The 135088-nt window shown below is 54.6% G+C and overlaps 9 protein-coding genes, 1 long non-coding RNA gene and 1 pseudogene across 15 annotated transcripts; 1 reads left to right on the forward strand and 10 right to left on the reverse strand.

The window, feature by feature from the left end:
• Window positions 1-1907: 1907 nt before the first annotated feature.
• On the reverse strand, window positions 1908-30974 carry CLPTM1 (CLPTM1 regulator of GABA type A receptor forward trafficking). Its single transcript, XM_090259421.1, has 14 exons — window positions 30890-30974; window positions 25185-25297; window positions 17742-17865; window positions 16320-16478; window positions 14972-15089; window positions 8370-8455; window positions 7567-7687; window positions 6756-7000; window positions 6025-6118; window positions 3976-4166; window positions 3614-3709; window positions 3172-3307; window positions 2507-2674; window positions 1908-2272 (listed from the first exon to the last, which is right to left on the reverse strand). Exons 1-14 carry the CDS (start codon window positions 30959-30961, stop codon window positions 1977-1979), a joined length of 2019 nt encoding a protein of 672 aa, XP_090115547.1. The 5' UTR covers window positions 30962-30974; the 3' UTR covers window positions 1908-1976.
• On the reverse strand, window positions 11917-12622 carry LOC149995021 (molybdopterin synthase catalytic subunit pseudogene; annotated as a pseudogene).
• A 3818-nt stretch (window positions 30975-34792) lies between the features above and the next one.
• On the reverse strand, window positions 34793-36966 carry APOC2 (apolipoprotein C2). The gene is made up of 4 exons (XM_090260576.1): window positions 36882-36966; window positions 35483-35558; window positions 35159-35315; window positions 34793-35041 (listed from the first exon to the last, which is right to left on the reverse strand). Exons 2-4 carry the CDS (start codon window positions 35535-35537, stop codon window positions 34951-34953), a joined length of 303 nt encoding a protein of 100 aa, XP_090116702.1. The 5' UTR covers window positions 35538-35558; window positions 36882-36966; the 3' UTR covers window positions 34793-34950.
• Window positions 36967-37465: 499 nt separating this feature from the next.
• On the reverse strand, window positions 37466-39662 carry APOC4 (apolipoprotein C4). Of its 2 annotated transcripts, none has more exons than XM_090260574.1 (3): window positions 39495-39662; window positions 37862-38006; window positions 37466-37669 (listed from the first exon to the last, which is right to left on the reverse strand). In XM_090260574.1, exons 1-3 carry the CDS (start codon window positions 39574-39576, stop codon window positions 37504-37506), a joined length of 393 nt encoding a protein of 130 aa, XP_090116700.1. In that variant the 5' UTR covers window positions 39577-39662; the 3' UTR covers window positions 37466-37503. The 2 variants fall into 2 exon arrangements, with proteins under 2 accessions (XP_090116700.1, XP_090116699.1); XM_090260573.1 differs by lacking the exon at window positions 39495-39662 and adding an exon at window positions 38288-38478.
• A 4106-nt stretch (window positions 39663-43768) lies between these two features.
• On the reverse strand, window positions 43769-46583 carry APOC1 (apolipoprotein C1). Its single transcript, XM_090259689.1, has 4 exons — window positions 46504-46583; window positions 46300-46378; window positions 45783-45930; window positions 43769-44042 (listed from the first exon to the last, which is right to left on the reverse strand). Exons 2-4 carry the CDS (start codon window positions 46355-46357, stop codon window positions 43982-43984), a joined length of 267 nt encoding a protein of 88 aa, XP_090115815.1. The 5' UTR covers window positions 46358-46378; window positions 46504-46583; the 3' UTR covers window positions 43769-43981.
• A 2662-nt stretch (window positions 46584-49245) lies between these two features.
• Window positions 49246-52184, reverse strand: APOE (apolipoprotein E). The gene is made up of 4 exons (XM_090260106.1): window positions 52103-52184; window positions 51071-51130; window positions 50449-50626; window positions 49246-50095 (listed from the first exon to the last, which is right to left on the reverse strand). The coding sequence occupies exons 2-4, from the start codon at window positions 51111-51113 to the stop codon at window positions 49390-49392; spliced, it is 927 nt and encodes a 308-aa protein (XP_090116232.1). The 5' UTR covers window positions 51114-51130; window positions 52103-52184; the 3' UTR covers window positions 49246-49389.
• Window positions 52185-54029: 1845 nt separating this feature from the next.
• Window positions 54030-64610, reverse strand: TOMM40 (translocase of outer mitochondrial membrane 40). The gene is made up of 10 exons (XM_090259825.1): window positions 64527-64610; window positions 64150-64429; window positions 63381-63448; window positions 62871-62963; window positions 61979-62080; window positions 61794-61899; window positions 56130-56252; window positions 55878-55954; window positions 55657-55759; window positions 54030-54696 (listed from the first exon to the last, which is right to left on the reverse strand). Exons 2-10 carry the CDS (start codon window positions 64421-64423, stop codon window positions 54557-54559), a joined length of 1086 nt encoding a protein of 361 aa, XP_090115951.1. The 5' UTR covers window positions 64424-64429; window positions 64527-64610; the 3' UTR covers window positions 54030-54556.
• Window positions 64611-65263: 653 nt separating this feature from the next.
• Window positions 65264-68536, forward strand: LOC149995027 (uncharacterized). The gene is made up of 3 exons (XR_016507632.1): window positions 65264-65367; window positions 67039-67141; window positions 68287-68536. It is a non-coding gene; the product is annotated as an uncharacterized LOC149995027 (long non-coding RNA).
• Window positions 66504-90736, reverse strand: NECTIN2 (nectin cell adhesion molecule 2). 3 transcript variants are annotated; one of them, XM_090259497.1, is made up of 9 exons: window positions 90390-90736; window positions 80360-80749; window positions 77526-77822; window positions 76615-76732; window positions 76297-76445; window positions 69891-70044; window positions 68063-68126; window positions 67829-67915; window positions 66504-67170 (listed from the first exon to the last, which is right to left on the reverse strand). In XM_090259497.1, the coding sequence occupies exons 1-9, from the start codon at window positions 90487-90489 to the stop codon at window positions 66895-66897; spliced, it is 1635 nt and encodes a 544-aa protein (XP_090115623.1). In that variant the 5' UTR covers window positions 90490-90736; the 3' UTR covers window positions 66504-66894. The 3 variants fall into 3 exon arrangements, with proteins under 3 accessions (XP_090115623.1, XP_090115621.1, XP_090115624.1); XM_090259495.1 differs by having other exon boundaries at window positions 67817-67915; XM_090259498.1 differs by lacking the exons at window positions 66504-67170; window positions 67829-67915; window positions 68063-68126; window positions 69891-70044 and adding an exon at window positions 72073-72829 and having other exon boundaries at window positions 90390-90731.
• Window positions 90737-96575: 5839 nt separating this feature from the next.
• Window positions 96576-106164, reverse strand: BCAM (basal cell adhesion molecule (Lutheran blood group)). 3 transcript variants are annotated; one of them, XM_090261447.1, is made up of 15 exons: window positions 106034-106164; window positions 104155-104276; window positions 103346-103574; window positions 103189-103259; window positions 102857-102953; window positions 102584-102766; window positions 102147-102283; window positions 101610-101766; window positions 99299-99414; window positions 99052-99193; window positions 98740-98876; window positions 98432-98576; window positions 98201-98345; window positions 97109-97226; window positions 96576-97016 (listed from the first exon to the last, which is right to left on the reverse strand). In XM_090261447.1, the coding sequence occupies exons 1-15, from the start codon at window positions 106113-106115 to the stop codon at window positions 97011-97013; spliced, it is 1887 nt and encodes a 628-aa protein (XP_090117573.1). In that variant the 5' UTR covers window positions 106116-106164; the 3' UTR covers window positions 96576-97010. The 3 variants fall into 3 exon arrangements, with proteins under 3 accessions (XP_090117573.1, XP_090117574.1, XP_090117576.1); XM_090261448.1 differs by having other exon boundaries at window positions 97160-97226; window positions 106034-106163; XM_090261450.1 differs by lacking the exons at window positions 96576-97016; window positions 97109-97226 and having other exon boundaries at window positions 98197-98345.
• A 5334-nt stretch (window positions 106165-111498) lies between these two features.
• CBLC (Cbl proto-oncogene C) lies at window positions 111499-124637 on the reverse strand. The gene is made up of 11 exons (XM_090259739.1): window positions 124232-124637; window positions 123042-123188; window positions 122679-122835; window positions 122287-122408; window positions 120567-120704; window positions 117985-118072; window positions 116960-117091; window positions 115289-115450; window positions 114782-114862; window positions 111701-111816; window positions 111499-111570 (listed from the first exon to the last, which is right to left on the reverse strand). The coding sequence occupies exons 1-11, from the start codon at window positions 124582-124584 to the stop codon at window positions 111561-111563; spliced, it is 1506 nt and encodes a 501-aa protein (XP_090115865.1). The 5' UTR covers window positions 124585-124637; the 3' UTR covers window positions 111499-111560.
• Window positions 124638-135088: the final 10451 nt, after the last annotated feature.

Consider the following 135088-nt stretch of genomic DNA (forward strand, 5'->3'; position numbering starts at 1 on the left):
CTTCCTGGAGGAGACATTGGCACTGCAACCTGGAGGACGCACAGGTAAGGTAAAGAGCTTTGTGCCTGGGAAGTGTCCCAGGTAAGAGCATAGTCTACAGCCAGGAGATGAGATCATGGCAGATTAAAGCAAGGGAGATGAAACTATAGGGGTTAAGAAGTCCCCTCTTCCCAAGGTCTGGCTCACCAGTGAGGCCTGGGCTCTTCTCCCAAGGGTACGGGGGAGCCATGGTAGATTCTGAGTAGGGGATGGGCAAGGTCTTATTTGTGCTTTAGAAAGTTCGCTGGCTGCTGGATGGAGAGAGTGGAAAGGGCAGGACATCAGAAGAGAAGGCTGTGTGGGGACCCTAAGGGGCAAGAAGGACCTGACCAGGCGGTCTCAGTGGAAGTGAAGAGGTGAGACTCCTGAGCAACTGTGGGGTAAAGCTGATGGGCTTTGCCAAAGGCTAAAGTGTGCAGCTGTGGGAGGAGACAGGTAAAATGAGGCCAGTGAGTTGAGGTGGCATTAGTGCCCACATCCCCTGGGTTCCTTGGAGCCCTGCTGGGGAACCTGGGTTTTCTCCTAGGGTACTGGGAGCCATGAGTGGTGCAGAGTATGGAAGGCAGTGAAGTTGCCGTGGACGCCTGAGGGGTGGGAGAGCCTGCAGCGCTCCATGTGTGGGGGCATGTGCATATGTACACACGTGGGGCTGAGTGCATCGTCATCTGCCAGCACCTTGTAGACTCCCTGCCTGGCTCTACAGGGCAGGGTGGCAGGTGAAGCCTCGGGGAACAAGCCATGGCCCTCAGCCCGAGGCCTCCTCTGCCTGCAGTGTTGATGGCACCACCCCCCAATTTGTCAGCCTAGGTCCTAGTGCACAGACGCCTAGAGGCCCTCAGTCTCCTCACCTATAAAGTTGGTGAATAGCCCCAACACCTGGTTGCTGGGAAGGCACACGAGCCACACACTAAGAGCTTGGATGGGTCCTTGGCACTGGCAGCCCTGGGGATGCTGGTGACACCCCAACAGCTCTAAACACTATAGACGGGCAACACTCTGAGTATTCACGCACTCCTGCTGCAACCCTGGGGGGCAAGCTCGTAAGTCCAGCGGAGGGAGGTCATGCATCCAGGGTCCCAGAACTGCTGAATGAGGAAGCCTGTTGAAAACGGATCAGGTGGTGGGTGTCTGCTCACGAGGCAGGCCTGGGTTCCTGCCCTGCCTGTCAGCATGAGGCCTGGAGACAGTAAGTGGACATGGGCAAGGCGCCAAGCCTCGGCCGGCCAGACACAGCCTCATGGGTAAGAGCATAGTGCAGCAAAGTCTCAGCGAAGCAGCTTCCCTATCTGTGAAATGGGGACAGTTATGGAAGGCCCATCAGAGGGCTGCTGGGAGGGGGAGAAGGGTGGGAAGGGGCCTGGCCCAGAGGGTCACCATTCCCACTTTACCGTGTCCTGCACCCGGGAGGTCTCCTTTCCAGACCTGGGAGAGCCACCCATATCTGCTCTCCGAGATGACAGAGGAAGGCAGGCACAAGCGGGGAGGTTGTTGAGTTTAAGTTAAACACCCACATGAATTTATTAAATCCAGACTGTGTTAAAGGGTGGTGGTCTGGGAGGAGGGGCTGGTCAGGGGATGAGGGACAAGATGACAGGTGGCTGTGGGCATCCCACAGAGGGGCCCTGGCCTCTCCCCTGCCTGGCTCACTCCCTCGGCAACGCCGCGTCGGCTTCACCATGATTCCCAATGGTGCTGGGCTGGTGGGGCAAGATGGCTAAAACACAGGAACAGACAGACAGGCGGCACCTCCACAAACCACGTGCCCTGACTTGCACCGGTCCCAACACCACGCACTGGGCCCAGGCCCAGGGGGGTGCCTCCGCTACCCCGGCCCCATCTGTCCAGGGAAAGGGCAACAGGGAGGGGAGGCGAGGGGCCCAGGTTGGCAGGGGTGGTGGTCACCAGGAGCCAGAGTGGATGGTGAGGACCAGGAACAGTTAATCCCTTTTCTTGTCCTCTGCTGGCTTTGGAGGGACTTCCTGGGGCTTGGTGGTGGAACTGGCCCCCTGGGTAGACTTGGCAGGTAGGGACGTAGAGGTCTCTTCCCCAGCGGCGGTGGTGACTGTGGCAGGGTCAGGAGTGGGTGGGGGTGGAAGGGCCCCTGTTGCTGTCGGGGCCTCTGCCACTGGGGCAGCTGCTGTCGGGGCCTCGCCACTCATGCCAAACTCGTTCACCCGCGTGGGGTCGACGCGGTAGATCCACCGTTGGTAGAGGTAGATGAAGAAGACCACATCTAGAGGTGGGGTGAGGGGGCAGTGTGAGGGAAAGGGGCCCGCCTGGCCCACCAGCAGGCGGGGGTGGGGCGGGGAGGTCCTGCACAGATTGGGCCAAGCCCCCTCAGACTCAGCCCCCAGACCGGGAGCAGGGCGCCTCCTTCGGCCCAGGGCCCTGCGTCCTGCCTGTGCCTGCCTAGCTCCCACGGGAGCCTCCTGTCAGCCCACCCGCCTGCCCGCCTGCCGGGCCTCACCGTCCCGCAGGCAGCCGATCCGGTACATAACGGGCATCTTGATCACAAAGGCGAAGAGGTCATCAATGAAGGTGTTGAGGGCCTTGTAGGTGAGCATGCGCCAGGGCAGATGAGCCACAGACTTGAGCTTGTAGTTGATGAATAGCTGGGGTGTCATGGTGATGAAACCTGTGGTGGTGGTGAGGGGACATCCGTGAGCACAGGAAGGGGTGTCCTGAACCTCAACCTCTGACCTCACTGCTGCCACCCCCCCACTCCTGCCACAATGGCCTCCTTGCTGCCCCCAGCCCCTCAGGCACATCCTACTTCAGGGCTTTTGGTCGACTTCCTCCTTCGACATCTTTTGTGCCTCTTCGCACCTTATCTCCTCGGAGAGGTCTCCCGACCACCATCGAACGTGCAGCCCTCTCCCTGACCCCTTCCCAGCACCGTCACATGCTGTGAGCCATCTGTCTGCTCATGGCCTCCAGGAAGCCCTCCCTGACCACCAGGTAAGACCAACTGTCCCTTCAAGCTTCCCATGTGCCACCCCGACCACCCTGGGTTGTCCCTGTCTGGGGACCAGGCTACCTCCCACACTGGACCCTGAGTGCTGGGAGGGCGGGGGAACGCCTACTGAGCGCCTGCCCCGACTGCGGCACCGAGGGCAGCACAGGCCAGCTCACCAAAGGTCAGCAGGAAGCCATACAGCATGCTGAGCACCCAGGAGTACCAGCCCTTGTGCTCCAGGTACAGAAGGCTATAGACAGCATAGCAGCCCAGGAGTGGGAAGAGGATCCATGACAGGTACCTAAACGCCATCTGTGGGGCACAGAGTGGGGTTAGGACCCAGCTCTCAGGCCCCGCCCAGCACCCCTGCTCTCTGTCCTCACCCACCCACACCTGGTCTGGCAGGCTAGCCTAGGGGAATTTCCAGGTGGCCCTGGGAACTTTGGATTCAGACAGGAAGTATAACATGGCAGGTGGGTGACACTAGAAGGCGTGACAGGCCATAAAGCATAGGCCCGTCAGCCAGCAGGCAGATGCCCTGTCACCGCAATCTCCTGGTACCCCAGGAGTGTGCAGTGCTGGGAAACCCTCCCGCAGCCCGCTGTGGGCGATACTCACATCGTCATACACTTTGGTTGAGGACTCGACGTATGTGGACTTGTCTTTGAAGGTTGGGCGGGGAAGGAATCCTGCCACCTTGTGCTCCCGGTCCAGCTGCAGACAGAGAGGGGGGCCACGGTCAGTTGCTGTGCTGGCTCCCGCACCCCATGTCTGTTCCAGCCCCTGCCCTTCCCCACTGTTCCCAGTTCCCCTGCCCCACATGTGACCCAAAAAATCCCCTGGTGCGAAAATCCCCTTGGCCCTGGGAGTGCAGCAGGCGTTCGGAAACACCCAGGGGCCAGCTCCAGGGTCTGGCTGAGCAGACACTCCCCCTCCTAACCCCTGGCAGCCCCTAAAACAGCATGGCAGCCCAGCCTTACCCGGATGTCCATGACCTTGGTGATCTTCCAGAGGTCAATGAGGACCCCAATGAAGACGCTGACCTGGACCACGAAGTTGGCCTCGTTGTCCAGGATGTAGAGAAGGACCACAAAAGACTGGAGAACGCCAAAGACGACGGAGCGCACGGACAGGCCCTCCAGGGACTGCCGGCTGCTCCAGAACTGGATATCTGTGTGCCGGGGTGGAGGGAAGCCGGCATGATGAGCTGAGTCCTTCCTGCGGCTCCCTCAGGCCCCACCTTCCTCAGACCCCAGGGGAGGTGCTGGGTCACCCAAGGAGGAGGGGTGCACATGACATCCCCACTCCCATAAAGAGCCTCTGCTTCTCGGGAGCCACCTGAAACACTGGACAGGCAGGACCTCTGCAGTCCTCACGTCTGACACACCCCTCTGAATGCAGCCCCTCGACTGGTGGCAGTGACTGCTGCCATGTCCCAAGTGCTCACCACACACCAGGTGCTCAGGGCTGGTCAGAGAAGCCACTTCCCCGAGGCCTCACAGCCTGGCCTGGCAGAATCTGGCTGGAGGCCAGGTTTCGTGACACTAGGCCTGGGCTGTTCACCATGGTGCCAGGCCACCTCTCTTGGTTGGGAAGACCTGGACACACACTTCAAAACCAACTCCTCCAGCCCACCACCCTGAAACCATGAGGGAAGTGGCCACAGACACGTGGGGTACACACAAGGGCTCCGGGCTCCGGTCTCCACCTGGAGCACCTTCCCATCCTGTTCCTGGACCCAACCCACAGGGCCCAGGTCAGCCCCTCGGAGCCCTGGTGTCCCTGTCGGCTAAATGGGGTAACAGCATCGTTTGACGTTGCCCGGGTTGAGTGTTTAATACCTGCAGCCACAGGAGGCCGCCCACCACAAAGCCTGGCCCGTGGTCACAGGGGGCCAGCTCTGCACTCAGTGTGGGCTGTGAGCCCCGGCCTCACCACCCCCCCACCCACCCTGGTTCTGATCCTGGAGCCCTAGCACACTCGGCAGGCTCCCTACCATCAGACCCTGAGATTTAAAGGAGACATTCACAGAAACCACCCCCAATCCTGACCAGGGAGCATGCGTCTGGCAATGGAATTCTGGTGCGGGTAAGGAGATCCAAGTTCTGCCCCAAACGAGGGAGGCAGCAGGCATGGGGTCTAAAGCTGGGCTCACCCAGGGCCCCCACCCCCGCTGTGTCACCTTGGGCAAGTGACTGCCCCTGCTGTGCCTTCATATCTCATCGGGAAAAGAGGGACCCTGGCTGACCCAGCTCACAGTCAGCAGACGTGTCTGTGAGCCAGCCCCTGCACATGCCATGGCCAATGGTTGGCACTGTTCAGCTGTGATGTTACAATCTTCTAGAATGTAACTTTTAATCACGGCCATATTGCCTTAAGGCAGGGTCCAGGGGAAGAAAGTGGGTGCCCGAGCCAGATGCCCGAGTCCAAATCCTGGCTCTGCCGATCGGGAGCTTGTGGGACTGCAGGCAGGTTACCTAACCTCCCTGCGCCTCTGCTTACTGATCGTAAGCACGGAGGTAAGGACAGGCTTCCTCATGGGGCTGTAGCTGTGAGGATTCAACGCGCTAATCAATGCGGGCGCTCAGAACAGTGCCCGCCCCGTGGCCAGGCCCCTCAAAGCCCGGCCCACACTACTGTTGACCTTTGGAATGTAGGGGCCTTCTGGGGGCCCGGCTGTCACCTTCCCACTCGGGTGGACCCCATCTACTCAGCCCTGAGGGGGCCTTTCCCAGCAGGCAGCCTGCTGGGCAGGGTGACGGGAGCAGCTCTGGGGCTTCCCTGCTCCAGGCCTCGGAGTTTCCCGGCCCAGCCCCTCCCCCAGCACCACACCCGGAGGATGGGAGTTTCTGGGCTGGGAGTTTTGGGGTTATCATCCTCACCAGATCACCAGGCCTCTGGAGATGGGGTTGACAGACCCCAGGTAGGGAAATGACCTATGGGGAAGGAGGGGAAAAAGGGGAGGGGCAGGCCCGATCCCCCACCAGGCACCCCCATGGCCTCTCACAGGCCCAGGGCCCCGCCCCTACCGTTCTTGAAGGCCAGGAACTCAAAGACACTGTGGACGATGGACACGATGATGGTGAGTGCCAGCAGGTAGGGGTTGGTCTCCAGGAGTGCGACCTAGGGGTGGGGGTGGGGGAGACTCCCGTGAGCACGGCCGCGCCTTGCTGGGGGGCTGGCCCGCACAGGACCTCACTCCTCCTGGAGCCCCAGAAGAACCTGCTCAGAGGGAGAGTGCCCGCTGGCCACAGATGGACCGATGGGCAGAGAGAGACAGCGAGGGACAGGGAGACAGCGACGGGGAGAGAGGCAGAGTGACAGAGAGATGAAAAGGCAGTCAGAAGCGAGGAATAGAAACCTAACATGGAAGACAACCCAGGCAGGCAACACCGAGTCTCAACGTCACAGACACAGGCAGAGAAAGATGGGGACACCAGGAGATATTCAAGGACGCAGTGACAGTGAACAGAGACATGAGGCCAGAGCCCAAGTCGGGGAGAGACAGGAGCTGGGCAGGGAGGTCCAGATGCTGAGAGCCTGGCCATGGACACACAGCAGCTGGGACAGGAGGACTACAGAAGTCTCGGGGAGGGGACCCCCGTGTCTGCCAGGGCTGAAGGCGGGGAGGGCACCTGGGAGGTTGTGAAACTGGTCAGGAGAGCACTGGCCGGAGGTCCCCAGGCCGCCAGCCTGGCCCACTTCCCTTTCCCCTCCTGCAGCCCAGGAGAGTGCTGGGAAGCCCCCACCCCCAGCTCACCTTCACCGAGTCCTGCTCCTCGTCTGACTGCTCGTACAGCTCGTCACCCAGGAAGTTCCAGGGCGACTTGGTGCTTTGGGCGGCGTAGAGCTGCCAGCGCCAGAGCGACAGCGGGCAGAAGGAGACGCGGAGCGGCAGGGCGGCCAGGCTCTCGTTGATGGGGTAGTAATCCTTCTGCAGGTTCCAGTAGTCGTTGAAGTAGATGATGGGGAAGTAGTCACCGCTCACGGCGTCGAACTTCACGTCTGCAGGCACATGGGTCAGGGGCACTGCTCAGCCTGCGCTGGAGCCACGGGCACCCCCGTGGGTAGGGAGACCCCTTCAGGCCTTCCAGAACAAGGTGGAAAACTGAGATGGGCCCACTGACAGAGACGGGAGGACGGGACAGTAACCCGCTGAGCCATGCGGAGCTGAGGGCCACTTGATCTCAGCAAAGGGACCAGGGTAGGAAGGGCTGGGCAGGCCCCAGTGAAGGGGACAGCTTTGGCTCAGCCCCAGCCCATGGCTGCCCCGAGGGTGACCACATAACAGGGTTTCATCAAAGTCAGAAACCTGGGTTTTTAAGTGATGCTGCCCCGATTTCAAGTCAGCAACTGATGCACTTTTTAAAACAGCTTGTGAGCTGGAAGAGCCTTGTCTGCAGACTGGTTTAGGCGCACTGGGGGACCCGTGCTGGGGTCACAAGGGGCTGTGCAAGGAAGAAAGTGGAGTATCTAGGGAAGGGTGGAGCAAGGTGGGGAGCTGGGGTAGACGGAGACCCAGGAGACAAGGAAATGGCCTTGTCAGGGGCCCAGGGGGCTGGGGGTCTCACACTGGTCCAGGGGTGGAGGCACGCTGCCCTTCACCCACGGCGTGTGGTCGTCCACGATGTTGATGGTGATGTTGGGGTGCCAGTGGGAGATCACCTCTACAGGTCCGTAGTCCTCGGCCCTCTGAGGGGAGACAGGGGGTAGTGGGACTCAGGCACCAGCTCACTCCCTCCTGAGGGCTCCTGAGACAACTGTGACAGCAGAAGAGCAACCCCCGCCGTGACCACTGGCTGGGGGGCACCCTGGCCAGCCCCACCCGCCAGCCCTTATGGACCCCACAGCTCTGCACCCCCAGCCACCTGACAGAGCAGAAAACCCAGGCCTGCGGACCTGGATGGGACCATATGCCAGACCTCAAAGGGGTCCCCACGTGCAGCCTCCACACTCACAGACCACCTGCCTGGGCCCACCGCCCAGGGCAAGAAGGGTTCTTGGCACCCAGCCCAGGCTAACAGCCTGGTGCCCGCAGCCCACCCAGAAGAATTCCTACCGGAGACCCATTATTGGTCCCCACTCTGCCTCCTGGGATTGAGCTCTGGGTCTGATTGCTCGGGTGTGACTCCTGTCCTGTCACTTCCTGGCTATGACACCTCAGGCAAGTCTCCCCATCTGAAAATGCGACTAGTGAGGGGACCCACCCTCACCCAATGTCCAGAAAGGGAAACTGAGGTCACAGACGTGAGGAGACTTGACCGAGCCCCCACCACGGCACAGTGGTGGTGCTGGAGGAGCCCGCACGGGCTGCCTGCTGGGCCGTGAGCATCCTGACGCCCCCAGGGCCCAAGAGCTCCACTTGCTCATTTACCTTGATCATTTCTGGGTCCGCTTCCGTCTCTCCTGTCAACAGGTTCTTGGTTTTCTGAAACCGCCGGCGCTTGTATTTGTTGATCACTGTGGAGGGGAGGCAGGGAGAGGGGTGGACATGAGATCTGCTGGCATCAGAGGGGTCCAGACCCCAGACCTCTGCCCACCAAAAGCTGCTCACTGGTCCGCAGCTCCCACTATCCCACCCTCTGACGGATGGTAACAGTGACCGGCAAGCCTGAGCTGCCCCTCCAATCTCACCCAGTCCCACGTTCCCCATCTCTACAGTGACGCCACCATCCACCAAATGACTCGAGGCGGAAACATGGTCTTCCTGCTCCACAATCTGCTGCGTCTGTTCCATCCCGCCTGTCCTGGGGACGTCCCCTCTGGCACACACCTCCAGTCTAAGTACAAGGCCCACCTTCAGGGCCCCAACCGAGCCAGCCACGGTGTCCCCCTCCTGGATGACCTTAGTTACTTCCTCACTAGCTTCCTGGCAGCCGCCCTTGCCTCCTATGACCTTCTCTCTACACGGCAGCCAGCAGTTCTTTTAAATCCAGTATCAGATCCTGTTCTCCCGCTACCTCCACACCCCAGACGGCCCCTGCTGCCCAAGCAGAGCGCCTCCAATGCTCACAAGCCCCCCGCGTCTCAGCCCTCACCTGCCTCTCTCCTCTAATGTGTCAGCCTGGGGCCTTCGGTCCCGCTGCTCTGTCTCCCTGGTTGACTTCTCGCCCTTCAAGTCCCCGGTTAAATGTCCCTCTGCCACAGGGCTTCCCTACACAGCACACACCAAGGGGCCATCTGTATTTCCTTCCCTGCCCCCAATTCACGTGCCCACTGGTTTCTTTGCTGTCGGTCCCCTCAACCGGTCTGTGAACCCCAGGAGGGGTTGGGCCCCTGGCAAGTGCCCAGTGACAACTAGGGAATTCGTGAACTTCAAGAGGTGAGCCGCGCAGATTCTGGAGAAGACCTAAAACCACCGGTGGGAGAAATACTCTGGGGCTGTGAATCCCCAGCCGGGGGCAGACCTCACTTCCTCTTGCAGAGGCCAGGCTGGCCACGGCGCTCCGCTGCCCTGCCCTAAGCCGTGCCGAGGCCTGCCGGAAGGAGCTGGTGTTTGCTTATGCCCGATCTCCTCACCTCCACCCTGCTTGGGTACTTTCAGCTCTTCCTTATGCTGGGACAAAAGGCAGCCTGCCCCTCTGGTGACTTCTCCATCCTGTCCTTGAGAGCCAAGGAAAGACAGGGAAATGGGAAAGGGGGCTGGCCAAGGGCAGGAGCCCTAGGGTCACATCCTGGCTGTCTCACACAAGTTGAGGGGTGCTGGTGAGCTACGTCACTTTGCTGGGCCTTGGTCCCTCTTCTGGAGAATGGGAATAAAAGCCCCATCTCTTCTTGGCAGGACCACTGTGAGGTGGCTCTCGGCTCCACAAAGCCCAGCCAGGCAGTGTCCCTACACGTCACACATACACAAACGATAGGGCCCAGATCCTTCCCACCTACTCAGAACTAGGGCTCAAGACTTCTAGATTCCACACAGGAGCTCATTTTCAAAACATTTCCAGGAATGGACTTAGGGTTTCAGCCCAGGGCCTGCAGCTCTTACTGTTAACACAAATATCATGCCATCACTTCTACCATTATTAACGCACTTGAGACCTCGCCCTCACATCCAGGGGGAGCCGTAAACACCCAGGGGTGGGCATCCTGAAGATTAAATTCCAGAGGGACAGCCTCCACTGCTCTCCGACACCCAGGAGAGGCTGTCCAGGGAAGGGAGGGGCCGTGCCCAGCCGGGCCCCAGAGGGCCTGCAAGGGGAGGCCCAGGAGAAAGGCTTTGGGTCAGGTGAAGAACATTCTACAATTTGGTAGCACCCAGATGGGATTATAACACAAAACAGACCTGGCTTCTGTGGGGAGGAGAGAGCCCACTTTTCTCAGAGCTCAAGTGTCTAGAAGTGCAGTGGCCAGGATGGTGGTCACTGGCCACAGGGGGCTACTGAGCACTGACAAGGTGGCCACTCCAAATGGAGATGTGCTGTGAGTGCCAAACACACCTGATTCTGAACGGTTTTGAAACTCAGTTTAGAGGAAGAAAAAGAATGTAATATTGATTACATGTCAAAATGATAATATATCACTCAATAAAATTATTACTCACATTTATTTTATAGTTTTATAATTTTTGTGTGTCTTTTTTAAGATTTTATTTATTTATTTTTAGAGAGAAAGGAAGGGAGGGAGAAAGAGAGGGACAGAAACATCACTGTGTGGTTGCCTCTTGTACACCCTCAACTGGGGACCCGGCCTGCAACCCGGGCATGTGCCCTGACTGGGAATTGAACCAGCGACCCTTTGGTTCACAGGCCAGCGCTCAATCCACTGAGCCACGCCAGTCAGGGCTTTGTGTTATTTTTAATGTGGCCACTAGAAAACTTAAAATGACTCAGTGGCTGACACTATCTCTAGGGGACAGTGCTACTCTTGTGTACTGAGTGCTAGTCCTCTGGGGAGAGGGGAGCTGTTCTGCTCCCACACTCTCATCCCTCACCCTGGGGAATTGGGTGGCCAGCTCCAGGTCCCTGCTCCAAGGGGTCCCAGCTGTGAGGCAAGCTTGGGGGATCTTGGGGGGCTTTCCAGGTCCACCAAGACTCCACAGACTCTCTTTTGCAAACCACACTGACAACTGTCACAGTGAATATGAATACCACCTCACCACACAGCGACAAGGATCTCACTCTCCAAAGGCAAAACCACAAAAAATACTGGCCTCAGTGAGGGTAAACGGGACACAAGTGAGCAGCCACCCACGTGGGTCACGTTCCAGGCAACCACTGAGGTCAGGCACATCTACCCCAGGGCCCTGACGAATCCCACTTGCAGGGACATGTCCTTAGGGACACCCCTGCAGGCCACACCTCCTCAGCTCACCTCTGCCCACATCTTCGAAGATCTCTATCTCGCTACAAGGAAGGCAGCGGGCAGAACATCCGAAGAGCATATTCCTGACACGCTCACTTAAAACAGTGCTCAACAGGGGGCACTGACTCACTAAGTGTTTGTTCAATCCAGTGTAGATAATAACAAAAAAAGAAAGAAAGAAGAAGAGCATCCTTTGGGTTTTTTTAAAAACTTTTTAAATCATGTGTTTATTTGGCTTATTTTTTAAATATAGAAATTATAAAAATATATCACATCGTGACTGTCCAATAATGACTTTGTGTACCTTCCCGTTTTGCCAACATTCCCGTAACACTTCCTTGATAACGAAGACATTGCTGGATGTGCAGGAGGGGGATGGGGAGATTCTGAGAGAAGGTCAGTGAGAAGGGCCCACGCCTCAGGGAGTCCACTCGTCCACACTGACATCTTTCCTCGCATTGAACTTCTTGCATTTCCCCCCCCAAAGCCTTTCCTCTATCTCTAGTTCTACTGTAAGACCTCATCCTAAACTATCTTAACTTCTGGAGAAGAAAAATCAAAATGAGATCAAAGACAAATGTACCAAATTTAGATTTTAGCACTCTAGAAACATAAGTGATTTAGTCATTTGGTGCCCAAAAGCCTTCTTTGTTTCTTTTCCAAGATGGCGATTCTTCTTCATACATTTCCTTTATCCACACGGGCACCTTGGCTTTTAAAGTATAGATGGCCGAGCTCACGGCTTCATCGGATGCAGCCCTGTGGGCTGAGGACACACAATGACAATGCTTGCTTCTGACATTGGGGCGAAGCCAAGTCGTCGGAGCAGCTGACACGTGCCCGGCTGCCCATTTCTGCCTGACGTCACTACAAATTCTTCGGGCTGTTGTCTGCCATCAGCAGGTAGGCCTCATATTCTAAGCTAATGACTTTCTTCTTTTCGAAGTTACTTCCTGTGGTGCCTGCAAACAGGGATATTGCACCAGAGTGGAGAAGTCACCGACGGTGAGGCTTCACCTACTGAAGCTTTCTCAGTGGTGAATTTTACTACATCTTTACATTTCTCCTCAACTTCACTTCCATCTTTCCCAAGGGCCTCCAAAGCACTACCCCCCACTAATGGGGGGAGGACAGCAGTTTCATCTGCTGACTGAAGCAGGAGGAGCTGGTCTCCACGCTCGATTTGTATCAATGCTTGACGAACAGCCAGGATCCCGATTTCTGACATCAGCCAATCCAGGATGTTGCATTTCTATCTCCATAGCTGCAATGCTTTCATTTCTTGTGGTACAGAAATAGTCGCTGAACGAATTCTTGTTATTTCAGCATGTTTTGTGAAATACAACACTCCGACCTGGCACCTCCGCACCAGGCTGCCCAAGATCGCTGATCTGGGGTCCCAGCCGCAAAAACGGGGATGTTTTTATTTTTATTTTTTAAAGATTTTACTTATTATTTTTAGAGAGAGGGGGAGGGAAGGAGACAGAGAGGGAGAGAAACATTGATCGGTTGCCTCTTGCATGATCCCCAACCGGGGACAGGCTCACAACCCAGGCATGTGCCCTGACCAAGAATCGAACTGGTAACCTATCGCTTTGCGGGACAAGGCTCAACCGAGTCACACCAGTCAAGGCTGGGATATTTTGATATCAAAGTAAGTAAAAAAGACAAAACCTCACAAATGGAAGTACATCTGTTTTTACACCACACAAAACAGCCTGATGGATCATCACCAAATCCACAGGCGCAAGAAAATGAAAACGAGATGGAGCCCGCAAAATTCACAGCGGGCAATGGGACTTTCTGCATGAGCCTTCTCCAGAGCTGCTGAAACTCAAATAAAGAGATTCCTGGGACAGATAATCAGGAGACAGTGGACTCCAGGACACGAAGAGCAAGCGAGAAAATGCCAACACTCACTAACCTCATGGAAAACTAGACGTTGGACAGGAGAGAAAAAAGAAACTACATTCACCCTCAGGCATTTGGATACTGAATATTAATCTAATCAAAATTATGTTAATGTGTTAGGATTTCCTCTTCCAAAGTAGGAAGTCAGGAAATGACTTCTCAAACTGAAAAACCAAGAAATTGGAGTATTGACTTGTTATTGGGAGCTGGGGATTAAAAAGCAGAAGACATCGCTAAATGAACTTGAAAGCAGCTGCCTGTAGGGAGTGGGAGCTGAGGGAGGAGGGAAAGCAGGGAACAGGGGACTAATGAGTTTCTTTTTCTTTTTTTCTTTTTAAATAATTTTATTTATTTATTTTTAGGGAGAAGGGAAGAGAGGGAGAAAGTGAAGGAGAGAAACATCGATCAGCTGCCTCTTGCACACCCCCAACCAGGGGCCCAGCCTACCACCCAGGCACGTGCCCCAACCGGCAATCGAACCTGTGACCCTTCAGTTCTCAAGGCAATACCCAATCCACTGAGCTACATCTGTCAGGGCTAATGAGTTTCACTGTCTTTTTGACTGTTTGAATTTTAAACCATATACAATTGACCCCTGAACAATATGGGTGTGAACTGCACAGGTCCATTTCTATGAAGATTTTTAAAAATAAATACCTGTACTGGGTTTTGATCTGTGGTTGGGAACTCATGGATGCCAAGAGCCAACTGTGTGCATTGATCTACGCCATTTTATGTAAGGGACTTGAACATCCTCAAATTCTGGTACCTGCTGGGGGTGCTGAAACTAATCTCCCTCAAGTAACAAGGGACAACTAAGTTTTGGGGGAGTAAAAAATTATACAGAATAAAAACAAAAAATTATACATACATTTTCAACTGCACAGAGAGCCAAGACCCCTAACCCCTGTGTTGTTCACAGGTCAACTGTACTCGTATCAAAAGGTAACAAAAAATTTAAGCTGTCCTGGGCAGAGAAAATCTGTTTCAATATAAGGCTGTGTCAGAAGTCACAAATGGTTGACCCTGACCCAGGGCTTCTCAAGGGTCACTTGCAGTCCCAGGGGTTTGTTCAGCCCCAGCTGGGGGCCAGCAAGAATGGGAATGGGGGGCCTTATCCAGTTCCAGGGCCCTCAGCACCTTGCCTTGAAAATGAAGGGCACCACTCAGAGGCGTGTGTCTGAGAACCAAGGGCTCACAGCATAGCCACAAAGGACCCATGCCAACAGGTCCTAGGCACTGTCCCACAAGATACCCCAAGGGTGACACATTTACGCAAGCTGGGTTGACACAGATGCAATTAGAGGTCACACTGGATGAAACAAATTTCGAAGGTCTTCCTGTCTTCCCCTCCTCATTAAATCAACCCATCGTCCATTCACAGACTATTCTGAAGTGTCAATCAACCCCTTGTCCATTCACAGACTATTCTGGAGTGTCAATCAACCCATCATCCATTCACAGACTATTCTGAAGTATCAATCAACCCATCCTCCACTCATAGACTGTTTTTGAGCATCTACTTCTACCTAGTAGAAGTAGATTGTATTGCACAGGAGCTGGCCAATCACCTCCCCTTCAAAAGTCCCTTTGTCCACCTGCTCTTTCTAAGCCCACTGCTCTCCTGTCTGTCTGAGGGGTGTCTACAAAAGCACAAAGGTGCCCCACCAATCCCAGAGCCCCTGGGCGCAGGGTCCTGCCAGTCCTTGTGGACCTGGGACTCGGCGCTCTGCACTGGCTTGAGGTGCCCATGCCTGCACTTACTCCGAGACATGTGGACTGTGGCAAGCCGGCGGTACAGGGCCTTCTGCCGGGGGTCTGGGTGGAAGCCGCTCTTAGTGAAGTAGACGTGGATGTAGATGGAGCCATTCTGCTGGACGCTCTGCACGGAGGGCGGACAGGGAGAAGGAAACACTGGATCCCTTAATGACACATGCCCCTGGTAGCTTCCGCACCCCCGAGTTTTTACCTCCGTAAATTAAAATCATGTGCAACCAAGACACCCGCCCACCTTAAAGCTGTGAGGGAGGGTCACACCCAAGTCCTGAGGGTGGCTTTTGCTGCCCCTCAGGCTCTCTGGGACCTCAGGGAGGGAGGGGCATGGGAGTAAGTCTCAGTGGGAGCAGCCCCTCAGCACAGGTTAGCCTATCTGCCTCAGAAAGGTTGTGTCCACACCCTGCGTCCAGTCACCCCCACAGACCAAGGCAGGGAGAGACAAAGCAGACGTGCCTCCTTCCCCCTCAGGACGCTGAGGAGACCTGACAGGGAGAAATGAATGACAGCACAGCCCCAAGAAGACATCAACTTCACTGATTCAGCAAATTCACTGACTGTTCAACAGTCATTGATTCTGCACCCAGTCCCATGCCAGAGCAGGCTGGGGTAGAGAGGTTACCAGGGCAGTTCCAGCCTTACCCCCAGTGGGCTCACAGGCCCACTGAGGGGAGAGACCCATGTCCAGGTAATGACGACCCCCAGCACAGGCAGGGCTTGGGTAGGAGACACCAGAGAAGGTGGCTAACTGCGAGTCAGGAAGGTCTTCTTGGGGGAGGCAGAACTGAAATCTGGGGCTGCCAGAGAGTTCAGAGCCAGGCAGCCTGAGTCTGAACCTCTCACTAGCTGTGAAATCTTAGATAAGTCACTTAACCTCCCTGTACCTCAGTGTCCTCACCCCTGGAGAGAACAGTGTTCCCACTTTACAGGGCTGCTGGGAGGTTTACACTAGTTGGTCTGGCCTGGTGCCCTGTACACAGTAAGTACTTAATCCATGTTAACCGTTATCTTCAAACTGGGCTGCCTGACAAACTCATGATGACTATACACCCCCAGGGACGATTACTAATTTTTCACTGGTTTAAACCACAGAAACACACCACCCTAGGGGTAGCTGGCAGGATCCTAGGCCAATTCCAACTCCAACCACATGGCGCCGTGGGGAGGCCATGGCCCACAGACCTCAGGGACCTGTGTGTGGCCACAAAGCATGTGAACTAAGGGCAGAACCAGGCTTGGAGCCTGAACTCCAGAATGCAGGAGCAGGAGCCGGCTCAAGGAGAGGCCTTCCAGGGCAAGCCGAGCAGCGCCGGGGCCAGAAACCAGGAGCTGCCCCCACCTGTGGAATGTCGAGCTCGGCGAAGTGCTGATAGCAGCCGTCCGAGTTCTCGCCGCTGGTCCAGTCGCCATACACGAGGTCGTGCTGCTCCCAGAAGAGTGCTGACGTGGCGTTGAAGTCCGTAAAGTGCTCGTGCTCGGAGATGTACACGTGCAGGTTCTGTCGGGAGGAGCAGGGGGAGCTCAGGGCCGCTCCTGAGAGCCTCTGAAGGCTGACCGATAAAGGGCGGACACAGAGCTGTGGCAACAGGCAGCACACTATTATGAGTAACTTTGTTGAGAGGAGAAAAGGGGTAGGTTAGTGGAAAGAATAAATCTCTTTTCTCACCCTGGCCGGTGTGGCTCAGTGGATTGAGCGCTGGCCTGTGAACTGAAAGGTCGCCGGTTTGATAGCCGCTCAGGGCACAGGCCTGGGTTGCCGGCCAGGCCCCCAGTTGGGGGCCTGTGAGAGGCAACCAATCGATGTCTCTCCCACACACTGATGCTTCTCTCCCTCTCTTTCCTCTCTCTAATTGTAAATAAATCAAATCTTTAAAAAAAACTTCTCTTTTCTTATGCCCCCACCACGTCTGTCCTGGTCTGAGTCTGCGATGTCTTTGAGCAAAACCAGTGACAGAATGGCGAGCCTGGCGATTAGAATTTGGGGTTAGAAAGGATCAGGACCTCCCTGAATGACCTGCTCCCTTCTCGGCGTCTATGGCCGTCCTGGTCAGTGCTCCACAGCCTTATGGATAGAGCATGGTCAAGGTCTGCAGCAGCGTCGGCCGGCTCCTGAGAACAAGGGGAAGCCGCGCCTCTGAGAACTCCGTCCTTAGTCAGCGCCTGTGGCTGGCTGTCCAGAGCCCTGAAGGCCCGCTGACCAAGAACAGCTGAGCAGTGGTCCCCCTGCTGACCAGAATTCTGGGAAACTGGGAATCCCAGGGCTGCAGAGAACCACAAAGGACGGAGGAGCCTGGACTACTGGGGCCTGAACACTTGCTTCGGATGCTCCTGCACCTCGGCTGCTCTACGCTCTTCCTGCCCCTGCCTCTGCCCTGCAGCCCTGCCCTGCTCAGCCTCTCCTTTCCCTTCCCCTCCCCGGAACATCTTCCTCTGCAACTTTTAAAGCCTGAACATAATTTTTAAATAAAATACATTAAGGACCCTGTTAAGATATTTTCAAACAACTGAGTGACCCCTTGGATGTCTCTCCTCCCCAGAGAGAACTCCAACAAAACCAAAAGAATTTACTTTTTTCCTTATGGGTGTTACTTGAGTGACAGGTTTCATGGGCTGTCTATAGGCCCAGGGTCCCCCAGCTCTGGACCTGTTCACAGGCCTGGTAGTAACCAGGGGCCGGATCACTGCCCACGTCACCCCCCCCCCCCCTCCCCGCACTCCACCACTCTCATCTCCCGTGTCTGGCCTCTCAGCCGGCAGTTACCATTAAAGTGTCTTTGGGGAACAGGTTGCGGCTGGCGACGCGCGGGGCTCCTCCAGGGCCCACCTGGTCCTGAGGGGCCTGCCCTCGGCGGAACCAGCTGCTGATGGCCCAGATGATGAAGATCCTGAGAAGGGAAGCAGGGCAAGTGGTGAGCTCCCCAAGCCTTTTCTTTCCGAAGTGGACCCACCTGACCTCCTTCTGATATGCACCTGATGGAGCCTGACCCGGGGCTGGTAAGAAGATCCCCACAAAGGCTATGGCTGGGGGGAGACACCAGATCCCACTGTCTGTTAGTGTGGGGGGCCTGGCACTGCCCTGGTCTCCATGCAGACCCCCTCCCCCACACCAAGTCCCCCAGGAGCTCCTGGTGACCAGAGGGCACAGGGGCTTGGACTCTCGAAACTTCAAACCTAGGAAATGTGATGTCCCAGTCCCCTGGAATCCCTGAGAGACAACCTGAAGAATCCGGAATCCCAGTGTTTACAAGCACAGAACCTTAGAGAGCAACATTTTAGAAACCTCAACTGAAAACTGGCGAGCCAGAGAGTAAATAATGGGTTAGTCCTGATTTTTAGTAGCAATGGGCTAGGTTATACAGACCAACTCTCCTACTGGAAAAAAACTTGGGAAAAGTTTGATAAAAATGAACACACTAAGCTCTGACCGGTGTGGCTCAGTTGGTTGGTTGTCATCCTGCAAAGCAAAAGGTTGCTGGTTTGATTCCCGGTCAGGGCACATGCCAGGGTTGCAAGACTGGCCCTCAGTTAGGGTGCATGTCAGAGGCAACCGATCAATGTTTCTCTCTTACATTGATGTTCCTCTCCCTCTTTCTCCCTCCCTTCCCCTCTCTAAAAATAAATAAATAAATCTTTTTTTTTTTTATGAACACACTAAGAATATCAATATTAGTTTTATATATATATATCATTATATACCTTGATGTAACAGGAATACATATATACTGCTCATATGTGAAAGAGAAAAATAAACAGCTGTTATATTAATTCAGGTCTCTCAGATACAGCAGCTGTGTAATTATTAAATGAGACAAGTCCTTATTCATTACAGGTATAAAAAGCTAGATAGCAGGGGTTACATGCCCAGCATCTAAGCTGCAATACCTGGCTCTGAAGCCTGGCTCTGCCACTTACTGTGTGACCTCTGACAAGACTCTTAACCTCTCTAGTCCTCCGTTCCTCCACAGTTAAAATGGGGAAAACACTACTTCCCTTATAGGGTGGTTCCCATGCATTAAGTGCAATGACATATGTGTATCATCCAGAATGAAGCCTGGCACATATTCAGTAGGTAGAAATGTTAGTTATGATCGTTATTTTCATCACAGGAACAAGGCACACATAAAACTTTGGAACTGAGACACACCACAGGAGAACGCTGGTGTGGGTAGGGTGTCTCCCTGCTGAGCCCCAAACCATACCAAAGGGCAGAATCAGGCACGGGGACTTGTCTCTGCCTGGAGAAGCCACGGAGCCCTAGGGTCTGGGGTCTGGGGACTCGGGAGCCCTGGCCCAGCGGAGCCATTGCCTGCTTCCCCAAGAAGTCCCTGGTACCGCCAATCTCTGGGGACCCCTCCACCTCCAACTGAGGCTCCCATCCCAATACACCCAGGGAGAGTGAGGAGGCAGGGACGCCCACCGGCAGCTTTGCCCTGGCCTAGTGTGTGGCCTGTGGGGGTCCCAACCCCTCTGATCTTCTGGGTCCCCTGTAAAACGAGGCAGACTGGACCAGACCCCTTTAGGATTCCAGATCCCCGGCGCCTGAAGAACAGAAGACCATCTGTGTGTACACATATACCCACAGTTTGGGGGACCCACTCGGCGGCCTTGTGGACACTGCCACCCATGCACCCATGCACCCCAGGCAGGAAGACCTGCTGGAGGGCGCCAGGCCTGCCGGGGACCAGCCCACACCTGATGCTTTTCAACTTCCCAGAGTAAGGAAACCAGAGAGACTCTGAATCCTCCCTCCCACCCTAAGTAGATACTACTTCTATTGGTTCAGAAAAAGTTTTAAGTTATGGAGAGATGTACAGTGAAAACTCTCCACCCATTTACCTACCCAGTTCCCACCCCACCCCCCTCCAGGTAACCACTGGTGTAATAATCTGAGGGTACAGCCTACCCCCCAAAAAAGGCCATTTTCATGCAATCTGCTGGAAGCCTTGGGGAGTTCACAGACCCCACCAAACAAAGCCTGAATCCCATTTTAAGGACTCCAGGAGAGACTCTGAACTGCTGTTTGGTGCTGCCTGGCTCTAAGGAAGGACATTAGCCTACACTGTAGCTGTGGGGGAAATGCCGATCTGAAGGAAGGGCCTTCATGTACTAACATGGAAAGATTTCTAAGACATACTGTTAATGAAAAAAAAAATCAAGGTGCAGAACTGTGTAAAATAGGCTGCTTCATGTAAAAATGAAGTGAAAGATAAAAATAACTGTTACTCATAGCTGCTGGAAGCATAAAAGAAAGAAACTGATACATAAGAAAATGCTGTCCTGGCTGGTGTGGCTCAGTGGGTTGAGCGCTGGCCTGAGAACTAACAGGTCACCAGCTCGATTCCAGCTCAGGGCACCTGTCTGGGTTGCAGGTCAGGTCCCCAACCGATCAATGTTTCTCTCCTTCTCTTTCTCCCTCCCTTCTCCTCTCTCTAAAAAATAAATTAAAATCTTGAAAGAAAGAAAGAAAGAAAGAAAGAAAGAAAGAAAGAAAGAAAAAGGAAGGAAGGAAGAAAAAAAAGAAAGAGCTAAGTCCTTTTGGACCTGGAGGGGAGGGGCGGGGGAAGGAAGGGCCGGGGGCGCTGCGGCTGAAGAAGTCTGGGGCACAAGTGTCCTTGCTGAAGAGCGCAGTTCGTCTCCTGCACAGCTCCTCGGTGTCCTGTGTGACCCTCTCAGAGGACACCGGGCAGGCGGGTCTGTCTGCCACCAGAATATGATCGGCGACTACATCGAGGATGGTGGGCGGCCACCTTTTAGCGGTTTCTCTTTATAATACACGTTCTAGGATTTTATAAACAGTGAGCGAAAGCAATCTTAAAGCAATTGTGGCCAACTTGGACGGAGCGCACGCCAGCTCCTGCGCCCCCCCGTCCACACGGATTCTCACAGAATGGGATTCTTCCCACGACCTGTGAGCTAACTGTCAGGATCCCTCTCCGAGGGGGAAGCTTAGGCCTCACAGGTCACACAGGTTGGGGCTGGGGGCTGGTGGCTAACATGTCAGAGCAGACCCATGCTTTCACACACAGGCTGATGCGACCTGCCCCCCCCTAAATTTCAGCAGCTGATTCCCTATTTTGGACAAGCAGGCTGCTCCCAAATTTTCTCTGTTTTGAACACTCTGTGAGCATCCTTATATAATCTCATTTAAAGCCAATTACACGTACATGTTTATATACAATGGCCACCAATACATTATTCTTCTTTGTTACTTTCTTCTTTAGATTTTTCTATGTAGTTTGAATTGCTTTATTTTTGTACAATAAGCATGTATTAGCTACAAGTTTAGGGGGCAAAAAGCTAATAAGATGGCATGGAAGAGATGAGTCGTTGCTCCCCCTGAACCTCTATCCTGTTCCTCCTCAGAAACAGAAGCCCTGCTTTTCAGCAGGGTGCTGCTTCCCAAAATAAAGACCACACTTCCCAGGCTGCCTTGCATCTGCCTATGGCCATGTGGGAACATTCTAGCCAAGGCGGCGACTGTTTTAACAACTACGCCTTGAATCCCTTAGAGCTGATAAGGGGAGGAAGTGGCCGCCTGACTGCCTGCTCTGGTCTCTTGACCATTTTGCTCCCTCTCCAGAAAGAAAAAGGAATGTTCATTCTGTAGAAGGATAAACAAAGGCCCTGTAACCAGATCTAGACAGGCGTAGCTAGAACCCAGCCCCAGGTACATTCTACCATCCTCACCCAGTTTCACCCAGGGCCTCAGCAGAACCTGAGCGGAAGGCATGCCCTGTGCTCCCACTGCCCAGAAAAGGCCACATACATTCACCTGCAGAAGGATCACCACCAGCTAATCGTAAAAGGATGGACTGGCCCTGGCTGCTGTGGCTCAGTGGATTGAGCGCCAGCCTGCAAACCTGAAGGCTGTGGTTTGATTCCCAGTCAGGACACATGCCTGGGTTGCGGGCCTCCAATTGATGTTCCTCTCTCACATGAATGTTTATCTCCCTCTCCTTCTCCCTCCCTCCCCTTCTCTCTAAAAATAAATAAAATCTTTAAAAAAAGAAAAAGGATAGGACTTCCAGCCAAGACTGAGGCCTAGACAGACACCCTGCGTCTCCCTCCACAACTAAGAAGGAATACAATTACCTCAAAACTAGAGACAACCAGAAGTTCCAGAAAATCGAGCTGCATGGAAGTCCAGCAAACAAAGATATAAAGAAGAAACACTCATCCAGACAGGTAGGAGGGGCGGAGCCAGGGCGGAAAGGGTATGATATGGAGATGGTGGCAGCAACAGCGGTGGCTGTGGCCAGCTGAAACCACTGTCACACATTTACAAAAGTAGAGACGGACACCTGGAAAGCGCTCCCAGCACCAGACCAGACCACGCAGCTCACAGTCCCAGCTCCGGGGAAAATAAAGCCTCATTGCTTCTGACTGTGCAGACCAATGGGGGTTGGGGCAGAGGCAGAAACTGCTCCTCTCTCAGCAGAGTCTGTTTGTTTAGAGGGCCCACATGGTCCTAGACCGTCCAAGACCCACCCACTCTGGGAACCACGGCCAGGGCAACAGCGAGAGAGGCACCAGTCCCATACAGGAAGTGGGAGAAGTGCCTGGAAGAGGGTCAAGTGTTGAGCAAGCAGCACTGTTCCTTTTCAGACTCCTCCCCCACATATAGTGCCACAACGTGGTCAAACAGGTCACCCTGTACTGTTGAATACCTAAGGCTCTGCCCCTTACAACGTAACAGGTGCAACAACTCTACCTAAGACACACAGGCAAACACAGGAGCCTGTCAAGTTGAGGAGACAGAGAAGTACGGCCCAAAACAGGGAATGGATCAAGGTTCCAGTGTAAGAACTAAGTGACAAGGAGATAGCCAACCTAACAGACGCAGAATTCCAAACACTGGTGATAAAGATGCTCACAGGCTTGACAGATAAGCTTGAGTACGGCAAACGCAGAAGGGAAGAAGTGAAGGCTATGCTAAGTGAAACAAAGGAAAATCCACACAAAACCAATGGTGAAGGGAAGGAAACCAGGGTTCAAATCAATGATTTGGAACATAAAGAAGAAATAAACAGTCAGCCAGTACAGAATGAAGAACTAAGAACTGAAAAAAATGAGAAGAGGCTTAGGAACCTCCAGGATTTTAAACGTGCAAACATCCGAATCATAGGGCTGCCAGAAGGAGAAGAGAAAGAGCAAGAAATTGAGAGCTTAAGTGAAGAAATAATGAAGGAAAACTTCCTAAATTTGGCAAAGGAAATAGACATACAAGTCCAGGAAGCACAGAGAGTCCCAAAAAAGCTGGGCCCAAAGAGGACCTAAACAAGACACATCATAATTAAAATGCCAAAGGTTCAAGATAAAGAGAGAATCTTAAAGGCAGCAAGAGAAAAGCAGAGAGTTATCTACAAAGGGGTCCCTTTAAGACTGATAGCTGATTTCTCAAAAGAAACTTCTCAGGGGTTGGGGAAAAAAAAAAAAAAGAAACTTCTCAGGCAAGAAGGACTTGGCAAGAAGTACTCAAAGTGATGAAAAACAAGAACCTACAACCAAGATTACTCTATCCAGTAAAGCTATCATTTAGAATGGAAGGGCAGATCAAGTGCTTTCCAGACAAGCTAAAGCTAAAGGAGTTCATCATCATCAAGCCATTATTATATGAAATGTTAAAGGGACTTATTTAAGAAAAAGAGGATGAAAACTATGAACATTAAAATGACAACAAACACAACTATCAACAACAGAACCTAAAAAAAATAAAAGCAAAAACAAACTAAGCAAACAACTAGAATAGGAACAGGATCATAGGTATGGGGATCATTTGGAGGGTTATCAGCTGGGAGGGGAAAGGGGGAGAAATGGGGAAATGGTGCAGGGACTAAGTATAATTGGTAGAAACAAAATAGACAGGGAGAAGTTAAGAATAGTATAAGAAAGGGTGAAGCCAAAGAACTTACACTCACAACCCATGGACATGAACTAAGTGGGGGTGGGCTTGCTGAGGGGATGGGGGTACTAGGTGGAAGGGGGCAAAGGGAAAAGAAATTGGGACTACTGTAACAACATAATCAATAAAACGTACTTAAAAAAAAGATAGACTGCGTGACTCCACTTGAATGAGGTACCGAGAGCAGTCAAATTCATAGAGACAGAAAGGTTGGCAGGAGCGAGAAAAGAGGAGTTCATGTTAATGGGACAGAGTTTCAGTTTGGAAGACGAAAAACCTGTGGAGATTAATGGTGGTGATGATTGCACAGCAATTTAAACATTTAAGTGAATGCTACACTTAAAAATAGTTAAAATGGGCCCTAGCCATGCAACTCCATTGATTAGAGCAATGTCCCAATATGCCAAGGTTATAGGTTCGATCCCAAGTCAGGGCACATATAAAAATCAACCAATGAATGCATAAATAAATGGAATAACAAATTGATATTTCTCTCCCTCTAAAACCAATTTTTTTTTTTTTGAAGTTAAGCCCTGGCTGGTGTGGCTCAGTAGGCTGAGTACTGGCCCATAAACTGAAAGGTCGCTGGTTCAATTCCCATGCCTGGGTTGCGGGCCAGGTCCCCAGTTGGGGGCAGATGAGAGACAACCAATTGATGTTTCTCTTGCACATGGATGTTTCTCTCCCTCTCCTTCTCCCTCCCTTCTCCTCTCTCTAAAAAGAAATACATTTTTTAAAAAAGTTAAAACAGTAAACTTTATGTGTGCATTGTGTCTGAATTGTATGCCCCCCCAAATCATATGTGAAGTCTTATCTCAGTTAAGACTTCAGTGACTGTATTTGGAGACAGGCCCAGAAGAGGTGATTAAGGTTAAGTGAGGTCATTAGGGGGCCCTAATCCAACAGGACTAGAGTCCTTATAAGAAGAGGAGACTAGGACACAGGCACACACGGAAAGGAGACCATGTGAAGACACAGGAAGACAGCCATCTACCAGACAAGGAGAGAGGCCTCAGGAGAAACCATCCACACAGAGACCTTGATCTCGGACCACTGGTCTCCAGAATTGTGAGACATTAATTTGTGTTGTTAAGCCGCCCAGTTTGTGCCATTTGTTACAGCATCCCTAGAATGTTAATAATGTGGTATATTTTACCACATTAAAAGAATTCTAACATACAGGAAAAAAGAGCCCCCACCAATAGAGAAATGATGACCATCCTCAAGGATTTTTTTCCCTTATTTATGCTTTTCTTATTTGAACATTCTGCAGTAAACAAAACCAAAGCAGCATCTGCTCACCTGAACAGCACACCTTTGATGACCTGCCAGGCGTTGGGTGCTGGCTGGGGTGGTGGGTTCTGGGGCTGGGTCTCTGTGGGCAGGTCCCTCCCAATGCTGCCATTGCTGGTCACCTGCAGGAGACAGAGACGAGGGTGAGGAGGGAGGATGCAGCCTGAGGCACCAGGTGTGTCTTAGGCGCCTCTGTGTGCTAACATCTGGCACAGGGCTGAGCAGAGGGTACCTGGTCCAGCCTGGGGCTCAGGGAGGGCTTCTTGAAAGAAGGGGCATCAGAGCTGAGACCTAAAATACAAGTGGCCAGTGCAGAGGAGGCAATGAGGGAAGCAGCAGGTGCAGAAACAAAGGGGGTGAGAGCCACAGACTCTGAGGACCGTCCATTGCTCTGTGGGGCTGGAGCCCAGGGAGCAAGGACACAAGGAGGTGACTATGGGGGACAACGGATAAGGGGTCATGTGGCTGGTGCACCGTGTGGGTTTATCTAAATGGTCCTTCCCCGGGCCTCCTCTGTGGCCAGCCCTGTGCGGGCCCATCCCTTCAGGAGCTCCTGAGGCAGCAGGTGAGAGAGAGGAACGCAGCCAGAGCGTGAGCCGCCCTTCGGGGGCCGCAGCGGAGGTGGGGCAACACGCACCGCACGCACCACCCTGTGCGCCACCGCTGCGAGCATCTCCACGCGGGTGCGTGGGGGTGCGGGGCGGCTAAGCCCCTGTGTGCGTCAGCAGCAAGGACGGCGGCAGGATGACCGTGGCGGGGGGGAGGGGGGGCAGGCAGGCAGGCAGGCAGGGCTTCCCAAAGGAAGACCCTTCCCTCGGAAACAGAAGCTCAGAAGCAGAGAATGTCATGTCAGGTTTGGAAGGGCCCGACATGGAGAAGTTCTTCCCGTCCCCCTCCTGCACCTCCTGTCTCCCCAGTCCTGCCCTCTTCCTTCCTCCCAGCTCTGTCCCCTTCACCCCTCAGCCTTCAAGAGGCAGGACTGGGACTGTCATGGTCACCACCAGGGCCGGCAGAGCAGGGGCTTGATAAAACCTTTGGAACCAACACACGCTTCCTGAAGGGCTTTACCGCAGCAGCCAGGCCACCCAAATCCAAACCCTCTGGAGTCTCCACTGTCCAGCCCTGCTCCTGCCACAGCCGTGAGCCCACTCCTCTGCAATGTCTTCTTCAGTCAGCCTCCAACGCCCTGGGGAGCAGGGGCGGAGGCCCCCCTGGCCAGATGGAGCTGCCAGGAAGCTAAGGCCAGTGTTTGTTAAACATGTCATTTGACCACACAGTGGTGTTTCTCTCCCTCTCTTTCTCCTTTCCCCTCTCTCTAAAAATAAATAAACAAACAATTAAAAAAAAAAAAAAAACATGTCATTTGTCACTCCCTGTCCCCTGTACCAGCAAGTGCTTCTCCCTGTCATCTCCCAAACCGCAGGACAGCCCGTTGGTAAAAGCTGGGAGCTCTGCGGCCCAACAGACCGAGGCCGCGGGACTGTCCCGCTGTTCCTGGCCGGGAGATCTTGGGCGTGTCACCTCCCCTCTGCCCCAAGGGCTAGGGCTAGACTGTGAAAATACAGGCACGTTCTGTTCAGAAAAGATTTCCTTCATGTGTTGAAAAAGTGTTTCTGAGCACCCACTGTTCGCCAGGCCCGGTGCTAGGCGGTGGGGCCAGTGGTGGAAACACAGCTCTGGGTCCTGCCCTCCCAGAGCTCAGGAGCGAGGGAAACACACCTACAGAACAGTAAACAGGATTATTAAAACCGGTAAGCAGCCCTGGCTGGTGTGGCTCAGGTCACTGGGCGCTGTCCCCCGAAGCAAAAGGCTGCTGGTTTGGCTCCCGGGCAGGGCGCGCGCCAGGGTGGGTACGAGAGACCACTGATCGATGTTTCTCATCGACGTGTCTCCCTCTCTTCCTCCCTCCCTCCCCTCTCTAAAAGTAAATAAATAAAATCTTTTAAAAATGGTAAACAGGAAAAGTACTGTTGAGAAAACAAGCAGGGGGAGATAACTTTTGGATTGGGGGCGACCAGGGAGGCCTCCCCAGGAGCTGCCTCTGATGTGTGGGTGAAGGATGTGCTGGGGAGAAGGCTCAGGGAAGGGGCTGGCCGGGGCAGGAGAGATCAGACAGGCACGGCGCCGCCCCCTCCCCCATTCAGGGCCGGCTCGCTCCTGGGAGCACGAGGGGGTTGGGGGGACAAGTAAGAGTTTACAGCAGGCGTGAGCTGATTCTGGATCAAGAAATGCAAGCCTGAGGCCAGGCCAGGATTTGAACCCACATCAGGCTGGCTCCCAGGTCTGTTCTCTTAACTGCAATAGTAAACAAACTGGCTGGAAACCATCCCACAGAAATGCAAATGAAAACCGCAATGAGATGTCACTTCATGAGGACGGCCGGCATCAAAAAGACGGACAGCCACGCGTGCAGGCGAGGGTGTGAAGAAACTGGAAGGGCTGCACACTGCTGGTGCGGAAAATGGGCCGCTACTTGGAAAAACACGGTTGATGCTTAGAGAGTGACACGGGCACCTGCCACACAAACCAGCAGTCCCGCTTCTGGGTCTCTACTCAAGAACGTATGTCCACGCGAAAGCCTACATACAAATGTTCATAGCAGCATTATTCGTAACGGCTAGAAATAACCTAAATGTCCATCAGTGAAGGAATGAACACGCTGTGCTGCACATGTGCAGTGGAGTACGACTCTGCAATAGGAAGGAACACTGCTAGGGGCAGAGGGGGCCTGCACAAAGCGGGTGCCAGCGCTCCCAGACCGGACTGTGGCGATGCTTGTCCGCACAACTGCATAAACATACTAAAAGCCACTGAAGTCTATACTGACAAGAGGTGAACGTGACCGTATCTCAATTATACCTCGATAAGAAGGTAACTCTCCGGTGGCTCCCACTTCCCTCGGCGTGAAGGCAAAGTCCTCCCCATGGCCCTCAAGGGCCTGACCTGGCTCCCTCGCCGCCTCTCTGCTCTCAGCTACCGCCCTCCCCCCTCAGCTCCAGCCCCACCAGCGTCCTCCCACCTCAGGGCCTCTGCACTGGCTGTCCCCTTCACCTGAAAGGCTTTCCCCCCAGGTATCTGCATGCCTCCCTTCCTCAACTCCTTCAAGTCTTTGTTAAAATGTCACCTCCTCAGAGAGGCCTTCCCAGACTACTCTGTTTAAGTTGCAACCCTCTTACCCAGCCCCCACTTCCTATGCCCCTCCCAGCTTTATTCTGTCCTTAGCACTTACTACCATCTGACCCACTACATATTTTCTTATTTATCTGACTCATGGTTAGTCCGTGTGTGTTCTTCTACCCCGACCCTGAAGCCCTCAAACAACAGGAGCTCCAAGAGGGCAGGGCCTCTGTTTTGTTCACAGCTGCACCTCCAGCATTAGCAAGGGACCTAGCCCGGAGTGGGGGCAAAACGCACATTAACTGAGGAATGGATGGTGGGTCTGCAGGCCCTGCGCCGTGGGCCCCGGCTGAAGGGGCAGCAGGCTGGCTGGTGCATGAGACTGCCGAGGCCTGTCTAGACCCCACCGGCCGGGGGAGGGTGGCGGCGGCTGTGGACATGGCAGCGACTAAGACACAGTTCCTGCTCTTGGACCCGCAGTCCCATCTCACACACGACACCCAGTAAGGGGCCAGGAGGCGGCTGAGACCATGAGGCTGGGCCGGGGCTGGGAGGGTGCAGACAGGCTTTCTGGGGGACGTCCTCACTGAGCGCCTGGATCCACCATGGGAACTCCACCTCAGCCTAGCCTCTGCCTCAAGGTCCATTCATTCCACAAACGCCGAGCACCTGCTCTGTGCCAGGTCCTCAGCTGGGTGGTGCTGGGGACACAGTGATGACCAAGACAGTCCCAGTTCTGCCCTCCAGGGGCTCCCAGTCCAGTGCAGGAGACAGATGCACAGCAACAAGCCTTTGTGGGCAGCACTAGGGACAGGGGAGCCCAGGAGGCAGTGGGAGCCCTGGCCCAGTCTGAGAGGGTCAGAGAAGGCTTCCTAGAGGAGAGGACATCCGAGGTGCACAGGACGAGCAAGGATCAACCAGGTAAAGGGGCAGAAACAAGCACGGGCCGTGAGGAAGAGGCAGCAAGGCACACTCCTGAAAATAGAAGCTTCCGAGTGGCTCATGCTTCTCTCATCCCAATGATTCTCAAGCAGGGGTAATTCTGCCCCCCAGGGGACAGTCAGCAATATACGAAGACGTTTTTGGGTGTCACAACTGGAGAGGGGTGTGCGTGCTACTGATATCTAATGGGAAGAGGCTAAGGATGCTGCTAAATATCCTAAAATGCACAGGACAGCCCCCCACTGGGTAGGACTGTCCAGCCCAAATGTCAGTAAGTGCTGAGTTCAGAAATCCTGGTGTAGTCTGAAGAAAGTCAGATCATGCAAGGCCTTTATCTGCTACAGAATTTGTATTTTATCCTGAAGGTAAAGGAGTCAGTCTTGACAGAAACTCCCAGGGAGAAAGACCTTTTGGCAAGACTGGGAAACCCCTGAAGACAGGGACTGCGTCTTCAGTCCAGTGCTAACTCAGCAAACATTTCCTGAGGCCGCCCCCAAGCCAGGCCCGAGGTGAAGATGCTAACCCAGGTCCGTGGGACTGGCTGTAGCACACAAACCTCATCCAGATGTCCTCCCAGGTGATATTATTCACCCCTTGGCTCCCTCAGTCCCGGGCTCAGAGGTCTGTCACCACCCTAGTTAACCAGGATTAAAATGCTTTACACGTCAGTCTCTCCCACTCCACTGATGGCAGGGACACGGGCTGTAGCCATCGTTGTGGCCCGTCACACAGCAGGCCCTCCTGCTTAACCCCTCCATTTACCACTGGAGACACAGGGGCCCAGAGACAGACAGGAACTAGCACAAGGTCACAGAGAAAGTCAGCTTCCTTCTCCCCTCCCACCCTGAGCTCCTCTCCCCTGTGCTGCCTCCCACATGTCAGTGACATCCCAGTGGGTGGGTCGACAGCACCCTGCTGTCACTCCACAGACTCCCTGAATGCCCGAGGGGTGACTGCCTGAACTAGCAGCCTCCGTTTGGTTGAGCTGGTGATGGGGCAGAAGTCATCAGCACTTGCACTAAACCCACCACAGGATTAGTTCATGATAAAAGCACACCTATCCCAATCCTTAACAACCTGGGTCAGCGATGTCTGGTCACTGCTACGTGGAATGAATCCCAAACCCGGCCTGGGTGACCTTCTGCAAGCGACTCAGTCTCGCTGTTCCTTGGATTCCCATCTGTAATATGGGTCTGTCGGCCACCACAGCCTGCGCCCTTTACGCAGGACGACTACCTGACGCCCCCCAGGAATACGAAACTCCCAATTAATCGGTCCCTGACCACACGTCAGGCACTGCAAGGGAGACCCTGAACGCCAGGCCACTCTGGAACGGTCGTGGATCCTGGGATCAGGAGTCAAGAACGAAGGAGCCTGGGTACAAGTCTGCGTCCCTCCGCGCCAAGTCTCCGGCTCGAGCACTGAGCCCGGTGGCCTCCCGGCGCGAGAGTGCAGGGGACCCAGCGCGCAACAGGACCCCGCTGCCCGCACTGTCCGGCCTCCGGGCCGCCCGGTCCCACCTGGGCCCGGTACTCAAGGTCCCTCTGGGTAAGTAGCCCCTGATGCACAGGATTCCGCGAAAAGGGGCAGGACACGCCCCGTGGGAGGCCCCCCAGGTGGGGAAGAACCCCTCAGCCCCCTCTCGGCCTCCTTACCTGACCGGAGCCACCTCCTCCGGCCGCCACCACGGCGCTGCCTGCCCCGTCCGTGTCCTGCGCCGCCGCCATCTTCCCGCTCCGGGTCCCCGCCCCCGCCGCCAGCCCCGCCCCGTCCCCGACAGCGCCAGCGCGATCGCGCGAGATTTCACCTTCGCCGGACTCGCCGGCCACCGTACCCGGCAAGACCGCTTCAGCCACGCCTCTTGGAAGAGCTGCTTCCAGCTATGGAGGAACCAACCCGGCCCCCGTACTTCCCTCTCCTAGTAGCCCATTGATTTTCCTCTAGTAGACACACTGCTTCTGAACTCTCGGGATTTTCTCGACTAATATATGCGCTTCCCTCAGTCTCCATTACTTCTGCCACCTCGAATAAACCCATTTCTTCCAGTTATATGCGCCTTCTAAGCCATCCTGCTCGCTTCACTCCATTGGTTTTTTTGAGTTCTTGTCGTTCTTATTTCTTGAGCTTCCCCGGCCACCGTAACGCTTCAAAATATCTAGCTCGAGCCACGCCCCCCTCCTGCTTTAAAGGAACCTTCCTGGCTACCGTACCCAGATTCGGAGCGTAGGTCCTTTGGCCAGCATCATCGCCCTCTGAACCTTTTTCCAAACTCAGCCTTTTCACCCCAAGTTCCCTTTAGGTTACAGTCTTCCCGTGCATTTAGTGTACTACTTCAGGATTCTCATGGCCACCACACCTCCAAATTGAAACTGTCAGCCTCTCCCCCAGCCCTGAGGCCACCACTTGAGCGCGCATGCGCGTTCTCTTGGTGGTCTTCGCTTTACATCAAACCTGGCAGCTCTGGACTCGGCTTCTGGGACTGTATGAACTCCGTATTTTCTTAGCTATCTATCATTCTACAGCCCTAAGCCTTGATACTTGTTCAGAGACCTCTGGCTTGGGGAGGGTGTTTACGAAGGGCCACCGGGAGAGGACAGGAGATTCTCAGCGGCTGAATTGGGTGGTGGGACCCGGGTTTAAACCCTGGTTGTACTACTGATTGGCTAAATGATCCCAGACAAGTGACATATCTCTTCCTCTCTTATAAACCAGGCATTATATAAGCACGTGAACCCCTGCCACACATTTAGTAAGTGATCAACATCCTGCGTTGTTACTGCGAACCTTACACATTGCCTGGAAGGAAGATTCTAATTATTTTACTATATACTTCCTTCATGTTCTAGGTCTCAGCTCAGTAATAATATGTCACCTCCTCCAGGAAACCCTGGCCCCTCAGTCTGGGTGGGGCTCCGCCTCCCAGTCCTCCAAGATCCCTGGACTACCTCACCCCATCCCTGCTCACTTTGGGTCATCAATGCCAGGGATGGTTGTGTTGTGTCTTGCCCCAGGGCAAGCAAGCCTAGGCTGTCGTGGCGATTGCTGTGTCTGTCCTCCAGCACTGCACCAGGGGGTGATTGCTGAGTGAAAGGATGAATTTCTGAGTACAGCCCTGGCTGCTGTGGCTCAGTGGATTGAGCACCAACCAGTTCGATTCCCAGGCAGGGCACACGCCTGGGTTGCAGGCCAGGTCCCCAGTTGGGGGCGTGTGAGAGGCAACCAGTCGATGTTTCTCTCCCTCTCTTTCTCCCTCCCTTCCCCTCTCTAAAAATAAATAAATAAGTTCTTTTTTAAAAAAAGAAATTCTGAGTGCAGAAGGTGAATGACGTACCTCTCTCAGAAGAAGAAATCTTAGAAAACTTCTTGCCCAGTCCCCTTCTCTTACAGATAATAATGGTAGTAATAATGATCCTGTGAAATTATAGGCCCAGTCTCTAAGTCCAGGGGTGAATGACCATATTGATTAAGTCCCCAAATCGGGGAGGGGGTGGGGTACAAGGGAGCAGGCTAGGATTTTGTGCAAAATTACAAGGACAAATTGAAATAGAGGGCCACAGAAAGCCCAGGCAAGTGAGGGGCTTTGAAGCTCAATCTTCGGTTTCACTGTAACCCCATCTCTGCTCTCAATTCTAGATACAAAATGCCCCAATCTGTCTTCCCTCTCTCATATATAGCTAAGTCCTGATCTGTTGAAGCATTAGAGGCTCTCAGCCAGACTGTGACCTTAGATGGGACCCCTGCAAAGCCCTCCCCCCATGTCTGCTGAGTGACCAAATAAATTCTTTCACTTCTAACTGGTAAATAAATCACAGGCCAGACCCAGTCTGCCCTCCACTAGGGGACGCCCAATACCGACCAGAGGCAGTGATTTCAGGTTCGAAGGGCGAAGGGGGCTGGAGACCTGAACTGAGTCTTCAGAAGAGGCTGGGGGTCAGGACTCCCGGGTTTGAGGGAGAAATCTGGGGTCCCAGGCTCCTGAGTTCTCAAGGAGGAGGAGTCCCGGGGGCCTGGACTCTGGGGTCCTGAGGGGAGCAGGACTGGGGCAGGGGCCTGAGAAAGGAAGGAGGGGTCTGGGGAGGGCACCAGGATTGGTTGGAAGCAGAACCGGCCTGGGCAGAGGTTTGGTTTGGCTTGGGTCCGTGGGAAACAAGTGGACAGAGCAGGGATTGTTCCTCCAGGGGCCCCCCTCCCCACCACCCCCAAAGTTTGGCAGCCTCAGCTCTTCCCAGGCCCCGGGACTTAGGGACATTTCCCACAACCCCTCCCCGAGGCCCCTGTTTTCCACCAGAATCACAGCTGCCCAGTCTCAGGACCTGGGAAAGCTGCCCCAACCGTGCTGAAAGGCTGGCCGGGGGTTAATACCAAACAGATCAGGAGAAATACAGGCACTGGGTCCTCAGTGGCCTACAGTGCCAGCCCTAGGAACTGGGGGTGCAGGGTCCCCCCTCTATACCCTCAGGATCCAGGAGTCCAGGCGCACAGCCGCTCTTCCCCCAGGCTCCAGCACCGCCCTCCCTCGGACTGCAGGGCCTCTGTTCTTCCTTGTACACCCTGTGCTTTTTGCCTGCAATTCCCCGCTCCCCAGAGACCCTCTTCCAACCACTAACCGCCCCACCCAGACCTGGGGGTCAAGACAGTGCCCCACCCCTCCCCTACTCTCCACAAGCACAGCCCCAACCACATTGCAGTTGTGATCCATGACCCTGTGACCAGCGCCCCAGGTCCTCCTGGGGGCCCGCCCTGCACCTATGCAAGGTGGCCGCACGCAGGCCTGGACCCCCTCACTTCCTCTCTTTCCCTCCACTGCCTGTATTGCTGAGGCGACCTCCTCCACTGGTCGGCTGGCTCATCCTGTGCCCGCCCCCACGCCCAGCCTCTCCGTTTGTGACCTCCGGATGGAACAGAGCTTCTGGCCCGCGTGGGAGCGCAGGAATGTCACGGCTGCTGCTAAGCAGAAGAGAATTAACTAACAAAACATCCCACAAGTGTTTAATCACTAAAACCGTATGAAATTGGGCCAGGAGCCATTCGACTGCGTTTTGAGGAGCCACATGAAGACAGGACTGTCTGTCTCCCCTTCTGTCTCCCCAGGGTCCGATAGGGTCTCAGTAACTGCGTGTGAGGTGAATGTATGGCAGTTGTCACGGAGGACAGCTTTTGCACCTCCTGGGCCACAGCCAACCTGGGCACTGACGTCCTGTGCTTCGCAGTGCCTGGTGGGCACCGGTGTTCCATCTGTCCCAGGAGCGCTGGGCAACTCCAGGCGATGGATGGCGCGTTTAAAGTGTCAGCGCAGGCCTTGGACACTCTGCTAGAGGCCACTGCAGGTTAGCTGTGTCTGCGGTTTATCGCTTTACAGACGAGAGAGAAGGGCCTTAGTGAAGGACAGTCTGTAATTTTGTTGTTATGATCACTTATTGTTATTATTCACCTCTTTATTCCCACTTACCAGGTTAGGGCTACATACGCCTAATAGGTGCTCAATAAATTGGCTGGACTGAATGAGTCCCTCCATCTTGGCCCCTGAGGTCTCAGAAAAGCAATCACATCAACGAGAATAAACTTGTCCTTTTTTTTTTTAATTGATAAGAAATCAGGCTAAAGTTGGGAGCAAGATGCTGAGAACTGCTAGGAAGTGGGGGGTGGGGGGTGGTCAGGGAGCCAAGGAGTTGCTGGGGTCTGGACTATCCCCCCTCCTGTATTGGGGACCAAGGTGTTACTCCTCTCCCTTCAGCAGATGAAGGACCTGGTCAGTAAAAATCCCTGCGTAAGTGGTCACAGCTGCTGTGCTCTTGCTGTACACATCCCTGGGGAGAAAGGACAGAGGTCTGAGGGGGGTGGGGCTGGGAGCTGGACTCCTGGGTCTGAGGGAGGAGGGGCTGGGGACCGGGCTCCTGGTATCTGGGATGGAGGTGGGGTGATACCTTATTTTCTCATCCACGGAGGGCAGGTAGGTCTGGTACAGGTCCTGGGCCGCTGTCCTGGCTGTATCCCAATAACTAAAAAGTGATTCCTGCATCTGGGAGAGCAGCGAGGGGCTGCTGGCCTCATCTTCCTGGGACACAGGGGCCCCCTGGACCTCTGTAGGAGGATAGCGGGTTAGGAGAACTGACAGGCCTGCAGTAGGGAGAGGGTGGGCAGGGAAGGAGAGGAGGGGGCAGGAGCAGGGCCAGACAGGAACTGCCAGGAAAGATGCTTATGGCTCATCCCCCTTCTCACAGACGTGCCTCCCTGCCCATCACACTCACCAAATCCCAACACCAGGAGGATGAGAAACAGAGCCAGGAAGTACCGGGTGCCCATGGCGTCAGAAGACCTGGAACACTGAGGAGGGTGCAGGGCAGGACCGCTGGAGGCATCTACTCCTGAGGTCCCCGCATTCGAAGAGAGGGGACTGGGCTCCCCTCTCCCACACCCCCACCCAAATCAAGTTCCTCATGGGTTGGCTTGGGCCTCCCTGTCTAACGTTCTGTGACTGTACTCCTGATTTTTTGAAACTTTTTTTTAATTAAAAAAAAATTTTATTTGAGAGAGAGACAGACAGAAACATCGATTTGTTGTTTCATTCATTCACGCAGCCACTGGTTGGCTCCTGCATGTGCCCTGACCAGGGATCGAACCCACAACCATGGCACATCGGGACTGCTCTGCAACCAGCTGACCTACCTGGCCAGGGCCTCTACTCCTGATTGTAACATAATAACTCTAACATCCATTCATTCACTCAAGAAGCATCTTTTGAGCACCTATTACGTGCCAAGCACAGCTCTGGGCCTGGCCGTGAACACAGCAACAGTCCTGCTCTTAGGAAGCTGACATGAGAGAAATACCATTAGCAATTTTTTTTTATTGTTAAGATTTTATTTATTTATTTGTAGAGAGAGGGGAAAAGGGAGAGAAGGAGAAGGAGAAAAACATGATGTGTGAGAGAGACAGTGATTGGTTGCCTCTCGTGCGCCCCCAACTGGGGACCTGGCCCGCAACCCATGCATGTGTCCTGACTGGGAATTGAACCGGCAACCTTTTGGTTCACAGGCCAGTGCTCAATCCACTGAGCCACACCGGCCAAGGCAGTTAACAAATATTAAATGAGCCCTGGCAGGTAGCTTCGTTGGTTAGAGTGTCATCCCAATATGCCAATACCCCCAGACAGAGAAACCAACCAATAAATGCATAAGTAAATGGAACAACAAATCGATGTTTCTCTCTCTTTCTTCCTTGCTCTCTCTCTAAAAACCTATCAGTAAAAAAATTATTAAAAACAAATATTAAATGAAGAAAATATAGTGGGTCACAAGAAGATAAGTGCTCTGGCGTGGAGTGGGGGGAAGGGTATGCCGTGTAGCCTGGGAAAGTCTCAGCAGAGGGTGGTGGCATTTATGCTGAGACCCAGTCCGTGCAGGGACTTGTGCTGGACTCAGTTAGGGACCACTATTTAAATGACCGTGTTTCCATGGTCGCCCTACCCTCATCTGTGTAGTTGTGAAGAGGTTGAGACCTGACCCCGGAAAGGGGCCCCGCAGGGGCAAACATGCTACGATTCTAAATTCTGTGTTTCTAACCCAGGAATCTAATAGCATCACGACTCTTTAACCATCCTTGCCCCCTCCCTGTTGACCCACCCCTGCATTTCAGCCCCTCTCTTACCAGACTCTGGCGGGGGTCCTCACCAGCTCCCAAGGGCAGAGGAAGGCTTTATAGCTCCTGGGATCCACCTCCCCTCCATAGCCACCACTGCCACCTGGCCACCTAGGCCAAAGTCCAGGCCAACAGAGCCACCGAGGGGGTGGGGTAGGGGCACAGAGGGCAGTGACATCCCCTGAGGTCAAGCCACCGAGAGCCCCCACTCTGAAAATCTACCCCTGAGAGAGACAGGCTGGGTGGGGGCTGTGGAGGAGTTGGGAGCTTTGGGCACCCACCAGGAATGGGATCTGGGGTCTTCATCGCATGGGAACTAAAGGCAGAGCTTTGAGTGAGAGGTCCTTGGGGGACCCTGCAAACCCCGCCTCCTCTCCAGCTTTCATCCTCCATCCCAAACTGAGGAGCCCCCACCCCCCACAAGGCCACAGTGGGTCTCAGGACTGAGGGGGGTCATCCCCCTTGACTACTTCCCCTAAGGCCCCCAACTTCCCCTCCCTTGTCAGGTGTCACTTCCTCTGCTCATTAACTGCTGCAGGTGCGTGGGGTGCGGTCATCTCTGGATTCCGGGGGGACAGATTGGGACAGGGACGCAGACAGGAATTGATTTATTGTGGAGGCTGTGAACACTTTAATCCTGGTCCCTGTTCCCACAGAGAAACTGGGGACACAGGTTTTGGGCCTTGTTCAGGAGGCTGTCCTTGGAGCCGCGGAGCCAGGCCTGGGTGCGGGGAGCCAGATCCTTCAGGTGGTCCTCATAGTAGGTATGCGCAAAGCCCTGGAAGACTTTGGGAACCCTGCAGGAGAGGGGATATCACAGTTTGGAACCCAGATTCCCCTAAGACTTTGCCTTATTCACCCCTTCCTCTCTCAAACCAAAGGTCCAGGCCCCCACTCCCTCCCCCCTCAGACCCAGGGGTCCCAGCCCCCAGCCCCTCCCCCCTCAGACCCGGGAGTCCGGGCCCCCAGCCCCTCCTGCATGCACTCACCGGAACCACTGCCACGACTCTCTGGTCTTTGTCACCAGTGGCTCCACCAACCCCTTCACCTTGTCCCAACCCGGGATCCAGGATCTACTACTCTCCAGCCCTGGATTGGGGCTCGGGGTACTTGACAGCACATCTTGCTGGCATTCTAGGCGTGACAGAGGGCAACCCGAGTAGGCTGGGATCCCAGAGCCCTTCCTCCTCCTTTTCCCTCCCTGTGCACGGTCGCTGTCACTCCTGGTGGCCTAAGGGCAGCCCTCTGCCAGTCCTCTCCCCACTGGCCTTCACCTCCTGATATGTCCCTCTCACTTTTGGTCATCTCCTTGCACGTTCTGTGCCCATGGCCCCTCCCGTCACCCCTCTGTCTGCTTGTGGTTTTCTCCTCAGTCTGTCACCCCTCGTCTCTGACCCCTGTCCCCCTCCTCACACCTCCTCCACTGCTGAGCTTGCTGCCCCTCCGTTCTCCCGTGACCCCGACAGGAGGGCTGTCTGCCCCTCGGGGATGGAGGTTGGCAAGGCTGTGCTGTCCCAGTGGGCACCAGACTTCCTGGCACACACGTGTTGGTCCTGCAGCCATGCACCTGGGCAAAGCCTCACGCAGAGAGGAGCCACCACACAGGTACACAGGTACATGCATGTACAGAGGTGCCCACGTGACTTGTGGTACACCCTCGGCCAGTGACTTAACCTCTTCAAGACTCAGTTTCCCTCTCAGTAGACTTGGATGACGACAGGACCTACGTCATCAGGTTGTTGTGGGAATTCAGAGTGAGCACCTGCAAGGCGCTGGCAATGGTGCCTCGCACATTGTCCGCACCAGTTATTTGTTAACACTCTAAATGCATGTGCACAAGCCCAGATGTTCTCACTTCAGGGCACACAGACACCCTCACGTGTGCCGACACACTCAAAGCTTCTGCATAAAGACCCCCACACACAAAGGCCCTGGCTGGGTAGCTCGGTTGGTTAGAGCCTTGTCCTGATACAACAAGGCTGTGGGTTCGATCCCCAGCCAGGGCACATACAAGAACCAACCCATGGATGCATAAATGGATGGAACGACAAGTCAGTGTCTCTCTCTCAGGTCAATTTTTTTTAAAAAGACCCCATAGGCCCTGGCTGGTATGGCTCAGTGAATTCAGTGCCGGCCTGTGAACTGAAAGGTCTCTGGTTTGACTCCCAGTCAGGCAGGGCACATGCCTGGGCTGTGGGCCAGGCCCCCAGTTGGGGGCGTGGGAGAGGCAACCTATCGATATTTCTCTCCCCCTCTTTCTTCCTCTCTTCTCCTCTCTCTGAAAATAAATAAAACCTTTAATTTTAAAAAAGACCCCGTACAGACGCACATGTGCACATGTGCACATACATGCATGCTCACAGACACACGTACCAGGACTGCACACTCATGTTCACACATGCACAAAGGCACATGCATGGCCACTGTCATTTGTTCCGACCCCACATCCACACTTCACACACAGCTGCCGCTGACACACACTCCCAGACATGCACACCCGTCTACACACTGAAAGCACAGGAGCTCCGTACCCACATGTCTACAAACTGCACTGCCGGTCATGGTCACACTTATCCCATGCCGCTGCGGGGCCCCCACACCCACCCATCCGCTCCTTCTCACCCACAACACAGGCCAGGACCACAACGCAGAGGCAGAGGCAAAGGGAGGGCAGGACCCGGGGCTTGCGTCCAGGGAGCAACATTTTCGGGGGCTCTGTCTCTCTGTGCTCAGCTCTCCGGGCTGGGGGAGGGGGAGGCTGCACCTAGCAGAGCCCTCCCCCGGCCACCTCCACACGCCCCTTGGCAGGGACTTCAGAGAGAGGGACCTGGATGGCAGTGACAATCAGAGGCTACACCCGCCCCTGCTGGCCTCCTACCTTCCCAGCCCCTTGGCATGACAGGGGAAGACAGAATGTTCTTCGGCCTCCTGTGCTGAACCTGGTTCAAATCCTGACTCTGCCTCACGTGACAGTCCCCACTTCTGGCCTCAGTTTCCTGCTGTGTAAAATGGGCTGATAATCCATGTTTCAGGCAGGATATTAATTCAATGAAATGCTACAAGGAAAGACATTAACACAGAGCCTAGCAATGAAAGTGGTTACAGATCATAGTTGTTTATGATTATTGCTTTTGTCTCTAACATCTCTTGGCTATAGGGCCAGACACACCGTCGCCTTGTGGCCCGGGCAAATACATCCCATTCTCTGGGTCTCAGTGTTTTCATCTGTAAAATGAAGGTGGTAATGATCACCTGTGTTACACAGTCCACATGAAAGCTGGGTGAGGCCTGGGAGGGAAGGCGTCAGGTGCACGTAGTAGGAGACTGTCTAATGTCAGACAGAAGGAAAACGACCCCTGGCTGGTGTGGCTCAGGGGATTGAGCGCCGGTCTGCAAACCAAAGAGTTGCCAGTTCAATTCCCAGTCGGGGCACACGCCTGGATTGTGGGCCAGGTCCCCAGTTAGGGGTGTGTTAGAGGCAACCACACATTGATGTTTCTTTCCCTCTCTTCCTCCCTCCCTTCCCCTCTCTCTAAAAATAAATAAAAAAGATATTTTTAAAAAGAAAAAGAAAATGAGTGTCTTTCTCCTGGAGAACCCAGCTGTGACCACAGGCTGAAGTTTTTGGTCTGGGGTTGCCCAGTAAAATGCAGGATGCCAGTGACACTGGAATTTCAGATAAATCATGCATTTTATTTCTAGTATAAGTATGTCCCATTCAGTATTTGGGAATTATACGAAAAATTATCTGCTGTTCTCTGAAAGCCAAGTCTCACCAGGCGTCCTGTATTTTTAGGTAGGAAATCTGACAACCCCACCTTAACCACAATTAGAATGACCACCCAGGACGGTCCTGACCCTGAGGCCTCCGGCAGAATGCTTTTCATTCCAGGGGCCCCTGCTCAGGCTCTGCACACAAATGTTCCTTGAAGTTCCTCACTAACAATTACCAGCAAAAGAAAACTTCCTGGAGTTTTTTGTTTTTGTTTTTAATCCTCCCTGAGGATATTTCTTCACTGCTTCTAGAGAAAGAGAGGGGGAGAGAGAAAAACACTTATGTGAGAGAGAAACATCAACCAGCTGCCCCCACTCGTATATACCTGGACCAGGAATTGGACGTGCTCAAACCAGGGTTTGAACCCACAACCCAGGCATGCACCCCAGCTAGGAATTGAACCCTCAACCTTTTGGATGTGGGACGACGCTCCAATCAACTGAATCACACTGTCCAGGCCAACTTTTATTTATTTCTTAAAACCTCCTAGAGTTTTGCCCTGGCTGGTGTGGCTCAGTGGATAGAGCACTGGCCTACAAACCAAAGAGTCACTGGTTCGATTCCCAGTCAGGGGCACTTGCCTGGGTTGTGGGCCAGGTCTCCTGTTGGGGGTGCACGAGAGGCAACCACACATTAATGTCTCTGTTCCTGTTTTTCTCCCTCTCTCTAAAAATAAATAAATAAAATCTTAAAACAAAACAAAAACAAAAACCCTCCTAGAGTTTCTCTTCGGGATGATGAACAAGTTCTAGAAATGGATAGTGGTGAGGGTTGTACAACATTGCAAATGTACGGAATGCCACTGAACTACGTGGTTAAAAATGGTACATTTTATGTTATGTATTTTACCATAACTGTGATTAAAAAGACAGAGAGAGAGAGAGAGAGAAACTCACCATGCGTTGTCTTATGAGGAGCAGTGTGGTTTAGGGTTCAGAGCCTTGCTCTGCATAACTCTGCCTGTGTGACCTGGTGCAAGCTGCTTAACTTCTCTGGGCCTGTTTCTTCCCTCGTGAAGCTGGGTTATGAACTGCCTGCCCAGGAAAGCAAAGGAGACTGTTTACATAAAGTGCTGTGAGCAGGGCTAGATACCCCACAAACGTGCTCGGTCAGTGTTGGTTGCTGTTCATCAAACTTGTGTTTCTTGAGCTCCGGCCCCATCGGTGGGGCTTTAGCACATTAACTCGATGAATGGACTCACAGCAGCCCTGTGAAGCGGGCCTCTTTATCATTCCCACTTTGCAGATGAGGAAACAGAGGCTGCTGGAGTGGGGGTAAGGCCACTTACCCACGGCTCCCCAACAAGCAGGTGGTGAATTTGAACTCAGCCATCTCACATCACCTAGCCCAGCCAGAACAGCCTCTGCCCCACCTCCCCACCTGAATCCTAGAGGGCAAGAGGTGATTGGAGCAGGGCAGAGGTGGCCCTGCCAGAAGGTCTCTGACCCCTGTCCCAGTTCCAAGGTCAGTGTGGGCTGTTTGCTGTTTGCCTCTTGCAATGTTTGCCCACCTCAGGGACAGGAACAGGCTGAAGGTCGTTCAGGGTGGACCTCAGAGGCTGCTCAAAATAACTGCGCAGGAGAGGGGGGTGTTTGGGGGCAGGGAGGTCACAGGGAGGGCGTGGGGGTTGCGGTTTGCCCAGAGACCCCCCAGTGCGTGTCTGCCCCCAAGTATGAGGCTGTCTTTGAAAGCAGAGTGTACACTCACTCCATGAACTGCTTGCCCCTCCAACCTCTCTCTCTGTCCTGTGAGTCTCCTGGGCCTCCAGCCTGAGTGTTTTTTGTTTTGTTTTTTAATCCTCACTGGAGGATATATTTATTGATTTAAGAGAGAGAGAGAGAGAGAGAGAGAGAAACATCTATCAGTTGCCTCCCGTACGTTGCCCCTACTGGTTATCAAATCCTCAACCTAGGTATGTGCCCTGATGGGAACCAAGCCTGCAACCTTTTGGTGTCTGAGGACAATGCTTCAGCCAACTGAGTCCACCCAGCCAGGGCCAGCCTGAGCGTTTTTGAGGGGCTTATTAAAAAGTTTGTTAAAATAAGTTGGCCCCAAAATGCTGGAAAAATGGCCAAGTAAAAATTAGTCATTGTTCAAGTCAAGTGTACAGAATATACCCTTGTGCCCACTCGCCAACCACATGCCGTCCCTCACCCTAGCGCGGGATGTGGGTTCATTTTCATCTGCAGAGTATGTTGTGGACGTGGCCAGCGGGTGTGCTGTGGCCAGCCGTTCCTCAGGGGGACTCAGGGAGGAGGAAAGTGGACTGAGGAAGAATGTGGCCCTGAGACCCCTACCTGGGTTCAAATCCTAGCTCTACCCGCTCTGGGCTGTGACATCACACAAGCAACTTTAGCCTCTGTGCCTCAGTTTCTTCCTCGGTGACACGGGGTCAATGACAGCCTCTGCCTTGGAGGGGTTTCGTAAAAATTTAATTTTTAATTTGTTTTCCTAGAGTACTTGTTTCACCAAATATTATGAGCCCCTGCAATATGCCCTGTCCTGGGGACATGGTGGTGACGACAGCCTTGTCCTTGTCCTTCTGGGGCTCACAGTCCAGATGGGGAGACACCCAACACCAGATAGTGACAACCCAGACTGGGCAGGGTTGGGATATAGGTGTTTGACTCAGCTGGGGGTGGTGATGGAGGGCTTCCTGGAGGAGGGGACCTCATGCTGAGACTTGGAAGGTGGGGAACTGTGTAGGTCTCTTGCAGGGCTCTAGCCCATGTACTATCCTTAGTCTCTTCCAGATCCTCCTTCATTAGCCATTGAAAGTGTAATGAACACCTACTGTGTGCATGGTGGTGAATCACCCTAGTCCCTTGTCTTGGGCAGCCCACCAGGGAAGAGCTATATGTCCTGGCTGGGGATCCCATCCATTCTCCACTTCCTGGCTATGTGACCTCGCACAAGTGACATCACCTCTCTGGACCTCGGTGCCCTCATGGGATTACTAGGGCCCGCAGGAGGTTCTTGTGAGCATTCTCTTGAGATCACGGAGTCCAAAGTCCTCAGCCCAGAGAATGTGCAGTACACTTGAGTTCTGCTTCTCTCTTTCAAAAGAACAACCCCCACCCTCTCCCACTGCCCCTTCCCCACAGAGAAGAAGCACTCAGAATTCTCTATAGGATTTTTATTGGTGGTGGTGGTAATGGTGGTGGAACATGGGGCATAATGGAGAAAGTCCTCGGCACAGGGGTTGGGGGTGTGGGAAATTTTAGAGCCCCCTCCTGGGCCACAGCCAAAGAGGAAGGGGCAGCCCTGCAGGGATTCAGGAGAAGGTAGTTTTTTTTTCTTCTTTTGTTTTTTAGCAGCAAAGCGAGGCGTTTATTCACGAGAAGGTAGTTTTGATTGTCTCTTTTGCTTTGCTGAATGTGTCAGAAAGCCAGGTCCTGTAGGGAGAGCAGGGGTGGGGGGTGTCACTGAGTTTCGCCTCCACGAGGAGGTCCAAATCCCACTCAGGGCTTCCCCCACTGTGGGTGGCCCAACTTCTGTGCCTCAGTTTCCCAGATGCACCAGAGCTCTTTAAAGTCAAAACCCTTTGCTTTGGCCCTGGCTGGTGCAGCTCAATGGATTGAGCATTGGCCTGCGAACCAAAGGGTTGCTGGTTCGATTTCCAGTCAGGGCACATGCTTGGGTTGCGGGCCAGGTCCCCAGTTGGGGGTGTGCAAGAGGCAACCAAACATTGGTGTTTGTCTTCCTCTCTTTCTCCCTCCCTTCCCCCTTCTCTAAAAATAAATAAATAAATAAAATCTCAAGAAAAAAAAACAAGACAAATCTTTTGCTCTGGCCTGGGTTCCAAGGTCTGCATCTCTTGCTACCATCCCTGTCACTAAGCCTGTTCATGCCCTAGTTGTCCCCTCTTCACCAAGGGCACTTTTCAGAACCCCTGCCTTTGTCCAGGCTGATCCCCTAGCAGGGAATGCCACCCTCCCCTTGATTATCTGCAGCTCTTCCTGCCTCAGGGCCTTGGCACGCACCCTCCAGAGGGAACATTCCTACCCAATTTCTCAGCCTGGCTTGATTTTCCTAATCATTGCATTTCAATTTATATTTTAAAATTTCTATTGATTGATTGAATAATTTTAAGAGAGAGGAAGGAGGAGAGAGAGAAAGAGAAACATCGATTTGTTGTTCCCCTTATTTATGCATTCATTGGTTGATTATTTTTCTAGATAGCTTAGCTCTTTAAAAAAAATTTATTTAGTTATTTTTAGAGAGAGAGGAAGAGAGGGAGAGAAACGTCAATGTGCAAGAGATACATCAATCGGTTGCCTCTTGCACACCCGCAACTGGGGACCTGGCCCACAACCCAGGCGTGTGCCCTGACTGGGGATCAAACCAGCCATCCTTTGATTTGCAAGCTGGCACTCAACCCACTGAGCCACACCAGCCAGAGCAATAAATAAATTTTTAAAAAGTGAGACAATTATAGATATCTACTATAAAAAAATATTAAAAAAAAAAGTAGTGTTATCGCTTCAGAAAAGACCTAGTCACCAAGTCTACAAAAACCCCTCCCTAGTGCTTCATGGTTTATACCCACCCTATTTATTTTCTCAGTGCTTAGCTCTAGCTGGACTAATCTCCTGGGAACTCACCGATTTGTTTGTTCTCCCCACTCTCGCCCTGCCCCCCGAGAATGTCAGATCCTGTGAACTGGGACTTGTTCATCACTATTATTCCCGCACGTTGGAACAGTTCCTGGCACTTAGCCGGTGATCAATATATATTTGTCCATGGATAAGTGATTCTTTAACTCACCAAAGGGAGCCAATGTCAGTTAAATACTGTGTTGAGCATCTACAATGTTCCAGGTGCTATGCAAGTGCTCTAGTTTACCTCCTGCCAGAACCATCCATTTTACAGATGAGGAAACTGAGGCTCATGGTCACACAGGGAGAAGAGAGTCTCTGGCAGCCTGTGGACGCAGGTCTGTCTGAACCCCCAAGCGTGGGTCCTTCACCACCACCCAGAACCATCTCTATAGTGGTTAGATGGGAGAGTCAGGGAGCCTGTCCCCCGAATCTGAGCATCCTGAGATCCAGCTGTGTGACCACAGGGATTTTGTTGGTTTTCCCAGTCTTAATTGATACACCCCCGCCCTCCCATGCCCTGGGAAGGGTCCTGACCAGGTCTTCTTAGGTATCTCCTTCTGTTTGATGTGCTCAAAGGCTGCCCGGACCTTCTCCTCCACGGTGGTTCCAAAGGCCTTCAGCGCATCCGGGATGTCCTGCAGAGAGCCAAGGTACTCTGGGGCAGCCTGGGCTGGAGCTGGGCCTGCTCAGAAGAGGGGCGGGAGCATAACAATTTCAGTATTGGGATCCCTTTGGGTGAGCTTTTAGGGATGGGAAAGGACACCCTTGAATATGATTCTTGGGGATCATGGCGTTAGAACGGGGGGGGGGGGGTGCTGGCATGACCAGAAGGTGTTGGAGCTGCTGAGTATTGCCACCTGTTGGACTGCCTTTGAGAGAGCCTCCTGGCGAGGTGGTCATGGGAGGTGATCAGTGGGCAGGCAATAGGGGCACCAGGGCACAGGAGCGGCCCCACCTGGCGCGGGTCCTCAAAGCCTGGATCCCAGGCCCATGGCCAGTTCATGCTCCCAAACGTCACACTCCCAGGTTCTCCTATCCCATCCACTTTTACCTTCCAAAACCATCGACAGAACCACCACCAGGACCGGGAGCGACAGGAGGAGCCTCATGGCTGGGCGGCAGGGGGTACTCTGGAGGGAGAGGTGGGGGTGGTGGTGAGCAGTGGCACCCCTCCTCCTTCCCCCGAGTTTCGTCACCCCACTTTTTTGTGCTCTTGGTGTGTGCGGAGGGTCCCTCGGGGGCACCAAGCACCTACCTGAATCGGTCACTGGACAGCAAGCGTAGCAGGTCCCAGCCTGGCCTGGCCCAGCCTTTATCCGCTGGGGTGGGGGCGGAGCAGGTTAATCTCCCTCCCCTTGAGCCTCCCCTGGTGCCTGCCTCCTTGTGGCCACCCACCTTTTCCTCTGACATCCCTGGCTGGGGGGCTGGCAGTCAGGGGGGGCACAGGCAAGTAAGTCCCTTAGCCGGACTGTTGGGGGACCTCAGCCTGGGCCTTTTGCCCCTCCCCCTCTCCTGCTTAACACATTCTCCCAGCATCAGGGGGTCTCTCAGTAGCTCTGTCACTTAGTAACTCAATTCACATTGTGTCCCCAGCCCACCTCTTCCCACCTCTTCCCACCCCTGACCCTTCTAGCAAGCCTCTTCAGCTCCAACAGCTCTGACTCCAGGTCCCTGGGTCCCCCAACACCCCTCCATTCTCACTTTCAAACTAGCCCTTCCAGCCTCCATCTCCTTGCATTGGGGGTGGGGGACACCTCAGGCCTCCCTGGACCCTCTCTGGAGTCTTAGCTTCACAGTCCCCAACCCCCTTTGGGGGAGGGGTCTTTTCAGTTGGTCTACACCACACAGCCTCATCTGCAAGGCTCCCCATGTACGCCCCTTCATGCATTCCACCGGGCCCCCACCCCCTTCCATTGCCCCCACCACTCGCCAAGTCTCGGGGACCCCTGTAAATACTTCATCTGCTCTTCTTCACCCTCTCAGGCCCCTCCTGGCACCAACCCCCACCCCTGCCTCCCCCGCACCCCCCCTCCCAACACTACATCCGTCCCCCAGGGCTGGGGTTCAATGCCTCTTCCCTTCTTCTCGCTGCCTTTGACCGCCAGTGACCCCTGGCAGCGCAGGGGAGGGTGGCCCCAGGCCCCAGACTCTAGGTTGGCTGGCCTTGTGCCCCCACAACCACGTGCCAGCCTGGGGGTGAGGGGGACTGGTTGTGAAAGGGACGCACAGACCCGGCCCTGGCGAGATTGCAACACCCCTCTGGCCAGCTCAGCAGCTTCCAGTGCCTGTCAGCCCCCAGCTGTCTTTCCAGACATCTGCTTTCCTCGTGAGCCCAGGACTTCCCAGACATTCACCGAAATGACTGCTCCCCACCCCCCACCCGCACAAGAATAGAACAACTTTGCTTTTTCAGTCTAATCCTCACTTCAGCATAGAGGTGTTTGGTTACAGATGGGGAAACTGAGGCTCAGTCAAGAACATTCAAAGGCTAAGTGTGGGTGTGCTCTTTGTCACTGTCCTTCCCGGACTCCAGGCTGTCTCCCCAGATCCCTGCTGAGGCCAGTCTCTGTGCTGCAGCACCCCCTGCCAGCCTCTGTTTCCCTGGAGCGCCTTCCCAGCCTTCATGCCACCTCTTAGAGCTGACTGGGGCGGCAGATGCCTTCATGCGTGAGAATTCCAAATTCACCTCTTCAAGTGGAGGACCTGGCTGATGGTGCCTCCCTCATTGCCATGTGGGGACACTGAGGCTCTAAGAGGGTTCTGCCCCAGCTCCAGGGCACCTAGTACAATGAGTACATCAGCAGCAGGCTTGGCTGGGACTAGGCTCCCTGCCAGGGCCCACTGACCCTTCCCCTCCTCGCTCAGTCCTTGGGGAGTCAAGATACACAGGCTCTCTGCCTGTCTTGTCCTTGGAGAACCCAGGGGTTGAGAGAGGAGAGCACTTGCAGCTCCATCCAGGGCTTTAACACTCAACCCTCAGCTGTCAACTCCCGACTCCATCTGCCAGCCCTGGACTCCAGGGGGCTGTGCAGATCGTCCCGTGGGGCTCCTCTCCCTTCTCCCTCCAGCCAGGACCCAAGAATGAGGGTAGGGGGACAAGGAAGCACAGCTCAGAATGAAGGGACGGACTTGTAAACCCAGGGAAGGGGAAGGTGGAGGGCTCAAGTGCAACAGGCTGGCAGAGAGGACAAACCCTGGCGGAGGGGGAAGGGGAAAAACAAAGAAGCTGGGCTGGGGCAAGAGAAACCTGAGGGGCGAGATAAAAGATAGCAGTGGAGGAAAACAGGAAGGCAGAAAAATGCAGTCTCAGTGAGAGCAGGACCCACAGAGGCCAGGAGAGGGAAGGAGGCAGAAGCAGATAAGACAGGATGGAGCCCTGACAGGTGTGGCTCAGTGGGTTGGGTGTTGTCCCTCAAAGTGAAAGGTCGCTGGTTCGATTCCTGGTCAGGGCACATGACTGGATTGTGGGTTTGGTCCCTGGTCAGGGTTGGGGTGCATACAAGATTGATGTTTCCCTCCCTCTCTTTCTTCCTTCCTTCCCCTCTCCCTAAAAATCAATAAAATAAAATGAAAAAGACTAATTAGTGGGAAAAATAAAAATTGGCTTAATAATGGCATTGGTCTCAGGTCTGGAGCACCGACAACTCCGTGAAGCAGGTATGATGATGAAGCTGGGCAAACGCAGGCTCAGAGACGTTGCTTTCGCCCACAGTAGTCAGGGGCAACTGCAGGGCTTAACCCGGGGGTGGATTTGTCCCAGAACACCGTCTCTTCTCAGAGACAGAATGGAAAGGGGCAGAGGAGAGAGAGAGGGAAGCGGAGACAAAGAAAAGTGAAAACCTCAGAAAGGCACAGAAGGAAGCAGAGACTGAGAGTTATAAGAGGAGAGCAAAGGAAAAGGCAAACACAGAGTCAGAGGCCGGAGCTGAGAACCACGTGTAGGGAAGGCGAAACCGAGGCTGGGGCGGTGAGAAATCACACTCAGACGTCCAGCCACTGCTGTGAAGCTTGCTGAAACTTTATTAAACCAGGGCCCACCAGGGGGGCAGTGGGGGCAGGGGCAGGGGCAGGGCCCCTGCAAGCTGGTTGATGCAGGGGGCGGCAGGATTGGGGTCCTCCCGGCCGCATGGCTGGGGGACACTCATTGATTTTCCTTGGGCACAGCAGGGGAGCTGGTGCCCAAGGTCGACTGCACCTTTTCCACCAGCCCCGTCCACTGGCGCTGCATGTCTTGCACCAGGGGCTCGAACCAGGTCTTGAGGCGGGCCTGGAAGGCCTCCGCCTGCAGGCGCATCTGGTTGGCCTGCTCCTCCATCTTGGCCTGCAGCTGCTCGATCTGATCGCGCACGTCGTCCAGGCGGTCTCGGGCCTGGCTGCCCACTGTCTCCAGCCTTCCGCGCAGCTTCTGGCCCCAGGCCTCCGCCTGCTCCCGCAGCGGCTGGCTGGCGGTGATGGCCCGAATGTGGCCCTGCTCCATCAGCGGCAAGAGGTGCTCGCGGATGGCGCTGACCCCGCGCTCCGCGCCCTCGCGGGCCCCGGCTTGGTAGAGAGCCAGGCGCTTCTGCAGGTCTTCCGCGTCGCGGAGCAGCCGCTTGCGCAACTTGCGCAGCTGGGAGGCGAGGCGAGCCCGCACATCTTCGGCGTTCTGGCCCATCATGGCCTGTGCGTCGCTGCGGTACTGGGTCAGGCGGGAGCGGACTTCCTCCAGGTCAGACTGCAGTCGGGTCTGCGCTGCCTGCAGCTCCTTGGACAGGCGGGTCTGCGTCTCCTGGGCCATGGGGCCCAGCTGCTTCTCCAGGTCCTCCTTGTAGGCTTTCACCTCCCTCATGGTCTCCTCCATCAACACCCTGCAGGCAGAGAGGGCAGGAGGGAGGTGTGCGTGGAGATAGAAAAAGGGCCGAAGATGTGGTGTCGCAGGGCAAGATGCGGGGGAGAGGGGCAGGGACATAGAGACCCCAAAGAGGGAGAGGCCAAGAGGAGACCAAGACGGACAGGGGCAGAGATGAGCAGATGAGTTGCAATGACGTCGGGAGACAGAAAGGTACATGCCAGGGACAGGAAGAGCTGAGAAAGAATCAGAGTGTTCAAGCCGGGAGCGCAAAATAGAAAGAGGAGGCAAAAATGAATAGACCAGGCGAAGCTGAGGGTCCAGAGGGAACTGCCCACCAGGAAGGCCGGGGGCCAGGGCGGGGATACTCACGTCAGTTCCTCGGTGACCTGGCTCCCAAGCAGTTCTTCCTGCACCTTGTTAGACAGCGTCTGCACCCAGCGCAGGTAATCCCAGACGCGGCCCAGCGCCTGCTCCCAGGGCTGGTTGGCCTGCCACCGCTCGGGCTCCTGCCCCAGCTTCACCTCGTCCTCCACATTGGCCTGGCATCCTGTATGGGGCAAGTTCATGGCTGTGAAGGTCCTCTGCCCTCTCCAGGCACACAGTGGGTATGCTTCTTTAGAGCACTGGTGGGCAGGGAGGGGGTGGAAGGACGGCCAGCCCGCTCCACTGAGGGTCTGTGTGGGCTCATGCTGGGGTGATGGAGAACAGAGGTCATCAGAGCTGACACTTAGGTCGTGCTCACTACCTGCCTGACCGCACGGGTTAGAAAACTGTTGCAACTCCCATTTTAAGGGTGGGAAAATTGAGGTCCAGAGAGAGTAACGTGGCTGCTCAGAGCCAGTGAATGTCAGAAGAGGCCTCAGACCTGGGCCTCTTCTCAAGGCGGAGCGAGACCAGCAGAAGAAGGGACACAGGCATGGAAGGAGTCAGAGGGTATAGGTGAGGAGGGGAGGGGGAGGGGCAGGGAACCTGAGCAAGCCCCGCCCCATACCTGCCAGGAGTGTGACCAGCAAGGCAGCCCACAGAACCTTCATCTTCAGAGCAGGTTAGTCTGGGGGAGGGAGAAACTGTCGATCAATAGCCAGTGGCGACTCCTCCCACCCAGAGCCCCACCCACTGGGTCCAGGCCTTCAAAGCCTCACTTTAGCCCCGCGTCTGCATCATCCTAATCCCATCACAAACATTTACCTAGCAGCCCCTCCATTGTCTAACTCCCTCATTGTCTTCTATCTCCTCATCCCCAGGTCGGCCTCCAGCCAAAACTCCGTCCCCCTCTCGCAGGGTTCAAATTCCACTCGCCCCTCCTCCCTGAGTTCCAAGGGAGCCCCAGCTGGGTGTTCTAAATTCCAGTCTCACATTCTGCGCTCTACCTCCGCATTCTAAGCTCCAACTTCACAACTAAGTGCCATCTTCCACGTATTAGCTAATTTAATTCTCATTTATTAAAAAAATCCAAAACTATTTTTTAGAAAGAGGGGAACGGAGGGAGAGAGGGAGCGGAACATCGACCGGTTGCCTCTCGCACGCCCCCAACCAGGGGACTAGCCCGCAAACCAGACCGTGCCCTGACGGGGATGGAACCAGCGACCTTTCCGTTTGCAGGACACCGCCCCACCTAGTGAGCCACGCCCCCCAGGGCCGACTTAATCCTCATTTCAAGTCTTCCTTGAGTCAATGCTCTAGCTACCCCGCCACCCCCCACCCCCGCCAAACTTCCAGTTAATGGAGATATGAGGGCGAAGAGGACACCTTGTAGCTGCTCAGTAAATGGGTGCCAATTCGTGGGCTCTTGCTATGGCTCATCTGGTTTTTCAGAGGTCCGGCTGCTCCCCACACTCACCTCTAGCCCTTCTAGCCCAGTCGGGACGCCTCTGTGCTCCAACCCACCCGAGGTCCCAGCCTCCAGCCTCATCCCCAGCTCCTGCTCTCGGGCATAGGACAGTCTCCTCCTCCTCCCCAGCTGGTCCCCTGACAGCTACAGTGCACCAGATCTGGTCTCTGTGCCCCCAGATTTGCTTCTCACCGGCTCCTCGGCAACCTCCTCTGCCTGCCTCCGTTCTGGCCGAGTAGGACTCAGGGATCCCAGACTCCTCCAATTATAGGGCTCCCCCTGCCCCGCCCACTCCTCCGGGGCTAGGTCGAGCTGAGCCAGCCCCCAGTCACGAGGTGGGCTGTTCTCCCCCTTCACACAGCCGGGAGGGGAAAGGAGGTGGGACTTGGAGGCCCTGTAACGCCCCCAGCCCCCATGAGGGGAGGTGACATCTCACCCAGTAACTCAGGCGCCTTCCTCTTCTGGGGGGCTGGGCGTGGGGGGGGAAGGCGCAGGCAAGCCACTGGATGAATACAATTTGGGGAGGAGGCGGGGGGTCTGAAATCGTGGGTTAGCGGACGGACAGAGCTGGGGCTTGGATTCCTGGGTCTGAGGGAGAAGGAACTGATGGCAGAAATGAGATGGGAGGGGTTGGGGACAGTGGAATGCAACTGCTAAAAGCCTAGGCTTTGAGAGTGAAACCTGGGTCTTAATCTTAGCTGCCTCTCTGGCTGTGACCTTGGGCACAGATGAGCGCCTCTCTGAGCCCCTGTCCGCGTCTGTGAATTGAAAATCCAGCTCGAGCGTTGTGAATTCCAGGAGTTCCCCGAATACGGTGCCTTCCACAGCGCTTGGAGTGTTTGTGCTGCCTGGCTAGAACTGGAGACGCCAGAACCAAACTGCCCAGCCTGGATCCAGGCTCTGTCAGTTGTCGGCTGTGCGACCTTGGACAAATGACCAAGCCTCTCTGAACATCCAGTTTCCTGGTCCACAAAACCAGGGAAATAGCTGACCTTGCACCATCATTCAGTGATGCAAGAAGCTCCAGTAAGTCCTAACCTAACCTTGTCAATAGATGGTTTTTGGAACTGCAGCAAAAGCTGAATGAAGCATTTTACCAGGGACTAATATATATAAAGTTAAGTTCCCATGACATCTCATCAATAGTGTAAGGAAATAACAGACAAAATGTTATTGACAATCTGCTGTACCCTATGTATGAAGTACTGAGAACATCCTTGGCACCCAGTGGGTCCCGTATGAAATTTGACTGCCATGATTAGCCATAATGAGCGCTCTATCAGTCACCTCCCAGCCGCTGTTAATTGGATCCAGCTGCTGTTTCACCAGGTTCAGAGTCAAGGTGGATGGCGGAGGCCACACAGGAGGAGCTGGCACAGCTGGGATTGGATTCCATGGGGTCAGGGGAGGCCAAATGCCTGGTCCCGGGAAGGAGGCCTCAACATCAGCCAGGCCTGTTTGCTTTTTTGCTTTGGTTTCAGAAGGTGCCGCCAGGGAGCGGGTGTTGGGCTTCTCTAGGTAATAAGGGATCCTTTCTGCCCAGCAGCCTTGCTCCCCAGACCCTGGGTACGTGTGTGGGTGGCAGACAGGGTTTCAGTTCCCATTTGGAGGAGTCCACGGTGTGTTTACCTGAGCCCTTGGTGGGCCAACTGGTCCCCCCGCCCCCAGCACGAGATAAGACACACAGGTGACCTAGCCTCCACCCCTCCATCCCAACCAGTCAGACTCCAGCCCATCCCCCTGGCCCAGGAGTCCTAAAATCAGGCCATTCGCCCCTGCCAGTGACTGTAAAACTCCTCAAGGTATCCTTCTAATAGGAAGCTCTGACCTCTATTAGAAATAAGTTCCAACACCCCGGCCTGGCCGAGCCGAGCCGACACAAGACCACACCCCCCTGGCCTGCGAAGTTCCAGGGAGGGCGGGAGTCACAGGGAGGCTGTGTGGTCTTGAGCCAGGCCCTTCCCCGCTCCAGGTTGCGCCCCAGGCAGCAGCCAGGACTGACTCCCCTTCCCTGTCCCCCTTCCGAGCTCCAGCCCTGCGGCACCCCCTACTGGCCACTGTGGGGAGACCGGGCTGGACGGAATGAACAAAGGGGTAGACGGGAAAACCAGGCCTCCCATTCGGTTTTTTTCATGTGTATTTTTTGTTGTTGGGTTTTTTTTTTTCTGTAAAATGTCCTGGTTCTTCCATAACTTATAAACATGATTTAAATCGAGGAGTGGATGGGAAAGAGGGTGGGGGCAGACCAGGGATAGGGAAGCTCCTCTTCTTGCTGCCCCCTTGGGGCTGGGCCCAGGGCCCTCTGGGGGGTGGCAATGCCCCAACACCTCCCTGAGGTTGTCTGGCCACCTCTGCCCCTGGTGCTCAGAACCCGGCGTGCCCCTCGCTTCCGGAACCTGTCCTGGGCCCCCAGGCCCCTGGGCACACACAGTGCCCCTGGTGCTCTGAATCCTGAAGGGCCGCGGTTCCAGAATTCCCCCCTCAGCTGCTGGGGTGATGGGTCCCCTCCTTTCTGCTGTTCCTCCTGACCCCCAAGGAGGGAGGGAAGGGAGAATAAGGGGGGCTTAGGTCTCCCCTCCGTGCCAGGGGGAGGGGGAGGGGGGATCTGAAGGAGGGAGGGCGTGGGAGGCAGGGGCCAGGAGGGGCTCAACCGATGGTGAGGCCAAAACCGCACTGGAACTTGTTCTTCCGGTGGTTCAGGAAGGCCCCGAGGGCCAGCGTCAGGGGCAGGGGCGGGAGCTTCTTCTCCATCGTGGCACCCACGATCCAGTTGCTGTCCACAGAGCCTGCGGGCAGACAGCTGTGCTGAGGGCCATGTGCCGACCTCCCTCCCCGTCTGTGGGGTTGCATGTGCTCCAGGCCACCTCGGACACCCCCAGCCAGACTGCCAGCTTCCAGACCTCTGACCATGCTGTCTCCAGAAACCTCTTCCTGCACCCCAAGTTCTTCAGCCCTAAGAGCAACCAGCTCATTTCTGTTTGGCTCTCGGCTCAGTGAGCTGTCCCCTCTGGGACACCCTCTGCCACCCGTGGACCCCACTATTCCGGTCCTGTCCACCCAGGCCCTCATTCTCTGGGGGCGAGTCTGTCCTGCCGAGTGTGATCCCTGTGATCACCAGCACCCTGGGCTCAAGGCTGGGCATAGTGGGTGCTCAGTATCTGCTGAAGACTGAACTGTCCTCCTGGGCTCGTTTGCCAGAGCCTGACAGACGCGCACTTGCCCAGAGCTGTCCCCACATGGGAGCAGAGCTGGAACCCCACCCAACCCAGCCCCTGCACCAGGCTGACTGAAGGGCAAGGGCTGAGGCCTCAGAGGTGAAAAGATCCCTGGGCCTTTTCACTGACAGTAGAAGCCTTGCCCTAAGCTGACCAAAGTGGCCTTCGGGAGTGGTTTTCACACGCCCCAAACCTGAGAACCACAGACGTCTGACAAGACTCGAGACTGGACTCGAGGACAAGGGGCAGTCAGCCAGGGAGGCGACTGGGCCTGGCAGCGACTGCGCAGCCTCCAGGAGCCTCGTCTCCACTAAACATGAGCTGAGGGCGAGCAGCTGTGCTCCCAGTCACCTTCCACTTACAGAAAGAAAAGGCCGGCCGGCTGGGGTGGGGAGGGCCCAGGACCCCAGTAGTCTGGGGGCCCCCAAGAGCCCCGGCACGCTGCCCTCCGCCGTCTCCTTTGGCCTACACCCGCTCAGAGTGCAGTCACCCCTCAGCCTGTTTCCCAGGTGCGGAGCCTGAGGCCTGTACCTTTGAAGAGGAGGTTGGCCTTGGGCAGGTCCAGCTGGTACCCGAAGGAGACACTCGTGTCCTGCATCCTCGTGCTGGCCTCAAACTCCACGCCTACCTGCAGCTGGAGGGGCCAGAGGGCAACACAGAGTCACCTTTCCAGACGGAACTCCTGGGCACACAAGCCCCGGGCAACCCCGCCTGGAAGTGCGCCCTCACAGCCAGCGTCTGGGCCCGCTCACCTGGTCGCTGGCTTTGTGGTAGTACGTGGCGTGCATGCCCGCCTGGCCCAACGTTACTGTCGCCAACCAGTTGTTCACTGTGAGAGCGCAGGGTTGGGGGTGGAGGTAGGTTACCAAGGGGACCTGGAAACCCAGGTTTCCCCCTCCCTCAGACCCAGGAGCCCAGGCCCCACCCCCGTCAGGCCCCCAGCCCCTCCTCCCTCAGACCCGGGAGCCCAGGCCCCTGCTCCTACCCTGGGGCCCCAGGCTCACATGTGTATTTCCCAGCTAGAGACATGACAGTGCCCTCCTCCCCAGGCCGCCGGTGGTAGACCAGCTCTCCGCCCAGGGCCAGACACGGTGTGATACTCTGGAGGTAGTGGGCCACGAGGATCCCTGCGGGCGAGATGGCAGGGTGTTACCTGTGCTCGGTGGCCAGTTTCTGCCTGGCCAGGGTGCTAGGCCAGACTCCTGCTCCAGGCAGCCTGGAAGGCTGGCCCCTGCCGGAGGCTCAGGGCCTACCCCCAGGCCTCCCACACCCGCCTCTCCATGGGGAGTTCACAGGGCTGTGAGGCCAGCCTCCCAGCCCCGTGGGACCTCCTCTGATCCACACAACCCTGTGCAGCTGGCACTCAATGGCCACCACTTACAGAGGAGGCCAAGGGAGTTCAGTCACTCACCATGGTCACAAAATGTGTGAACTACTCTGCCGCTGCAAGAGGCAGGAGGGGAGGGTCAGGGACAGCACACCTCCAGGTGCCAGATGGCATGGGTTCAAGCTGCAGCCCCGCCACTCGCCGGCAGAGCCACCGCGGGCCACTGGTGTCAATTCTCTTAAGGGAGCCTAGAGGAGGGATGTGGGCACAGCGTACAAAGCGTGCCCAGGGCTCAGTGATGGCCAGGACCAATCCTTCATTCCTTGGCAGCAGGGACACCTGGGGGTCCCCCTGAGTGTTTGCTAACAGATGACTCCATCGTGGGGCTGAATTCCTAAAGCCAGAGGCTGAGCCTCACACGTGCCTGTCCTTGGAGCCCAGGAGGATAGTCACCACAGCGCGATCTTACAGGCGGGGAAGACAGCGTGGGAGACAAAGAGGGAGTGACAGGGAAACAGACAACAAAACACACCTACAGAAGGGGGAATGTAAGGTTCTCTGGAGAGAAACCCACCACGACTGTGACCCATCAAGAAAGAGAAAGACCCCAGAAAAGGGAAGGCAGGGACAAGCAGGGGGGACAGGGTGGATCAGGAGAAACAATGCTGCTTCTCCAAGAAAACCAGACACAGACTCAGACTGGCTGAGGGAGCAGGCAGGAACGGGGGCCCGCCCAGTGGGGCTGAGAGAGGCTCAGGGCCAGGCCCCGGTGGCGAGCCCCGGGTGGGCTGGAGCTGGCTGCTCTGGGCTTGTGCGAGCCGCTGTGCACATTTCTCTTCCAACAAGCAGATGACACAGGTGAGCCCTCGGGCCGCTGTTAAACCGGGACCAGCACACCTCTGGCCAGAATCACTACTCATGCAATCGAGTGGAACTTGGGCCTGAAGAAGTAGTGACTGTCTATAGAGTGACAAAGGGACTTAAACTCATTGGCCTCTCAGCTCTGCCAACTGCTGGGACTGAGGGTTGGGAGGCCCCTGAACATCTCCCCAACCTTTTCTCTGATCTCCTGGGCCTGCCCTGCCTCTTGCTCCCCCCAGCCTCACCCTCTCCAGCAACTTACACAGGATTCCTGCTAAAGCACAAACTCAACCCTGCTGGCCCTCTGCTCAGAACCTCTGGTGGTTCCCCAGCATCCGGATTCCGGCTCCTCACAACACAGCCGCAAGGCCCCGCAAGGCCCCGCAAGGCCCCACACGGCCCAGCCCCAGCTTCCAAACAGAGCCACTTCCTGGATTCCCGCAGCACAGCCGGCCACACGTGCATCAAGGCCGCGTGAGCGCACGGAGTTCTCTGCCCTCCAGCCTGTGCACACAGTCCCCACTGCCCGGTGTTCCCTTCCCTCGGCTTACTCCAGCTAAGTGTCTGCACTTAAGTATCTCGTGGGTTTGGCTGCTTCCCTCTGGCATGCTGCGGGATTAGACACCATCCCCATGGGACTTGGGCAGTCATCCTGCCCCCATCCTCCGCTCTGTAAGCAATTTTTGTCACCCACGAGAATACAGCATGGAGTCGGTGGGAACTCAAGTGTGAGTGAGGTCCCCACTGCTGAAGTCTCTCTCCGTCCCCACGCGCCCCGTGGAATCTGGCTCGTTCCCAGGCTGCACCTTTTCTCTGTTCCCCAAGCACATATCCCCTGGCCCGTGGTCGCTGTGGCCCAGGATGCTCTTCCTCCCAGAGCTGAACAACATGCTACCCAGGATGCACCTCCTCACGGGCCTTGTTCTCCGACTTCTCACGCCTTCCCGCATTCCCGCATCTCTAGCTTCTCTCCCAGCTCTTAGCCAGACCCGGGCACGTGAGCTCCCTGCGCGGGGACTTTGTTGAGACCAGCAGCTCTCATCCGGGGCCCTTCATTCTGCAGGATCAGGGGCGCGCCGCCCGTGAGGTTCCCGGGAAGCCAAACTCCACGAGGAGAGAAAGTGGGTCATAAGTCTGCGAGAGCAGAGAGCAGGCCTTGGGCGAAGGGCCAATCCGCCTCCCAAACATGCTGAGCGGGGGCTGTTTGTGGCTGCCACCCTCAGGCCTTTCCCTTGCTTGGCTGGGGCCACACCAGGATTCCTTGGGGAAGTCACCTGGGGCAGGAACAGCAGATACCTGGGTGGGCGTGTAGGTCGGGCAGCACCTGAAGGGAAGGCGGTTCTCAGCCCTAGCCACCCACAGGGCCTCTTCCTGTACTCCATCCCCCACGAAATGCCACGCCACGCGCTCCTTTGCTCCGCCCTTGCCTGAGTGTCGCCCCTCTTCACCCCGCCTCGGACTAGACACAGCCATTTGAGAGGAGTCTCGGTCACTCCTGGTGAGACAGCCGCCCCACCTTGCTGTAAGTTCTCATGGCAGCCTGGATGTTTCCCGAATAGGATTTCCCGTAACAGCAATGAAGCCACGGGGCGAACGTCTTTCCCTCCAGCCCAGGGCTCCTGTGGGGGCAGAAGGGGCTGTCATGGTCCCTTCTGCGTCCCAGCACCGCTCTGCCCTGGGCTGGTGCACACCAGGTGCTCGGACTAAAGCAGAGGCTCCAGAGGGGCTGAGGCCATGGGAGGGAACCAGGTAAGAGCACGGGCTCTTGATTTAGGCCGCGGTTCGAATTCCAGCTCCTCTGCTTCCTCGCTGGGTCATCCCAGGCCACGGATTTTGCCCTGAGCCCCAGTTCACGCATCTGTGAAGCGGGAGCCATAAAAACGGACACCGCTGCCCATCGTGGGGCGGCGCGGAGATGCAACAGAGTGAGCTCCAACTACACACGTGACCTGGGACTCAGTGCCGAACATGTGCTCCCCCGGAACCCTCCCGCGAGAGGCGGTCACTGCTACTGCGCCCCTGTGACAGATGAAGAAACTGAGGGGTAGAGGGAGCAGTTGCAAGGGTCCTGCGTCGAAGCTGTCGACAGTAAGTCACTCGTGTGCTTGGCAGTGACCTGGCCCAGGAGGCCGTTTTTATTAGTGTCTGGGGAGCACAAAAGGACGAAGCTGGGGAGCGTGAAGGCGGGGTGGGGGTGCCCAGTACCACAGAGAAGAACACGGGACTCTGGAATCCGACTCACTTGGTCCTTCGGGAAGCATTTTCCCTCTGGGCCTCAAAAAGATGGGGACAGGGGCAGCACCCATCCCACAGGGCTGGTGAGAGGATCCAAGAGCCGTTTTCCTTACTGCCCCCCCCTCCCCCATGCCTTTACTAACTGAATGAAGGAGCAGATGCATGTGACATGTCTGGGGCCTGACAAAGGGCTGAGGGAAAAGAGGGGACGTGCCATTACACCTCTCACTGCTTTGCTCAGTATTTTCTGAGCACCTATCTTGGCCCCCGCAAGGTTCCAGGCGCTGGGCACACAGTGGTAAGCAGGCAAGTCACTGGCCTGAAAGAGCTGACGTCCCAGTGCAGGAGACAGACAGGCAGTAAAGAGTGAGACAATCTCAGAGGGAAGTGATACAAAAACCATGGGATGGGTGTGGTGATACCACAAATGTGCATACTAGTTACAGAAGGTCTTTTCCTGAGGGTGACGTGTGCCCTGAGACTCATTCACCCATGTTGAAACCAGAGAAGAATTCTAAGCAATAGGAACAGTATGTGTAAAGGTCCTGGGGCAGAAGCAGCAATTCCAAGAAGTGTCATAAAAACTTACATGGTCCAACTGCACTGAGGGTGTGAGCAGAGGGGCGATGCCATCAGAGGTCAGGAGAGGACAGAAAATGTTTCTTCCTGCCCAAGGCCCCTCATTCCTCCTGGGACCCCCACGGACAAAGCTGCTCCTAGGAGACCTCTCATGCCCAGCTTCCCTGCCTCCTGGGTTATATGACATGCCCCTCTCCCCACTCCTTTCCAGCTACTGCCTCCTCCTGCCAGGGTAGCTCCTCTTCCTTTGGAAGCTCAAAGGCGATACCTCCTCAGAGAACGCTCCTTAGCCTCTGACAGGCAGAAGGAGGAGCTCTCCCTGGGCACTCCCAAAGCTTCTGGCTTTCTGGCTTCATAAACACACTCAGTACTCACTGATCTCTATGACAGAGCAAACGTGGGAACCACCAACTCTATTCTTCTAGCTGTTTGAGCCCAAAACTCAGGAGGCACCTGCATTCCTCTTTTATTTCCCATATCCAATCCATTAGCCGATTCCATCAGCTCCACCTTCAGAGTACACCCAGATCCGACCACTTATCCCTCCACTGCCCCTGCGGTCGGTCCCTTTGTAGCCTGTGCTTCGCATGTCAGCGTAAGGGATCCCGTGAGAAGCCAAGTCAGATCCAGGCCCTCTCCAGTGCCTCCGGTGGCTCCTAACACATTCAGATTAAAGGCCAAACTTCCACAAAGCCTTCTGTAATCTGGCCCCCTGACTCCTCTGGCTTCTAGTACTCACGCTCATCCTCCTTCTTCATCCATTACAGCCACTCTTCTCTTTGATGGTCCAATAAAGAGTCCTGCCTCAGGGCCTTTGCACTTGCTGTTTCCTTTGGCTAAAAAGCTCCTTTCCCATATATCTGCCTGGCACCCTCCCTCCTGCCCTCAGTCTTTGTTCACATGTCATCTATGTAATGGGCATTCTCCGAGGACTCCACCCAACCCTCCTGAGACCTTAATCTTTCTGTACAGCCCCCAACACCTGACGAAAATTTCTTTATGTACTGCTTTACTTGTGTCTGTCTCTACTCAAAAGAGCGCTCCCAGAGGGCAGACTTAACGCTTTGTTCATCACCTTATCCCCTGTGCCTAGAATATATAAATACGTGACCAATAAATACTCATTGCAGAGACTAGAAATACAGACGGAAGTCCAACGGTTCCTGCCCCCAGCCAACCCGAACAGGAATATTCCTCGTCAGCCTCCATAGCTCAGGGTACCCGTCTCCTTCCCAACTGCACGTGGGACCTGCTGCCCTGGGATCTGCTCTGTGCCCTCAAACGACACCGGAGCCCCACGAATAATACCAAGAGCAGCTCGTTTCCTCAAGATCCAGTACTACATGCCTGACTTCCTTCCAACATTTCACACACATGAATTTACATGACCTACACAATGACCCTGCGAGGCAGCCCAATTTTACAGGTGAGAAAACATATGCCCACAGGGGTGCTAGAGCCTACCTATAATCGCAATTACATCAGCAGCAGAGCCGGGGTCTGAATCTGCTCTCTTACCCACGATGCTATGCTGCCTGATGTTTCAGAACCCCTTCTGCCTGGGCCCACTTCTCAGGTGGTAGAAAGGAGGTCCAGAGAAGGGGACGCACTTGCTGGTAAAGCCGGGACTGGAATTTGACTGCCCCCCAAGCCCTGGGCCTCTTACCTGAACCCACCAGGACATCTGGGTTCCCCAGGGTGATGGCTGCTGTGAAGTCAGAACCCCGGTACTCCCCATCCACCTGCCAGTTCACGAACTTCGATTGCTGTGTCTATGGCAAAGGAAGGGAAGCGTGAGGGCAGCCTGGTGCTGAGGGCAGCTAGGTGAGCAGCTGACTTGACCCTACTCACCTGGATGGCCATCTTGGACCTGAGGCCGGGGCCCAGCTGATGAATGACCTGAGCATTGAGGCTGCCACTATTGTCCATGTCACCCACCAACACGGGGAACGCCTATGAGGCAGAGGATAAGGCAAGGTAAGAGGTTAGAGGTCAGAGGCCTAGCATTACAGAAGTGCATAAGTGACGGGCCCAGGTGAGCAGCTTAGAATCAGAAAGCTTCAGATTGAGGTTCACCCCTTCCAGGAAGCCCTCCCTGACTACCTAGGCTGAATAAGGCTCCCCTCTGGGTTTCCATAGCCGTTGCCCCCCCCACCCCATTTCATTTCTGCCCACCCCCTGGACTGTCACCCTCTGGGAACAAACCTGTTCCCTCTCTCCACTAGACTGTGAGTGCCATAGCTGTTTCAGTCACTGCTATGTCCCCAGCACAGAAATGGGGGTACAATGAAGCCTTGTTGAATAAGTAAATTTACTGAATGAAAACAACTAATTCAGTCTCCCAACCACATGTGTCCTGCCCCAGCCTCCTTCCAGGCCTCCAATTTTGCCCTCTTCCCTAACCTAGCCTCTGCAGGGCAGCCCGAGGGACATTTCTAAAGCATCAATCTGACCAGATTTTCTCCCCTAGTTCAAATCTTTCCATGGCTCTCTAGTGCCCCCTAGAGAAAGTCAAATGCCTAGTTTGGCATTCAAAGCCTCACCCGGCACAGGACTGGGCAGAGCAGGGGGCAGGGGTTCAGGATGAAGGAACGACCCACGTTCCAATGTACCTTGGAGACACAGCCCCCCCCTCACAACACACTCAGCAGCTCTGGCTTCCCACTGACAAAGCCTTCTGGTGTCTGCCTACGTATCTGTTAGAAGAACGCTACAATGAATGAAATGACAAGAGGAAGCTCACCTCTGTGGGACTCAGCTGCTTTGTCCCCACATATGTGACCCCGAAGTGGTAGTTGGACTCCCCGATTGTGCTGAGGGCTACTGTGTGGTTCACCTGAGAGAAGAGGGGGGATGCTGTGGGGATGAGGCTGTAGGCCACCCCCCAACAGACCCAGCTGAACCCACCTCCAACACAGCTCCCCTCCAGCCTGGGTTGGGGGATGCTTGTCTGGGAGCAAAGACTTGGAGATGTGGCCTGACTAGATTACAGACTCAAGAGAAAGAACTTGCTGGGGGTGGGGGTGCACACTGACACACTTCACTTCTGCCCGGATGTTATGGGGGCAGGGGTACCTCTATATTCTGTGTCCCTAAACACTACCATTGGCCCCCTCTGACAAGTCGGCCTGGCACTGTGTCTCTGAGTCTTCCCCAGTACCAAGGAGCCCAGACCTTTAGGGAAGCGTAAAGGAGTTGTACATGCTGATGCAGGGGGATGGCTGGGATGACCTGGAGAGGCAGGAAGGCTCACCTGGAAATGGTTACTCAACCCTTTGTTAACTGTGAGCTTGACACCTTCCATTTGAATAGGAAACAGCTCTGAGGAAGAGAAATGCTGTCACACTCCACACACACACCCAGCTCTCATCCTAGCCCTCCCTTCTCCAAAGAACCACAGCAGAACGTCCCACAAAGCATCTGACAAGTAAAATAGTAGTATAGCCTAATGGATGGGGTCAAGACCAGGGCCTCTGCCTGCGTCCAAGTCCCAGCACTTACTACTCAGTGCTTTCAGCTAAGTCACTTAATCTATGTCAAACTTGTCATCTGTAAAATGACATGCACCACGTGGAAACACTGCAAAAACTTAACGAGTTGACATATACAGAATGCTGGAACATTGCTCAAAAAATCTCCAACACTTCTGCTATCACAATTACTCCAAGCAGGATCCAGAAGCCCTGGGTTCCACCCCGACTAGACCCTTGCTGACAATGTGACCTTGGGCCTCAGTTTCTTGGCCGATCACAGGAGGAGGCTGGCTTGGCTGATCCCTGGGATCCTGAGGTCCCTAAGGCTTTTTTTCTCTACCCTATGCCATTCCATCACCAGGTTCCACCATTTGATCCCATCGTTCAAAGCCCCAAGTCCAACATTCCACCATTCGATCCCAACGGCAACTCCTTATGCTCTGTTAAATAATCCCAAAGGTCCGTGCCAATTCCCAAGGTTGCCTCAATGCGCTCCCCCTTCCCCCGAGGTACGGGCCATCACACCCCACCAGGTCCCTCGCCCCTCACCCTTGCACTTCCGGTGGCACTCCTCGAACGTGCCCGGGTTAGGCAGGCAGCCGCAGGCCCCATCGTCCGCGGTGCCTGCGGCACTCGCGGCCGCAGTCCCAGGGGTCCGTTCTGAACCCCTACCCGAGCCAGCCCCAGCGCTGAGGCCGCCCCCGAGCGGTGGCAGCGTGAAGCCCGGAGGAGAGGGCGGAGGCGGCGGCAGCCCCACGAGGGCGGGCGCAGGCGGCGGCGGCGGCCCTGCGGGAGGCGAGCTAGCGGCCAACACGTTCCCCATGGTCGCCTGCGAGGGAAAAGGTCAGAGGGCGGAGGTCAGGGCCCGCGCGCGACGGGCCCAGTCCCCAGCCAACCCCCGCCCTGCTCCCGGCCCCGGTTCTCACTAGCAGCAGCGCCTGTTCCCGGCCTGGGCTCCGCTCCCACCCCGTGTGCCACTCGCAACCGAACCCACTACCGCCGCCGCCGCCACCATCGCCCCGCCCCACGTAGCCTATTGGTTCAACTTGCCCTAGGTTCCACCTACTATCTTAAGAGCCTGGCCCTGCTATTGGAGCCATGGGTGGAAGCCCCACCCACTTCTTTGGAACGTCCTTTTTTACTGGCTTCCATTCGCAAGTAGGTCGAAGCGCACTTCCCCGCCCTTCTCATTGACTCGTGCAACACATGCCTATTGGTTCGCGACGCCGCGGGTTCCGGTGCTCCCCTACCATTGGTTCGTGTTGAGCACTTTGCAACGCCCACTGACTCGTCGTCTCCGCCCCTCTTCAGGAGGCACCCCCTCTTTCGACTTTGCCCGGCGGGGAAGTTGCCATAATAATTGGCCGGCTTTGGCCCTTGCGGCATTCTGATTGGCTTCGACAGGCACAGGGGCCCGACCCTGGTGACATAATCAGTCTGCTGTGCTCATTGGCTAACGTGCCAGGGTCGAGGGACACGGATAAAGCTGGGTTGCGCGGCAGAGGCTGCTAGGCAGCAAGGTCAGGCCTCGCGTCCCACCAGGCACCGCGGCAGAGGGGCAGTCTCCAGTCTGGAGTCAGCGACCTAAAGCCGGAAGTGTTGGTCCTTCCCACAGTGCCTTTGGAGAATTCTAACCGGTTATGTGAACCTTCTCCTGCTTTTTGTTACCCACAATGCCATTTACCTGTTTAACGCGACAGTTGCCATAGACCCACTCCAGTCCTTACCCATCATGCTTTCTGGCACCCGCTCTCCACACTTGCGTAGGTGCGGCTTGTATCTTTGGCCCATTCATTCCTGTCCCATTACCCAGCATGCCTCTGCCCCATTCATTTTAGGTTTTTTACCTATACCAGCGGTTCCCGACTTTTCCTTTTTTGGCACCAGGGGCCGGTTCGCTCACTTGCCTGCCGCTCACCTCCTGCTGTGCGGTCCCGTTCCTAACGGACCGGTGCCGGTCCGCGGGTTGGGGGTCGCTGGCCTATATTATCTAGCCCACTTCTATTGTACCTGTTCACTTCCATCGTTCTTCTAGCCCTTCTTTAATTAACCCAACATGCTTGCAACCCCTATTTCTTCATTATTCATCTCTGCCTCTGGCTCATTCATCCAGATCTGTTACCCACCATCTCCTGAGCTCCTATTACATTATTTATAATTTTGCCTTTGGCCTATTCTTACTTGCCATCTATGTATTGAACCTGAACCCCTTGTACTTAATTACTACCATTTGTATATCTGTTCTGTTTATCTCTGTCAGTTAGTTAGATTGCTGTTGCGTTGTTGCACTGTTCCCTTTTTGTTAACCACCATACCCTGGACTCCTCTCCTTGCATCACCGATCATGTTATTTTTTTCATGTCTTTTGCTCTTTTGTTTTTGCTTGTGACCCACCTTGACTTCTAGCCTGATTGCCTTAAGCACTGGGCCCCCTGTTCATTATCCATTATGTTCCACATGCCCCCACCCTGCACATCCCACAGAAAACCCAAGTTGAGAACTGGTCAAAGTATAAATTCTTATTTTGTAGGAAATGCCATATTATAAAACAATATCAGACCCCCCCACTCCAACCCAGGTGACTGTCTTCCCCCCAACAGGGAGATGTTTGGATCCCATCCCACTGGGCAGCAGTAAAAGGACTTGGTCATCTTCAAAGTAACAGGAAATTCTCTCAAGGCCAGAGCTAGCAAGGCTCACCCAATCTAGTCCTGGACTGGGGCTTAATTCTCTGAAGACAGGAATTGGTGAAGTGGGGACTCAGACTCCTGCCTGCAGGAGGGAGATGGGGAAGCTATGTCCTTGGGCTGGGGAATCCCCTCTCTCATTTTTGAGGCACACATAGGGTAGCGGGGTGAGTGGCGCTCTGCTGCCTGGAGGGCTCAGGTCTGAGCAGCAGGGTGCCTGCCCCTAACATCCAACCCAGCAGAGCTATTGGAAGTTTAATGCCTGAGGACAAATCAGAGACTGGGGTCTTCTTTGGAATTTGGGAGGAGATTGGAGATGGTGGGGTATAAGGTATGAACTAAGGTCAACATCTTAGGAGTCCTTGGGTCAGAGGTTGTGCAGAAACACCCCACCCCCTCCAACTCATGAGATAAGATTGCCAGGTTTCCACTGTCATGGCCAGTTTCTCTGGGTCAGAGATCATGGGTTAGAGGTCATAGTGGAGCCACCAAGGTAGAAGTCACAGATGAGATGCATGTGGCTGGGTCAGAGATGAGGGGCACTAGATCCCTGGCAGAAAGTTGAGGGATCAAAGAGCAAGAGGTGAGAGGCCAGGGCCATGGTGGCTCACACATACATGGCCCTGGACATGACAAAGCCTTTGCCCTGGTAAGAATCAGAGGGGCTTGAGTAGGATAGGGCATCGTAGATGGGGTTGATCTTGTCCAGGTAGTCTTCCTCCTCCTCCTCATCATCCTCTTCGTCCTCTAGGTCCAAGGAAACCCTCTCCACAAGAGGCGGCCCTGGAGGCCCCAGGATGGGGGACCCCAGGCTTGTGGCCCCCAGGAGCAGGGGCCCCGATCGCTCTTCCAAGGTGGGTAGCTCATGGTACCGAGGCATTTCCTGGGGGAGGGAAGGGAATAGGAGCCCAAGGTCACCTCCCGAACATGACATAGAATCCCAGTCTGCCCCTTGACTCCAAGATTCTGCCCATCTGCCCATGCTGACCAGACCCAATCTCACCCCTTGTCACCTGGGTCAATAACACACTGGGACAATCATATGGCTTGCCCCTAATTCAAAGCCCAGAGCATGGACCCTCACCTTGCCAGTCTTGGGTCTCTACTTTGTCTTTTGATTCCTGACCCCAAGTCTTTCCCTGTGAACCTTTGTCTTCAATCTTGATCTCAGCTACGTAACCTTAATCCTGAAATAGCCTCTTAAACCTTGACTAGTCACAACCTCAATAGCTGACCTCTGACCTCCAGTAGACTGCTGAAGGGAGTAACTGTCTTGTCCTACAGTAGCTAGCAAATGGGGATGTTCAACTGATCCTCACTGACCAAGTATCTCTATACTCTAACCTCATGTCCTTGGACTTTTTCAGTCATGACCTCCACCACTGAATACTAAACACATCTCAATGCCCTAAGCTCTGACTAGAGACACACCTCTGACCTTGAGTTGTGACCTTTAATTCTTGATCTCTTATGTCAAGGACAGACCCCTGGCCCTTAAACTCAAACCTTGAACCCAGCCTCCTCCTCACCTGAGCTCCTACCTGCTCAGAGATTGGGATGCCAGCATCAAAGTAGGGGGTCTTGAGTGGGCTGTGCTCTGAGGCCCCAAGAGTGAAAAGCTGGGAGGGCTGTAATGGGAGGGGGTGGGGCAGGTCAGGACTTCCGCACAGCCGCCCTCTTCCCCCGGCCCCCTCCTCCCAGCCCTGACCTTACTGGGGAAAGGTGGGTATGGGGTGAGTGGCGGGGGAGGGATGGTTTCCAGGCAAAGTGCTTACCATCTCTGGCTCCTCCAGCTTTGTCTTTGGGGTAGGCGGCTTGTATGAGGGAGGTCCCTCTAGGCTGCGGGGTAGGAGGTGGGTCAGGTAGAAGCTCAGACTCAATAAGCAGTCATACCATGAGGCTGCCGCACAGGCTCTTCCCTCTGTCTGACATCTTTCCACCATCCCCATTTCCTCCACCTGGCTAACTCCTATTCATCCCACGAATCCTCTTCTTCCAGGAAGCCTCCCTCATTCTCCAGGAAGATCAGGATCTCCTGTTACGTGGTCACATCTAGCTGTGTACCTCCCTCTCAGGCCCTCAGCTGAGTCTGTATCTGACATGTTATTTCTGATGTCAGTCAATGATTGTACCCAATTGTGAGCAATGTGAGGGAGAAAATGAGATCTTTGTTCAACAAAGTATTCCTGGAACCCACTACGAAGAATTTAGTAAATATTTGTTTAAAAAATGAATTAATGAGTGAAATGCTTTCCTATCCTCCAAACGATGTTAAGTTCCCTCATTCTACATACCCACAGACCAGAGTATCCTGTATACATAGTAGTGATGGGTGCTTAATGTGCCTTCAATACCCAATTCAGATATCCTCTCCTCCAGGCCTTCCGTGACCCTGCGGCCTCTCGCAGCCCCCTCAGGTTCCCTAGCCCATCCCTGGCCATGCTGGACCATCACTGCCTGGGGACGCTCTGTCTCCCCCAGACTGTGAACCCCAGGAGGGCAGGGCCAGGGCCACCTCAGGCACCACTGGCTCACAGCACTGACTGGGCACGGGAGAGCAGGTCAATAGCACGCTGCTGTTTTGCATTGACTAGATGATTAAGACAGTGGTTCACACACTTTCTTGTGCATCAGGATAACTTAGGGACCTTGTTATAAACACAGATTCTGAACCCTTCTTGTGTAAGCCTAGGAAAATGCACTTTTAAGGAGTTCCTATGTCACCCCCCATTAGGTAGTGTTATTTCGGAAACATTTTGCCCCCAAAACGCTTACTTGCTGGGTGAATTTCAGCAAGAGATTTTTAGCTCTCTGAACCTGTTTCTTCTTTCATGAATGTTTATCATTAGCTCCCTGTAAGAATTTATGTTTCCATGATATATTTATGTGTGCGGACACTTTTTAAATGTTTGTCTCGTCATTGCATTCCTAACGTCCAGGGCCCTGGCCTGGCTCTCAGTAGGTGCTTTTTGAACACTTGTTGAATCAGTGAATAGATGTGAGGCTTTGTTGAGGTTACACCATGTAAAATACATCTCACCAAGCCTGGCACGTAAATGCTACAAACAGAGAAGTGTGGCTGGTTTCCCCCAATATCCAGGCTCCTCCTTTCTGATACTAATAAAGATTTAGCTGGGTCCATGGCCACCCAAAATAAAGGCTACATCTCCCAGCTTCCCCTGCTGCTGGAGACAGCCATGTGACAGGTTCCAGCCAATGGAAGTGAGAAGTGACGGGTTCCCTTACAGGGAAGCTGAATACCCTCTATTTCTATTTCCTTTTCCCACTGGCAGGAACGAGGGCTTTGAGGTCTGGATAGCCATATCTGATTGTCAACTACGTAGATAATGATAGCAGAGTAGGGAGCCATCTTGAAATGTGAGCAGAGGTGGAGCAACAAGATAGCAGGAGCCTGGGCTCTGATGACTTCCCAGAGCAGGGCTGTCGAACCCATGCTTTATGGGCCAGAAACAAACTCTCCTGTCCAACCTGTGTAAGTCACAGCTGAGTGTCTCTGTTTCACACAACCGATACGGATGATCTTCTCCCACCTTTACCCCCATCCCAGGCTCCCCATTCTGGGACCGCTCCCCCATCACTCACTCATCCTCCTCCTCTGCCCCCTGCAACCTCTGTTCCTTCCGCTGCTGCCGGCAGATGAGGATGACAGTGGCGGTCACAGCAGTAGCAATGATGGCAGCGATGATCCCTCCGATGATGCCGCCTGTGGCCCCTGCACCTGCTGTGTTGGGGGACTCTGCAAAAAGAGGGACAGTGTAAAGGGGTCTCCATGAGGAAGCCATAGCCTCTTATCCCCAGCCCCCTCCTCAAGTCACCACCCACCTGCCCACCTCAAAGGCAGGGGACAGACATTTTTCATTCAACGAATCTTTACTGAGCATCTTTTGTGGGGTAGAGCGGAGAACACACATACCACGGTCCCCACCCCCACGGAACTTAGGTTCTAGCTGGGCAGGGAGACCAACAGTACAGAAACGACTACGCTAGCTAATATGCAAGGCGGCAGTGAGCGATGTACAATAAACCTACGCAGTGGGGACGGTGATAGGAAGCGGCCGAGTAGGTAGTCAGAGCGCCTTACTGCAAGGTGACATTTGAGCAGAAGCCTGAAGGAGCTGAAGGGGGTGAGCCACAAGAACACGAGCGCGTTCTGGGCAGAGATGACAGCCAGTGCAAAGGCCCCCAGGAGGAAGCTCTGTGTCGTTTTGAAGGAACAGCAAGAGCAGTGATGAGGGGAAGTGCCCGGAGACGAGGGAAGTGGTGGGGAGGGGATCTAAAAGGCAGAGAATGGGGGCGGGGGGTGGATTCTGAGATTGGGATCTTAACCCGTCCATTACTGGGAGGGAGTCATCCTGGGCAGAGGGTCTGAGCTCCTCCCAGCTAACAGGAAATGGCCTGAGAGCAGCTCCGGGCCCCTGGGCCTCTCCTGTGTCAGCCTCTGCACTTCCTAAAGTTGTTATTGGAGCAATTACCTGTGCACGTGCCAATTTCCACACTAGGCTGTGAGCGCGGAAGGGCAGGCTGGCTCTGCTAGCTGTGTCGGGAGGGGCGGGCATGGGCTCCCAGGACCTATTATAGGCCCGAGGGACAAAACTCCCGCCCCTGCCCTGGGCACTGCCCTCCCATGGTGGGGAGAAGGGGCGGGCGTTGGGAGGGGTGGTACAAACCAACCAGAGGAAACATGTGCCAAAGCCCCAGCCACAGGCTTCGCCCTCACCCTTCCATGAAGCCCACTTCATAGATTAGGAGATAAAGCCCCCCAGAGGAACCATGTCTGATGCCTGGACTGTGCGGTTTCCAAATTTCCTGTTCCGTCACAGGCGGTACTTCTCGGGAGGATGTGAGCGTGGGAGAATAACAGAGTAATTGCTGCTCAGTCGATACCCGGCCATCCTAAAATTACTGTTCCTCGTGTCCTTACTGACTGCATGCCTGGGAGGACAGGGCTGTGTCTGCCCCAGTTACCGCTGTGTCCCCGGCAGTTCGGTGGAAATCAAAATCGGTAGAAGTAAACGCACCAAGCCCTTCCCTGCAGCTCAGCCCCAGGCTGGGCAACGGAGCTCAGCCTACTGCTGGCGTGACAGCAGCAGAGACAAAGCCCACAGTGCGACAGTGGGAGGGGTGGAGAGTAGAAGTGGCTAGGATTTATACCTGCCCCTCCCCCATCTCAGCCCCCAGCCTGGGCTTGGGGGCATTAGGTGGGATACTGAGCTGCAGCCCCTCCCTATGAATCACCGAAAATTCCCTCTAGCTGGGCCCCCAGGGAAAAAGGAAGAGGAAGGAGGCTGGGAAAGGAGTCTAGGAGGTGTGGAGAGGTGGGACTTCCCTGTTTCTAGGTGGCCCCGCCTGCCCTGAACGCTCAGGCCAGAGAAGGCCGGGGGCGTCCCCTCCCAAGGCCCTCCGCAGCCTTGGGGAGGTCAAGTCCAAGCTGCCCCCAGAGGATCAGACCATAGCCACCTGCAAGGGCCCAGGAGTCCAGGATCCCAGCTTGGCTCCCCCAGGGAAGCCAGGCTTCCCACTGGCCTGGCCACCGCACCCGGGATGGCAGCCTGGATCCTGAGTCCAAGCACTCCAGCCTCTCTGCCAGATCCCAGTCCCACTGGCCCCAGGGGCCTCAGCATCCAAGGTGTCCTTCAAGGACCCAAATGGGAAGAGCCCCCAGCCTCCCTAAGTCTAGCCCCAGCAGGCTCCCACTGCCTGGAGCCCAGTTCAGCTCTTTGTATCCCCCAAGGAGGGGGTCCAATGTATTACAAGACACCCCTGATGTTTTCCTGCAAGGCGTTTATTAACTCCTGAGTGTCACAGGGCAGGGGCTGGGGCAGGCCAGAGCCCAAAACAAGTCTGGTGGGGGAGGGGGTCCTCTGGGGGCCCCCTGTCCCCTCCCCCATGCAGCCCTGGAGACATAAGTCCAGTGTGTGATATTCCACCTCCCTCTGCCTCCCAGGAAAGTGGGAGGTAGCATGAGTTCCAGTGTCGTCCCGAGTCCGGCCAGGCTGGGACCCTTGGTGGGCACTGGCGGGCAACTGTCTCTGTCTGTCTTTCTCGGGGGTCACACGTAAACCGCCCGTCGGGAGATGAGGGGGCCGGTCCTGGGGGTCACACATAAACCGCCCGTCGGGAGATGAGGGAGCCGTCCAGCTGGGACTCCATGTCGTCCTCGAGTGCCGGGGATGAAGGCAACATGAGGCCTTTCTCTTCCTTCTCCTCCTCTTCTTCGTAGTCCTCTTCCCTGTCCTTGCCATCCGGCCTCAGGGGACTGGGGGTTGTGGTCCAAAAGACAGGGCCCCCGTTCTCAAACACTTGAGTTTTCGGATTGTAGGATCCCCGGCCGCTGTCTCGTCCTTCTCCTCCTACTCCTCCTGCTCCTCCTCCTCCAGGGCTCTTCCTCCTCCTCCTCCTCCTCCTCCTCAGCAGGATGAAGGCCAAGGACCCCCCAGCCAGAAGCAGCAGCACCAGCAGTGTACCCCCCACGGCCCCCCACACCATTGGACCCTCGTCTTGGGGAGAGGCCCGGGGGTTGTCTGAGGAGAAAGGAGGGGTGAGAGAGAGAGAAAGGGAGACACGAGGTCAAGAGGATACGTCTGGGGGGGACACTGAGGGGCAGTGACAGGAATTAGGGAGATGACTCTGACTGGGCAAAACGGAGGGGGAGGGAGAACCCACTCGCTCTTGGCTACAGGCTGGGCGCTGGTACACGGGGGCTGCCAGCCGGGGCCCCCAGGTGTTTCCTTTCCCCTGCATGGAGTTATTAAACTTGCTGGCCAACATTTCAAAAACCAGGAGATTTCACTGAAAATTCCAGATCTCACTTGGGGGAAAAAGGAATCATATCTGGCAACACCAAGGTCTCATGTCCTCCACCTGGTGACTCATGTCCTCCACCTGGTGACGGGCTATAGCCAAGTGAAGGCTGGTGACTGGGAAGGGAACACTTCCACACCTGGCCACCAGGTGACTTGCTGGGACCTAGAAGTCTGTGAGTTTGTGATCCCTCGAGGATGAGGAGGATGAGCTCGTAGGTCAAGGCCGTGAAATCTGGGGGCCCGATCCGGCCAGGAAGAGGGAGAGGTGGATTTGAGCGTGAGGCTGTCTGACTCCCAAGCTCTCTGCACCTGCGAGAAGGGGACCGAGGAGAGCGAGGGGCACCTGGCCTGGGCGGTGGGTCTGCTCCAGTCTGGGCCACCCGCCCCCAGAGTGGAAAACGCGGCTCAGGACGCCTACTGTCCCTTCACCCTCTAGTGCTCCCTGCAGTGGCTGAACTGTAGGGGAGGATAGAGGAGGGGTGCAGGGGGCAGGGAGGGGAGAAGGTAGCCAAGGAGGGCCGAGGAGGGAGGTGTAAGAACGAGGGAGGGGGCATCTGGGCCCCACACCGGGGACAGACATGATGCAACGGGAATCTTATCACACATGCCCCAACCCCCATGCAGCAGGCCCCGGGGGACAGAGCAGGAGGGATCCAGTTACAGCAGACCCTCCCCCCCACCTCCCACCTCCGCACACAGGAGGGGCTGTGCCAGGTCCTGAGGGCTTCCATTTTCTGGGTGGTTTGCAAAAAGGGGGTCACGACCCAGAGGACTGTCCAGTTTAGTGACTCACAAGCAGCAGTAAAAAAAGTAGAAAAAGCGCACCTCAAGTGTGAAGGGTAAATACTATCTTGTGACCCTTTCTAGGGGGAAAGCACACGGCTCTCCCTGGACCCTAGGTGGGGGCGTGGGGCTGACTGGTCCGCAGCGCCTGGAAACCGCTCCGGCGCGTGTTGGAACGCGTTCGTCTGGTTTCCGGAGGCGGTGTTTTGAGACAGCAGGGGAGCGCTCCTGTGTCCGTGCGTAGCGAGTTCTCCGGTCTCCCTGAAGTGACGTCTAGCCTGCGGTGTGGCCGGTGTACCATGTTGCACTGGCGTGAACCCCGAACTGTGACAGCACGTCTGGGTCTGCACGCGTGGGGGAACGTGGTGTGTGCGGCCCTGCAACCCTGGCGAGCGACTGCCGAGAGCGGGGAGTTCTCTCTCTGGGCGAGGCTATCTGTTGGCAAGCTCACAGCCTGGGTCTGGGTGTCTGGCCCCGTTTCTCCTGTTTCCATTGGCGTTTCCCTGTAGGTGCGTCTTTGCCATGTTTTTGACTGTACACGGGCCTGTGGTTACCTTTAGGATAGTCAGGGGGAGGGGTGTCTTTCCTTAGTGCTCAGTCTTTCTCTGGGTGTGCAATTCTGTGTAAAGGCCCTGGTTTCCCCGGTTCCTGATGGGCCTCTGAGTATGTTTCACTGGGTGAACACCAGGAAAGGGCTGAACTCGAAGCTGGTGTGTCCTGGTGGTGGACAACCTTGGGGTTTCTCTGTGTGTGTGTGCGTGTTTTTTGGGGGGGGCTATTTCTGTGGCTCTGTATTCCTCCGATGGCCTTCAAGTGTGACTGCGTCTGGGCTCTGCAGGCTGTACTCCTCAGAGGTGCCTACTGACCGAGTGTGGGCGGGGGCCCGTTTCTTGGGTGTGTTTCTGGGGTAGAGGTTCAGAGGTGTATTTCCAGTTGGGTGCCTTGCTGGGTGGGCGGAACTGAGCTTTCTGGGTGTGCCTTTGAGGGCAGGGACTGTTTCTCATTCGCCACTGTGTTCTCCGCATCAAGGAGAAAGCCGGGCAGAGAGAAAAGGTCAACAAGTATTTGTCAGATGACTGTTGAAAGTTGTTGAAAGAGAATCTCTGTAACGGGGTTTCTGGGGTTTCTGAGGGTGTGCACCATGAGAGTGTAGTGGGGTTTCTCAGCATCGGTATGAGTGGTGGATTCTCCCAATCCTTCCCACCTCCCGCCCACCCCCCATCGTGTCTCCCTTCCGGTGGGTGTTTGTGGACCTCTCTGAGTGTGTTGTGTGCGACAGTGTTTCTGAGCAGGCCCAGCATGTCTCCCTGACGAGTGTCTGCGTTCCTGAACCGGGGCCTGTTGTCACTTGGCCGTCTTTTCTCAACGTGTGTGTGTGTGTGTGTGTGTGTGGTGTAAAATGGTATCAGCAAGGGGGTCTGCTTCCGTCTGCCTGTAGGTATAGGGGTCTGTCTGTCTTCACACCTGTCTGTTTGCACAGCTGTGCGTCACAGAGGGTCATGCTGGGAGGATGTGTCCCAGACTCTCAGGCTCTGTGTGTTGTCTGGCTTTGTTCAGTGTCTTGACTGGTGCCCCTGCCCGCCTGGGGTGTGTCATGGGGACAGTGGGGCGTGTGGGTTACGTTATGGGTGCGTCTGTTTTGATTCCAATGCTGACTATGGCTTTGACACGAAAGGGACTCTGTTCCCAGCCACGGCGTCAGTGGGTGTCTGAGTCTCAGGGTACATGGCCCTGTAACAGTACCTGCCCACCCCCAGGTGTGTGGGTCTGGGTCTACGGTTGTGGCCTCGACCCCACTGCCGTCAGCCTGTGCACGGCCCAAGCTTGCCTCCGTTCTTTTCCTCTCCGGCTCTGTGTCCTGGGCTCCGGTGTCTGAGTTCACATCACAGAGACCTGGAGAACGCTGCACCCACAGACACATTACGTGCTCCAGAAACACAGATGTTCCCACATGCACGAAAAAGTGGCTTCCAAAAAAAAGGCAAAAAAAGTGGCTTGTAGACAGTAATGACCGTGTTTCTGTCCGTCTCTGTCCGGCTCCCTGACACGTATGTGCGTCGGTGCTGGCGCTCTGTGGGTGTGTCTCCCTGGCTGGAGCCGGGGCAGCGGAACCGCGTCTCTTCCCAAAGACCCTTCCCAGGCCCTGCTTTCCAGGAAGCTCCCAGCATCGTCTCAGCCTCCAAAACTGCCCTGCCAACACCTACCCTGTCACCCCAGTCCAGATCCCACCCAGGGGCAAGAGAGAAAAGCCACACTGCCCTCCTTTCCCGTCGACGAGGCAGGTCCGGGCCCCCCCCCGAGCCGGCGGCACAGCCTCCCCCAGCACAGCCCCAGAACCAAAACAGAGAGAACACCTGGGGAGCAGGCCCGGTCGTCACATGCTGCCCCCAAGACCCGCTTACCTCGAACGAGGACCGCCTGCTCGGCATGGCCCGTGCCCAGGGCGTTGGTGACGGTGCAGGTGAAGGTGGTGTTGACCAGTCTATCCACCGAGGAGACCAACAGCAGGGGGCCCTGGCCTTTTGCTGAGGCTGGTAAGTCACCTGAAGTCCTGGAGGATGTGGAGGTCACATGAAGGGGATAGCAGGGTCCTCAGAGGACCTACAACTTGCTTCTTAAGACCCCGAAACTGTCAGTTCCCTCCGTTGAGTGAACTCATGGTTGAGGCCCCCAGCCCCTCCTCCCTGAGACCCAGGAGTCTGGGGCCACCCAGGACTCACGTGCTCCAGACATAGTCCGTGGGCTCCGGGTTGCTGCGGGCATCACAGTTCAGCGTGGCCTCACTGCGGCCGAGGTACCAGTTGTCATCATAGCCGGAGATGGTGACCTCGGGGGGGTCTGCAGAAAATGGGGAGACTGGCTCAGAGACTGGACAATCCTAAAGGGGCTGACAGGTAAGCAGACAGACGGAATCCCATAGACACGGAGCGGCTGGCAGGGCGGGAACCCGCAGTAACCATGGTCAGGGGCAGTGCCGTCTGGGCTGTGTCTGCTGAGGCCGCTACAGACACTGCCCAGACACACCACTCAGACTGCTTTGAGAAAGTTTATTTCTTCAGTGCCGGCAGTAGATAAGGGAGTCTGATTAAAGCTTGGTTTAACGGAAGGCGCTGCCTGGGGAGCAGCATAAAAAATGCTGGGGTACGGTGTATGTTTGGGGGGTGACTGATCATAAAGGCACTGTTGGACAGGGCCCATGGGGAGTGTCGGGGCAGCCTATAGGGTAATATAGAGGGTGTCAGAGTGTGCAGCATTTGGAAGAGCTGGTGGACAACATACTGGAAGGGGTCGATATTGACAGGGCCCAGCGGGGCCGATAGAAATCATTTTGGGGGGCAGAAGTTGGTGTAGAGGCCCCAAGAGAGTCAGTATAAAGTGTGAGTGGGTGTGTGTGTTGACAGTGTTGGGCTGGGCAGGGTAGGCTCAGAGGAGCTGACAGACAGTGAAGCAGCCAGAGAAGACATTGTTGGGGGCAGCGTGTGGATGTTGCCTGGGGGGCCGGTGTAGCAGTACAGACAACAGGCAGAATGTGTCCCAGAGCCAGGGCAGACGACCCTCAGGGACAGGGGGACAGTGGCCGAGAAGCCAGTGTAGACAGGATAAGGGGGCAGTCACATCCCGACACACTCACAGCGCACAGAGAGGGTCACCGGCAGCAGGTCTGGTTCCTTCAGGGTCTCATGCTCCACTTTGCAGGTGACCTTGACACCATCTGCTTGGCTCGAGGGCACCAAGGTGAAGCGGCTGGTGATGGTGACTGTGCCGGACTGGGGCTCCAGCACCTCGCTCTCTCTGGCCTCCCCGTTCAGAGGCGAGAACCAGGAGATCCGGGCAGGGGGGCGGCCTCCCGAGGAGACGCAGCGGGCCACGGGCACGGGCTCGGTGCCGTGGGTGACCTCCTGTGGGTCAGCCCGGTTGTCGGGCTGGGCTGGGAGAAGAACAAAGGGGGTGGTCACGCCTCGCCTGCAGACACTCAACAAACGCCTCAGCAGTGGAGCCAAGCAGCGGGGCCCCGGGGGCCTGGGCCCAGATCCTGGCTCTGCTGCATAGCTTTGGGCAAGTAATTTCCAACTCTGTACATCAGTTTTCTCTTTTGAAAAGTGAGGGTAATAAAAGTACCCACGCCATAGAACTGTGGGGACTAAACCGATATCCAAACACACTGAACAGTGCCTAGCCATCACCGCTCTGCAAGCGTTAGCCATTCTACTGAACAGCCATTATAGCTTTCTGATCCACTAGGAAAGCAGTGTCCAAAAGCCTGGGAGAGGCCAGGGTTTAAAAAGAAAAGCCAGCACAAAGCACGCGGTTCAGAGGGCCAGCTGCAGGGCTACTTCTTTTCCTACAATCCCCATCAGATTGTGGTGACAGAAGTGGGATCAAGGCGATATAGAGACTCAAAGCTCATAAGGTTTTTGCCCTTTTCAACCACCCTCTTGGAAAACATGGAAAAATGTGCCCTGGCCGGGCAGGTCAGTTGGTTAGAGCATCGTCCCAATACGCCAGAGTTCCGGATTTGATCCTGTGTCAGGGAACATTCAGAATCATCCAATGAATGCATGAATATGTGAAACAAACTGATGTCTCTCTCTCTCTATCTAAAATCAATAAGAAAAATTAAAAAAAAGAAAACAAAGAAAAATATTAGGAGGAATAAAAACCTCCATGAGGCCCTGGCTGGTGTGGCTCAGTGGACTGAGCACTGGCCTGCGAATCAAAGGTCTCCAGTTCGATTCCCAGTTGGGGCACAGGCCTGGGTTGTGGGCCAGGCCCCCAATTGCAGTGTGTGAGAGGCAACTGATCGATGTAACTCTCACACATGGATGTTTTCCTCCCTCTTTCCCCTTCTTTTCCCCTCTCTCTAGAAATAAATAAAAAATCTTTAAAAAAAAAGCATCCTTTGAAAAAACGCCTTCTGCGATCCTGCCCCATTCCACTAAGTGGTTGTGCCAGTCCAGTCACCCCCGCACGGGAGCTAGAAGGCTGGGGGTCCTTCCAGATCCTCCTCCCTCGATGCACGGACGGCGCCTACTCTCTCTTGAAAGTAGCCTGTGTTCCACCCAGTTCTCTCCACTCCCACCACTGCTTCGCCTCTTCCAAGCCAATGCCTTCTCTTGTCTGGTCTCCTAGCTTCCATCTCCCTTTGTCTTCCCCTTTAATGTGCCCCGCCCCCTGTTTTGTCTTTTAATAATTTTAACACTGATCAGGATCCTCTTGTGGTTTGAACCCCTCCGATGGCTGGATGAAGCCCAGCCTCCTCACCTCGGCCTGGGAGGCCCGTGCGGCCTGGCCCTGTTCCCTGCTGGTTTTCTGGCCTCGTTGGGAGTCAGCCCAGCCCTTGCCGTCAGCCTCCCCAGCCTCCTTTGCATTCCTGGAATGTGCCAAGCTCCCGCTCAGGGCCCCGCTTTTGCACATGCTGTTCCCTGTGCCTGCGCGCCCTTTCCTCTGCCCGTGGCTGCGAGCCCACAGGAGGGTTTCCTACACTTCGGGGCTTGACTAAGAGGCGCTCCCTGACCATTCCACCTAAATAAGGCCACCAGGCCTCTTGCTGTGAGCATTACAAGATGCTGGTGTCTCCTTTGTTCGCTTTATCTGATTATCCTCTGGCTTCACCTCTAAAATACTCCCCACCCACCTCCGCAGCCTCCAGCCTGGTTTAGTCATCATCCTGGCCTACCTGGACTTAAGCATGTCCAGGTCCCTCCTCTGAGGTCTCCCAGCTTCCACCCTCACCCCCCACATGCAGCTGGGAGGAGCCTGTGAAAACCCAAATCAGATTACACTGTTCTCTGTTCAGAACGTCCCATAGCTCTTGTTCTCCTACGTCAAAAACCAAATCTTCACCTGGTCTATGAGGCTGTGTACGACGCACGACCTCCTTGACCTCGTCCCTTCCTGCTTTCCCCGACTCATGCATCTCCAGCTGCACAGACTTCTTGGCTCTTCCTCATAGCCCAGGTGCGCCCTGCCTCAGGGCCTTTGCACTTGTTATTCCCTCCGCCTGAACTCTCCTCCCTTAGAAAGACCTATAGGGCTCCTTCACCTCATTCCAGATTTTGTTTAGATGTCACCAGAGCACCCTAGCTAAAACTGTAACCTGCTCCGCTCCAGCTTCCATAGTACCTAAAACCCCCTGACTTTTTTTTTTCTTATTTTTATTTCCTGTCTGGCACCACCTTATTGGAGTATAAGCTCCAGGAGGACAGGGAGCTCTGTCTTCCTCACTGCTTTATCCCTAGAGCCTAGAATAGTGCCTGGCACACACCAGGTCCTCAAAATATATCTGTTGAATGCCTTGTTGCCTGCTGTACACCCAACTTGCAGAATAGCATCTGGCAATTATTATTTGAATAATCACCAATGAATATCTGCCAATTAACTGAAGATTGCAGAGAAAGCAGAGAGAAATGGACCCACAGGGGGGTCTCCCACCTCCCTGGCCCCCTCCACCCCCCCGCCACTCACCTATGGCTCTGAGCCAGGTCACCCCACGACTGGTGCCCTGGGGGAAGGTGGCGAACTCGCAGGAGTAGTTGCCCTCATCCTTCACTTGCAGCCTCTGCAGGACCAGTGTGGCGTCCTGCATCTCCGAACCTTGCCTGGCCCCAGGGCTCTGCCCCATCGTGAGGAAGGACAGCCGCTCACTGCTGAACTGTGGGCTGGGGAAGCTGAGGCCATGTGACGGGTGAAAGGCGGCCACACTCTGGATTTTCCCAGATGGGTCCAGGCGTTGCCACGTCACCTGTGAGACGTTGACTTTAGGCCCTTGTGACAGCAGGTGACATGGTAGTTCCACTGTGCTCCCCACGCGGCCCTGTACCTCAGGCGGCATGTGAACTCGCCCATCTTGGGCTCCTAGGGAGAGAGCAAAAAGAGAGGTTGGGTGGGGGAAGGACCCAGATACCTCTAGGCCATCATTGAGGGGGCCCCATGGCAAAACAGAGGCCCGAAATGCAATGCGCAAGCCTTCTAGAAATTCCAATTCCAAAAAGGTCATCCACAAAAGATGTTCTGAGGAAAACTAGGGACACTTGAGTCCGGACCATATTATATATTATAGAATTGCTGTCAATATTTTTAGATGTTATGAGGAAATTATAGTTATCCAACATTCCTTTTTCCTAGAAGATACAGGGTTGAAATATCATGTCTCCAACATACTCTCAAACTTTTTTTCCCCAGCGAACATCAAAGAAAGGTACAGAAAAATTGATGGAGCAAATGTGGCAAAATGGGACCCACTGTCCAGTGTAGTGGGTGGGGGAGGGGCCGTTCTTCCAAGTCATAGGTGTATGTTTGAAATTTTTCATTATCAAATGTTGGAAGGAAAAACAATCCTCTGAAACAAAGTCAATTAAACAAATAAAAGCCTATCACAAAATAAAAATTTTTTTAAATTTGAAGTGTGAGGATTGTCTTCATCTTTTTCTGCACAGTAAGATACTTTCCCTCACCTTTCTATAAAACCCACAGCTCTCTTAGCCTATCTTTTTATTAACCTAGGCTTATTGAGATATAATAATTCCCATTCATCCATTGAAAGTGTACAATTCAATGGCTTTTTGTATATTCACAAGAGTTGTGAATCTATTGCTATATTTTAGGACATTTTTATAATCCTCCAAAGAAACTGCTGTACCCATTAAAGAGTCACTCCCTGTCCCCTCCCTCCCCTCACCCCCTAGCAATCAATAATCTTTCTGTCCCTATAGATTGTGCTATTCTGGACATTTCATGTAAATACATGGCCTTCTGTGGCTGACTCAATTCACAGCATATTTTTAAGGTTCACCCACACTATAGCATCTGTCACTAGTTGGTTCCTTTTTCATGGCCAAATAATATTCCACTGTCTGGGCAGACAACATTTTGTTCATCTTTTGGGCGATTATGAATAGAGCTGCTGTGAACATCTGAGCACAAGTTTTTTTATGTCAACTGATATTTTTTCCCTCAATTTATCTTTTGTTTTCTCACTTTTAATAAAAACTAGGAAAAAAGACTCTTTCTCTGCTATGCCAGTCAATACAGCATGGTGACTAAGGGTTCAGAATGCCCAAGTTTGAATACTGGCTCTTCTGCTTGCTGGCTGTGTAACTGAAAGCAGACCCACCCGGCTGTCTACCTCTATGAGAGCCAGTATTCAAGAGGCAGGTTGCTGATGTAAAGGAAAGTGGTTTGTTCAGGTGCCGGACACCTGGAAGATGGGATTCTCACATCTCAAAGCCCATCTCCACCTCTCAGTGGAAGCAAAGGTTTTTATAAGGAGGGAGAGGGGAACAGAACAAAGAGATCAAGGGAAGGGGTTGCAAAGTTCTCTACATCCAGACAGGTACAGATCATTCTGATAAGTCAAATAATGGTCCGGTGTGCATCATCCTGGTTTAATAGTTCCTGGATTCACATCATCCTGACTTTATGTCACCCAGGCTCCATGGCTGAAGGTCAGCAAATCTCCCTGGGCTGGGAGACCCAAAGGTCAGAGTCTGTATCTTCTCAAGCTAGTTCCTAGGATTCTTATACAAACATGCTGTTCTTCTACAAGTTACACATTAGTCAGAGTCAGCACTTACAGAAACAATGTAAAGAATTGTGCGGTGGGTGTCAAGTTCCCACCATTACAATTTTCCAGGGTCACAGCTGTGTGATCTTGGGCAAGTCTTTTGACCTCTCTGTGCCTCAAAGCCACAGGAAATATGAGACCAGTGCTTGTTAAGTAAACACAGCCAGCTAAGTATAATTACAAAGTGGCCCTTGACATTCAGCCTTGAGGCGAGGCCAAGGGCGCACGCCCTGTTCTCATGGGGCAGCTGCTGCCCAGCTCTCTCTACCCAGCTTCTGGCCTCACCCAGAAACCCAGGGCACATTAACAGGTGACCCTAATGAGGGTGCCCAGCAAAAGGCAGCCTCTCAGGTGGGGCCAGTCCCAGGGACCTCTGGAAGCCATCGGAGAAGGCCATTTTGTGGCACACACAATCTCATGAAAGACCTACACACATCCACAATTCAAGCCCAAGGGTACCACTTTGGGAGATAGGGATGCTCTCAAGAGTGTACGACTCTGACCCTAACAGGGGTGGCTCAGTTGGTTGGGCACTGTTTTGCAAAGTGAAAGGTCACCGGTTTGATTCCCGGTCAGGGCACATGCCTGGGTTTTGGGTTCGGTCCCTGGTCTGGGTGTGTGCCAGAAGCAGCAGATTGATGTTTCTCTCCCTGTCTTTATCCCTCCCTTCCCTTCTCTCTAAAAACAAATAATAAAAAAAAGGTTTGGGAATCTGGCCCTGAATGAGTAGCTAAGTTGGTTAGAGCAGTGTCCTGATATGCCAAGGTTGTGAGTTTGATTCCCAGTCGGGGCACATGCAAGAATCAACCACTGAGTGCATCAATGAGTGGAACAGCAAATCAATGTCTTTCTTTCTCTCTAAGATCAATAAACTGAAAGAGTGTGGGAATCTGGAGCAGACCACTGTGGGCTTTTCTCTGGCCCTTTCCAGGCGGGTGACCTTGTCCACCCCATCTGTAAAATGGGGATGTTTTAGCTGCCCTGCAGGGCCCCTTGTGACAGCGCCACAAAACGACTTCCTCCCCGAAGTCCTCCCAGGCTCGGGCACAGCTGAGTCAAGCACGGGCGGCCAGCCGCCTGCTCTCACCGGCCGGACTCGCGGCCCTCCCAGCGCTGTGTCTAACTGAACGAGCAGCACAGAGGATTAAATGTCCGATTTCACACAGAAACCAGTGTGGCGCTGTGGTGGGGGAACAGTGGGGCGGAGCTGAGGTAGGGCTGCCCCCTTCCCTTGGAGCACTGGTGCCAGGACCCTTCACCCACCTGGGCCCCAAAAGCAGTGCCCCTTTCGAGCCGGGTGAGGAAGGGAGGGCACTTAGTCAGGAAAAAACACCCAGGCCAGGGAACGACAGAGAGCAAAGGAGCATGGGACCAAGGAGTTCGGCTTTCTCCTTGAGGCAAGTGGGAGCCATTGAGGGTCCCCTTAGTAAAAGAATGACTTGGCTTAAACCAAGGGGGTCTAAGGGCAAAGTGGAGCTGGACAGATAGCAAAAGGGCCTGGAAAAGGTGTAGATAAAAAGACCCAGACGTTAAGACTGAGGCTTGGCCCTGGCTGGTGTGGCTCAGTGCACTGAGCATCGGCCTGTGAACTAAAAGGTTGCTGGTTCAATTCCCAGTCAGGGGACACGCCTGGGTTGTGGGCCGGGTCCCCAGTCGGGGGCCCGTGAGAGGTAACCACACATCGATGTTTCTCTCCCTCTCTTTCTCCGTCCCTTCCCCTCTCTCTCTAAAAAAATTGAGGCTTGCTGTGGAACTTGAAGGGATTTAGTGGAGGGGAAAGGACGGAGAGGATGAACCTGGGAGAATCTTTTGCCCCCATTCCTTCCCATTCTATGCAAATCAACAAACAGGCTCTGAGTGTTAGAGAGTCAGCCCCTGGGGATTGGTCTGTTCTGTTCCCTCCTGTATCCCCACAGCCTACACCAGGCCCTGGCAAGTAGTAGGTGCTCAATAAATACTGTTGACTGAGTATCGGGCTCTGTGCCACAGACATGCCAGGCCAAATCAGGTGCTTGTCCTCCAAAAGGTAACATTCCAGTGGGGAAGACACATACTGAACGAACAAACAGCCATCACCAAGGCTGTCGTTAAGACTGAAGGGGGTGAGGGTGGGAGTGAGAGAAGAACCAGAGCAGGGGCCTGACTCATCTGAGGGTGGCTGGGAGGGCTTCCTGGAGGAGGAGACCCAAATCCTTTCTCATGGAAACTGAGCTTCGGGCCCACAAAGCCTCACAACCCTCTCTGAGTCCTTGTGATTCCGGAGGCTCCCATCTCTCTTCTAAGGGAGGTTCCCCTCCCACACTTAGTTGGGGTAGGGTCTCAGCACTGTAGGCTTCAGAGGACTAAAAAAACAACAACCCACTTTTGGTTGCTTGTATTCACTTCCCATACTCTGTCCCAGATGGCCACACACCTCTTCCCCTCCCTCACTAGGTTCTAAGACCCTGCGGCTATAAGGTTCCCATTCTAAGTTTCTAATTCTGAATGAATGGATAGGATAGATAGCTCAGTCCCTGTGGCATTATCAGTCCATTTTTTATGCATTTCCACTTCAGTAAAAGGTTCGGGATCACAGCCCCCGAGTCCCCTCTCTCTTTTATCCCACATATAATCCACCAGGAAACCTTGTCAGCTCCACCTTCAAAACACATCTACAAACGGACCACATCTGACCCCCGCTCTGCACATCCTGGTCCTAGCCACTGCCACTGACCTCCTGGGTCACTCCCCCCATGGAGGATGGCAGTTGCCTCTCACAGTGTTCACACAAGCAGCCAGAGGGGTCCTGATAAAAGCTACAGTAGATCAAGCGCCTCCTCTGCTCTGAGCCCTCCCGCGGCTCTCTCTTTACTCAGAAAAAAAAAGCTCAAGTCTTCACAGTGGCCCATAAGGCCCTGCGCAGTCAGCACTCTGCCTCTCTGACCCGTCTCCTACCCTCTCCCCGCAGCTCACCTTGCTCTGGCCATGCCCGCCCCCTCACTGTTACTCAAACACACCAGGCAAGTCCCACTCAGGGTCTGCACCTGCTGTTCCCTGATCCTGGAAAGCTGTCCTCCAGTGAGGCCACGGTTCCCTCCCTCACTTCCACCAGGTCTTTAGTAGCCTGATGATAACAACACAACTTAATTTTCCCCTCTAGCACCTGATATATCTTCCCCACTAGAAAATCAGTGCCAAGGGTGGGACAGGGATCTTCATCCTCTGTGTCTGGTTTCCTGTGGCATCCACAGATGTGCTGAATGAATGAGAGGAGGATGGGAAATCAACAGTATAATAGGTAACATAGGCTGAGGTTGAGTACAAGCTTGGCCTTTGTCTTGAGGGCACTGGGGAGCCACAGAGAGTTATAGACAGGAGGTTAGGTCTGTGCTTGAGAAAGAGCCGCCAGAATGGAGTGGGGCTGGGACCCACGGGAAGAAGAGGCCTGGACCAGGGTAGGTGCAATGGAGATGACAGATGAACTAGACTGGAACACATTCAGATGCTGGAGTCAGGTTGGGAAGCCAGACACTGACAGGCTGTGGGGTGAGGGAGGCGGGCTGTGGGATGATGCCCAGATGTTTTGCAGTTCAGGTGTAGGCCGGCGACATAGAGCTGGGAGGATGGCTGGCCTGGAGTTAGGACCCTAGTGTCCGGCATGCTGCTGGGCTGACGCCCGTGCTGACCTTGGCCAGGACATGGCCAGTCCCACTACAAGGGGGAGCGTGGCCCTGGGAACACTGACTTCCCTCAGGAGGCCAGAATGGTGACAGCTTAATGAGGTGTCAGCTAGGTCCCCAAACATGCTTCCTCTCCCTGTGGCCCTGTATGGTTCCTGTGGCAGAGTGGGGCACATCATGTAAACCCAGGGGAAAACTTTGGGGGGCAGAGACACTGAGCCTGAGACCCTGAGATCTGTGAAGGACAGATAAGGCAGAAACACAAAGGGACATGTGACTTATGGAACTCTGGAGGAGGGGGCTGGGGTTCTGGACGTGGTCTGAGACTGGGCTCCTACCCAGCTGGCTCTTCGGGGCTTGGATCACCCCCAGCAGACCTATAAAGCACACTGTGACCCACCCTGTCCCCCAGGGTGACGCCAGACTCCCGTAGGCCCTTGAAGGCTGGCGTGCCCTGAGCGCTGGCCTCAGCTGCTGCCTCAGCCACCTCATTAATTAATTAATTGCATTAATCACGGTGCCCACCCCCACAGCGGACATCCGGGCGCCAGTCTGGGAGGTGAGCATTGGTCGGGATATGGGGTTATCCGCCTCCGCGTCGACTCCTGCACCTGCCTTCCCTTCCCGCAGGGGCTTGACACCCTGAGAGCCTCCCCCCTGGGGTTTGACCTCTCTAGAGGTGAATCTCTAGGACTGCTCTTCCTGGCTGAGCCCCTCAAACAGAATGCCTCACATGCTGCTCTAAACGTTTCTGTTACTCTGATCTTCTGTCTCTCGGCACCTTGCTCTTAGGGTCCGAATCTGGCCCCCGCGTCTCCAGCTCCCAGGGGCTCTGGTCCCTGCTTGTCTCTCAGTCTCCATCACTCTTCTTATCTGCGTCTCCCAGGAGGCCCTGGTCTCTGCTTTATGTCCCTCCTATTCTAACAGCTCTATTGAAATATATTCCCAGGCTGTAAATTTGCCCATTTAAAGTATACAGTTTCAATGACTTTTATAGCGTTTTCATAGATTTGAGCATCCATGAGCTCTATCAATTTCAGAACTTTTTCACCAGCCCCCGAAGATACCCATATCCCTTACTGTTCCAAGACCCTCTCTTCTGTATCTCTGACATCTATGGTCTCTGTGATTCTGGGTCTGGGTCTCCCAGCCTCTGGAATCCGGCTCTCTACAGCGATGTCCTGGGTCTCTCAACTCTCAAGGTTTTCTGGTCCACATCTCTCAGGGTCTCTGTCTCTCTGTCTCAGATCCTGTGATCTCCCCGCCTCCTGGGTCTTCCCATGTCTCTCCACATTTTTGACACTTTCTCTCTGCCTGAGCCATCTCACTGGGCCCCCTCTTCTCCTCCCCCTTCTGCTTCATTCCTCTGTATCTCGGGGACATTAAAAATTTAACAGTGTCCCAGGCAGGGGCGGGTGAGCTGGCTGGCGTTCCCAACTCCCTGTCCCCCCCCCCCCCATGTCCACCATTCCGTGTCCCTCACACACTGCTGGCCTCGAGGAACCTCTGTCCTGACCTTCCAGTGTCACAACATCTCCTTTAGTGACCAAGGAGTTTTACTGAGCTCCCTGCTGTCACCAGACCTCTAAGTCTCTCCCCTTAGGCTACTTCGCCTTTATCCTGGGGCCTCCGCCAGCCCCTTCCCCCTGCCTTTAGCTGTCCTACCCAGCGTCTTTCTGCTCATCCTTTCCCCATTTCTCGGCTACATTCCTGTGTTTCTTTCCTCACCCTTGTATATGTTTCTGTCACCTTCCCTCTAGTGGCTTCTGTCCTCATTCCTGTATCCTGGATTTCTGTCCATGTATTCCTCTCCCCTCTCCTCTCCCCACTACGTGAGCAGATGCACCCCCTTTGCCAGTCTCCCTTCCCTAATGAAAACAGACAGCAGGCCTGCCGTCCCCTTTGCTCCCATCCCCCTCTGCTACATGGGGCTGCCTGGCTGGCATGAACGGGCAGTGAAAGCAGGAGGCCCAGGCAGTGCACCTCAATCGGGCAGGCCGAGGAGAAGGAAGTGGAAAGCTAGAGACAGGTGAACAGAAGTGGGAGGAAAGGAGAGAGAGATGGAGAGAAGGGAAGAGAGGAAGAGACTGGAGATGGAGACAGATGAGGGACAGAGAAGTGAAGAGAGGAAGAGGGGGAAAGAATGCGAGGGACAGAGGGAGAGGGAGGAAGGAGGAAGGAAGGAGGAAGGAAGGAGAGAGTGAGAACGTGAAAGTGAGAGAGTGAGAGAGCGCGAGAGGGAGAGACAGATGGGGGGGACAGGAGGGAGGAAGAGGCAGAGAGAAAGACAGCAAAGGCACAGGGAGGAGGGTCAGGAAAGCGGAAGGCCCCCTCCTCAGGGGCTAAGAGCTTTCACATGGGATCAGTGGGGCCTCCGAATCTTCCCACTGGCCCTGCCAGGAAAGGACTATGATCCATTTTACAAAGGAGGAAATGGAGGCTTAGAGGCACTTTCTGGAGCCCACCGGGTGCAGCAGGGCCAAGAAAGGCTCTGATGTCTGCAGGCTGGCTTCCAGGGTGGGCCTGGCTGTAGATCCTGGGAGAGTGGCTTCCTTGCCCTTTCTAAGCCCGTTTCATCTGCAAAATGGGAACAGGAACAGGACTTGTATCTTAGGGCGATCTACAGCATTCCAAGAGATCAAGCACCAAGTCAAGGCCTGGTTCAAGGTGGAGTCTGATCATTCCTCCAGGGTAGCAGGTCCTGACCTCAGGTCCCTGTCTCTCTGCACCCGATCTTAGCCAAAAGGCCGAGAAGGATCACATCCCTACCGGTGACACAGAAGAGGGGGGCAGAGAATGGGAAAGGCAGTACCCAGCTCTGGGTCAAGGCTGGGAGAAAACTCAGAGGCATGCTGGGAAAAATGAGGCCAGAGGGGTGACCAAAAGCTCCCCCAACACCCTCCTTCGGCAAACCCTTGGACAACCCAGGATCCTGAGCTTCCTTCCAATTGGGGGATAAACAGTCGGGTCACCTGCAAGGGGCGGGGCCACAGCCTGCTACACCTGTTTCCTCCTCGTCCCGCCCTCCCCAGGGGGCTGCGCCCCTCCCCCACCGGGTTTGGGGGTGGAAAGCTGGAAAGGGATGGTGGGCTATAAACAGAGGGAGGGAGGGGCGGGGGGTTAGGGCGGCGTCTCCTCGCTTCCACCTCCCGCCGCGGCTCCGAGGACAAAGGCGAGACTAGAGGAAAGATAAGGTCCCGAAACTCTGGAGTCCGGAACTGGGAGCCAGGAGAGCGCCCGCCGGTTTCTGCTCGGGCCCGGTTAAAGTGAAACCGGAAAAACTTCCCCAGGGACTTCCCAGGGGACGACTCAGAGGGAAGGGGAGAGGTCCCAGCCTTCGGGAATCGACCTCTGACTTCACCTCCTAGTCCACCCAGGCGACCGAGCCTCCAGCTTCTGGACAGAACCTCTGGCTCTCGATTAAATCTAGAACCCGAGACAGGATCCCTGCCCATATTCATATTTGGATCTCAGGAGACATTCTAAACCTCACAATTAAAACTGAAGCCTACCACATAGCGCCTCTTGCACCGCCCCCCCCCCCCAATTCTACCTGGGACCCAGAAGACAGAGGCCTCTGCTCACAACCTGAAACCCACAAATTTGAGCTCCTGCCCCCAATTCTACCAGAACCCCAGTAGACACAACCCCTAATTTTTCTGAAGCCCAGGAGTCAGTGGCTTCAGCTCCCTGAGGGCCCTCCCCAGGTCGCCCCAACTCTCATCCCTGTCTCTCCAAGGGACGGAAAGTCGAGCTCCCCGTCCCTCGTGAGGACCTCCACATCTGGCCCCGCGCCCTCAACTCTCCTCGGCCTCACATGCCCAACCCCGGGAAAACAAAAAAACGGGGGTGATCTCGCCTCGTCATCGCGACCCTCCAGCTGGGGGGAGTGGGAGACATTCCTGAGGGAGGAAGCGGAGACGGAAATCCAGATCCAGATTAACTGAACGGCGCAGAGTGGGGAGGGGGCGAGAGGCCTCCGACTTAACCCTTCAGGCGTCAGAGTCTGAGGCAGGGGTAGGGGGTAACGGAAGTCCCGTGTAGGCTGGGGAGTTCGGATTTAGAAGGGTGTTGGGGATGACAGGGATGCGGAGAGGTGAGGGTCGGAGTCTCAGAATGGGGTGTGTGGGGGTTGGAGTCAGGGAAGGGGCGCGCGAGACAGGGGCTCGGTGAACGGGGGAGGGGTGGGCATAAAGGTGCTCAGGCTTCCCCCACTCAGAAGCTGGGGAGGGGTTGGGTCCGCGCGGGGAAGGGGGCGCCTGTGGCCTCTCACCGGTTTCTTGGAGCAACAGCAGCAGCAGCAACGGCAGCGAAGACAGCAACGGTAGCGTCGGAGACGATCTCGACGGCGGGAGGGCTGCGGCCCGGGCCATGGGGGGCCCGGGGCGAGACTGGGGCCGGGCAGGGGCCTGCGTGCGGCTCTGTGTGCGCCAATCGACTGGGCGAGCGAGCAGGTGCCTGAGGGGCCCCGGCTCGCGGCCGGTTCCCGCTGTGTTCTTCTCTCCCGGCTCTGATCTCGGTCCCGGCCCTCCCGGTTCCGTGCCTCCAGCCCCTAGCTTCTTTCAGGCGGTTCGGACTCGCTGACGTCACAGGGCCCACCCCCTTCCCTGCCTCCGGCCCCCCGCACCCAGCCAAACCGATCTGGGGCTTCGGCCCCGCCCCCTCCTGGGATTCCAACTTGTCCCTCCCCGGGTTTCTACTCCCGGCCCTCCTAGCTTTCTGCCCCGCCCCTTCCCAGAATTCTGCACTCCCCGCCCTCGAGTATTCTGCACCTGCCTCTCCCCAGGATTCCATGTTCGCCCTTCCCCCAGAATTCTCTCTACCCTCTCTGGTGTTCGAACCCCTCCCTCTTGTGTTCTAGCCACGCCCCCTCTTCTACCGAGGAACCCCCACCCCCACCCCGCGCCCCATTCCCTGTCTACTGGAGGCTCCACTAAGGTCCTGCCACGCCCCCTTCGGGCTGCCTGCGGTCTCCCTGCCCCGCTCCCGCCCCGCGAGAAGCTACGCCTCCGCCCATCCTTTCTCTGGTTTGTAGATTCCGCTTTTTTTCTCCCGAGAACCGGGAGCCTGGTGTCAGCCCCGCCTAAAGTTATAACCCCGCCCTCTTCAGCCTTAGTCCAGGTCCTCTTGTCACACCTGCGTGAGACCTGCGGATTCTCATAGGCTCGCCCCCTCTGAAGTCCCGCCCCCGTCCCCGTCCCCGCCCCTCGATTTCTATTCTCACCCCTCGTGTCTTATCTCGCTTTCACGGGCTTTTCAGCATCTCCTCTTGTCTTTCTTATCGGACTCTGGGAGTCCCCGCATCGTTTCTTTCTAGACTTCCCTGTTTCTCTTAGTGCCTCCGTCTTTGTGTCTCTCACTATCTTAGGGTCTTCTTCGTCTCTGTATTTCTCTATCTCTGAGTCTTGTTCCTAACGTCTAGGTGTCCCTTTGTGTTTCTGGGCTCTTTCTATCACTGTTTATGTTTCACTTGCTTCCCGTATCCTTTTTCCTTCCATTTGACTGTCTCTGTCTCTGCCTCTGTGTCTCTAACTCTGTCTCTGTGTCTGTTTTTCTCTGTCCCGTTCGTATGTGTGTCTCTGTCTTTCTTTCCTTGTCTCTTGTTTCTCGCCGTGTCTCTCTCGATGTCTGTGCACCGGCCTCTTTTCTGTTCCTCGGTGCGTCCATCCCCATGTCCTACATCTAGTCCGCACCGCCTCCGGACTGCACCCGCCCGCTAGGGGGCAGCATAGACCGCCCCCGCGCTCCGTTTTCTGGGCTGGGCTGGGCTAGGGTCTGGCCTCCGGAAACTGCCTGCCCCTCCCCGTGTCCTTGTCCCACTTCTCTATCTTCCCAGCCTCTACACGTCTTTGTGTCTCTCGCTCTGGCTCGGCCCCTTTGTCTCTCCGTGGCGGCTCCCCCTCCTCTCCACCCCCACCTACCTCTTCACATTCCTTGGGCAGCCCGGGGTAGCTGGTGAGGCCACTCAGGGTGTTGGGGTGAGGGCTGGAAGCAGGAGGCTGAGGGAGAGGATGCCACTGGGTACCTGTAATTCCTCCGTGGCAGGTCCTCCAGGGCAAGGAGGCACTGAGCTGATTGGCTGGGGGCAGGCGCTTAAGAGCTTCCTAGCAAAGAGAACCCTTAAACTTGCCCCCCTCCCACCCGCCGTACACCTGAACTTTCCTCCCACAAGGGCAAGGTCTCAAGTGGTGGAGACTTATTGACTGGCATTCACGTCTTGGTAATGATACTATTAATAAATGTATTTAGCACTTACTATGTGCCAGCCACCGAGTTAAGTGCACTCCTATTTTAAGTGTACACACAGCACCCTTTGTGATAAGAAACTTGAAGCACAGAGGGATGAAGTGACTTGGCCCAAAATCACAGTTACACACTTGACAGATCCAGAACTGATTGACTTCTTAATTTCTCTCAAGAACCCCATGAAGGGGACATTCTCATGACCCCATTTCACTGAAAAGCACACTAAGGAACCACAGGATTGGGACTTCCAGAAAATGTGTGTCTCAGGCTGGTCACAGGCTGGTATGAGGGCAGCTGGAAAGGTTGGTGCATAACGATGTGCTCTAGATCTTTTTGTCCTTCTCTCCCCAATCTGGGGCCAGACTAGAGGGCCAGGATCTCTGGGTTTTAGTGCCAGCTTTGCTACTAACTTGCATAAAATTTCCCCCTGTCTTCCTTGAGCAAAATAACTAGTCTCCAAGAGATTTTGTCCACAGGGCCCCCCTGTACCCACTCTTCTCCAGGCTCAGCTCCCCTGGCTGTTCTTTGTGGGCACAGAAGAGCCCAGGAGGCAAGCTCAGGAGGATAGGCTGCAGTTTCACCCCCGCGCCCAGTCTCATGTGTGACACTGAGCACTGCTGTGTTTGTTGACAAATGACGGAGTGGGTTCCATGCCTGGGGAGCTGACTTCCAGTGTCAACAAGTCTCAGAGATGGTACTTCACTGAAGAGTCATAGCCAAGAGGAGGTAGGGGCACAGGGCCAGAGATATCCTGACGGAGCTGTGGAGTTGGTGCCAAGTTGTAGATGTATGAAGGTTTTCTCCTGCACGGGGGGGGTCAGCGCCCATAACCCCCATGCTGCCCAAGGGCCGACAGTATTTTACCTGCCCCAAAAACCTCTTTCCCAGTTTCATCTCCCCGCTTCCCCAGGTTTTTTTTTTTTTTTTTATGGGGAATCCCCTACACTCACTCCTTACAGTTGGGGGTGAGCCTGACCCAGCCCTGGCCAATCAGAGCATTTGATCCCCTGGCCACAAGGATTGGTTCAGGGATGAGCATGTGGGTCCTATTCCTGTCCAGTGAGAATTAATCTTGAGACTTTTGCTAGAACTAGGAGGAAAGGGGCACCCTCGTTTAGTAGGGGTTGCTAAGTGAGTAGGGCAGAAATCTAGGACTATGGAGGGTACTGGAGACAAAAGACCCTGCCTGTGCATGGAGAACAGCAGAGCTGAGAAATGGGAAAAGGATGGCTTTCTTTCTTTTTATAGTATAAAATTTTTATATTTAGAATTAGCCAGCTGGGCTATCCAAAATTAGGATTTTCCTGTTTCGTTGGCAATATCCAAAGCATCATAGTCCGGAGCCAGTCTAACATACGCCTGCTTGTCTCCATCAGGCCTGATCGGAGTGTTGACCTTGGCCACGTCACTGTCTTAGAGCTTCTTCCCCGCCTGCTCGATCTGGTGCTTGCTGGCCTTGACCTCCACAATGGGTGCAAGGGTACTGTTGTCCTCTATCTTCTCATGGCCGACTGGGTGCTCAGGGGGAACTTGATGAGAGATCAGTGGTCCAGTTTGTCTCTCCTGGGGGTGTTCTTCTGAGGATATTTAGGCTGCCTTTGGAGCGACGCCTTTTAGCACTGCTTTCTTTGCCTTCAAAGCCTTTGCCTTGGCTTTGGCTTTGGGAGGGGCAGGGTCTTCGTTCCTCGCTTTGGTGCTATCTTTGTGAAAAGACAAGGACAGCTTTCTGATGAAGACTATTTGAGCCCCTGGATCCAATTATGCCTGAAGGTAGTCAGCCTTTGATATTCCTGGTTATATGAATGAATAACTTTTCCTTTTTACTTACACAAATTTTTTTTTTTTTGTCATTTGCAACCAAACACATCCTTACTAATAAAATCTATACAAGTTCAGAAGAGACGCAGATTCTTGTCAAGTTCCAAGGGCAGGGAAAGGGGAGTGAACACCTTCCAGAATCAAGATGTGCAAGCTCTGAAGGATGGGCAAGCTTTGTTACAGTGGGTGGGAAATGGAGAAGGACATTTCAGGTGAGGGAAACAGTAAAGTCACAAAGGCACAAGGTGGGGACGTATGTGAGAGAGGGAGTAGTGGGTGGGTGTGAGGAGCACCATCTAAGAAGGTCCTTGAGTGCCAGGTGAAGGGGGGCTCCTGCTCCTGAGAGCAATAGGAAGCCACAGAAGGCTGATGAACAAGAGGGGTCTACTCTAAATTTGCCTTTACTTCCTGGAGCCCCAGATCCTGTAGTTTACCCCTCCCCTCCCCACCCCTTCCCTCAGACCCTCAGCCAATGTGAAAGGAGGGGTGGGTCAGACTGAGGGGTTCAGGAGGCCATCTGTATGTAAATTTCCAGGGATGCTATGCAGATGAGGGATCCTATGCAAATGTATGTCCTCCTGGGAGATGGGCCAGGGTCCTCCCCTCATTAACTTGGGGACCAGGTGCTGGGCAGAGAACCCCTTCCTCCCAGGAGTCCCCATTCTCCCCTTCCTCCAGACATCTGTTCAATACCCTCCAGCTCCCCAACTCCACTCTAACCGATGTCTGCTCTTAGAGTGAGATCTCTCCCCACCTGGTCCCTTCCCTGGGTCAAGGGACCCTATTTTGCTTTTCTCTCTGACCCTTCATTTCCTTTGGATAATAATACTACTGCTTATAAACATGTCCTGAGCACATACTCTGTGCCAGGCTTTGTACTAAAAATTTCCACTGTTGTGTTATCAAATTCTCCCAATCACAATATGACCCTTGGTGTGTGTCTGCTGTTATTATTGAAAAAGAATATTCAACTCTGTCATAGAGAAAACAATAAAGCCACACAAATAAGGAGACAGATGAAACGCGGGATGGATATTAAGAAATAATTCATGACGCCGGTTAGACAGATTAAGAATGGGAACTAAACACAGACGGGAAGGAGGAAAGCATCCAGTTCCATGGACCCTTAAAGGTGTTTCCCTATTGGTGACTCCAGCTCTGTTCCGTGAGTCCTGTGCCCAGGTCACACGCATAAAAGGCAAGTGCATCTGTCCCCTGCGTGACCCTGGCACCTTCCAGGTGCAGCACCCTCTGGCTCACCTTCCACTCTGGGGGTTGAAATCACACCGTGGTGTATGAGACCGAACACAGAGCCATGCACACCCCAGAACTTGGGGGGGGGGGCAGTGTTTAAACTGATTCAACAAACGATGGGGTTTGAACACCCGAATCAGGCTGGTGAGCTCTTCTGCTCCAGGACCACGGGGCAGGCAGCTCCATCACCTCCCAAGAGGTTTCTATGGCCTGTCGTCAATTTCCCATGGCCACGAGATCTCACTTTGTCCATCTTGTGGCTGAGCACACTGAGGACGGCGAGGCGGAGCCACTCACTGAGCACAGAGACCTCCCTGTGCCCATGTAGCGGGGACTGTGGCACCCACTCCTCACAGCCGCCCTCTGTGGGCCCGACCGCATGTGACTGATCTCCATTTGATGGGCTCGGGGTCCCACGTGCTCACCTCCACCACCACTTCTGGGCAGCTCTCAACATTTTTTGGCTGTAATTATCTAATTATCTCTCTGAAGCCACATTCTCTCTCTGTGTTTCTCTTTGTCTGCCTACCCCTCCCTCTCCCGAAATCTCTCCGTCTCTGTCCGTGTGACTAGCTCTTATCTCTGAGCTGCTCCAGCCCATCCCTCCCGGGCTCCCCTCCACTCCCAGGTCTTTCTGTCCCTCTCCCTCCGCCTCAGTCAGTCTCTCTAGCTGGCCTCGCCATCCCTGCTGTCCTTCCCTCTGCCCCAGGCCCCTCCATCTGGGCCCCCCCAAGCCACCCTGCTCCCCGCTGCGGGAATGATACTGTACCCAGAGGAGGCAGCTCCATCCCTAATTCCATCCATTCTACAGCTCAGAGAGGTTTTTTCTCTCACAGGCTTCAATTCCCTCTGGGGCCCTGGCAAGAGAATCTGGGAACTTATTGAAGGGGACAGCACCCCCGCCGCCAGGCAGACCCTGGTCTTCCAGCGGTCACGGTCACGGTCAGTGCCCTCTGGACCCCGGGCATCTCTCTTTCATCCTTGGCGGCTGAGTCACCACCCCCTTTCTCTCTCTCATTTCTTTCTCCGTGACGTCAGACACCTCCCAGGTCTTGCAAGGGGGCTGGAGGAGCGGAAGGAAGGGGAGCGGCACCTGCGCCCCTCCCCCCCTCGTCCCCCAGAGGAGGCTCTGGCCACAGGATGGTGTCGACGACAGCATTTATTCCAGACTCCAGTGTCTGTGATAAGGGGGCAGAGCAGGGGTGGGGGATCCAGTGTCAGACTATGCAGCAGGACGTCAGGTGGGGGGGACCAGCCATGGAGGCAGGAGGTAAAAATAGCCTCGGCCAGCCGACCCTCACAGCCTTGTCCCAGGCCGGGCCCTGGGCTTGGGTCCAGGAGCTATTCTGGGGCCTGGGAGAGTCATACTCCCTGGAGGAAGGTCCCCTCCCACCCAGCAGCGCACCCTCCCTCCTTCCCAGCTGTAGGTCCCTGCCCAGCACGCAGAGGAAGGAAGGGAGGGCCGGAGAGGGAAGGCCAGGGAGGCGGGGGGTGGGCAGGGCATGAGCAGGGCTGGTTCTCTGGTGCCTGCAGGTCCAGGTTGGGCGCAATGACTGCCTCTTGGAGGTCCTCAGGCTTAGCACTGGGGAGAAGATGGGAAGGTCAGCCTGTGCGGCAGAGGCTGCACCACTCCCGCAGGGTCCCTCTCACCAGGGTGCCCGGGCCTTCACCCACCTCATCTCCGAAGCCCCCACTGCCATGCCTGGCTCCTCCAGAGGCACCTACCATGAGAAGGCCTGTCTGCTCTGGCTGCTGGGACCCTGAGTGGCTCAGCTCTGGATCCCCAGGTGGCCTGGGGAGGAGAGGCAACATGTTGGGGTGGTCCCCACTGGGAAGGAACCGGGGGTGGGGCTGGGTTGGGTAGAGGCAGACTTGGAGGGTGACAGGAATGAGCTGGCGATGGGGTAGAGGTGGTAATGGCACTGGGGTTAGGGATGGGCTGGGGCTAGGGTCAAAGATGCCGCTAGGGTTGGAGGTGATGTCATAGTTGGGGTCAGCTCTGGGGGCGAGCTCGGGGGTGGCTAGGGATTGGAGCTGAGGGTGACCGGCCGTTTGGTGGGGCTTGGAGGCGAGGTTGGATGGGGGCAGGTTCGGAGTTAGGAATGGAACGAATGGGGTCGGAGGGGCCTTTGGGAGGGGGACGTGGTTGAGGCTGGGTCGGTGCTGGTTATGGGTTGGAGCTGGGACGTGGCTGGGGGAGAGGCTGAGAGTGGAGGAAAAGTTGGAACTCAGAGTTCAGGGCATTAGGGGTGTGGCTGGGGCTGAGGCTTGTTATGCTGGGGTGGAGGACGGGGATGGGGTCGAGTGGGAGAGGAAGTGAGAGGGGCCTGGTCTGGGGCTGAGGGGAGATGGGGTCGAGTGGGAGAGGAAGTGAGAGGGGCCTGGTCTGGGGCTGAGGGGAGATGGGGTGGTGGGGCCCAGGAGGAGACTGGCATGCATGGGGGTTAAGCTGGGTTTGTTGACAGTTACGTTAGAACCGGGATTGGAGGTGGGATGCGATGGGGTTGGAGAGGTTAGGGCTTGGAGGGCTGAGGACGGTCCTGAGGTTGAGGGCGGGGCCGTTGGAGTTGGGGGTAAGATGGGAGAAGGGGCGGCTGTGGACCAGTGTGAGGTTGGAGAAGGGGTTGCATTGCATTTGGTTTGGGGCTGAGGAGAGGATGGATGCTATTGAGGTCGGTCCTGGGCTGGGTTCGGGGCTGAGGCCAGAGTGGGACCTAGGGATGGGGTGGGTCGCGGAGGTCAATTCCGGGGTCGCAGGCCACTCACGGAGCTCCCTTCTCCGCCCGCCGGCAGCAGCCCGAGCGCCCCTTGCGTCTCATGCAGTAGAAGGCAGCCACGACGAGGAGCAGGAGGCCCACGCTGACGGCCACGGCCATGACAGCCACTCCAGCCTGGGAGGTCTGGGGGGCCACTGTGGGGACAAGGAGAGGGGGAGGGGAGCTTGGCCAGCAGCTCCGTCTGCCCCACGGCCCCTGTTCCGCCACCGCGGTTACTCACGAGTGCCGAAGTGGAAGACGTGGCGGGCGTTCCCGTGTGGGTTGGAGGCCTCGCAGGAGATGCCGTTTTGGCTCATGGCGCTGGTCAGCTTCACGGTCAGGGAGCTGCTCACCCAGCCCTGCTCTCTGGGGGCCGGCTCTGTGGGCTGAGGAGGCTTGGGTCAGGCCCGGGCCCATGGGATCAAGGGCTGGGGTGAGGGCAGAGGTGATGGCAGGAAGTAGGAGAGAGGACACAGTGCTTGGATCCGGGAGGGAGCAGGGTCCCCGGGGGCCCCAGAGGGTTTAGGGTTCGGGGGGAGGGTCCCTTACGCTGCCACCCAATTCGCTCCACGTCAGCTTGGGCTCTGGGTATCCGCGGGCAAAACAGACCAGCTGGACTTCATCTCCTTCTCTCAAGCTGCCCTCTGAGTTGGGCTGAGTCTCCTCTGGCCTTAGCTCTGGGGACCCTGTGGGTGGTGATGAGGAAGGGGAGTGAGGGGGAGGCGCAGTGGGGAAAGGAGAGAGCGAGACAGAGAGAAGAATGGTATAGGAGACGGAGGCACCAGCTAGGGTCCCTTGCGGTTGGTCCGGACCCCCCGCCACCCCCTGCTGCCCCCACCCCAGCCTGCCCCGTCTCCGAACCTTCGACCACCAGCTTGAGGATCCGCGTGCGACTGAAGAGGGGGACCGTGGGAATGTAGGCCTCGCATACATAGGTGCCAGCAGAATCGAAGGTGATGGAACTGAGTGAGAGCGTGGGGCCATTCCCCAGGGGTAGCGAGTCCTGTAGGGTTGGTGGGGGGGAGAAGAGGCCAGGTGGACTGTGAGAGGAAGGCAGGGGTGAGGGGAGGGAGGGGGTCCCATGGCCGGGGGCTCCTTTCCCTCTCACCTTGGTCCAGCGTAGAGCAGGGGTGGGCAGGCCTTGTGCGGAGCAGTTCGTGGATACGCCACTGCCCAGGGGTAAGGAAACCTCCTCTTCATTGCTGAAGTCGATGGGGTCCAGGTCTGGAGGGGGGTACAGACTGTCACTCACCCAGACTGTCACCAAGCTGGTTAGGGGTGCCCAGGGCTGTTGCAGGTGCAGACGTGAATGCGCAATAGTCAGTGGAGAATGCCACACACTCCTCCTTGTCCCGCCCGCCCCGCCCCCACCCCCGTCTCTGTGAACGCTCCACTCTGCCCCCCAGGCTGAATGTCGAACCCAGATCCAGGAGTCTAACTGCAGAGTCCGTGCCCGCCGGAGACCACCTCCCTCCAGAGCTGACATCTGGGCCCAAGGTGCATGGATAGCCTTGGAGGTGTGAGGTGTTCCCACCCTGACTTACCACCGATGTCCTTTTGCTCAAGCTTAAAGCCTTGCATTACCCCCCGCCGACTGCCCACTCATTCATTCATCAAGTCTTTCTCTGCTCTGCCCCCAAAATGGATCTTTCCACTTCTGTCCACGTCTGAACACCAAGTCCCACTGCTTTGACCACCACTGTCACCTCCTCACTGGCCTCCCTGCTGGTCAGGACTCTGGTCCTCTCCAGTCCACTCTCCACTGAGCAGCTATAGGGATCTTTTCAAAACACACTGGTGAGCTGGCTGGTGTGGCTCAGTGGATTGAGTGCTGGCCCCTGAACCACAATGTCGCCAGTTTGATTCCGGGCAGGACACGTGCCTGGGTTGCGAGCCAGGTCCCCAGCTGGGGGTGGGCGAGAGGTAACTGATCAATGTGTTTCATACATTGATGTTTCTCTCCCTTCCTTCCCCTCTCTCTTTTTTAAAATAAAAAAACCACACTGGTCAGCCCTTCCCTCTGCTTAAATCCTTCAGTGGCTCCCCCAGTACCCTTGGCATAGAAGCCAAATTCCTTGACAAAGCCAAAAGATCTCGTCTGGTCTGACCGAGCCCTGCCTTCCTCTTGGACCTCATCTTTCACTCTCCTTCCTTGTCCCCTGAGCTTCAGCTACCCTGTTCTCTTCTTGCTTTTCTCTAGTACACTAAGTTGGGTCCTGCCTCAGGGCCTTTGCACTTGCTGTTCCCTCTGCCTGAAGTGCTCTCCTGGTTCTTTGCATTTTTGATTCCACTCTATGGTATCTTACTCAAATGCCCCCTCCTCAGAGAAGCTTCTCTAACCCCCCGTTATGGACACTCAGATTTCCCCTTCAGCTGTTGAGAGGGACATCAGCTGTCAGGCCTCAGCTGTCAGCTCTTTCCGGCAACTGCCTCAGCAGCAGAAAGCCCCTCGCTCAAGGTCACGCCCCCTTCCTCAGGCAGCCCAATAGCTAATGACTGGTTGATGGGACGGTACTAAAGCCAGGCCCCTACGCCCCAGTGGGAACAAGTGTTCTTTGGGGCCAACTGAGGCCTTCTTAGACTGCAGCCCAACTTCTTCCCCTGCCCAATCCTACTTCCTTCCCCTCCCCACCCCCTAGTAGACTTGGATGCCAAGGCTCTCCATAAACTTCCTGCCTGCAGCTCTCTGAGTCAGAATCTTCTTCCTGAGGACATAGACTGAAAACATTCCCCCCCAAAACTATTCCTTATCCCATTATTCTGCGTTAGTTCCTGCAGATGCAGGATTGATGCCCCAAAGTGTCTCGTTTAGCATTTACCACCTGTCTCCTCTACCGGGCCAGGACCTGTGAAGGTGGGGACTGGGTTATCTTGTTCACAGGTGTGTCACCAACATCTGGCACAGGGTCTAGCCCCAGAAAGGGAGACATTAAAGAGAGCCAAGGAAGAACCGACTTTGCGCAGGGCTTGGAGGGGCAAGTGGGCTGAGAAGGCTTCTTAGAAGCTGAGAGCCCAAGAGACCGGTCAGCAGTGGATGGTAGAGGGATGGGGAGGTATCATGGGAATGAGAGAAAATGAGGTATGATGAGGAAAATGCCTTGGTGGGGAGAAGGGTCAGCCACAGGTGAAACCAGACTGGTAGGCCTTGAAGGCTGCGGTGAGGCACCTGGGCTTTCTCCAGAGGGCACTGGGGAGCCAAGGCAGGTTCTGGAGCAGGAGAATGTCAGGTTTGTGATTTGGAAAGGGCTCTCTGGAAGTCTAGTGTGGGAATTTGGAGGGGGCTAGGGCAGGATCCCCAGTGGAAAGGAAGCATCTGGGCCAAAGCAGGGACTGAACATTTGGAGGCAGGACCGCAGGGGGTGAAAGTGAGGAGGCAGCAGGTGCCAGGGTCCCCCGCCTGGATCTCCCAGGGCTCTCACAGGCCACACGCAGCTCCAGGGTCTTGGAGAGCTCAGCATCCTCAGCAGCATCAAAGTCTTCCGCCCTGCAGCCATAGGTCCCACTCTGGTTCCGCTGCACCTTCTCCAGGGTCCAGTTCCCCCCCAAATCTTCTTGAAGATTTTTCTCCTCCTCGCCCTGGGTGACCAAGGATGAGGAACCCGGCTCAGCAGCCACCCTCCTCCAGTGAGGTCATGCGAAGCCAGGGGACACCCACGTCAGAGCTGGACATCTTGACAGGTCAGGGTCTCCCAATTAACGTCATATTAGGCCAGAGCCCACTCAAGTAAGCGGACAGAGGTCTTGCTAGGCCAAGGGTCTCCCAATCCGGGTATCATGCTAAGTTAGGATGCTCTCAAATCAAGGGTCAGAAGTCCTGTTAGCTCCAGGGTCTCGGGCCAGGTTCCTTGCTAAGCCAGGGCTACCAGGTGAAAGGTGAGACCTTGGTGCAGGTCAGTAGGTCACAGAGGTCAGAGGTCAGGGGCTGGGGAGTCCAAAGGAACGATGGAGTGAGTCACCTCAAGGCGGTACAATATGTACTCCGGGCTGGGGTTGCCATCCCCGCGGCAGACCAGCTGAACAGAGTCACCCTCGCGTACCCAGCCCTCTGTGGTGGCTGGACTGTCCACCCAGAACTGCACGTGCTCTGTGGGGTCTACGGGCAAGGGCAAAGGGAACAGATCAGTGTGAGATTTGGTGACCCAGTTTGGTACAGGGGGATGCAGTACAATGTTTCGTTGGGAAACTGCATGGGGTTCAGAGGGCTGGGAGGGAGGTCAGAGGTCAGGCAGGGCTCATGCTACTCCTTGAGGTCAGAGGTCAGCAGCCAGCACACATCTCCAAATAAGGTAGGCAGATGGAGGGCCGGAGTGTGGGGCCAAGGTTGGCTTGGAGGGTTAGGTCTCAGTGAGGGGTGGAGCCCGAGGCCGGGGAGGCTAGGCCAGCATGGACTCACAGTGCAAGGTGAGGCGGAAGGGCTGGCTGTCCAGGCGGCCATGCTGGCCCTGGGGCAGGCTGTAGTGCGCCGAGCAGTGGAACTCGGCGTCCCGGTCGGCCTTGCGGAGCAGCAGGTAGAGGGTGCTGGTGAGGGACTGCAGGCCCGAGGCCTCCCGCACTGTGCGGCTGGTGATGTAGCCGTCTGGGAGGGTGGGGGAGGGGCGGTCAGCCAGCCGCGGCCCCCACCCCACCCCACCCCACCCGTGCCTAGCTGGGCTCCTGCACCACTCACCTGAGTTCACCTCCATGGGCACCTGCAGGGGCTGCCCGTTCCGGTACCACTTGATCTGAGGGACTGGGTTCCCATTGCGGCTGTGGCAGATCGCGATCTGAGGCAGACGTAAGCGTGGCTCTGGGCTCTGAGCCGGGACTCTGAATCCTGGGTCCCCTGTTCCCTCAGGAGTTCTCCCCACTCGGATCCAGGATTCTGGGCCCCCAGCCCTCTCCTCCCACAGGATGTAGGAGTCTGGCACCCACTCCCCCTCCAACCTTATGAGCCAAGATTCTGGGACCCCCAGCCTCCTCTTTCCCCAGGACCCTAGAATCAAGGTTGATCTGAGGTACCTCATGGGCATAGTCATCCATCACAGACAGTGTCCCTTTGTTGGGGGAGACGTCGGTGGCCTCTGGTTTTGCTAAGGGGGAGATGTTACTGTCAGGAACCCCTTCCCAGGCTCTTCCCTGCTCCACACTCTCCCCTGGGGTGTCCACAGACACTCACCAAATACCTGGAGCCTCGAGGTGGCCTCGGCGGTGCCCGTTGCCCCTGCCGTCACCACGCACACGTAGTCCCGCTCGTCGCTCACCTGGGCCTCAGCCAGCACCAGGCGTCCTGGGGAGTCCAGCTGGTATGGGGGACTGCGGCCCCGGGGGTTGTGCACCCTGGTCTGGACCTCAGAGTCCTGCACTTCGGCCTCGGCCAGGAGGTGGCGCACCCCGACACGGTCGGTCTGTGGGCGGGGAGGGCCCGCTCAGCGCTGCCCGCCACCCTTCCCGGCGTCTCTGTCTCTTTCCACGTTCCTTTCTTTCTGCTGCTGTCTCTCTTCCTCTTGTTACCTCTCTCTCTGGTTCCTCTGTCCCTCTCTCCACCCGCTGCCGTCCCTGTTCCCTATCTGTTGCCACGGCTTCCTTTCTGTCTCCCTCTTTCTCCATCCTGCTCTCTTCCCATCTCTGTGGCTCGCACCCTCTTCCACCCACCCAATCTCTCTGCTTTTTCCTTTCTCTCTCTTCCTTCTCTCTTTAGTCCCACCCCTGGTCTTGCTTTATTGGTGTCTGTCTCTTGAATATTCTCTCTCAAGAGCCAGCACTTTGAAGGGGGACTAGTCTCAGCTGTGCCCGGGCACCAGAGAACACTGCAGAGTGCCTGTTTGCTGGGCCTCAGTTTCCCCATCTGTAAAATGGAAAGGCAGCTAGGTGCAGCCCTTAGAGTCTTTTGGATTCTGATGAAGGAATGAATGTTTGCAGCCCCACTGCGCCCTGACTTTCAGACCCCCCTCCACTACTCCCTGGTCCCCAGCCCAGAGCACTCACCAGGAACCATTTCAGCAGGTACTGCTTATGGACCCCCAAAGGGGTGCAGTCCAGAGTGACAGACTCCCCCCGCATCACCTCCACCAGGGGGGGCACAGAAACCTGCATCTCAGCCTGGGCACCTGCAGGAGAGCAACTGAGCTCTTGCCCACTGCCACCAATAGAGAGAGCCCCTCTTCCCTGAGGACAAAGTAGTGCAAGCCCCCAGCGCCCCCTCCCTCAGACCCAGGAGGCCAGGCCCCCAGCCCCTCCTCCCTCAGGCCCAGCAGCTCCTGTCTCCCTCCATCTCTCATCTCTGTGTCTCTGAGCTCAGACCCCATCAGCATTTCTCTCCATCTCTCTTTTTACTTGCAGAACTGAGGGCTCCTCCCCTGGGCCACACAGGGCCCTAGCGGCCTCCATTCAATCCTCTTGGGGTAACACTGCACCTGTCCCTGCTTCTCCCACTAGACCAAACGCCTTTCAAGGGCAGGGCCAAGGCTGGCTCATCCTTTTGCCTCCATCTTCCTACACAGGGCCTGGCACACAGTGACACGGGATAAATGTCTCCATCTCTGTGTGTCTCTCCTCTTGGGGCCCCACCGTATGGTTCCACCGTCTGCCTCTCTGCCTCTCTCGGCCTCTGGGCCTCTCCCTCACAAGTGGGAGGCTGAGGTGGGGTGTGGGCTTCGGCTGGGCCTGGAGCTGAGGCGGGATGGGTGTGTGGGGGTGGCGAGGGGGGACAGGGCTGGGCAGGTTTCAGGAATGTGGGAGGGACGGACTGGCTGAGACATGCCCAGCCTGGCGCCAGAGCCCCCTACCTGCCCTTCGCCCCCCTGCCTCTTTGATAGAGCAGGGAAGGGGGTGAGGTCTGTCACCTCAGGACAGACTGGGGTCCTGGGTCTGAGGGAGGAAGGTCTGGGGGCCGGGACTCCTGGGTCCTGGGGGAGAAGGGGGCTGGGCTTGGATTCTCATCCCGAGATCCTGGCAGATAGAGCCTTTCTCATTGGGAAACCACGCTCTCTTGCCCTCTGGGCTGGCATCCTGGCAGCAGCTCTCACTTCTTAGAATCTCCCTTCCCTTCCCCGCCCAGCCGGGCCCAGCCCTGCCCCTGGAGACCCACTATTTTCCATGCTGTGCCAGGGGCCTGGATTTGCAGGCACCCACCTCTGCCCAGGCCTGGCCCAGGACAAGGGTTTGCGGCCAGGCTGCTGCCTGGGGCTGCGTGTGAGCAGGGTGGACAGACAGATGCCTCTCGTCTCCGCCCTCTGCTGCCAGGTCTCAGGGCCTCCTCCCCTCGCTCCACCACGCAGGTGTGTGGATTTATCTAGGGCCCCAGGAAGGGGGCACTGTCACTCGGAAGCACTTTGTTCCACTGTCACTGCTCATGGCTGGTACTCCAGCCCTTCCCCGAGGGAGGCGGGCTCTTTAGAGTCCGGGTTCACAAACCCTCATAGTATTATAGGGTTTCTGACCCTCTCAAAACTTGAGAATCTTTCAGGAGGGGCGCCCTGAGCTTTTGATCTCCTGGGTCCTGGGGGGGAGCCACTCCAGCCACGGGAGGCCTGGACCTCCGGGTCTGAGGGAGTAGGGGGCCCAGGACCCAGATCCTGGGGCTGCGGGAGGAAGGGGCTGAGGGTCTGTGCTCCTGGGACCCGAGTCGCGAGAGCGTTCTGACTTCTCAGGTGGTCTCTAATCCACTGCCCTAGTGTCCCCAGCTCCTCTGCCTGGCTGTCCCCAAGTCTCTGATTGTGAGGGCCGCACCCCCACGCCTCCATATCCTTCCTTCCTAGGGTTTCCAGGTTTGGTTTCCTGGGGTGAGTAAAAGTCTTTCCCTTCCAGTTCCGGGGATCCCCGAACGCCGCCCCTCCCTTGCGCCTTGCTCTCAGCCAGAGCATACCTGGGTGCGCCCCCAGCAGGAGCGCCAGCACCAGCAGCCGCGGGGCCCTGCGCGTCCTGGCCCAGGCGTCCGGGGGCTCCATGTCCACAACGGTGGCAGCAGCAACTGAGCCCCAGCTGCGGCTGGGAGGTCGCCGCGGGGCTGGGAGGAGGAGCCCCGCCTCAAGCCCCGCCCCGCCCCGCCCTCCCAGCCCCCCTGGTCACCCCAAACCTGGGCGCCGGGCCAGGACCTCCCACTGCCCGGAGAGGACCTCCCAGCGCTCTGCCAGAGCGGTGCTCTCTGCCCCTAGCCCCAGGCTGTCGCTCATGCTGACCGGCACCCCTGGCCGATGGCTTGACGGACCAGTCCAGCCAGTGTGTCCTTATCTTGGACCTTACCAGAAAGCCACGAATCCTCTCCCCCTCTTGACCCGCGGCCTTGAGTAGTTGACCCAGCTGACCCCCGCACAACCAGCGGCTGGCACTGGCCTCTTTCAGTGCAACCAGCAACGCCGAGCCTGACCAGTCGCCTAGAACAGCTTTTCCCAGTATGCTCTGTGGCCAGTGCACTGGACTGCTTTCCTGTCTGACCACCGGCCTGGAACCTTTCAGCTTAATCTCATAGTTAATGGTGTCCAAACTCAAGTTCTGCCCCGGGTCGGGGGTTGGAGTAGGGGTGTGTGGGGTGTGGTGTCCTCTCTTTGGCTCTCCCCCGTAGGGCCCTCTCTTTCTCCCCCCATCCAGGGAATCCCAGGAATGCCACCTCCTTCCTCCCTCCCTCTTTCCTTCACACCCTCCCTACCTGGGGGGAGGGGGAGAGAAGCAGGTTGGCAGCAGCAGGTGAGTGGGGAGAAGGCCAGGGCACCTGAGGGAAGGGGGGAGAAGCACGTCCGTGGATCAGGAGGAAAGGTCAGAGGTCACACTGAGGATCACAGATCAGAGTGCTCAGGCTCCTCACAAACTAGGTCAGACTGGGGCAAAATTCCCAGACTGCAGGATGGGAGGGTCGGGGGTCAGGAGAGGTCACTGGTTACCAGGGAAAAATAAAGCCCTGCATACTGGTCAGAAGGGGGGTAAGCTGGTCACGCTGGGAGAGACTCCCCAGGCCTCTGATCAGACTGAGGGTCACTGGTAAGATGGGGGCGGGGGGGGTCTTTGCCCATCAGACACAGAGGGAAGGCTCCGATTACAGGTCCACCTGGGAGTCAGACTGGGCAAAGTTCCTTTATCCATTGGTGATACAGGAGGGCAATTGTTATACTGGAAAAGGTGACCTTCTGGTATGAGCTGTACCATTCCTTCTTCTAGGACGCCTTCCCCCCACCCCACCCCCACCCCTGCTGGGTCAGGTCCCCCCTCTGGCCTCCCTCAACCCCTAGGGCTCCCTCACCCCAGTGAGTCCATGAGGGCAAGGCCCAGGGCTGTCTTGGGCATGGTTGTGTCCCCAACACAAGGCCAGAAAGAAAGCAGGCCGTCAGGTAAGGTTTGCAAGGATCAAACTCCGCAGCACACAGGCTCACAGGCAGATTGGATCATAGGAGGGCACGTGATACAAACTTACTAGCAGACAAATGCAGCCACACCCAGACAAGCTCATACACTGTGACCCCAGACACTCACTCCCTTGCTCTCCCGCCCCAGCTTGGGCACCTACTGCTTGGGCTGGACCCTGGTGGGCACCTCTCATCAGCCAACCCCCTTCCACTTTCCTTAAGAATCCAACGAGCTGAGGTTCTACCTGAGATGGTGCCTGAAGGAACAAAGTCATAAATACCAGCCATAGCCCCTGACAAACTTGCAGAAACCAGTATCGTGACATCATCTGTCCTTGTCCCCTACAATTTATTCCCATAAAACAGCAGGAGAATTTCCATTAAAATGTGCGTCAACTCATAGGACTCTTCTGTCCAGGCTCCTTTCCTGGCTCCCTTCACTGAGTAAATGCAAAAGGCTACTACCTGGCTCATAGGTCCTCGATCTGGTCCTTGTTACCTCCCTGACCCCATTTCCTCTCTCTCACGGCTTGTTAGTTCTGCTCTTGCCATATTGCTCTCTTGGCTTCCATGCTGTTCCTCCACCACTAGGCACGTTCCAGCCTCAGGGCCTTTGTACATACTTTCCCTTCTGCTGGGACGTTCTTCCCCACATACTTGCATCAAATCTCTATTCAGCATCACCCTGTCAAATAGCAATTCCTGCTTCCCCAGCCACTCCTTATGTCCCTTATCTTGCTACATTTTTCTTCCACAGCACTTTTCACTGCTATATATTTTTGTTAGTCCTGCACAGAACATGAACTCCAAGTGGGTTGTTTGTTTGTTTTTTTTGCCACTGCTTCTCCAGTGCCTAGGACAGTGCTTGCCCTGAGGAGCTGAGCAGAAATCCAATGAATTAATTTTTCAGGTCCATTCTTGCCGTGTCATGGGCACTTAACTTACACATTTCCATGAACAAGCCTTATCTTTTCTCCATCGTTATCCATTATTTTACATGCCGCGTGTGACGGTTATCTTGAAAACTAGTTCACAGCTTGGGGAATACGGGATCATGACACACTTCAAGGGTGGTGGCTGCTCCCCAGAGGTTCCAGACCAGCATCTGAAGTGTAACTATTGAGAATTTGTGTAGTCTTGGTGGGGAGGGGAGTGTGAACATGTTTTTGGTTGGACAAGAGCTAATTGTGCAGGGAGTTTAGATAAGAACTTTGGGGGGAATAGCATGGAAGTAAAGACCAAAGGGTGCTTATCCATGTTGTATGTTCAAAGGGGTGGGCTGTAATAGATCTTGGGGAGGTGTTCGCTAGCATCTGCACCCCCTTCCCACAGTTAGAAAAATCCCTGTTGCCTGGAAGCCTGTTCTCCTTAGTTGAAGCCAATAAGGATATACGTTTGCCTTTCTGCATCCTTTGGTGCTACTGACCTTGGCAAATCCTCCTGTGCTTGGGAATCAGGAGCAAATAGCATTCAAGAAGCAGGGACTGGCAGATTTATTCCCGCTATGGTGGCTGGGACAAATTATATTTTCCAAAGATGGCTGTGACAGTATCCCTCATTCTACCTGCTGTTCCAACATCTGATCTGGACACTCTTGCCACCGAGAAGTGGAGCCTTGGTAGCTTCTCTGCCCTTTGGCTAGAGTCAAGCGTTCTGTGAGATACGTGACCGGTGTCCAGCTTTTTGAAACCTTCTCAGAGTGGGCGATGCACGTGGAAGGGCAGCAGGTCGGCGGGTGGAGTGGTCTGCAGGGGCCCCAACAGCTGGGCCAGAGCTGGGCATCAAGTAGCAAAGCTTTAGAGTCCCTGAGATGAGTGAGCTTATATGGGGAACAGTACGTGTCCATCACCAGGAGTCCGCTGACCTACGTGCAACCACCGGGATCGATGTCATCACACCCTATCCCGGAGCTGTCAGTCGGCGTCACTTCGCCTTCCGTCAGGGTTGGCCCAGGACCACAGTTTGGTGACGTGCACTTTCTGGTCAAAGTGCCGTAAGGTGCTGCCTGTGTAAATGGGCGTGTGCCACCGGTCCTTGGGCCTCCAATTTAGATGACTTCATCCGGCTCCTTAGGGTGGCCCCGACCTCCCTTGCTCTGCTGGACCCCTATGGTCCAGAACAAAACAGGCTGATGAGGTCCCACTCACCCAGGCCTTCCCTGATAGGAAAAGAAAAGCTGTTCTTCTAGAGCAGTGATTTTCTACTGGTGTGCCACAAGAGTTTTAAAAACTATTTGGTCAGGGGTACCGACTTCTTTCCCTTAGATTGTCAGGTTAAAAAATGACAACAGCCAACACACACACACACACACGAAATGGGGTCTTAAATCTCCTCTTAAACCTCTGTGCAGTTTTGTGACTCACATGTAACCAATAGAATGTGCCAGCAATGACACTAGGGGACTCCCAAGATTAGGAAGAAAAGCTGGGTCGCTTCTGCCTGTGTCGCTGGAATAGTGTCCACAACGCCTTCTGCCACCACACGTGTGGTCTGACTACGTGGAGGCAGCCATGCTGTGGGGAAGCCCAGACACACAAGCGTGAGAGCCCACGGAGAGGTCTGAGATCGCAGAGGGACGCCTGTCCAACCCCCAGCTGCCCTGCCCAAGCACCGCGTGATTGCACCTTGTGCCCGAACCACCCACCTGAGCTCTTCCCCAAATCCTGGCCCACAGCACCCACGAGAGGTAATAACGATTGCTGCTGTTTGTCAATGAATTCTGGCGTGATTCGTTCTGAGCCACAGCTAGCAGACACAGCCTGCTTCTGGGGCAGCAGAGGCAAGATGACAAGTGTCCCGCGGTCACCAGTGTATCCTCATCAGACCGGTTCGTGGCTGGGCTATGGTTTGAGGCCAGCAGCCAGGGTTGCTGCTCACTTTCCAGTTCTGGTTCGCTAATCACTTCCAGGATTCTGTGAGTGAGCCCAAGTCCTCTCAATCAATTTCCTTTCTGCCCCAGAGGCGGCTTCTGTTGCTTGAAACTAAATCTGCGAGGCACGCTTCCAGCTCCACTTAACACTGGAATACCTTTTCCTCATCTTTTCAGTCTCAACTTGGAAGTCCACTCCTCCTGGAAGCCCTCCCTGACCTCCCAGGCTGGGTCAGCTGCCTGCTCCGGGCTCCCCCATCCCAGCCCTGCCCACTCTGGATTATCACTGTCGGGGGACAGGTCTGTCTCTCCCACTGGCCTGTGAGCCCCGTGCTCAGCATCGTCCAGCCTGGGGTTGGGCACAGGAGAGAGGCTCAGAGGATGCGGACTGGTTTAAACTGAAGCGGAGGGAGGCTTCCCTCAGTGATGTGAGGTGAGAGACACTTTCTCAGCTTGATTTGGACCAGAGGTCACTTTTACTTTGGGCAAAGGATCCCAGGGAAGAATAAAGAGAGCGAGGGAAGGAGGGAGGAAGAGAGAGAGAGAGAGAGAGAGAGAGAGAGAGAGAGAGAGAGAGAGAGAGAGAGAACAGGTGTGGTAAGACTGGGGACATAAGTCTTAAGGAAATATGGGGTCTTTTCGGCAGGGCACTTAGAACTTGGGTGTGTCTGGGTCTTCGGGCAGGAATATTTTTGCGATGATGGGGAAAGCGTATTGGCTGCCTGATTCTCTGAGAACTTGGGACTCTGGACTCCTGGGTCTGAGGGAGGAGGGGCTGGGGGCCTGGACTCCTGGATCCAGAGGAGCCGGGTCCCCCATTCTTGGGTCTGTGGTCTCAGACCCCTGGGTTAATCAGGCGGGCTCAGAGCTCAGGGACCACAAGTTCCCCGGGCCCAGCTGCCCCCTAGTGGCCGCTGCGCTCTTCTTCCGCATCCCGGAGGTCGGACCAGTCTTGGCAGTTTATTTCCGCTTCACAAACTCCTTCCAGCCCCTGGGGCTCCCTTTAGCAGCATATCTTGTTGCCCTGTGAGGCGGAAACAGAGGTGGTTTAAATTACATCACATTCAGGTGGGTGGGGTGGGTAGGACCAAGGGAGGGAACCCGGGCACAGCAGGGGACTCACCTGGCCTCCAGGCCTGGGCAGCAATCACAGACCCCATGGGGCAGCTGGAGGGGTGACTTTCCCTTTAGGAGTTTCTGCATTGGGGAGAGTTTCAGGGCGGGCTGTTGATTTCCTAGGACCAATGTTTCCCTTCCACCCCCCACCCCCCAGGCCCTCTTCCCTCAGACCCAGGACTCCCAGACCCCAGGGGCCCTCTCCACTTACTTTGTGGCTCCCTCCCTGGCGTGGGGGCTGGAGGTGATTTCCCACGGGACCAAGGCCACAGTCCTAATTTTTGGCAAAGTAAGAGGGGCTCGAAGTTTGGGGATGGCTGGAGGTGCCTGGAGGAGAGGAGATTAAGAAATTTTACAGCTGAGCTGCAGCTGTGCTTCATTTCCCAAGCCCAGACAGGGGTCACACAGCGGTGGGGGTGGGGTGGGGTGGAGTATGATAGGGTCTTGCTCCCTGTGAATGCTGTTTCCGCCTAACACCTCTGACTTGAGTAGGAAGAAGTCTTCATTTGTTTGTCCATCCATCTACCCCCACACCCACTCATCCGTCCATCCATCACCCATCCACCCACGCCTCCACCACATTCATTCATTCCAAAAATATTCCCTGAGCATCTACAGTGTCTCCGGCCCTGTTCTGGGCTCGAAGAGACTCCATGAACCAGACAGACAAAAAGCTCTCTCCTCATGGAGCTGACAGGCTCCTGAGCAAGAAGCTTCCCATGAGTAATCAGTGTGTGAACAAGGAAATATCCCAGAGAGTTAGGTGTCCTTCAGAGAACTGAAGCAGACAGGGGGAACATGTGCGGCGGGGCGACCGGACTTGAGGGTGGCCGGGGAAGACCTCATGGAGGAGGGACAATGAGCAGAAGCCTGAGTGCAAGAAGGATGTGCAGAGAGGCCTTGTGGTGGGGGGTGTGATTGCTGGCCTGTTAGAACAGCAAGGGGCCCATTGCTGCTGGAAAGGAATGGGGGGCACAGGAGGTCATTGGAGAGATGGGGAGGGTCAGATCCTCAGGTCTCATGGGCGGTGGAGAAGATATTGGCTTTAATTCTCGGAGCCCTGGGGAGCTTCTGAGAGTTTGGGGTGGGGGACCTGACTCAGGTTACAGACGCCTAATCTTGCTGACTCCATCAAAACTTGTGGAAAACTTGTGGGGCCCATGCCAGCCTTGTCCCCATTTTGCACATGGAGACACCGAGGATGGGGGAGGTCCTCAGTGGTCAGCCAGGTGCCAGGGTTCTGCTGAATGACAGGGGCGCCCCCTAGAGGTGGGTTTCTCAGGTGGAGAACCGCACTGCAGGGGAGCGCCATAGGCAAAGCAAGACCACAGCTCCACTCACCCAGTGCCCGCAGCAACCCCACGTGGCGGGAACTGGCATCACACCCATTTTACAGACACAAACCGAGGCCCACAGGGGAGGATGGGCTCGGGAATCTGAGCCAGGGACTTTGGTTTCAGTCCTGACCATCACCCCATCATCACTGAGCCTCAGTGTCCCCCTCTGCATAATGGGGATCATAACAGTACCCACGTCACTGGGTTGTCACGACAATTAAATAAGTATGTAAAAAGCAGTGCCAGGTACAGCTCAGGGGGCAGAGTCAATAATATTGTGATGACTTTGCACGGTGACAGGTGGCCCCTAGACTTAGTGTGGTCACCACATTGTAAGGTGCGTAAGTGTCCAATCTCTATGTTGTACAGCTGAAGCTAATATCATACTGAACGTCGACTCTACTTTTAAAAAATGTTTTTTCTTTTAACAAAGCAGTGCCAGCCATTCTTCAGGAAAAGTGACGTCCACATTAATTGTTCTCATGATGACAGTCACCTTGCTGGGAGATCACCAGGGCTGCCTCTCCTGCAGGGCTTGGAAGAAGGGAGGAGTAGGAGTTGCTGGGACTTCGAATTGGGCCGGGTTTGGGGGGAACAGGGAAGTGCATGCCCCGCAGAGGACACAGCCTCAGCAAGGAGGCGACCGCGAGGCCTGCGGAGCCCCTCAGCCTGCTGCGCTGCCTATGTCCCCCTCCTTGTCCTCAGGGAGCCTGCTGAGTGCCTCCTAATGTTTCCATTTGCTTTTGGCTGCAGGTTGGGATCTGTTTTTAGCTTCCCTAGCGGGTGGCAGCATGCCCTCCCCTCCCCCCCTTCCTGCTGGCTCTCTTGTTTGCTGTGTTGGAATAATGTTCCCGGACTTCCTGAGTTGTTTGTTTGAAGGCAGCCAGTATTGATTGATACTTGTGTGTACGAAGTCTGAGATGCTAACAGAGATCTGCCTCTCCCCAGCGTGCCAGGGTCTCAGAAAATCCTGGGGTGGGAGGTGAGGGGCCGGGGAGACAAAAGCAAAGCTGGGGGCTCCCTTAGAAAACAAGCAGATGGTTTTAAGGCCTATAACACCGGCTTTTCCTCTCCTCAGCTGTGTGGTTTTGGGCTGCTGCAGTCACCTCTCTGGGCTTTTTGCCTCTGAAAAATGAGGAGGAACAGTTTCAACTTCTTAGGGCTATTGGGAAGATGCAGTTCTACTTATTCGTTCAACATCTATTCTTTGAGCACCTACTACGTTAGGCACTATTCTAGATCCTGGTGATAAAATGAGAGTAAGGCCAAGTCTTAACCTTCTGGAGGGTCACAGAGCTGCTTGCTGATGGTCACAGAAAACAACAAAAACAGTTCTCTCTGCCAGGTGGTGAAAAGAACTAAGAAAATGCTCCCTGGCTGGTGTGGCTCAGTGGGTTGAGCACCAGCCTGCAAACTGAAAGGTCGCCAGTTCGATTACTTGCCAGGGCACATACCTGGGTTATGGGCCAGGTCCCTGGTTAGGGGCGTGTGAGAGGTGACCGATTGATCTCGTACATTGATGTTTCTCTCCCTCTCTTTCTCCCTCCCTTCCCCTCTCTCTGAAAGTAATAAAATCTTTTTAAAAACCCTACAAAAATGCAGCGGGCAGGGGCTTCAAAGGATTAGAACACTATTTTCAATAGGGCGGTCAAAGAAGATGAGAAAGTAAGCCTAAATAAAGGAGATCAGGCAGAGAAAACAACTTGTGCAAAGGCCCTGGGGCAGGACATGCCTGGGATGCTGGAAGGAGAGCCAGAAAACCAGCGATGGGGAATGCATAAGGAAGAGCATAAGTGAAGAGGACTTAGAGGTGTGGGTGCCAGATGACACAGCACCCTGTAAATGGGTGCAGAGAAGGAATGCCTGGTCTGGCACCCCTGAACACCCAGCTAGACCAGGGACCCTGTGGTTGAACGAGACCCAAGCTGCCCACCTCAGACCAGTGCCTGACTCACCACCTTCAGATGGCCTTTACTTCTTGGATGCCCAGGGGACAGATCCACGTCGGGGGGCAGTGGGGGAGCTGAGGGGGTCACCTAGGGGAGACAGAGGGTGGGGAGAGGGTTATGAGCTACCGTTTTCTTCTCACCTACATATCTTTCTGCCTGGCGTCCCCGCACCTAGGCACTGTTCTAGACACTGGGGATACAATGGAGAATAAGACAAGGGTCCTAACCCTCAAAAGGTTTCAGACTAGAGAGACCCATAGCCTCAGACCCTCGGGGAAGCAAAAGCCTCAGACCCTCGGGGAAGCAAAAGTTCAGTCCTCTAGCACCTCAAATCCTGTCACCAGCCCCTCCCCCCTCAGATCCAGGAGCCCGGGCCCCCAGCCCCTCCCCCCTCAGACCCAGGAGCCCGGGCCCCCAGCCCCTCCCTGCTCAGACCCAGGAGTCCAGGCCCCCAGCCCCCTCCTCCCTCAGACCCAGGCATTTTATTTCTAGCTCGGGCCAGGCCCTGCTTACCTGCCCCACCTCCTCCTCCCCATTTTCCTGCTCATTGCTCTTCCCTGGGTCCTCAGCAGTGGCTCTGGCTTCCGCTGGCCTCCCTCGAAATTGATGGATACTCACGACCTCTCGGCCCTTGATCTCGCTGCGGCAGAAGGGGCAGGTCTGGCTGTCTGAGTGCTGGGGGTGGGGGAGAAAAGGGTCAGGGTCTCCTTGTTCTTTTCAGCACCCCCTGGGGCTACTCAGGCCTTCGTCTCCAGTAGTGATGTGGGGAGGACAGACAGAGAGGGGCCATTGGAGAGGGAGAGAGGAGGAGTCGTGATGAGAGGGTGATGGGGAGAGAGATGCAGGCCTGGAAGAGCCAGAGGCCAGGGAGGCACACTGACGGGAAGCCCAGTGGGGCCAGGATGCGTGCCCCAGCCAGCAACAGTGATGCTGTGGGCACGGAAGGCCTGAGGCACTCGCCTGGGCCCTCACACACATTTTGCCACCAACATTGGGGCCAGTGCTGCTGGTGGACTGGCCCTGGTGGTTCTTATGGCCGCAAGATGCACATCAGCAAAAACCTTCAGGAAGCTTGGAAGAACAAGATTTATTACTCAGATCCAGGAGGGTACGTGGCATGTCCAGGGGCCACACCGCAAGGTCGCAGGTAGAGAGAGCTGCGGGAGGGTGCGTGGACCTGCATTTTGCTTTCTTTAAAAAAAATATAATTCAGTTATCTATTTAGTTATTCATTTTTAATGTTTAGATTTTAAAATCTTCACCGGAGGACATGCCTATTGATTTGAAAGAAAAGAGAAGGGGAGGGGGAGGAACATGGATGTATTGTCTCTCGTACATGCCCGGACCGGGGATTGAACCCTCAACCCAGGCGGGGGCCCTGACTGGGAATCGAACTGGAGCCCTTTTAGTTTAGGAGCCTTTCAGTTTACTGGATGACACTCCAACCCACTGAGCCACACCAGCCGGTGGTGGCTCTGCCTTCCTTAGAGGCAGAGTGGGGTGCTTAGGGTGTCGTGGGTTCCCTTTTATTGGAGAATTTACAGCACAAGAGTGGGAATTAGGGTACAGAAAGGGAAAAGCGTGGGTCACCTAAGTAGGTCACCCAGGGATTTCATGGGTGGGGGCAGCCTAATTCCTTATCTACTCGGCTTGCTGGCAGGTGTGTCACACATCTGCAATTTGTTTGTTGGACATGGAAGTCTTTGAGATGGATGACTCAGCCATCAAAAGCTGAATGTCCCGCGTTTACAGTCCAATCAAAAAGCTGACGTCAGGCACCCACACAGCGCAGAGGCCACAGCCCCTCCCCCCAGGGGCCTCTCCTGAGGGCCTCAGGGTTCGGATCCTCCCTGTGGCCCTCGGAGGTGACTAACATCAGCTCCTTCCTCCAGAGGTGAGGCCAAGGCTCAGAGAGGTGAAGCCCCTGGCCCCAGATCGCCCAGCCAGGGAAGGAAGGCACTCTTTCCATGAATTGTGTAGGTGGAGAAGCAGAGGTGACAGGCGCAGAGTGACATGGGGACAGATGCACAGACGCGGTCAGGTGGGCTCCTGGCCCTCCCTCCTGAGCGACCCTGAGCAAGTGTCTGCTTTCCCTGGGCCTGTTTTCCCAACGGATCCATAAGGCAAAGGGGAGCTCCTTTGGCGGGGGACAGGGGTGGGAGTGGGGGAGCAGCGGAGACCCACCTGCCAGGCAGCCAGGCAGCGGCTGCACAGCAGGTGCCCGCATGGCTCGATCTTCACATCCTTGTTGCCCTCGGCGCAGATCTTGCAGAGCTCGAACGTGGAGTCCATGGCCCAGTACAGCCGCAGCTGCTCCTGGCAGCGAGAAGACGGGGAGGCGGCAAGCGTGGGGACAACAGCCACAGAGTTATAAGTGGGGCCGCAGGAAGAAAGTCCCAACCCTCTGCGCCAGCCCACAGCCCTCTCCCAAGTTCCAGGCCATGTGTCCGCTGCCTCTTGCATGTACCCCGTGTTACAAGGTGTGCTCTCTGGGGTGGTCTGCTTTCAGGGTGGCCAGATTTAGCAACTAAAAATACAGGATGCCCTGTCACATTTCAGATGCATAAAGAATGAAGTTTTAGGCCTGGCTGGTGTGGCTCAGGAGATTGAGTGCCGGCCTTCGGACCAAAGTGTCGCAGGTTCGAGTCCCAGTCAGGGCACATGCCTGGGTTGCAGGCCAGGTCCCCAGCTGGGGGCACGCAAGAGGCAACCACACAGTGGTGTTTCTCTCCCTCTCTCTCTCCCTCCTTTCCCTTCTCTCTAAAAATAAATAAGATCTTTTTTTAAAAAAATGAAGTTTTAGGTATAAGTATATCCCAAATCTTGTGTGGGATATACCTGCATTTAAAAGAAAATGACTTGTCATTTCTCTTCCACCCATGGGGCGACTGAAAACTAAGGCGCAGGGGCTGAGTGCTCAGGAACGTTAGCTGTTCGGACGACTTCAGAAGTTCCATTTCCTGGTTCAGTCCCCACAAAAACCCCTGTGGAGGTGGCAGGGGGAGCTGTGTTTTCCAGAGAAGGAACAGGCTCAGAGAGGACCAATGATGCACCTTAGGTCACGTGGACATCACACCAGCACAAAACCCCAAGGCCTCTGGGACTCCAGGGCCTGACTCCATGGGAGGGATTCCTGAGCCAAGGGTGGGTGGGAGGGGGAAGTAAGCAGAGAGGGGGCCCATGGTGGGGGACACAGGTCTGGGCCTCACCTCTGACACGTGGATGTGCTGATGGGGTTCCATGTGGCAGAGTTCAGTCAGGTCCGGGTTGTGATTCTTCCCATCTGGGTAGAGGTAGCTGGGGGAGGGATGAGAGGGCTAAGGAGGAGTCTTCCAGCTCACCCCACCCCCTGGCCTAACAAGGACTCCCCCACCTCTGCCACAGGGCCCAGAGCTCCCCAATGAGCAGTAGTCCCAAATCTCCTGCTGGTCTGGGGTATTTTTGTTCCTCTCTCCTTAAACTTGCCCCTCTAGGGCAGGGCCGTACCCCCTCAGACCCCCATAGACGGGCACTCATAACCTGGGGACATGGACCAGGTGAATGAGAACCAGGAAACTGATCAAAATCTGGGCGTCATCCTCCCAGAATGTTACCTGTCCTAGAGCCTTCAGGTCTGAGTGTAACAGCATCTCAAAGTCACAGATCCCCAGAGTGACCAAATCCTAGAGTCTTAGGCTAGCAGGGCTACAGGGACACTCCTAGATGCCTAAGCTTCTTCTTGCTTCATAGGCCCAGTGTGGGAGAGGCAACTGCCCAAGATCACACAGTGAGGCCCGGAGGGACACAGACCAGGGCTGTGGCCAGGTCTGAGCACTGGGCTCCAGGACAGCCGAGAAGGCCTGACACCCTTTGGGACTCCCACCCAAGTCGTAATGCACCTTCAGACCAACAGCAGAGTAACAAGTCCTCTATAACTTGTTTGTGGCTCTGCCTGGCCTGGGACCCAGTGCAGCTCTCGCACAAACACATAGTGTGACCTGGGCTGGGCAACTCTCCCTTTCTGGCCTCAGTTTTCCCTTCTGTGAAATGGACATAATTACACTTAGGGCAAAGAAGGGTGGTAAGGATTAAATAAGACAGTGCTTATGGAATGTTCAGCACCCCTCTTCCCCACATAAACGCCCAAGAAGAGAGAACTGCTGTGACCAATGTCAGACCCAGAAAGCTGCCTTGCTGTGGGGTAGAAAGATCTGGCGTCCCTTTCCCTCTCCTGGGGCTTTGATTTTCCCATCCATGAAATGGTGGGAATCTTTTCTTTGTGTGTGTGTGTATGTGTGTAGAGCGGGGGGCTCAAACCAGATTGATGGTGTTCACACTTATTTTAACTCTGCAGTGCTCTTCTCCAGTGATATCTGACCTGGTACTCAGGACATTCTAGTGGGTAAGGGACTGTAGTTTGAGCCTGGCTGTCTGGCTTCAAATCCCAGCTCGTTAGCACAGCAGCTGTGCGGCCTGGGCAATGGCTCTGTGTCTCTGCGCCTCAGTTTCCTCAGTTGTCAAATAGTGACATAATAATATATGTGTACACATATACACGCACAATAGATCTTTGCTATTCATGGGTTCCGTATTTGCAAATTTGCCTACATGCTAAAATTTGTAACCCCAAATTGTTACCTGTGGTCATTCATGAACATGCACACAGTGGCAAAAAAATGTGCTACCCAACAGGCACACTCCCATGTGAGACTGAGTGAGGCAAGCTCAGACCCCTTGTTCCAACTCTCATACCGTAAATCAGGGGCCTTTTTGCTATTTGGCATCATGTTTCTCACATTTTTGTGCTTTTTAAAATGATATCGCATTTAAAATGCTCCCGGGCATAGTTTATAGTTGGCCGTGTGCTCAGTGTTCATGAATCAACAATATATATTACATAAGGTGTCTTTATTTTCTTTTTCTTATCCTCACCTGAGGACATATTTTCATTGCTTTTTAGAGAGGAAGGAAACATCGATGCCAGAGGGAAGCATGGATCGGTTGCCTCCAGTAGGCATCCAGATGGCATCACACGCGCCAGGACCTGGGATGGAACCTGCAACCCAGGCGTGTGCCCTGATGGGGAATCAAACTCACAGCATTTTTTGTTTTTTTTTTGGATACGGGGCAATGAGCCAACCAAATGAGCTACACAAGGTGTCTTTAAACAGAAACACACGTAACGGTGATTATGTAGTGACTGGCTGACAAAACTGTGACCAGTCTCACAGGAATGGCTCAGGATTCGCTAACTCTGTTCGCTGTGACTTTGTAGAACAGAACTACCGTGAATAACGAGAATCGATTGCATACCTATTTATGGATCTCATGTTGTATCATATAGATGCGACTCCTAAGAAAGCTCTGAGTAAAGGTCCAGGGTGGGACTTGGCAACCTCACCTGCTTTTTCCTTCCTCCCCTTCTACCCAAGGCAGCTTCTGAAAGAGCGGCCCTGGGGCCGCCAAGGTTACAGAAGGAAAGTCACCAGTCCAGCTGTTTGCCCAGTTCTCTTTCTGCTCTAAAAGTCTGGATCCCAGGACAGGATATGGATTATCTAAAAGCGAAAGCTCTTAGTGAACTTTCAAGGAATGGAGCCACACAGGTCTAGTACTCAACTTCCAACGCCCTTCTCTGCGGGAGCTGCTGCTGGCCCCTGTGGCGACTTTGTGGGACCTAGAAAAGGCGCCCCTTCCTCGAGACCCTCGTCTGCCACCTGCTGGAAGACTGTAGTATTGCAAGTTTATGACGCCTGCTCTGCGAGGGGCAGTCGGCCGACTACCTCCCCCCACCGCCGCCAGGATAGGGACTCACAAGCCTTCCTTTTGTCCTTTTAGGAGAGCCTGGAACAGGGGTTTGTTCTGAGGGATGGTCTGCCGGATGCTGCCATCTGCAGTTACGTACCCGATGGCCCACTGCCCCAGGCGAGTGCAGCTGGGTCGGAAGATGTAGCTGGAGGAAGAAGCAGGTGGGATGGGGGAAGAGAGTGGTCACTGCTGTCTCTTCTGGGACCTCCCAGCCCCACACACTGTTGGGTACCCAGGTGCCCCCTTATAACTCAGCTTCCCCCTTTTTAGACAATGAGGCATTATATTCCTGTCTGCCCTACATATAGGGGATTACCCGCTTGCTCCCCCCCTTCTTCACTAGGATTTAGACAAGATTGAGTCTGGTCTGGCCAATCAGTGCATTTCAGGGCCCGTGACCATAGTGATGCGAGTCAGTCCTGGGACTTCTTTTTTTTTTTTTTTTAATTAAAAATGTTTTTCCTTTTATTGATTCCAGAGAGAGGAGAGGGGAGGGGGAAAGAGAGGGAGAGAAACATTGATGCAAGAGAAACATTGATCAGCTGCCTCTGGTATTCTCCCAAACAGGGGACTGACTGGGAATCAAACCCATGACCTTTTGGTTTGCAGGGCAACTCCCAACCAACTAAGCCACACTGGCCAGGGCAGCCTTGGGACTTTTGCGGGAGTTCCACAGAGGTACTCCATTTCTACAGAGGTAGCTAAGCTGGCAGGGTACACTGCTGGGGATTCTAGAATCCACGAGGAGAGACCATGTCTGTGAATGAAGCTAACAGTGGAAAGCAGAGACGGGGGATAAACAGGATCTGATTCTTGACCATAGCATGTGAGCACCTGGATCTAGCTCTGCCTGAAGCCTTATGGAAATTAGTTCATCCCTTTTCCTTCCCCTTTAAACCAGTCTGCAGTGTAACTGGCAAAGGGCTAATCCACTTGCTGTCCTGGGGGATCTGCATCCTAGCCCTGCAAAAACTCACGAATCTGACCTCTTGGTGTTCCAGGGAGCTCAGCCCCTCAAGTCTTAACCCTGTTGGGGGGAGGGGGACCCAACAGCTCAAACACCGGCTTGAAATAATTTCAGATGTTTGGTTCCTAGTCTCCTATCCCAGCAGGTGAGGGAATTCCTACTAAAAATATTTAATAGCCCTGACTGGGTGGCTCATCTGGTTGGAGCGTCATCCCGTACACCAAAAGGTTGTAGGTTCAATCCCTGGTCGGAGCACATGCTTAGGTTTCAGGTTGGATCCCTGATTGGGGCGTGTACAGGAGGCAGCTGACCGATGTTTCTCTCTCACATTGATGTTTCGCTCTCTCTCCCTTCCTCTCTCTAAAAATCAATAAGCATATCCTTGGGTGATTATTAAAATATAAATAGATAAATAAATAAACCAGAGAGGAACAGCACATTTATAAAAATTTTTAACATAAATGGTACAGCATGGGCTCTGACTTATCGGAAACGGAGCTTATCCTGGGCCAAGGTCCTCGGGAACCCTGCCAGACCTTCACCTGCTAGATCGTGGAAAGGTCTGGGAGGTCTCAGGAGAAGAGGTGGGGTGGCGGGGCACTCAGTGTCCTACCTCTGAGTTCTCCACTCTGTGGGATCCCAGGTACCTCAGCCCATCACTTCTTGCTCTCTGAAGGGTGTCTGGGTTTCTACCACCCCAAGCCCAGAACCCAGAGCCCGCACCCCCTAGCAGTGTCCTCCCCTGAGACCTGCCCCTTACCTGCCTGGCTTGCCCCTGCAGGCCTGCAGGCGTGCTTGGACATCGTCGTACGTGAGGAAGGCCATATAGCCCGGGTGGTTGACTGCCAGAAGCTGCCAGTTCTTGAGGAGTGTTGGCCATGGCTGGGGAGGGTGATGTTTGGGTCAGAGAGGGGCCGATGGCACAGTCCCCTTTCCTGTGCTTCCCAGGGTCCAAGAACCCCGCCACCTTGCTCACAGCACGGTGGGCCTCAGGAATCTCTTCTACACGGAAGATTCCAAACCCTAATTCCCCAAGACCTGGGGGAGGCCCCCAGCCCCTCCTCCCTCAGACCCAGGAGTCCAGCCTTCCCCCACCAGCCCCCTCCTCCCACAGGACCCGAGTCTGAACTCCCAGCCTTGACCTTTCCTGACCTGGAAGAGCCTGGTGAAGATGTCAAATTCAAAGATGGACACGTGGCCACTGCAGGTGAGGTCGATGGTGGAGCGCAAGGCGAACGTCGTGGGACCCGATTCCACAGGGTGGCAGGTGCACAGGAGAGACTCAAACTCAGCCCACGGCAGCACACACCTGGGTGGAGGGATTCAGGTGAGGCCTCTGGGAGCCTAGGATGGGGGGTCTCCATCTAAGAAGGAGGCATCTGGGGGCCTGGACTCTTGGGTCTGAGGGAGGAAGGGGATGAGAGGCTGGGGACCAGGACTCCTGGGTCCCTGGGCAAGGGCATGGGCAAGGGCAGGATAAGGCTCCAGGGGCCCCAGGGACAGGTGCTTACTCACCGGGCTCCACAGTGCTCCCTCCAGAAGGTGTGGGCTGCGGTCTTGGTGAGCTGGTACGTGTGTCCACAGTACATTCCCCCAGGGAAGAGTGCTCTCAGCTCCGCATACATGTGGCTGAAGATAAGGGCCAGCTTGGCCAGCTGTCGCCTGTGGGGATGGGCGCTGAGCACTTGGCTGGACTCCTGGGCTCCCACTGACACCTCCACCCTCTACGGGAGCACCCACAGGCCCCAGGCTCGCTGATGCAGCAGTGCAGGGTGAGGGCGATTTCACCACTGCCTGCCGCAGCTCCGATGCCTCTCGTGTCAGAGCCCCAGTTTCTCTCTCTGTGAAGGAAAGGGGGTGCAGCCCAGTATCTTCCGCCTCCACCACCCAGACCCAGGCTCTGCCTGAAGCCCATGGGGGCCAGAGGAGAAGCCTCGCCTAGTTGGTCATGGGGACCGCCAGCGCTGAGAGCATTTAGGGTGGTCTGCGTAAAGGTCTGGCTCGGAGCCCTCCTCCCCGTTTGAGCTGCGCTGGCTGGAGGCAGTGCCTTCTCCTGCCGCTGCCTCCCTGAGGTATGATCAGGAGGGAGGTGGGCGGCAGCAGAGGGTAGCTCTTACACTTATTTGTGGGATTCTTCGCAGGTTCCTTTATTTCCCCCAAGCCTCAGTTTCCTCAACTGTGAAATGGGCATAAGTACAGCTCCTGCTTCACAGGGGAGTGATGAGGATCCTTACAAGTACATAAAATGCCTAGCACACCCGACACACAGGCGGCACTCAGTGCATATTAATTATTACTAGTTATTTTTTAAAAAATTCTTTCCTTAAAAAAATCTTCACTTGAAGATATGTTTATTGATTTTAGAGAAAGGGATTGAAAGAAAGAGAGAAAGAGAGAGAGAAACATTGATGTGAAAGAGAGACATCAGTTGCCCGGGGATCAAATCCGAAACCAAGGTAGGTGCCTGGACTCCTGGGTCCGAGGGGGGAGGGGCTGGGGGCTGGACTCCTGGGTCCGAGGGGGGAGGGGCTGGGGGCTGGACTCCTGGGTCCGAGGGGGGAGGGGCTGGGGGCTGGGACTCCAGGGTCCGAGGGGGGAGGGGCTGGGGGCTGGACTCCTGGGTGTGAGGGAGTAAGGGTAGGAGCCTGACCTGGAGCTCCCTGGTGATCCCACCTCTACTCCAGGCGACAGAGTCTTCCACTCACCTGAGTATGGAGCCCTCCAAGAAGAGTTCGTCGTTGGCATTCTTTCGGCTCCGGGGCGGCAGGAGTGCCGCCACCTGCCTGCTCTTGGCCTCCAGGTTGGCGAGGTAGATGATGAGAAAGTCCCCGGCACCCCCGGGACCCTCGGGGCCGCCTCCGCCGGCCGACCGCCGGGCGTGGGCCACCTCTCGCAGCAGCTGCGCGGTGCTCGGCAGCAGGTCCCGCAGCGAGGGGGGACTCGAGGAGAGCCGGGGGTCCCCGCATTGCTCCTGCAGGCGCTGCAGCATCCTCACCGCCCGGGCAAGCGCGCGGGGCTCTCCACTCAGCCACCCCCGTGGGAACTCCGCCGCAGCCATGGGTCCCTCGGGTGCTTCGCCGGGGACGGGTGCGGCGGTGAAAGGAGCGGCCCCGCCCAGGGAAGGGTGGGGGCGGGACCCGGCCACAGAGGTGAGGGCGGGCCCTGGAGAACCGGGGCGGGGCAGCAGGTTCCTGTGTCCCCAGAGGGGGCGGGGTCTCGGGCCCTGGCACCTGGGTTCCCTAGAAATAGGGTTCGAAAGTCCGATCCCCGAAGGACAGCCGGATGGGGTGGTTTCGGTGGGTGGAGATAGGAGGTGATTCGGGGTGGGCGGGAATTGCAGGTAGGATGCCTGGGCCCCGCTGGGGAGGGGCTGAGGGCTGCTGAAGGGGAGGAAGAGCTGGAGACCCAGGACTTTCGCTGAGGGCGGGGTAGGGCTCGCTCCGTCCCGACGCGGCAGGGAGGTGGGGCCTGGACGTAGCCGTCCCGCGTCGTGGTGAGGGTTTGGGTCTTTGGACGTGGCACGGGATTAAAGGTCACAGAGCCGACTTTTCCAGGCGGAAAGGTCGGGAGATAGTGCGATCCCCTTCTCTTGGAGAAGGAAGACACTGCGCGACCAGACCCCCGAGTCCCTTAGGAGCAGGGGTTGGTTGGAGGGTGTCTGAGGGAGCGAGAACTTGGAGACTTAATTCCTGGGCCCCTGGGAGCCCGCGGGAAATCAGGCTGAGGGGGCGTGGTTTTCTCACGAACCTGCGCTGCCTGTAGCGGGTGCCCAGCCCCGGCCGAGCGCTGGGCGGCCGCTGGGGGCGCTGGGGGCGGGGCCGTCCCTCCTTCCCCCCCGCACCAGGCCACGCCCCTGGGCGTCCGGGACGGGTTCTGATCGTAGGTATGCACCTACCTAGAGAATTCCGAATCAGAGGATAATAGTTTAGGATGAGAGCTGAGCCTCCCACCGCACCTCACTTCCCTCCTTAGCCCCCCACTCCTCATCTCTTAGAACCCCAGAATCATTCGCTTGTGAAATCTTCCACGTCGCACCTCGTACTAAGCGGAAACCGGGTCTTTGTACGCAGGTCCACCGGGCCAGTCTCTTAGCTCCTTGCATTGCAGTCCTCTCTGAGTTCGCCTCAGTTTCCTCCTCCAGAAAACAGGATGAAAATCCACTGGCCTGGCACAAATACAAATTTTTGACTTATGTCAAGTATTGAAGAAGAGCTGTTGGAAGTGTACAGGGAGAAAGTACATTGGAGAGCAATTTGGTAGGACTCATCAGACCTTTGTCGGGGCACGTCCGTGGCCCTCTGCAGCCCTCGGAGCTCTGGCTCGCAAACACTTTTGCTCACATCAGGACATGCTACTCCTGAAACAGTTTCCCAGGGCAATCCTTACCCCGACTTATGTGCATGTGCTCTAATATCTTCTATTCTATTTCCTTCCATTTTATTAAAGGCAAAATTGTTTGCAACCCACTAAATTGATTTCGCAACCCACTAATAGATCTTGTTGGGCAGGTTGAGAAATACGGACCTAAAAACTCCAGGAGACGTGTTCCAGGATGTTAGTTGCAGCCTTGTGGGAAATGGAGAAAACCGGAAACAAGGCAGATGTCCATCACCAGGAGAAGGGATGAATAAATCGTGGTAAACTCTCACAAAGGACTCCCACACAGAGTTCAAATGAATGAACTGGACACACATACTAATAACATGAATCATAGAAACATAATGATGAGTGTACTAGTTGAATAGTGCCCCATCCCCACCCCTATTTATATCCTCTGGAACCTGTGAATGTGAGCTTTTTTAGAAAGCTTTTTTTTGCAGGCGTAACCAAGTTTAGATGAGGTCATACTCAATGAGGGTGGGCCTCAATCCAATATGACTGGAAATTTGGCCACAGGCACAGGCACACTCACAGGGAGAAAGCATGTGATGATGAAGGCAGAGATTGGAGTGATGCATTTACAAGCCAAGGAAGGCTGAGGATTGCTGGCAAACACCAGAAGCTAAAAAGAGGCAAGGAAGGATTCTCCCCTAGATAGAGCCTTCAGAGGGAGCATAGTCTTGCCCACACCTTGATTTTGGATTCCTAATCTCCAGAATTGTGAAAGCACAAATTTCTGTTGTTGAAGTCACTCGGTTTGTGGTCTTTTGTTACAGCAACCCTACGAAACTGATACAATGAATTTTAAAAAGTAAGTGCAGCCCTGGCCTGGTGGCTCCGTTGATTGGAGCATTGTCCCATGTGTTAAAAGGTTGTGACTTTGGCCCTGGCTGGTGTGGCTCAGTGAATTGAACTCGGGCCTGTGAACCAAAAGGTCACCAGTTCGATTCCCAGTCAGGGAACATGCCTGGGTTGTGGGCCAGGTGCCCAGTTGGCAGCGTGTGAGAGGCAGCCAACTGATGTGCACATTGCTATTTCTCCCCTCTTTCTCCCTCCCTCCCCCTCTCTCTAAAGAGTAAAATAAATAAAATCTTGAAAAAAGAAAAAGGTTGTGAGTTTGATTTCTGGTCAAGGCACATACCTAAGTTGTAGGTTTGATCCCCAGTCAGGCATGTACAGGAAGACACCAACTGATGTTTCTCTCACATCAATGTTTCTCTTTTTCTCAAATCAATAATAATTTAAAAAAATATCCTTGAGCAGTGGTCAGCATGGCTCAGTTGGTTAGAGTGTTGTCCTGTAACCTCAAAGTTGTATGTTCAATTCCTGGTCAGGGCACATACCTAGGTTGCAGGTTCCATCCCTGGTTCAGGTGCATATGGGAAGCAACCAATTGATGCGTCTCTTGCATCAATGTTTCTTTCTCTCCCTTCCTCTCTAAAATCAATGAAAAAAATATCCTCAGGTGAAGATTTAAAAAAAAAAAAAGTGCAGAAGAATTAACAGAGCACTATGTCATTTATACCAAGTTTGAAGACCAATACTCTATGTTATTTCAGGATACATATGTATGTTATAATTGTATGAAAATGTGTATGGTAGTGCTGAACACTAAATGCAGGATATGCAGAAGGAAAAGGATGGACAGAGAAGGATACACTGGGACTGCAACAACATTAATAATGCTTTTATTTTAAAAATCTAGATTCAATATAGCAAAATGATTAAAAGCTTATATGGCTGCATAATGGATGCAAAAGAAGTGGATGATATCATTCAGCATCACTATCACATAGGGAAATGCCAAACCACAATGAGCTCCTGCTTCACACCCACTAGGATGGCTCCAGTAAAAAAGACGGACAGTAATTAGTACTGGAGAGGCTGTGGAGAAGCTAGAACCCTGACACACTGCTGGTGGGAATGTGAAATGGTGCAGCTGCTTTGGAAAACAGTCTGGCAGTTGCTCAAAAGGTTAAACATAGAGTTATTATATGACCCAGCCTCTCCACTCCTGTGCGATAGAAAACATATATCCACACAAAGATTTGTGAAGACACCTTGATGTTCATCAACTGATAAAAGGATTAGCAGTATACCCATACAATGGAATGTTATTTATCCATTAAAAGGAATGAACTGCCCTGGCTGGTGTGGCTCAGTGGATTGAACGCCAGCCTGGGAACCAAAGGGTCGCCAGTTTGACTCCCACTCAGGACACATGCCTGGGTTGCAGGCCAGGTGCCCCGCTGGAGGCACACAAGAAGCATTGATATTTCTTTCCTCTTTCTCCTTCCCTTCCCTGCTCTCTAAAAACAAATAAATAAAATGTTTTTTAAAAAGGAATAAGTTACTGAAAACATGCTAAAATGCAAACGAACCTCAAAAACATTATGCTAAGTGAAAGAAGCCAATCACAAATGACCACATATTGTATGATTCAATTTATTGATTAATTTTTAAAATTAACACATCTGCTGGTTAGGTGAGGGGGAGAGAGAGAGAGAGAGAGAAACATCAATTTGTTGTTCTACTTATTGATGCACTCATTGGTTGATTTTTGTATATGTCCTGGCCAGGGATCGAACCCACAGCCTTGACATATCAAGGCGACACTCTAACCAACTGACTTACTGGCCGGGCCGTGTAATTTAATTTATGTAAAATGTCCAAATAGGCAAATTTTATAGAGGCAGAAAGTATGTTAAGGGTTGCCTAAGGCTGAAGGGGGCGGGGTTGAAGAAATGTTTTAAAACTGAATTTGGTGATGATCGTATAACTCTCTGATCTTACTAAAACCATTGAATTGTACACTTTAAATAGCTAAATGCTCGGTATATGCATTTATATATTTTTAAACAGCATTATCTCAATAAAGCGGTTTAAAAAAAGAGCAGGCCAGACCCCAGGGTAGCCGCAAGAGGGCGCTTGAAGAACAGGCTTACCTCCCTTGGGAACGGAGTTTCTCAGTTCTTGCCCCAGACTCTGGCCACACCTCCGAGAATCTGGCCACGCCCCAAGGTTCTGACCACTCCGCAGGATATGGCCTGTCTGTCCGTCATGGCAACCACGCCTCTGAGACTCTGGCCACATCCCCAAGCCCATGGTCCTACCCCCAGAACTTAACCAAACCCTGAGATCCTGGTCACACCCCAAGACAGTCTGAAGCAGCAAATTCACCCTCCCAACTCCCCAAACTGACCACAGATGCAAGCATAAAAACACATGACTTTAAACCTTAAAACCATGACTTTCAATTTGCAATCATTTTTTTCTCTCTTTTGGAACCATTTTAAACTTACAGAAAAGTTGCAAGAATAAGACAAAGCCTTGAGTATGCCCTTCACCCAGGTTCACTAATTGTTGACAATTTGCCAGTCTGCTTTATCACTGGCCCTTTTCTTTCTTCCCCTCCTTCCCAACCATTTGAGAGCAAGTTTCAGACATTATGTCCCTTTGCCACTGAACACTTTGGTGTGTATTTCCACGTTTATGTACATTCTCTTATAGAGTCACAGCACGGTTTTCTAAAGCAGGACTTTTAACAGTGATACAACATTGTATCTAATGCAGTCTATAGTCAAATCACTAGTTGTCCCCAAACTATCCTTTTTAGCAAAACATTTTTTCCAGTCCAGGATCCAATTTGAGATTATATGTGTATTTAGTTCTCATATCTGGTACAATTGCTCAGCCTACCATTGGGTTTCATGAGGCTGACATTTTTAAACATTACAGGCCAGTTTCCTTTGCAAGCTGTCCCCGTGGATTTGGGTTTGTCTGACATTTCCTTGTGATTAGATTCTAGAGACAGGAATATAACAGGACTGATGCTGTGTCCTTCTCAGTGTATTGGATCAGAAAGTACATGATGTTGGTTGTCCCAAAATCGGTTATGAATTCCATCACTTGGTTAAGGTGAAACATGGAATCCTGGACTCATAGACTCACTAGGTCAGTGTCTTTCCCTTCTGGGCCCCAGTTTCCCTTCTCCTGAAAGTGGAGGTGTGGTTGACAAAGCGGGTCTGCAAACACACCTAACCAGCAGATGTGTTCTGTTTAGTTCTCAAGCTCTTAAAATCGTTTCTTTTCTTTTTTTGAACGTACCTACATTTGTGATTTGGTAGATTTTGTTCATGCACCTGGAAGAGACATTCTCTGACTGTCTGGGTTTACCCAGGGTGCTGATAACAAGTGAAACTTTGCAACAAGGGTTGGGGCCCCTGGAGAAATACATTGAAAGTATGACTTCTGGCTTTAGAAAGCTAGGACTGTCACAGATGAGGGGAGCTGCCTTGGTGGCATTGGTTAAGGGGTGAGGGTTTACTTCTGCTGGGCTGGGGGGCTGGAGACCCTATATGTGAACCTCCTCTCCCTCCTTGGAGTATGCCTTTCTCTGGGGGAAGGGGGATGGGTGTGGAAGGACATGTGCCCAGTCCCAAGGTCAGAAGGTTGAGAGGGGATTTCCATGTGTGGAGAAGCCAGATTCTTTGTTTTAGAGAAGTAACTAATCAAGGTCAGTGCCGGGTTCAGCTCTTGAACCCTGGGGCTAGTTTCTCATACCCAAAGAAGCACATCACCCACAGCCTGGACCCAGAGGTACAAGGAGACTCCTAACACACATTCCAGGCTGATAATGGCCAGGCCTTGGGCTAAGCACTTGATATCTGCGGTCTCATTAAATTCTGAACAACCCATCAACACTGAGAGGTGAATATTTTATAGATGAGAAAACTGAGGCTCAGGGCAGTAAAGTTACTTTGCCCAAGGGTCACATAGCCATTTGGTAGCAGTGCCCTGGTGTGACAGATACACTGTTGTCCCTCAATAACTATTCTCTTTTGCTTTTGTAACAGAACTCCAGGATTTTAGCTGTGTACATGTTGCCCAGGTAAAACTACATTTCCCAGCCTCCCTAATGACATATCTAGACACATGACTAAATTCTAGCCAATAGAATGTGAGGCATATGACACCTGGGTTGTAGCCTTAAAGAAACATACAATTGACTTTTTTTTTCTTCTTCCCAATAGTTGGAATGTGGATGTGATGGTGGGAGCTGGAGCAGCCATTTTGGGTCACATGGTGGAAATGTGAGTTGAAGGTAGAAGAGCAACAAGATAGAAGGAGCCTGGGTCTTTGACACTCTCAAGCTACTATTTTAGGCCTGGGTGTTAACCAGGCCTTCACATGAGAGAGAAGTAAACTTTCCATCTCATTTAAGCCACAATACTTTTGAGTTTTGGTTATGACAGCAGGGTAAAAAGTCTAGCTAACCCACACACATCTAGGCTAGGTCCTGATTATCCCATTTTTCAATCAGAGCAAAGAGTAGGTCCTCTCATCTCTACGTTTTTTCCCCTCTGTGTCCTCAAAAACAATTTCCCGATGATCAGAACAGCAATTCCTATGTATCAAGTTCTTTCTCAGCAACATGCCCTATTTTAGGCACTGTACACAATTCATCCAAGTTTAATCCTCACAACAACACTACACGGTAAATACTATTATTGTGCCCTCATTTTTATAGATGTGGATCAGGGCTTTGGAGTCACCTGATCAAGGTCACACAGGTAGGAGCCAGAAGGGCAGGACGCGAACTCAGCTCTGACTCCAGGTTCTGTACACTCAGTGACACATCTGGCTGTTATTTACACCCTTTCCAGTAGCACACACACATGGGCCCATGCTCACACTTCTGCATGCACATACTGAAAATAATAGACGCAACCACACACAATGTTCCTGAGAGGCAGGAGGACCCCGTGATTCTGAGCATGGGTGCTGGGGGCAGTGGACTTGGGCTCGGACAGGAGACTTGCTCTCTCTGAGCCTCACTTTTCTCACCTGGAATATGGAAGTCATCACATCAGTCAGTGGCTGCTAATATTTGCATTTCTGTTCACATCCTCAGATTGGTCACACAGTGTGCCCTGGACATGTGGCTCAGGTGGTTAAAGCATTGACCCATACGCTGAAAGGCTGTGGGTTCAGTTCCCAGTCAGGGCACATACCTAGGTTGTGGGTTCAATCCCCGGTCAGGGTGCATACAGGAGTTAACCAAGTGATGTTTCTTTCTCACATGGATATTTCTCTCTCACTCTCTCTCTAAAAATTAATAAACATATACTTGGGTGAAGATTTAAAAAGAAAAAAAGGTCACACAATTGACAATGAACCGGACACAGCCACAAAGAACCACAGACCCCATATCACTACCACACTTCTCAAGAGTCTGCTCCAGGAAGGGGGCCGGCTGCTGTGGGCAGGGCAGCAGCAGCGAGGAGACAGTCACTGCACGTGACCTTACACATGTGGTGGGACTCCCAACAGTCACCCTCTGTAGTGGTTTGAATGGTGCTCCCCCACAAAGATATGTCCCCAGAACCTGTGAATGTGACCTTATTTGGAAAAGGGGTCTTTGCAGATGTTGTTAGGATAAGGATCTTGAGGTGCGATTATCCTGAATTACTCAGGTGAGCCCTAAATCCAGTGACAAGTGTCTTTATAAGAGACAGAAGGGGCCCTGGCTGGTTGTGGCTCAGCGGATTGAGTAACAGCCTGTGAACCAAAGGGTTGCTGGTTCGATTCCCATTAAGGACACACGCCTGGGTTGTGGGCCAGGTCCCCAGTTGGGGGCATATGAGAGGCAACCACACACTGATGTTTCCTTCCCTTTCTTTCTCCCTCCCTTCCCCTCTAAGAATAAATTTTAAAAATCTCAAAAAAAAAATAAAATAAAAATAAGAGAGACAGAGAGGAGACACAGACACACAAAGGAGAAGGCCGTGTGAAGACGGAGACAGAGACTGGACTGGTGCAGCCACAGGCCGGAGGAGACAACATGGGATCCTCCCTAGAGCCTCTGGAGAGAATGTGGCACTTCCTGCACTTGATTCTGGACTTCTGGCCTCCAGAACTGTGAGAGAATACACTTCTGTTTTAAGCCACCGAGCTTGTGGGCACTTCTTAAGGCAGCCACAGGAAACCAATATACCTTCCAAGTTAGGTGGTTCAAGGGACACCATAGTCCAGAGAGTGTCAGAAACAGAGGCACGTTGTCACCCACACGCACAAAGGTGCATGGCCACCTAAGTCAGGAGGCCTAGTACCCACTCAGAGCTGACCTGGAAGTGGGTGTACATGGACGTGTGTGCATGTGTTCACACACATGTGCTCACGCACATGCATACACACACACACAGCCATTCATGGAACTCAACAGTGCCTCCCAGGAAGATGCTGGTGCCACAAATACAACATGTTATAGGAGTCTTGGCAGCAGAAATATTCACAAGTGCCAAGACATAGGAAGACACAGTAGCCCAGGGAGGCCCCAGACTAAAAAAAATATACAACACTCACCATCACTCAGCAACACAGGACCACGTGGTCACTCATGAAGACCAATACAATGCGACCAAGGTCACCAGCTTCTCCTGAAGGACAACCTTCAAGGCTGGGGCAGTGGGGACTGATGGGGCTCCAGTCCTTCCTTGGTGGTTCCAGCTTGTCCTTGCTGTCACCACTGCACATTTATTTTCCCTTCCTGAAGGTCAATCCTGGTAACAAATCTCATCCATATTCTAGACTCCTAGTAATGTTTATTCTCTGATTGAAGCCTGGGTTCAGTTGAATAAAGGCTCCCACAATGTGATGTCCTGGTCCTAATCCCTGGAATCTGTGGTGTCACTTTACATGGCTGGTTTGGCTCAGTGGATTGAGCGTCGGCCTGCGAGCTAAGTGTCGCTGGTTCGATCTTCCAGTCAGGGCACATCAGAGAAGGAAAACTCTGACTCCAAAAAACCTCCGCTGCCTTGCGGCATACCTCTTCAGGGGAAAGGCTAAGGGAGTAAACCCCGACAGAAAATCCGGAGCTGGAGTCCCTAAGGCGGTTTGACATTGTAGTCAACACCGGCAACTCCTGCGGCGCACCTGAAGCCAAGCTGTATTGACTCCGTCTTTCCCTTGGACCCTTCAGCTGCGAAGAGAGGGGTGGTCTGCTGCATGGGCAACAGCAGACCCTCCATATCACCCTGCCCAGGCTCTGTAGCTTCAGCTTCACTGGAGAGGACACTCCAGCGTCATCGTAAGATGTCGATTCAACACGGGAGGAGACAGATACCGTGTCACTCCCTAGTCGGACTGCACAGCCATTCTCGGAGGTGCAGATAGACTCTTAAGAAGCTACACCATCGTCTCTCGAGACGGACGGCTGCCGACGACTTTACATGACAAAGGGACTTTACAGGTGTGATGAGGTTATGGATCTTGAGATGGGGAGATTATCTGGGGTGGGCCCAGTGTAATCACAGGGTCCTTCACAGGGAGGCAGGAGAGCAGAGTAGGAGAGTACAGATGGAAGCAAGAGGTTGTAGACACAAGGAAGGGGCCACAAGCCAAGGCATCCTCTAGAAGAGTGGTTCTCAACCTCCCTAATGCCGCGACCCTTTAATACAGTTCCTCCTGTTGTGGTGACCTCCAACCATAACTAAAGCATAGTGATTAATCACAAAAACAATATGTAATTATATTATGTGTTTTCCGATGGTCTTAGGCAACCCCTGTGAAAGGATCATTTGACCCCCAAAGGGGTCGCGACCCACAGGTTGAGAACTGCTGCTCTAGAAGCTGGAGCACACAAGGGAATGAATTCTCCCCTAGAGCTTCCTGAAGGCACCAGCCCTGCCATCACCTTGACTTTGGTCCACTGAAACTGATTTTACACTTCTGACCTCCAAAAGTTTGAGTGAATACATTTGTGTTGCCTCAAGCCACTGAATTTGTGGTGCTTTGTTACAGTGGGGACAGGAAATGAATGCAGTCCACAGAAATGTGTCCACAGAATCAAGACAGAGATATTGTATGTTAGGGGGACCTAGAACCAGTGAGTAAAATGTGACACACCAAGTGAGGCAATCACATAGAAACAATCACATGATGGTCACAGGTCTCCCAAATGCCACACACACAGAGCCAGAGACAACCAGAGTCCCACAGCAGTCAGCTGTGGTGCTCCTCAGAAGCACACACACACACACACACACACACACACACACACACAGTCACTATGGAATCTAACGGTCCCCTGGAAATACATCACACATTACGTCATCCCTGAAACAATGGCACAGTGACACAGGACAGAACATTCAAACACTCCGGGCGTCCCCGTCGTCTGA

The sequence above is a fragment of the Furipterus horrens genome, unplaced genomic scaffold, assembly GCF_987537825.1.
Source record: "Furipterus horrens unplaced genomic scaffold, mFurHor1.1.pri manual_scaffold_13, whole genome shotgun sequence".
Lineage (NCBI taxonomy): Eukaryota > Metazoa > Chordata > Mammalia > Chiroptera > Furipteridae > Furipterus > Furipterus horrens.

Bases quoted from the DNA above. Each gene is read 5' to 3' on its own strand.
- APOC2 (XM_090260576.1), bottom strand. From the start codon at position 35,537: ATGGGCACCCGGTACTTCCTGGCTCTGTTTCTCATCCTCCTGGTGTTG. The intron at 35,316-35,482 runs GTGAGTGTGATG...ATCCTCCTACAG, and splicing joins CCTCCTGGTGTTGGGATTTG to AGGTCCAGGGGGCCCCTGTG. The intron at 35,042-35,158 runs GTATCACCCCAC...CTTTCTCCCCAG, and splicing joins TCCGTGGATGAGAAAATAAG to GGATGTGTACAGCAAGAGCA.
- APOC1 (XM_090259689.1), bottom strand. From the start codon at position 46,357: ATGAGGCTCCTCCTGTCGCTCCCGGTCCTGGTGGTGGTTCTGTCGATG. The intron at 45,931-46,299 runs GTAAAAGTGGAT...TCTTCTGAGCAG, and splicing joins TCTGTCGATGGTTTTGGAAG to GCCCAGCTCCAGCCCAGGCT. The intron at 44,043-45,782 runs GTCAGGACCCTT...CTCTCCCTACAG, and splicing joins GAGATACCTAAGAAGACCTG to GACCTGGCTTTCTGACACAT.
- APOE (XM_090260106.1), bottom strand. From the start codon at position 51,113: ATGAAGGTTCTGTGGGCTGCCTTGCTGGTCACACTCCTGGCAG. The intron at 50,627-51,070 runs GTATGGGGCGGG...TGCCCCATACAG, and splicing joins GCTGGTCACACTCCTGGCAG to GATGCCAGGCCAATGTGGAG. The intron at 50,096-50,448 runs GTGAGTATCCCC...CTCTGCCTGCAG, and splicing joins CAGGTCACCGAGGAACTGAC to GGTGTTGATGGAGGAGACCA.
- APOC4 (XM_090260573.1), bottom strand. From the start codon at position 38,435: ATGGCTGCAGGACCAACACGTGTGTGCCAGGAAGTCTGGTGCCCACTG. The intron at 38,007-38,287 runs GTGTGAGGAGGG...TGTCACGCCTAG, and splicing joins CAAGCTCAGCAGTGGAGGAG to AATGCCAGCAAGATGTGCTG. The intron at 37,670-37,861 runs GTGAGTGCATGC...CCTCTCCTGCAG, and splicing joins GAGTCGTGGCAGTGGTTCCG to GGTTCCCAAAGTCTTCCAGG.
- TOMM40 (XM_090259825.1), bottom strand. From the start codon at position 64,423: ATGGGGAACGTGTTGGCCGCTAGCTCGCCTCCCGCAGGGCCGCCGCCG. The intron at 61,900-61,978 runs GTGAGTAGGGTC...CCTTTGCCATAG, and splicing joins GGTCCAAGATGGCCATCCAG to ACACAGCAATCGAAGTTCGT. The intron at 55,955-56,129 runs GTGAGCCTGGGG...GCGCTCTCACAG, and splicing joins TCTAGCTGGGAAATACACAT to TGAACAACTGGTTGGCGACA.
- CBLC (XM_090259739.1), bottom strand. From the start codon at position 124,584: ATGGCTGCGGCGGAGTTCCCACGGGGGTGGCTGAGTGGAGAGCCCCGC. The intron at 122,836-123,041 runs GTGAGTAAGCAC...CCCTCCACCCAG, and splicing joins AGGGAGCACTGTGGAGCCCG to GTGTGTGCTGCCGTGGGCTG. The intron at 111,817-114,781 runs GTGAGTCAGGCA...CCTCTCCTCCAG, and splicing joins GTAAAGGCCATCTGAAGGTG to GCACCTCCAGCCATCCCCAA.
- BCAM (XM_090261447.1), bottom strand. From the start codon at position 106,115: ATGGAGCCCCCGGACGCCTGGGCCAGGACGCGCAGGGCCCCGCGGCTG. The intron at 99,194-99,298 runs GTGAGAGGGAAA...CCAACCCTACAG, and splicing joins CTGCTCTACGCTGGACCAAG to GACTCGCTACCCCTGGGGAA. The intron at 98,346-98,431 runs GTGAGTAACCGC...TTGTCCCCACAG, and splicing joins CGTCTTCCACTTCGGCACTC to TGGCCCCCCAGACCTCCCAG.
- NECTIN2 (XM_090259495.1), bottom strand. From the start codon at position 90,489: ATGGCCCGGGCCGCAGCCCTCCCGCCGTCGAGATCGTCTCCGACGCTA. The intron at 80,750-90,389 runs GTGAGAGGCCAC...CTCTCTCCCTAG, and splicing joins GCTGTTGCTCCAAGAAACCG to GAGCCCAAGATGGGCGAGTT. The intron at 76,733-77,525 runs GTGAGTGTGTCG...CATTTTCTGCAG, and splicing joins GGTGACCCTCTCTGTGCGCT to ACCCCCCCGAGGTCACCATC.
- CLPTM1 (XM_090259421.1), bottom strand. From the start codon at position 30,961: ATGGCGGCGGCGCAGGACACGGACGGGGCAGGCAGCGCCGTGGTGGCG. The intron at 3,710-3,975 runs GTAAGGCTGGGC...CTCTGTCTGCAG, and splicing joins CCAAGGTCATGGACATCCGG to CTGGACCGGGAGCACAAGGT. The intron at 3,308-3,613 runs GTGAGTATCGCC...TGTGCCCCACAG, and splicing joins CAACCAAAGTGTATGACGAT to ATGGCGTTTAGGTACCTGTC.